Below are 102,232 nucleotides of genomic sequence, written 5' to 3'. Positions count from 1 at the left end.
CTACACATTTTTTTGCCATTTTGTAACTAATTTTCGCAACATTCCAGTTTAGTTTTTTGGCTTTTCACTCTACTTACCAACTCATTTTCACAACTGTCGGGCTTGATTTTGCGATTTAATGTTTCATTTTCGCAACTAGTACATCTATGTAGTTCCTAGTCTGCATTACCCACCCAAGCTCTTCATTTTCGTGAAGTGCCAGAACTTAATTTTGACCATAATAATAATTTCAGAAAGTTTTTTTTTTTGCAAAATATATGGGTTCATGGATTTTGAAATGGTTTGTGTGGGGTCCTTGTAGATTTAGAAAGTATTTTGCCACGATATATGGGTCATTGTGGATTTGGAACAGATTTTTGGTAGGATATATGGGATATTTGCTGGATCAGAGTCGTTTTTTAGTAATATATAGATTCGTGGATTTAAAATGTGTTTTGCCATTATTTATCATATATTTTTGGAATGATGTATGGGGCCCATATGGATATAGAAAAGACATTTTAGTATGATATACAACTGTATTGAAGTTCTCATGGATTTTGAAAGGGTTTTTCATACGACATATGGGGCCACCAAGAATTTAGAAAGGGTTTTTAGCATGACATACAGGGTTCGTGTGGATTCAGAAATGTTTAGAGCCCGACACAATATATGGATCCTAGTGGAGTTCGAGGTTTTATGATATATAGGGATCGTATGGATTTAGATGATTGTACGATGTTACATGGGGTGCGAGTGCAATTAGAAAGGGTTTTACCATGATATATTGGGTCCATTTAGGTTTAAAAGGTTATGCCATAAAATATAGGAACAATGTTGATTAAGACCATGATATATAAGGTTCTTTTTTGTTGATACACTTACAATGAAAGTAATTTGAAATGTAGCTAAATGATATCAAATATATGTATATATGATAAATATTTGCATAACAAATAACAAAAGGCACAATCCAAAACCAGTGTTTGATAGCTGGATATTTTAATATTCATCTTAAACAAAATCAACACTGTGAAATAGAATAAACACAGCAGAACAATTCTGGTAGCAATGGACAGACAGTAAAAATGCATTAATTCAATGAACAGGAACATAATTTCAATCATTTAAAAAATAGAATGATTTGATTGCAATATGATCAAAATTTCTATTTATAAAACTATCGTGATGGATTATGGTAATCTTGATCTCAATTTAACCTCTTTCATTTGCTTGATAAAAATATGTGCACTGGATTGTTTCAGTTCAGAGTTGACATCAGTATTAAAAGGATAAAGTATTAGAAATTAGTTTCCAATTCATATTTGATTTTGAATTCAGTTTATTCCCAACTCAGTTCATGATTTCTATACATATAAAATACGCTTACAAAGCTCCATATTTGAGTGTTTTATATGAATATGATAAGAAGATCCTGGTTATATCATGTGAAGTGCTCATATCAAATTAAAAGAAATTTTAACTCTTGAAACTTCAGAAAGTCTAGTCTCTGATTAACATTTTTAAGAAATTGAGCACACTTTCAAATACACATTGACCCATTTTATCATTATTGTAGTCAGTCAATTATATATTCATCTCATTGTTACCTGCTACATATGAAATACAGGTCACAAATGTTCTGCAGTACAGCAAACTGTAGGATTGAAAAAAACACATTAGTTTGATCAATCACGCTTTCATGGCAGAGAGAAATATAGCATAAATAGTTTGAGATTTTATTGTAACCCGATACCACTTAAAACTGTACGATTTATTATTTTTAAAGAGCACAATAAATTGTCACCGACAACTGTTGATAATAAAAATTAGTTCAGGAAAGGTGAAACAATAAAAATACCAACAGAGACTTGGCTTTACTGGCAAATTGAAAATCTTCTAAATTTGTTTACAGGGCAATTTCCAACACATCATCATACAACATTTGCATCAAACAAAAATATTCAAGTTCTTTATTTTCGAAACAACAAGCACCTGCGCTTTTCCATAGTAAGAACACTAGGAGTCAGAGGTCACACATACAGGATAAACACACAACTTTTAACGGCAAAGGTTAAGGGAATTGTAATGGTAGTTTATTTCAACATAAATCAGTATTCCGATATACATCATGGCAGAGCATATACAATTGTTTTTTATGTGGGTTGTTTTAGTTATGTTTTCTAGTAAGAAGCCCTATTTCTAACCATAAAATCATAATTTTAGATCAACATTTTTCTTTAATATTTGTTAATTTAGGATCAAACAGATATACATCCATATTGGCTAGTTTATTAACATCAAAATGTTTTTAAAAAATGAGGAGTTCATTTTGAATTGGTGAAAAGTGACAAAAAGTTGAATTAGGCGTTCAAATTGAAAGCAAACATAGAAGTAAAATGTCAGTTCAAAAAGAAAATATATTTCCTTACATGGAGTTGTAACCAGAGTTACTGTGCGAGACACAATATTTGCTAATCCGGATAATTATGAAAATGTCACAGTCACTAGTTTTGCTATTTCGAAAGACATAGTGGCATGTCATGTAGTCCTTGCAATCTCCCTCTAATAATGTTTGTCACAATTTTACTGAAAATAGAAATGACATAAAACAAAGAAAGCTGTTCAAGCACATGAAAATGTGGACATCGTTGTGAAGACGATAATGACAATGTCAACTCCAAGTATGTTTCTTTGCTGCGAATTTTTTGTGATTTATTGGGAATCACAAAAAAATGTATTCCTTTAACAATAAAAGCCTTGCTAAATTAAAATGCCATAAAGGTTTAAATATGTCTGTCAGTATTTCAGTTTTAGTTTACTTATTTGTTTGTCTGGACGTTATCATCGTGAATAATTATATTATTTGAAATAATCGGTATTATCAACTCGGGACCGTTTCCAGGCTGCATTGATATTTGGATGTGTTCTTTTAAAAATCGAGATACAATTTATGTAACTTGTAAATTCAAATTTTGTTAATATTATTTAGTGAATGCATACAGTGTAGAGCCATGAAGTGAAAACACATTCTTTATAGATTCAACTGTAACTTCTGGAAGAAAAAAAAAAGAAAAATTAATTAGTAAAAATACATTGACAGTCATTTCACTATAAACCCATATGTTAAATAAATGAAAATACAAAACAACCGAACATTCCTTCTGACTATACGACCTATGACTGCCATATTTAATCTTGTTTGGTGTAATATTTTGCCTCTTTTTTTTCCAATTTTTTCATTTGCTACAGATCTGGAAAAAATGGACTAAATATTCCATTTGCTACAAATCTCGGGGGGGAAAAGGGAAATAATTTTCCTATTTGCTACTGGTCTTGACAGAACACAAATTTACATAACCTAACCATAAATGACTTTTTGATTTGGTTCATATTGAATATCCAACTTTTGATCAACATTCTATAAACTTCATTCCAAATTTTCGACAAATGGACATGATTAATTAAATGTTTAGAAAAAATAAAAAATAAAATGTTACTTACCAGCAGACTTTTCCTTTGATTTGTACAATTTCAGTTTTCTCCCTTGCAAACCAAATACCACACCAACTTGTTTGACAAGTTCATTTAGCGTAATTGGGTATTCACCTTTAGGATTTTCTAATAAGACAGTGCCTTCAGTACCACCCTGGAATTGAACATCACACAACTCTATATTGACAAATCGGCAGACAGGACTTGGTCCACTACCGACAGAAGATGATTCCACATGGCCTCTGACAAGAGTTAGATTCACTTCAGCACCTTTCAACTGAAACAACAAATGAATATATACAAGTTATTGTTTATATGTGAATTGAGTGTAATAACTGCAATCATAGACTCTAGAAGAACTAAATATCCAACTGTGATAAACATCAAATGTGCAAAAATGACAACTTCAAATGAAATATAATGTGTTATGTGTTTGATTGCGTCTGTCTGCGGTTCCATGAAACTATTCTCTTATCTCATCAGGTCATATTTTTGGCTTGCCAAAACATTCACAGGTTCATGCATTATGTATTTCAATTTCATAAAACAAGAATCTTTGCCGATCTGCAGATGTAAATTTGATTTACACATCCATGTTTATGTAGTGTCTAAGCAGTATGACAATGACACCAATTCTTGTAGCTGTGTTTGATCAAAACATAACCTTGGAATGAAAAGATCTATGATCAAACACCAACAAAACCTAAAAAATTTGTCCAAGATTTGTAAGCAGTGAAAACAAAAAATAAGCAAAAATGTAAAACAATAAGGTATTCAAAGGGTTAATATGTATAGATAAAATTGGTGTAGCCTTGAACACATTTACAAAAATATCTAATTAATAAATAATTAATTAGTTAAGTATGTGGTGTAATCTATGATACAGATTCTGTCATGTCATACATTACCAGTATTAGGCTTGTATGTTATCTCTACGGCTTATCCTAAGATCAGGAAAGTTAATTAGCAAAGAAGATGATTAAACGATTGGCTGACACAAAATTTGATATGACGTCCAATCAGGAAGTAAAATGGCCATCCCATTTCATTTTTTTTTATCTAGGTAATACTGGACCAATTTGAAATATGTGGTACAAAATTGGCATACATTGGGTAAACTGTTATGATAATCATGCAAGGATGCATTCAGGAAGTAGTCATCAAGTTATGCAAATCGGTTAATTAAGATGCAAGAATTTATCTGGAAATGATCAGTTGTTCATTTTTAATGGAATATCGTATCTCTATGAAAGGTCAAGAGAGAATTAGCAGGACACTACTTGCAATACTTTTCTACTGAGCTGAGTGCGTCATCTCCATCAAGATTTTAACATTTTTAGTACAAAGTAAGAGAGAGACTGAGAGAATCTCCAATGACCTTCTTTTCTAGAGCAAACTATTTTGCATGCAGTGTGTGAAACATTGTTCTAATCTTCCCATTACTATTATAGGTTACCATCTAAGTCCCAATGCGTGACACGTATTTTCTTACCTTATCTCACTTAGGTCAAAGTTCAACATACAATCAACATTTAAGTTAATAGATTATATGCATATACAAAATATCATTAATGAATTATCGCATTTTTTTTTTCCCACAGTTGTTTGGTACATTGTATCATTATATTAATTTGATACCTATAGCCAGTGTGCTAATCAATAGTAGAACTATTTAAAGTCGTAAACCTAGGATGACGGTTACATTATGCGCATATCAAGTGATATCTGTAGTAAACATAATACCTCTTTGTAGACAATAACCAAATTAGAGGGAGCAGTTTGAGAAAAATTGTATGAAAAAATATTCAAATGACATAATCAAAATAGGTATCTACAAAAATCTACATTGAGTTTACATGTAAATGATATTTTGAGTATCTTACACAGGGCTCAGCAAGAGATTAAAACTCATCACGTTACACTTAAAAGGTTATGTATCTAGATATCCACAATAGGACTTTTAACATTCAAGACATGTTTCCACAAGAGACAAATTCCGGCGATTTATGTTGATGTATTATAAAAGCTTTCTATTTGTTGCTGTTCTACCATTCAAATAGTGAATCTAATTTCACAGAAAAAATCTATAAAAGCAAATCACGTGGAAAAAAAAAAAATCACATTGTTGTATAAGTCTCCTCTAGAGACTGACAGCAACTCCTGGTTGAGATCCGAGAAATTACGATTCTAGTTAATATAGATGGCTTTCATAGATCTATACACAATGCATGACATTTCTATTTTTATGATTTTTTTATGGTGAATTCATAATGTTTGAAGACACTATTTCTCAAAATAAAACTTGAGAAATTTGTAAATGTCTCCAAGGCAGATGAAAATATTATTCACAAAAGTTGTGATAATGTTCTGGTAAGTATATTCAAATTTTGACCTTTTTTTTACAAACATATCAATATTTCATTTACTTATTTACTTGATATTATACAAATCAGTAAGCTCATTTAATTGAACAGCCTGTGAGATTTTCTATCGATGCATATAGGTTGACATGCTTATACAGAATTTGCTACAGTTGTAGTTATCATATACTGGATCATTAACAGATGACTTATTTTGACAATGGACATAGTAGCTTTGAGTTTTTGATGAAATTCGTAATAGAGTAAGTATATCAGATAATTACCTAGTAAATTCACTAATCATTATGCAAAATAGATATCATGGACATTCCAGATTTTAATGAAAACCAACAAAGCATGTCTAAGATACTTCATTTTCAAAAATAAAAACAAGATGGCTGCCCGTTAGCCATCTTTGATCAGATTATGAAACAAACTGACAGGTACCGGTATTCCAACATGTATGATGTATGTGCCAAATATGAATGAGAACTGACAAAGCATGTCCACAATACTACATTTTCAAAAACCAAGATGGTTGCCAGTCAGCCATCTCTGATCTGAACACAAAACATGGACATGTATCCTAACTTGTATAATGTATGTACCAAATTTAAACAAAAAACTGACAAAAAAAGTCCAAAATACAACATTTTCACACAAAAAATGGCTGATAGTCGGCGATATTGGATTTAATCACTAAAACCACTGTAGGTGCATATGTCCCACACAAAGTACTATGCACATGTAAAGAATGAACAAATTCCGTCCAGAGGGTTCTGACAGATGGATGGAGACAAAACTATAAGTCCCTGATTTGAATGGCCACCAGTTGGCCATTTTGAACCCATCTCAAAGATAACAAGCCTATTGCATCATAGTCACATTATGTTGAATGTATGTATGAAGTTTGAACAAAGTCTGTCCATGCACGACTGAGATCTGATTTCAGAATGGTGAACATGTGTGATTTTAATACATTTTTGGCCTTAAAATGGCTGCCATTCAGCCATCTTGAATTGCATCATGAAACAAATGCATATACGTTACGATGTATGTGTGAAATTTGAACTAGATCAGTCCATGCATGGTCCAAGAAGCATCACTAAAGCTTGTTCATATGGGCAATACTTCATTACAGAAAAAAAACTGGCCCTGTCAAAAACAATGATCTAATTTGCTTGCAACCACTTATTGTGTATAATAATTACCGAGAAGTCAATAATCCTATATCAGAAAAAGAAATAAACAGTACTTTACGTCGAAATCATACAAGTAGAGTAAATGCAACTGAGATACAAATCAGTGACATTCACATCGAACAGCAGGTTTTAATCATGGTTGTCAGTACAAGATGAAAATATCACTGGGTGAAAGCACCATTTGCATAATTTGTTTGAGACTAGAGTTTGAGACTGGGGTGATAAGTAGCAATGTAGTAAATTACGTGAAATGAACATTATTAGAGATAACCTTATAATATAGCACACATGGTGTGCTGAAGAAGAATATTTGACATACGATGTCACACAAAGTACCCCATGGGACCTATGATGTCACACAAAGTGCCTCAAGGGACCTATGATGTCACACAAAGTACCTCATGGGACCTATGATGTCACAAAGTATGTCATGGATCTATGATGTCATACAAAGTACCTCATGGGACATATTATGTCATACAAAGTATGTCATGGACCTATGACATCACCCCCAACACATCATGGGACCTATGATATCACATCAAGCACACCTGAATCTAGCCTATAAACGTACAAAGACGCAAGACGTACAAACTGAAGTACCCGATAGGAACATGAGACGATATATACATTACTATAGTATCCAACAAGGATAATCTTTACATTGTGAATGATGCAATGTCAGTAAACCTTAGTAGTTCATGCATAAAGAAAAAAACAATTGATGCAATTAGGTGTAATTCTACTCTCATGAAAATGTCACCACAATATCCTTGAATATCTGAAACAGTTTTGTGTGTTTACCAAATAATTTCTATAAATAGAACATGAGTGAAAAAAGAAAATCATTAATAACACAAATGAAGGCCATTGGAATAAAAATTTCTATAACAGAAACACACAAAAATCATTCAAGGTGGAGGAAGGTATTTGTCATTTAGAAATTCACAACATGTCTCTTGTTATCTAAGTGTAGTGCTCTTTATCATTAAATATATGCAATTGCGTTGTATTTCTCAACAATTCAGCGTGATCACTGAATCACCGCAATGAGATTACAGAGACACGTATTAATTACCAAGACCCGTGATTTTTAAGAACGGTTTTTACATAGCGTAGAGTGATAGAAATAAATAACTGTGGACAGTAGACAAGAGTAAGAGTATTAATACACAGATGTCACTGGAGGATTAAGTGATACTTCATGTGGACTTATAACCAAGCCAGTTTGATTTTTGATTTTCACAATTTCACTACTGCAGGTTTTTGGAGGTGCATTTCAATACCTCATTTCTTCTTAGTATGATTAGGGGATGGAGTGTTTAAAATTGTGGGGAGGGCTTGAAATTTCTATTGAAATAAAAAAAAAAAAAATTAACAGCCTAGTTCAAACCAGATGTCCAATGTTCAAACCCTAAATAAATAACTGATATGTATCCAAAAACAATCTTAAGACACTGCTTGGGGATACGAAATCCCCGTGTGTTGAATATTGCGCTGAATTTCTTTCAATTCGACTACTGAACTCAAATAGTACACATTCTCATCTCTAACTCATTCAATGGCAAAGTTAATTTTGAACAAAATAAATCACATAATTTTGTTTCCTATTTATACGATTTTTTTTCTCTTTGATTCACAAGTAAATTATAGAAGAATACGTTTATAAAATGTGAAAATTGTGGAACTCCAAGGCAGGAAAAATCATCATTTATGGTAACAAAAAACTTTTTTCATATTACCAACAGCAGTAATTAATAATACAGAATGCCTTAAAATTAAAAATTTCGAAGATTACGTGGTAATAATGAGACACAAAAGAAATTAAAACAAGCAGCCTCTCGGCTGAGATAGCTCCGCTGTTAGCAATGCACATTTCAATTAAAGAACAGAAGATATCATTAGAAAATGAACAATATGTATAGTATCAAAACAATCAGACTTGGGGTTTTCAACAAGAAGTGGAAAATATCACTTTTTACCAAAAATTACAAAAATATTCATCAAAGATATCATCATGAAATGAACAAATCTGAGTTAGAACCACATGTAGTACCTATATAAGTAATATCAAAGCAATTGGACTTGATGTTTTTAACAAGAAGTCGAAAATATCACTTTTTACCAAAAATGACAAAAATATTCACCAAAATTAGAAAATTAAAGATATCATTACAAAATGAACAAATCTGAGAGAGGTCCACATGTAGTACCTATATATGTAATATCAAAGTAATTGGACTAGCATTTTTTACAAGAAGTTGAAAACATCACTTTTTACCAAAAATGACAAAAGTATTCACCAAAATTAGAGAATATAAGATATCATCATGAAATGAACAAATCTAAGAGAGATCTACCCATGGTACATATACACCAAGTATCAAAGCATTCAGGCTTGTAGTTTTCAAGAAGAAGTCGAAAAAGTAAAACATTGACACGGACGAAGGACAGTCACTCATATGATAAGCTCCGCTCGACAAAGTCGACAGCGGAGCTAAAAACTGGTCATCAATCAGAAATGTTTTCATTAATTTATGATATTTATTTTACAGAGGTGACTTAGAAAGAACTGCACATTTATTATAAGCAAAACACCTTTATTTTTAGTTTCTAACTGAAAATATAAAGATAACAGACTTTATCACGTCAGGCAAATCAGACATTAAATCAGGAAAGCACACAGAAGTTAGTTAATTAAGCTGTCCAATCAAGTATGCTATGCAAGACAGACAGTGTCTCATCAGAACCCACCATGTGTAACTTGATAAGGTTTTATGATAATGTAATGAACTCATTAATTTTATCAAATTACTTTATCTCACTCAGCTAGAATTCTAAGCATCTACAACACCCACATTTCGATGGCAACTCGATCTATATACAGTGTGTACCTCACCTACTCACAAACCTTTGGTAGAAAATTTAGTTTGACATTTGCAGTGCTGACGTTCATACATCGTGTGACAGTCCAAGATTTCAGATTAGCCAGAAGCTAGCTATTAATATAGGTCTGATCTTTAAGATGCAAAATATGAAAACAATGTGATTCACAGGACAGTCAAACCTGCGGCCACTGAAGGGATTTTGAGATTTTGCCTTTTATAGACAGGTGGCCTTTCTATACAGGTTTGCTAACTTATCTATGAATATTAATTAGGCATTGAGTCAGTGCAATATGGTAGATCTCTGAACTCGTACACACACAATTTTGTACACATTATCCAAAACAATTTAGTACAAGAAAATTATTTTTATTTGAAATTGCATTACGTAAATGTAATAAATTTAAATCATTACCGGTATTTCAAATCTATATCTGTTCAGTAAAGTATCTTACTAAAGAAATCACTCCGCTTGCTTTGCTTTGCAGTTCAGATTTTCATGTTTTTTTTAATGTCTAACAACTGCTCTGAAGACATTTAGCAAATTCTTTCAATTCTTCAACTGTTTTAGCTGCGGTAGTCAAATCTGCGAACGTTTCCTCTCCCTCTACTTCTTCGTCCTACTAAATGTCACTATGTTGACAGACTGATGTCAATGTCTACAAGGTATTGTCTTGAGCAACCAAAGAGATGAAAAGTGACTGCATCAAGTTGAACATCATCATGTCTTCCTCCACCATGGTTGTGTCACAGAGTCAGATTTCTTGAAGCAATTTGTGATTGTTGTAACTTCCACTTCTTGTCATAAGCGTTGCAGCCAGTGAAGGGCCTCCAGGACATTAGTGCTTCTTACCAGCTCAGGACCACACTTGGACTTAACTTTATCCCAGCTAAGATATGTCTGAGCCGTTTTGTTTTTTTCTGTATTGTAGCTTCAATGTCGGTAAGATGTCCTGGTCCATGGACTGACATTGAAAGTTGTATTCAGTATGAAAAATTCCAACTTAAAAATGTGAAAGTCAAGATGGAGGTGACATTTCGCATTATCCAGAAAAAGCTTTTATTTTCTGGCAACGTAGTCTTCTGTCAAAACCATGAAATCAATCTTCAAACTGTATAACATAATGATTAAGCATTTTTTAAATTTTATACACCACAATCATCTTCTTTCATCCATACTGAAGATATCTCTTCAACTGTAACCTTCACATATTGTTGGCAATCCTTGCATCCAGCTCTCAACAACTTCACTACAAACATCACCACGGTCTTTAAGTCATTTTTCCAGACTTGATGTCTTCACAATTTTGAAAAACTCAAGCCATAAAAGCGCAATATTCAGAAGTTTAGAAACCAGATTAAAGAAAATTACTGAAATACAGTAATTTGGAGCCCACACTGTTTGAAGTGTGCAATCTCAAGACATAAAGAATTGAGTAGAGCTGAATAAAGATTTATCTACCTGTATAAGGTGATAAATAAATCATTGATATTCACTTTCAAGACATGTGTGATGATTTTATTCAGAATAAAATTGGACCTTGGAGTTATTAACTCTTTCAATACATGTACTATACTATTGATGCAATATTTTTACTTTTGACATTTCTCTATTACTGTAAAATGACTAATTTTCACTGGGTTTAAATTTTGCTGATTTACCATTTCAGGCATATTCAGTGGGGTTTAAATTCATGGTTTCATCATTCAGATAATGTGTTCTATGCTAAATTTTACATATTCACTGGGTTTTAATTTAGCACATTTTCCAGTCAGCGAAATAAGCAAAATTAAAACCCAGTGCATAATTAACCCTTTTACAGTATTTTTGGTCTACATTGTATATGGATATAATTCCTATTACAGGTCTTGATCAAAATCAATAAACAAACAAGCCATGCATGGCACAGTCCCCGTTAGTTATCAAATTTAAGATATATAGTTTTGTTTATAGTAATATAGCTGGAATATAACCATGTCAGAAATATGATTTTTTAACATTAAAATGATTGACATTTGTATCTGATCGTCAAACAAGTACTTGTCGATATTGAGAGATATTGCTCTGGAACAGCATTCAAAATCAACCATTTTGAATACATGTATATATATAACATGATTTATAACGAATATATAAAATTTGAACATGATCAGTCAAAGCATTTAAGAGACATGGCTCTAGAAGCCCAATCATTAAAACAAAATGGCCGCCAGTCAGCCATTTTGATTCCAATCTGACAAATAAAATGACGTGCATCAGGAACCAGTAATGTCTAATGTATGTACCAAGTTTGACTGAAATCCATTCATAAATGCCAGAAATTTTTTTTAGCACAAAAATGACCACCATTCGGCCATTTTGAATATGATCGTCGAACCAATATATCTGTTTATCTATGACATGATGTATAATGAATATTTAAAATTTGAACATAATCAGTCAAAACAAGTCAGAGATATGGCACGAGAACCACATTCATTAAAACAAAATGGCCGCCAGCCGGCCATTTTGAATCTTATCTGAAAAACAAAATTATTTGCATGAAGGGCCCATAATGTCTAATGTATATACAAAGTTTGAACAAAATCCATCTGTAAACAGCCGAGAAATGCTGGATTTTTAGGATTTTTCAGCACAAAAATGGACGCCATTCGGCCATCTTAAATCAGATCGTAAAACAACATGTTGTGCATCAAGGTCCTATAATGTCCAACGTATATACAAGGTTTGAACAAAATCCATCTATAAACAGCTGGGAAATGCTTGATTTTGATGATTTTTAGCACAAAAATGGCCGCCATTCGGCCATCTTAAATCAGATCATGAAACAAATTGACGTGCATATGTATAATATCATGTGTGATGTACAAAAAATATGTGTGAAGTTTGATTGTGATTGGTCCAGGCATTTCTAAGATACAGGTCCGGACGTACGCACGCACACACGCACAGACACACGGAGGTCAAAACATAAGTCCCCGTTTTCGGACTGCGTCCGAACGGGGACTAATAAGGAAACAATATTGAGTACAGGTACAACAATGTAGGTTTGTTTAATGAAAGGCAACATTAGCTGAATTAGGTGTTCAACTCTTGAATCTGTCATCATTACAACATTTACAACAGAGGTGTTTTTTCCACACTAACCAGTGCCTGATCCATTCTTCCCGCTTCAAAATTGACTATTTGATATTATTTTATCATGAATTGACCATTTGATATTATTTAATATTATGAATTGACCATTTGATATTTTTTTAGCACTCACCTGGAACCTCTCATTAATGATGTCATCACAGACGCCAGGAACCGGATATGGTTTGATAGGTTGCTTGACAGAAGTCGTAATATATTCATTGTGATTGGAGATGACTTTCGATAGGTAAGAATCAGGTGGAGAAACTTCATAAAATACTGTGATTTCATCAACAGGCACCAATTTGGCCTAAAAAATAAAAACATTATTTTAAAATCCTTGTGACATTAGCTTTGCTAACAAATGAACTGATTAGTTATGTCTGTGAAACTGACATGCCCTGTAATAGAGAAATAAATTGCCTACAAAATATAATCAGAAGAGAAGTATGAGCTTTTATCAGGTAGATTATCGACTCAAGCTATAAACAGACTCCACATATTACAAATTAGGTAATACAAATCAATAATAATCAGGTCTACAGATTATCTAACACTTTTTAGAAATTCATTTACTTTATAGCCATTGTAAGATTACATGGTTTCAGAATAAGTCATCAGAGAGCAACCACGGCAACAACACTTAATAAGACAAGTCAGTAAGTTGATAAGAAATGCATGAAGCAATGAATATCCTCCTATAATGAGCAACTCTTAAAAGTCAGATAATTGCCCTCTAGAGGTCAGTTGACAAACTCAACTCATAAATATTAATCTAACCTTCTTCCTCAGTTTCTGGATACGGTTGACAACTTCCCTAGCAACGCCCTCATCCAGCATGGATTGGTCAGGAGTTACATCCAATAGTACCAGCACCTAAAAACAAGTATTTAGACAACATCTAGTAAAAGCAGGTAATCTTGTCAAACCTTAACTTTCTCTGACAGGACACTTTTATTTGTCAAACAATTTGTATTGAATTCTTTAACCCTCCCTTTCTGTTGACATATATACATCATATCATAAACTACATGTTTTGGATCTTTAAAATATTACAGTAGATATAAGTTATTCTACATTAATCTTCAGTCAGACATGTCTTTATTAAAGTAATGTTATTTTAGAGTCATAACAAATTTACTACATTTCAACAGAACTCCAGGCTCCAATAATTCTATTTGCTTCAACACTTGGCAAAATGTTAGTTTCTTTCCTCCAATAATGTCCGAATTCACAATAAAAATTCTCACATGTTTATGTTTCTTTCATATGTCAAGGGAAATCCGTTTGAATGTTTACTGGTACATTTGGAAATATTAATTTAGTTCGTCACCTGTTGACAACTATATGGATGCTGCTTTCGGCAGCCAATAAGTTAGTGTTCACATTGAATGACTAGAATACATGCACATATATGCATAGAAACAGGACATTTTGAGAAAACAATTTCTGAGACAAAGTTATATGAAATCTTACTTCAAGCATGAATAATTAACTACCGTAAAATCTGTATTAGAAGCCGCATCCCTAATAGAAGTCGCATCCATTCTATTTGAATAGTTGAGAACCAAAAATTCATCATTTCTCATATGTGTAGATGCTCTAATAGAAGCCGCATCCCCTCTGTTGCATTGTACCATTTTAATAGAAGCCGCGGCTTCTAATACAGATTTTACAGTACTGTTATCGTACAAGTATTTGCTTACAATGCCTACACAAGAGAAGATAGGATTCCAGTATTAATCGAACACCATGTGATATTACTACAAATGTGATATTACTACATATAAACTTTTAAATAAACCGATAAATCTTTAAGGATTCCCTTTAGCAAAATTAATTTCTTTTACTTCAGACAATAGGTTTTTAGAATTTGCATAGTTTCTTTTAACTTTGAACAAAATATAAATATATACAAAACTCAACAAATACAAAGAAAATTCAAGTTTAAAGCAAGAACATAAAATAGGGCTGCACTTCTAGGGCTAATCTGCACTGGCTCGGAAGGTTGTAAATGATTAGCTAGTTTGAATTTGCATAACAATACTGACAATGAACGTGCATTCAACGCCACAAGTTTTTTTGTTTTTTTAGCCAATCAGAATTCATCTTCCGAGCCAGTGCAGATCAGCCGCACTTCTAGTACAGGAAATATGATACAATATTCATCCAATATTCTCTACAAATTGAATCTCTGGCAAAAGTATGGCTATTTACAGTACCTGCCAACTTAGGCTACCGGTATTTTAATTCCTTTCAACTAAAAAAATTTGGTTAGTTTTTTTTCTAGTATTTTAAATTGAAATGATTTATAAAATAGGGCAATTTTTTTTTTTTTAAATAAAAATTCAGCAGTGAATTTTAATGAAATCTGTTGGCTGTACAAAAACACAAAACTATGCGAAAATTATGAAAATTTAGATGCAAAACAACACAACACACTAATGATAGAGTATAAACAGTGAAACTTACATCATTATCAGAATGTGCTTCGTAATTTGATTGCTGATTAGAATTTTGATCGAACGCATAAATTAATCGTATGTCATCAGTGGTCAGCATATGTCCTTCAATAACCATCTCACCGCTGTCTTGAAACTCTCTTAGTTGCCCATCTGACAATTCTTTTACAGCCTTGGCAACAATCTTAGAATCAGCCTTGAGACGTTTTCCAAGGACCATATAATCGGGTTCTGCCCTCAGATGAACTCCATATTTTTCTTTGTCTCGTGAGGTGGTTAACTGACGCACGTTCAATTCCTGGGAGACACAGGCCAAATAAAGTTAACGTCTGGAGAATTCATGCAAAAATGGCAGGAAAAGGGAACACTGAATAATTGGTTTAACATTCGGTTAAAAAACATTTTAAAAGGTTAAATTTAAATTAAGTTTTTCAACCTCATTCCACAAACGATGACCCTCACATTTTAACCCAAGTATGTTGAGTTTTGCTTATGAAACACTATTAATATTCACCGTAGCACGTATGCGTTTCCAAGTGGCCGACATATTGTCACTTATTTTCAGGCAACCTGCTTGACAGTTAATATATCTCACCTCAATAATGTAAGTTTCCAGTAATCTTAAGTCATCCAGAACCTTGTCATCTTGATGTATGACAACCACTTCATGAAGAGGATACTAGAAACAGAAATAGCGTAACAATTTTTACCTTTCCTTATATAATGGAATTACTTTTTTCCCCAAAGTTGATGTTCGTAAATTTTATAATTACACAAAATTATTCATTATAATTACAATTTTAATAGTTAAAATACTTAGTTTAGTTATTTGGTCAAAATGTAAGTTACCAGTTACCATAGTGATGGTGATGGTGAAAAGAGGCAAGGAAAGAAATAATGCTCATTCAGTTGAATCAAATCAGACAGATCATTGCAACAACCAGTAGACAGACAGACAGACAGACAGACAGACAGACAGTAGGACACACAGACACTAGTCCATGTACAAAATGTATGCTTCACACCTAAAATAATAAACTACCCGGTAAAGCATTTCAAACAAAATTTTGATATAATATGCCAAAAACCTATGCTGACCATAAAGGCCAAATTTCACGCTTGAAATATTTGTGACTTAGTCTCATGTTTTCATTGACAGTCTCTTTCCTTCAGATATACATGTGGCAATTCATTCTATCATAATGTAACTGAGCATTTTACTATAGTATCACTAACACGATACAATTTGTCCGGCTGCTATTTGCTTCTAAGTAAGCTTTTAAGAAGTAAGCCCACCTGTCAATCAATGTCAAAGCAACGTGGCATTCTGGGAACTGATGTCTGACCTCTAGGTTGTGAAGGTAAAATCTTTCCAAACACAACAAAAACATGTATAATCAGGACAAATTGTGTTAGTAAAATTAAATTTTATGTAAGATGACTTATTAAAATTTGATTTTTTTTTTACAGGCAGCTATTTATTCATCAATGTTGAGATGGATTCCAAGAAAAGATATAATCAGTTATATATTGCCATAGAGGGCAGTATGCATACTTTTAATGGCAATGTTTTTCTGTCTCTGATGACTCTTCCTAGTTCAATGACAGCTTGCATCTTTGCCACAGCTTTCTCAATCTGTTCATCAATTAATTCATTTCTGCAGAAAAAAAACAACATTTTTTTTTACTTTTCACAATTGCATTTAAAAAAAATAAATAACCTCAGTGATCAAGTAAACATATCATTGGGATGATTAAAAAACTAGACATTATTAATATAAGTATTAAGTGATTTAGTTTTGTCATTGGAATTGAAATTTTGTGGTCATACTTGCAATAAACAAGTCATTGACATGATGTAGTCCTCGTTGTGCAATAGTAAACAAAACTGAAACTGAATCAGACCAGGTGTGATGTAATTAAACTAATGTGTATAGATTTGAACTGCTTATGAGTAAAAGTACTGCTTTTGATATTTTTGATTAGCATTGTGAAATTAATGCATTTTCATTAGTGTGTGACATGATGTATGAGGGACGTGTGATGTTTAAACATCATTGGTCCAGATATTGAATTGTGTGTGGGTTGAGAAAATGTAAAAAGAAGAAACCTGAAACAGCAGTATAATGAACTATAACCAACTGAGCTAGTATACACACACACAAAAACTTGAAAACATAGTACTATAATTTACATAATATTACATATTATTTTTTGATACTTATATAGCGACATAACTCCAGAATATCTTATAATGATTAATTATAATGATAAATAATGATTGACATTCATTTACGTCACAACCATGGACACAGAAAAGGAGTTTACGGATATTGATATAGAAAGCATACTCCAGCTGTTGAGCGTACTTGTGAACAATGGTAAAGATGATTTACTCAAACTAGAAAATATATTCATCGCTTTTGTGAGGATGTGGAAGGAAACTCAAATATTTTGACCGAGTTGTAGCGACAGTGTATAGATTGTTGATGTGCGCAACTGCCCCATGCGCTTCGCAGGATCTGAGGTGGAGGTTGCAGACATATAATATATCATTGCGGTATTACGAAAAAACAAATTCCTACAAACTTTGTGATCTCAGAACAACAACTTTCAGGAATTTCTACAGACTAAACCAGCGATAACAGGGTCTCCTATAATCCTCATACATCGATAAGTAACATGATGTAGAAAGACAGAATTGTTTGGACCTGAATTCCCTCTAGTGGTCAGGTTGGGAGATGTTGCAGAGACATTCACACCAACACAAGTATAAATACTTCATGGTGATTGATGTATGAGTTTACAGAAATGCAAATGAAAATATTTTGTTTGATTTATGGGTTTATATATTTTGATCTAAAAAGTCTCATTTTGATTTTATTGATGAGTAACAATCGTCAAAATCAAAATAACTATCTACACTAAACATACAATACATATCATACTTGGTGACTAACTAAATATTCCACAGACACAGCATAAATTGATCGTACCTTGGCTGAGGTAACATCAAATAATGTACGCTTTCATCTTGGTTTTTTGACGTACTAGAATCAATTAAATGCCTCAAATTCTGGTAGATTTGCTCTGTAAGGAATGGCGTGAATGGTGTCATCATCCTCACCATTGAGAATAAAACACTAAATAATGTTTGCAATGCACATAAACAATCCTCAGAACCACCATCACCCTGAAATTGAACACAAAAATAAGTTACTTATATTTTAAGATTTTGCTCAGAAAAATTGAGCATTTTTGCTTTGCATGTTTTTACAAGACTTTCGACCATTTGATGTCTTTTTTGGGCAGAGGTTTCTTACATATTTTATGCCAACTGTCTAATATAAACATGAAAAGATTGTCATTTTTGTTTAGTTTTCCCTGGATTTGTGTTCCATACTTATCTACAGAATACATCTCTGTCTTTTTGAAGATATTTCAGTGTTTGGGTTAGCAAATTTAAAGATCGCTTCACGTTTCCACTCACCTTAAGACGTTTCCGATTTGACCTTACATACCAGTTAGTTAATTTCTCCACAAATCTGACCAGCTTTGGTACAACAGTATAAAGACGATAACCTGGAATTAACAAGCCATGCATGGCACAGTCCTCGTTAGTTATCAAATATATAGTTTTGTTTATAGTAAATTAAATATAGTTTCAACATAAACATGTCAGAGATATGGATCCAGAAGCTGATGCCTGACTATGATTTTTAACATTAAAATTTTTGACATTCAGTCATCCATATTGCTCTGAAACATCATAAATTAAAACAAAATCAGATCGTCAAACCAATACATCTGTATATCTATGACATGATGTATAATGAATATATAAATTTGAACATCAGTCGAAGCATGTCAGAGATATGGCTCTAGAGTAACATTCATTAAAACAAAATGACCACTAGTCAGCCACTAAAAATTTGATCTGGAAAACAAAATGACTTGCATCAAGGTCCCATAATATCTAATGTATGTACCAAGTTTGAACATACTCCATCAGTAAACAACCAAGATCTGATTCTGGGTGCCAGAAATGCTTGATTTTGATGAATTTTCAACAGAAAAAATGGCCACTATTCAGCCATCTTGAATCAGACCGTGAAACAAATTGGTGTGCATATATATGTATAATATCATGTATAAAGTATGTGTGAATGTAATCGATCTAGGCATGTCTATAATATAGATCCAAATGCACACACACATTCTCAGATTCATGGACGCAAAGACTGTGTCTGTATTGGAACTAAAAACTTAATCCTTTAACCAGTTTTAATCCTGATTTGTGTATCCTCTTGTCCTCCCTATCCACAATAAGCTGTGAGAACTCTTGATTATTCACCCTTTGATGCATGTAATGCACATACCTGCCATTTCTTGTCTAACAAATGCAATCAAACTCTGCGTAAATGACATGATCCACTTATCCATTATATTGTCCAATGGTCGGAGAAGATCTTCGTTGTACACAAATTGTACATTCTCATCCTACGAGTTGGATTGTATCCAGAGAGTGAGAGATAAGAAACACCAGGATTATGATTTTGTTATATCATTAAATCCCCCCAGAATTTGATATTTTAATATTTCACCAGTTCAATTTTAACATAGCTTTACATTTGATGCACTTCCTTTAATATAAAACATGATGTTTGTTCTAGAAAGTGAGGCATATACCTCGGTTATTACTACAGTTGGAAGTTTATACTGAAATTATTTCCCCAAACAAATTTCATGAACGAAATACGAAATTCATATGATTTCGCTAAATTTTATTTTCACAAATTTAAATTTATATATTTTATTTATTTCAATAATTCAATGGTTTATGCGATGAAAATAAAAGCTAACTATTATACTGTGTTTCTACCTTGTGTAGTCTCTCAACATTTTGCATTAGGAATCTGTAGGCATTGTACCATGGAAGGAAGACGTCTTTTAACACGTCCCGAACTCCTTCTTCTTTGAACCTTAGGCTTTCAGCTCTGACAACAGGTGAATTGATTAAATATAATCTACAGTACAAAAATAAAACCGAAATTAATGTATTACAATAAATTTCATGAAGACATAATTTGTTTTTTTTATGGAAATTTATAAAATATGTATGATTTAACTTGGAAGATTCCCACACTTCATTCAAATTCTATGATGATGTCTTTATTGGCAAAAGAATCCATTTGGTAGTGCCCCATTACCCATTAGTCTTTGCAGGTTTGCTTCAATCATTGGCTGATTTTCATACCATACATCACCTTGTGATTGGTCAAGTTGTTTTCAAAAATCATTTAAAATTTACAAAACGTTTCTGCCTTCATGAAATTCACTGTGGGAAAATGTCACTAGTAATGAACACCAAGCTAAGGATGTCTGCTCCATACATGTTGGTCAGTAACAATGGTGCCCTGGATAGGTGTGTTAACTCCCTAAGTCAGCAGAAATGATCACCTAGTCAGTGAAAAAGACAATTTATCTGAGATGCATCAACACCATTGGTGAGTAAATGATAACTAGTTTATTGGATGAGTCAGAATGACCATCTACCGAAGTGTATATCTCCCTAAACCCAAATTTTTGAGCAAGTTAAATTATTTAAGGGGTATCAACTTCATAGGTTGGTACAGTATGACCTTCTCAGTAAATCCAAGAATTAATGCTAATGATTGCCCAACTAGGAGGTATTAGCTCCTTAAGCCAGTAATAACAACCACCTACCTCAATGCATCTGATCCATATTTATTACTACAGTATGACCTTCTCAGTAAATTCAAGAATTTATGCGAATAATTGCCTAACTAGGGGGTATTAGCTCCTTAAACCAGTAACAACAACCACCTACCTCAATGCATCTGATCCATATTTATTAACAACCTCTATAGGATCAGGATAATTCTTCTTCCTTTTACTCATCTTTTGTCCATCACTGGCCAGCACTAAACCGTTGACTATCAAGTTTTTAAATGGTGGCTTGTTAAATAATGCTGTTGATAACACCAATAGTGTATAGAACCTACCAAGGAAACAAAATATTGAATGTGACTGATACTTGCCTTCCTGCTTGCATACAAGCCTGAAAAACTGTTGAAGCTAGAAAACATTTGTACACATAGGATTTTCTGTGTACATTTCAAAAATATCTTTTTTCAAGTATGTGTCAGATGTATAAATATAAAGTTGTATTTGAGAGTGTCAAAATAAAATAGAGAAATGTTTTAAATTGTTTAATTGTATAGTTCTAATGGACTTGAAAATTTTACTTGTGCAGACAGTAATAAGAAGCAAGAGGCCAAAAACATATTTGCAACCCAACGTTCATCAAATTGTCAACTTTCACTGACAACTATAGTGATCACATGATCTTCACCCACTGATATGAGTGATAATAAACATCTGAGTAGTGACAGATATAGTGCATACTTCTTCGCTGATTGAATTTCTGTATGTGATATTTGTGAATGCATGTTTTAACTCACCATCCTCTGGTCTGATCAATTCCTTCAGCAATGAAGTCAGCTGGAAATGTGTCTTCAAACTCACGTCTGTGTTCAAATGGATAATGTTGCTGTGCATATGGCATACTGAAATAGACAATACAAGTATTTATCAAATTTACTGTGGTGTATATCACATGACTGAGGTGCATATCACATGACTGGTGCATATCACATGACTGTGGTGCATATCACATGACTGTGGTGCATATCACATGACTGGTACACATCACATGACTGTGGTGCATATCACATGACTGTGGTGCATATCACATGACTGTGGTACACATCACATGACTGTGGTGTGTATCACATGACTGTGGTGTGTATCACATGACTGTGGTGTGTATCACATGACTGGTGTATATATCATGACTGTTGGGCATGTCACATGATCGTTGTGCATATCACATGACTGTGGTGTATATCACATGACCGTTGTGCATATCACATGACCGTGGTGTATATCACATGACCGTTGTGCATATCACATGACCATTGTGCATATCACATGGCCGTTGTGCATATCACATGGCCGTTGTGCATATCACATGACCGTTGTGCATATCACATGACCGTTGTGCATATCACATGACCGTTGTGCATATCACATGGCCGTTGTGCATATCACATGGCCGTTGTGCATATCACATGACCGTTGTGCATATCACATGACCGTTGTGCATATCACATGACCGTTGTGCATATCACATGACCATTGTGCATATCACATGGCCGTTGTGCATATCCCATGACCGTTGTGCATATCCCATGACTGTGGTGTATATCACATGACCGTTGTGCATATCACATGACCGTTGTGCATATCACATGACCGTTGTGCATATCACATGACCGTTGTGCATATCACATGACCGTTGTGCATATCACATGACCGTTATGTATATCACATGACCGTTGTGCATGTCACATGACTGTAGTGTATATCACATAACAGTTGTGATGGTCAGCACTGCTCCTGTGTTTTAATTTCACGAATTTGTCAAGGAAACGATGAGTTTTATTGTTATTTTACATGTTCGTGTAGATTTAATTTAGCGGATTTACATTATCAGCAAAAATATCGAAATTAAAACCCAGTGAATAACGAATGGATTTACAGTGTCTTCCACTCAACAGACATTATGAACAAAGAACTTAAAAACATCAGAACCTGAAACTGAATAAACTTCCAATAATTGAAAGCTGATAATAGTTTATATGGGATTTGGTTTTGAAAGGTTTTTATGCAATGACAGATTTTACTGTACTCAACAAGAGAGACTCACCTTCCACTTTCAAACCAGCAATCAAACACCTCTGGAATACGTCTCAATGGTGGCTGACCTGCACGTTTTGATGGAATGGTTATTTGATCCACACTAAAAGAAAGAAAGAAACAATACAGAGTAACGTCATTCCATTAAGAATATATAATAAATAAGTGTCCTATGATATGCATTCATTTCAAATGCGATCAATAATGGCATGTGGCTAAAAAGGTGCAGGAAACTCATCCAGTTATGCAGTAAGTTAAAACAAATCCATGCATGACTGTGGTTTATTTTACACATAAAAATGGCCGCCAGGTAGCCATCTTGAATTAGATCATGACAAGAAAGTTTTAGCATGATGCATTTTGTAATGAAATGTACAATTTTGTATGAGATATCAAAGTACAATGTACATGAATGTTGTGAGATGAAGCAGGATAACAGAGAAGTACATTGTGACAGTAGAAAATATTCTGGTCCTAAAACACAGATATAAATACAGTATCAGTATAGTTACTTTCACCTCAACTCCAACAGGAATGTCAACAAAGAAAAGGAATTTAATATGCTCTAATGAAAGCCCATGTACATATGTAAAGCAGCAATGTTTGACTTCGTTGTACTGCATGTGTGAGTACCCTCAACTTTGTCTAATTTAGCAAATATGGTATTTACTTTTCTCTATGGAGATCTTTAATTTTAACGCCTGACAGTGTTTCTAATTCTTCTATAGATCCAATACAAACAACTTCTTCTTGATCGTCACTCATCCAGATCGGTATTGGTGTCCCCCAGTAGCGGTTACGTGACACGGCCCAATCATGGGCATCTCGTAACCAATTAGCAAATCGCTTTTCTTTCACAAATTCAGGCACCCTTCAGGAAGATATAAATGCGATTAGAAACCATTTCACTGTGATGACACTGTCAATGACTTATGAAATCATCAAGGTTTTAAAATGTGCAACTTTGAATTACAGTGGCAATATTCGACTATAGTTACCATTTATATCATTGAACATATCAATATATTTTCAGTTCAAAAATAAGCAAGCATAAATGTCCTGAACATTTAAATGCTACAACAATTGCACCACATCACGTTTGATATAGAGACATATGCAACGCTGGTACAACGCTGCAACATTGTTTACACAAAATTCGAACACACGCTAACACAACGGCAGTAGTGCTTTAACCTACCAATAAGTCTTCTGATTGTTATCCAATAATTTCTCTACCAATTCTTCAACTCTGATAAACCAACTTGGCACTCCTTTATAAATTAATGGTGTTTCTGATCTCCAGCAGAAAGGATAGCTATGCTTACAAGTACTCTGATCTACCAGTCGGCCATGTTGTTTCAACCATTTTGTGATATGTTTGTCAGCATCCTGTAATGCAATAAAAATGTATCCCATGATTTATCACATCAAAAACGGACTAGAGACCTTTTTGAGAGCACCATATGATAAAGACTGTGATGAGGAACTTATCGATGCATTATGATTCTCATAAAAAAAATTTAATATTTTTATACAATTTATTTGTTAATGTTTAACCAAATGGACATATTTGTCAGTTGGTTACAATTCTCGATCACAATCTGTGAAAACAAGATAAAAATATAGCTGCATAGCAGCGATGACGGGTTTCGAGCCTGCGTGGCTCATGGCAAATTGCACTTGCTTGATGTGATTATTTGATGAACGTTTCATGTCTAAAATGCAATGTTCTTAACAAGTCCTCTGGTATTTTGCTAGTATGAACCACACTGGAATCAACAGACATAACCATTTATAGTCATCTGTCTAATGTCTGGCAAATTGTTCATGAGTTATAGCGTAATTTCACTTTTTACTAAATCCAAGATGGCTGCCAAAGGAAGCCATTTTTCAAAAATCTGCTTCAGTAACTTACTTTGTAGAGCTATGGCCATAGGTGCTGCAAAGCAAATTTCTAATCACATGAATGAGCTATTTTTAAGAAGAAGATTTTTAAAGTTTTTTGTCAATTTTCAGAAAATCCAATATGGCGGCCAAGGTCACATGACCGCTAAAGATTTTATTGCTGATATTTGCTAGACATGAGCCAATGATGCCACACAAAAAAAACGAAAGTTCCTAGACCCTCAGAAAGTGGTGGAATAGGGCACTTCCGGTTTGTGTTCTACCTAAGATGGCGGCCAGGTCATGTGACCTACATAGCTGGTTTTGGGGTATGCACCACAACTCATGGCCCTTTATCAGCATGCAAAATAGCAAATCAATCGCAGCAATATTTTTCAAGTTACCGTGGTTACAAAAAACGGTAGAAAAAAATTAATAATAATATACATAACAATTACAATAGGGTTTCGCTCTTTAGGGCTCGAAACCCTAAAAAAAGGTGTTCAGAGGGTTAAAAATATTGATTACTATTGACTTTTTATACGAGATTACAAAGCATTGTATAATATACACATGCAGTCTGCCAAAAAAAAAGGAGGAAAAGATATTGACAGAGGGTTATGTTTTGAAAATGAAGTGAATACTCGACACAAGCGTGTCACCATGACATTTTTAATACTGATGGAAATAGTACAACTGATTTTCAAAATATTCAAAATGAGATTGACAGTACATGTATATCATTTACAGTTTAAACTTTGTAATAACATTGTCGTAACTAACACAATTCAAACAAACATTATTGGGTAATTTCAAATTTACTACATTCTAATCATGGTGAAAAATGGTAGCTTTGATCAAATATTTTGTATACACACCATTACTGAAATGTTACTGTTACCTTAACGTATTGTTTAGCAAAGTCAGTGACTTCCTCCGTAAAACAGCCACTGTCATTCACTGGACAAATGACTTGTTCTTTGTTTATTACATTATTGGCAATGCATATACGGTAATCGTCCTAGAAAATAATACATATGATACGTAATAATAATAGTTTATTGCATTTATAATAATATGAGGTTATTACAAGAATACCTCAAAGTATGCACGAAGATAGTACAGCTTATACGTGTAATCATTCCATATTTGGAATTCGCATTTCCTTATATGGTAGGATGAAAATACCTCGTAAAATACCGCAAAAACACGGCACACTGTAACTTGTGGTGTTACAATGACAGATGTATAATAATATATATTTAATAATTAAAAATAAATTTTTACATTAATATTTAATGCTTAACACATATTTCCTCACAGATTACACAGCATAGACAAAATACAGTCAAATAAGGAAAAACACAAAATAAGACAAATCAAAATGACTGACAGATGAAATTCCTGAGCAAAAAACCTATAAAACCAGGCAATATATTAGGGCAACACCTGCGTTCAGAAGATATATAAAACATGGTGATTGTTCAAACGGAGTTTCTATGGTGACCAAATTTAACCAATCCCCATTGATAGAATACTTACTGCTCCAAAGAATGGTGCTTGATGTACAACACCGGTACCAGTATCATCTGTTACGTAGTTATCATTCAATACACGGAAAGCACCTTGCTTCTTGTACTGAAAACAAAATACTCAACGTAAGAATACAAATATACTGTCAACCACTGGTAAGGTGACAAAAGACAAATTTCCAAGTGTCAGTAAAAATTGTGAAAAACCACTAAATGTCTAAAATATAAAAGTCACAAGTGATTTCAAATTATGTCCTCATAAATGCAAATAACTCATCATTTTAATACCGTACTACCATTAATTTTCACTGCTAAAATTTGGGTGTAGTATTTGCCACATTTTTTAGTTGTAAATTTCTATTTTTTTTTATAAGAAAACAATGATACACGTTAAATTTTGTGCATTCAAAGGCTCAGTATGTAGAATATCATTGGAGAATAGTTGATCTGCCAAGCAAATATTTTTTATTATAACAAAATTATACTATAAGTTGACAAGTGAAAACTACTAAAGTCAGCCATAATTCCATAGAATGATACAGGAAGCATTATAAAGGGAAGCAACACACTGTAGTAATGCTAAGTGGCTCAGTGCCGTTTGCTTTTATTTGATTCACACATGTTGCACATTGTATTTTAAGTGGTACAGTACAGTTCTCGCGAAAGCTTTGGCTTCACTTCAGCTTCACCTTCGCTTCAGCATCACATCATTATGGAATTGTTATGGCTTCAGCATCGCATCAATGTTGCGACATTAAAAAGTAAGGTTATCACTTCGCTTCATTGTGGCCTCATTATGGCGACAATGTGGCATCAGCATCGCTTCATCAAACAAAGAAGTACAGAACTTATTTCGCCCAACCTCTCGCCCGCTTCCACTTTTCAATCGCTCGCTTTTGCGACCGCTTGTTGAATTTACGCTTTATTTTCGACTGTGCAAAAATTCGGACTACTAACAATTTTCTGGTTTAGTAACCGTGCATAGAAGTTGAACAACCGTCAAAAGTTCAAGTACTTTTTGTTTTAACTATCTATAATTATATGCATGCAATCTGACCTTTTGACCTAGATTTGGCTGGGATTGACTATTTTTATTTTAAACAATATTCTGACGTGACGCACTGCTACAAAATGTATTTCAAAATGGTTGTCTTTCAACAGAAGTACGACATGGTTGTCCAGGTTTCTTTTCCTGACTGTGTTGAGTTTACGATTTGTATAATTATTGTTATTTCCCCCAAGGAGAAGACAAGCCGAAGACCATGAAGCTAAATAGAAGTCCCGTGCATGGACTGAGTGAAAGAAAATATTTCTAAGGCTAAAATAAAACCTAATATCTCTTTGTGTATTTGTCAATTTTGCATATATTTGGTAAGACAGTATGTTCGTAAATATCTGGAAAAATCTCGTCTTTCGTTAATAATTTCATTTGTTTGAAATGTATACCGACCATGTCCCAATAATTTGTTTGGAATATCGATCCCCGTTGGTTTCTCCAAACGGTCCAGACGTCCGTCATTCAACACAATTAGTATTTATTTATCGTAACACATGGGGATCATGTCCCGTAATTTGTGGGCTGTAAAACCAAATAATTAAACAAGTACTATTTATTATATATTTTTTCTCCTTCGCGAAACTACAACACAGCGTAGAGTTGACGCTGTGAAACAGTCGCCTTGAAATCGATGGAGCTTCAATTATCCATTTCTCACCTTGAAATAAAACAAGCAGCCTCTCGGCTGAGATAGCTCCGCTGTTAGCAATGCACATTTCAATTAAAGAACAGAAGATATCATTAGAAAATGAACAATATGTATAGTATCAAAACAATCAGACTTGCGGTTTTCAACAAGAAGTGGAAAATATCACTTTTTACCAAAAATTACAAAAATATTCATCAAAATTAGAGAATTGAAGATATCATCATGAAATGAACAAATCTGAGTTAGAACCACATGTAGTACCTATATATGTAATATCAAAGCAATTGGACTTGAGGTTTTTAACAAGAAGTCGAAAATATCACTTTTTACCAAAAATGACAAAAATATTCACCAAAATTAGAGAATTAAAGATATCATTACAAAATGAACAAATCTGAGAGAGGTCCACATGTAGTACCTATATATGTAATATCAAAGCAATTGGACTTGCGGTTTTCAACAAGAAGTTGAAAATATCACTTTTTACCAAAAATGACAAAAATATTCACCAAAATTAGAGAATTAAAGATATCATTACAAAATGAACAAATCTGAGAGAGGTCCACATGTAGTACCTATATATGTAATATCAAAGCAATTGGACTTGCGGTTTTTAACAAGAAGTTGAAAATATCACTTTTTACCAAAAATGACAAAAATATTCACCAAAATTAGAGAATTGAAGATATCATCATGAAATGAAAAAATCTAAGATAGGTCTACCCAAGGTACATATACACCAAGTATCAAAGCATTCAGGATTGTAGTTTTCAAGAAGAAGTCGAAAAAGTAAAACATTGACAGGGACGACGACGGACAATCACTCATATGATAAGCTCCGGTCGACAAAGTCGACAGCGGAGCTAATAAAAAAATTCGAAGAGCATCGGGGGATATATTATTGACCAGTCTTACCAATCGCTAGCTTTATTTTATTCAAATCCATAAAATTCACGAGTTTTTCAACATTTGTTGGCAACTTCCACGCTAAAATGGTTGAAAATGTGGGTGTGGTTCTCTCGCAAAATCACGTTGATAATACGGACAAATATGGTTCTGTGACCCAGGTCGTGCTCCGATCAGGTGACTCTCAGCCAATCAATGATGTTGCAACAAAGCATATTTGACACTAATTTAAGGGTCATCGTACCATCCAATCTCCGGCGTCGATTCACATAGTTTTGTTGTGCTGTGACAGGCTTCACAATTATTCACTGAAAAACATCGGTATATTTTGACAAACGGCTGGGATTTGACCTCAGTTAAAAAAAAAGAAGAACAAAAACTGGGCTGAGATACAAATCAGTTTTGCAAGTTGGAAAATAAGGTAAACCAGATTGGGGTCGATGATATACAGTCTCGAAGGACTTCCGTGTGTATCATTAGTTTCAAATTGTTCATCGACTGGTCACCAAATATTTACGGCTACAACTAAATGGACACGTTTTTTTCTGAAGCCCAATAAATTATTTCTGCATGTCAAGTGCTATTCGATTTTTTACAGGGCATGTGGCTTGTTTTTATTCGAAAATATTTTTTGTGAGAATACTCGGGTCACAGATCGTGACTTAATTTTGAAAATTGGATGTAAAATTTTACCAGACCGACGCCACCACAACAATCCAATCATAGTTAGAAATGTGCGCACTTGTTTTGGAACTTTGTATCAAGATGGCAGGCAACAACGTTGACGCACCAGGCGACGTACGTGTGTTTTGCATGTATTAGTAGTCCGGGCATGGGATTGGACCCCAATCGGACTTGGCTAAAACGAAACGAAACACAGAAAAATGCCACCGAAATGAGGAATCTGAATCTGTTCTCTTACCAGCAAATAAAATGAACGAAAATAAGGTAATTTTATAACAAGAACAGTTTCATTTCATATAGCAAATTGTGTTGTATCCGAACAACGATTGCATCGTGTGATTTAAATTTATCACGATTTTCCTTGCAGTCAATATGACACTCGTCACCTTGCAGATTGCAATGTACTTCACAAAGTTTTTGGTAACCAATACTCGCAACATTAAATAATTAAACAAGATATTATTTTAAAATGTCATTTTACTCTTGGTCATATTATTTTATTCCCCTTATCGCCTTGAATTTCAAATCGATTACATATCGAACTTCTGTACATGTGTTTTTCTCTACTGCCTTTCCATGTGAAAATAATGAGGTCATATTCATGTCACAATACTTTGAAGCTGATGCCATGTTGATGCTATGAGACTGCGAAGCTGAGGCCATGATGATGCCACAAAATAAGCGAGACGAACACAGCTTCAATTTTCAATGACGCAAAGCTGATGTCACAATGATGCGATGCTGAGGCGACAATAAAGCCATGCGTAGGCGACAATGATGCCACAAAAGCCAAAGCTTTTGCGAGAACTGTACTGTAACTATGGCGAGGCGTATTGTTTACTTTGATGTGTATCGTTATGATTCACTTTGTATGTAATACAATGATAAGAAATATTCACTTACTTCCTCAAAGTAGCTAAACAGAGGTTTGTATCCCTTGTTTTTGAGAGTGACACCCTTAAATCTGAAAATGAACAATTTGAAAATATTCAATATTTGATCAAGTGATTGAACTATTCTTTGGAGATCTAGTGTATATTTCACAACCATTCTTGACACTCACAAAGGTAAAATAGCAATGAGTAGCATACATATGTCGTCAGTTTCAGGGGTAGATCTAAAGTTTAAACTTAAAACAAACCCACCTGTCTAAGATGGTATACTCATCCTCTTTCTTAAAGAGTGCCACCAATCTAGCTTCCATCAAAATATAAACTTTGCTGTCTTTCTTGTGTTCTATCTTGACATAATCCATGTTGGGATGTACACACAAAGCCATGTTACTCGGTAACGTCCACGGTGTGGTTGTCCATGCTATCATTGACACATTTGGATCTTCATCAAGTGGAAAATTCACAATGACTGAAATATTACACAAGGTAAATAGGTGAATGATAAAAATATGGTTTAAATGTATATTGCTCAGGAAATCTGAGCATTGTGTACTGGTTCTTGTCAAAAAATATCAGTAGAATGGTATCATGAAAAGAATAAGTTAAATTAAGTTATTATTATTTATAACCATGATCAGATTTGAACAGGTGGTTCACACTGTTTTTGCTATGATGCGCACTCAATGCGGAGAAAAACAGAAGTGATCATAAGGCAAGATGGTGCAAGCCTCTTTGCCTTGGTCACATGTTGAATGATGTGAAAGAAAATCTATGAGGTCATTGGGCTTCCCCTGACCTATAGTTCAAAATAGTCATTTTGACTGACCGGAGTCTATTGTGGGTAATTGAACGTAGTGAATTGACTCATTCATAGATCAGAACTAGTTTTTAATTATGTACCATGACCAGATTGAACAGGTTTTTTTTTTTTATTAACATAAAATATACATTGTATTTTCAATAACAGAAATAACTCAACTATTCTACTTATTGATGCTGGTTCATGCCTACAAGTGTTTGTGTACATGTAGGTGAAACATAACAGAGTTGATTCTAGAGTAACCATGACAACCATACTACACACAACCACATAAATATCTCACCTGCTGGATCAACAACATCTTTATAATTTTGTCCGGATTCAAAGTTAGAAAGTGGAGTGTTGCAAGCTGTGGAGTAGGGCATTACCTTGAAAAAAAAAAACAATTGTTATTTATCCAATGTAAGTGGAGAGAGGGAAAAATGTTTTTTACACTTTGAGAGTAAAATCAAACCTGTGTTAGTGATTATCTCTATATAAAGACCACCTGCCTGTAGCGATAACCTGTCTATAGTGACCACTTTAAGACAGTCCTAAGACATAACATATGAGCAACCTCTGTATAAAGACCACCTGCCTATAGTGACCACTTTAAAACAGTCCTAAGACATAACGTATGAGCAACCTCTGTATAAAGACCACCTGCCTATAGTGACCACTTCAAGACAGTCCCAAGGCATAATGTATGAGCAATCTCTGTATAAAGACCACCTGTCTTGTATGTGCCCTTACCAATATTTTGTTGATTTGCCTTTGTTTAGAAACCAAAATAATAATTAGTAATTTGTTTATGAAATAATTTTTCCTTAAGTCTTATGATATTTCTATGTCAATATCATTTATATTTTCTGCCAATAAATTCACAGTAATTTACAAAAATAGAGTCATGTGACTCATTTGATGTGTTCAATTTTCCCTGATTAACTCAACAAAAACCGTGAAAATAAACATGTGTAAATAAAAGTTATTTAACATGGATAACCTCTTACCTTGAATCCTCTGTAGACCAAACCTTTGTCAAATAGTTGTTTAAACACCCACCAGATTGTCTCCATAAACGATGGATATAGTGTCTTGTAGTCATTGTCAAAGTCAATCCAACGGCCAAGCCTGGTTACCACAAACTATAAATATAAACACAATGTAAACAAATCTCATCTAAACATGGCCAATCCAAGAAAAAACTTTTGTGTAAATTGCATGTGTCAGATACATTCTGTTTGTTCAATAGAACTTTACTTTCACTTGGAAATTGTTTTCTCTGAAAAGATGAATTAGTGAGAATAAAATCTAAGATTTGTTTCTTTGTTTTACATTCAACTCATCAAAAATCAGTGAAAATTAATTTGTATAAAGTTGGCAAATATCTTGTCTGCAAAAATTTCAGCCAAAATAAAGTATTTTACAGAATCTCTGTTCAATTCAATGGCAATGTTTCCTATTTTGTATATTGTGCTGTAATATAAATTATATTATCAAATTTTTTTTTTATTTATGTGAATGTCTGAATTCAGTCAAAACTAACCCGCCATTCTTTGGAATATCTCATGACAATCTTCCTGCATTCAGCGTTGTATTTCTCAATTCCCATTTTCATCACATCATCAGGTCCTGTGATACCAAGTGTCTTGTCTATTTCATATTCCTACAACAAAGACAAACAGACAGAGATGATTTATCCACATATGATGCATTTTCAGCATACCGTACTTCCCCTGATCATAAGTCCCTCCCCAGTGTATAAACCCAACCCTCTATTTTTTAGGCATTTAACGAGTTGAGGGCATCACTGATAATCCGGCATCAACTACATTTATTAAAATATGCATGTAAAAAGTGTATTTCATTGCATAAAAATAATGCTTAGTTCAGTAGTTTAGTTTGTGTAACCAAGTCATTGGACATCATTTTACCTCTCTAAATAATCATCATGAACTATCATGAATGGGGTATGAACAAGTAAACTAATCTTTGATGTGACCTGTTGTCGACCATCAAAGGTGTTTAAATAACTTCCTTCCACACTCACTTTACCTTTCGAAAAATATAGAATCAACAGTTTTGGGGGGAAAAAATCACTGTTTTTTCGTTGAAATCAGTGATAACAGATCGCATTTTAACATCACAGAAATTCACTTCCGCATTGCATTAAAAAATTTACATCTTCAATAATCGGGAAACTTCATCAGTATGATACAGCATTTTGATTGTATAATGAAAGTCTTGTTGGAAGGTTTATATAAACATTATTCAAACCAAAAAAATATTATATATACATTGATTTGTTTAAGCGCACATTTAAATTTTCAGGAATGAATGTCTCATGGTTTGTATTCCAAGCTGTAGTTGAATTGAATTAAATGACAGAGTATGAGCTTTGAACTTTAACTCTTACCACAGGTAACCCATGACAATCCCATCCAAATCTTCTCTCCACATAAAAACCATTACCATGTGCGTATCTCGTTACAATGTCTTTGATGGTACCAGCTAAGATATGACCGTAGTGAGGCAAACCAGTTGCAAATGGCGGTCCATCATAAAAGGTATATCTGAAAAGATAAAAATATTGAGTTCAATAAATATGACAATTGACGGTCTTAGTTAAAATGTTTATAACATTGTGCTATGAATATAGATCTACACGATAAATGACAATTGAATATGGATACAAAGATACTGTAGAGTACTTTATTTTAGTTAAAAGCGAAAGTTGAACAGGCAAAAATATTTTTTTAATGTTTTCCCATATTATTTCTGATGAACAAAAAATAATAAATATAATTTGTCAACAGTTAATTTTAGGTAATCTGAAATTTCAAATAAACATATCAAATGTGATACAGTAGTTTTCACTGTCCAATTTTCTAAATTTGTAATAATTTATTTGATAATGTGCATAATAAAAATAAAATAATTCGGGCCACGAAATGAAAATGTGCAATTGTTCCATGTATGGTAATTTACATGTATACCTTGGTTTTCCTTTAGACTGCTTAAGGCTCGTACGAAATGCATCAAGTTTTTCCCATAATTCTAGTATCTTTTCTTCCTCCTTAGGAAAGTTGATGTATTCTGGGACAGGTTGAACCATTCTGTGTGTACAACCTACAAATTGAACAATATAATAGCAAATTTTAAATACCATAAATATCATGATATTTTTTCCATAAATGGTGTACCAGTATGCTTTTATGTAAATGACAGAAGTGTATCTATGGGCAAAATATGTACTATTTAGAAAGACTTGTACCCCAACCCTAATTCTAACTTCTTACCCCACTTCTACTCTCCATCACCCCACCACCAATGACTTGTATACACCCCTGTTGTGAATACCTATAGATATCTAGATGGGCATTTATAAATGATATGTGGGCTGGAAGATGATGGTTTCAGTTAGAGTAAAGAATGAGAGTGCTATGGAGTTTTTTAAAAACAGATAATGAATATTCATACATAATTTAGTGATAAATAATATCTATGTCTCTATTTACAATGTTTCCACAGCGTGTAATAATACTAGACAGAACGACACAAGTAAATTCAAAAAAAAAAAAAAAAAAAAAAAAAAAAAAAAAACTTCACTACACAATTACAGTGTAACAAAGCTGTTATTAAATGAATGATGCAACACTGATATGTGGTTGTACTAGTACATTTGTATTCAGAATCAATGTAAAAATGAACATCAACATGATCCGTGTATTGATCACCCCACCCCCTCTCTCCCGGTCCCCCGGAAATACACCCCACTAAAACAATAATTTATGTCGCATAACGTAGTAGATACAGTGATTGTTTTATAGATGTGACTGTTTACACACCTCACTCGATTTTTAGGGCCATAGATTGTCAGCTGATGGATCAGTATACGAAATGAAAGTACAATTGTCAACCGCATTATATCTATACACACATATGTTACGTCAGCCACAGTACATGATTCATTGGATGGACACCCGGAAAATACGTGAGGTGATGATTTACTTACTGTATATCACGGAAAAGGCAACACGATACTGCAAGTTTCAGCGATCGACAGTTGATACTAAGTCTTAGTCAGAGCTCCCTTCGCACAAAAATTAGGGTTGATCACTAGAAAATACACATGCAAGCTAATTCCTGATGGCGAAACTTGCTCGCAACTCACACATGTGAACTTACCGGCGAAGGGACCACTGCGCATTCGTCTGCGCAGTTTTGAGGTCACGTCAAGTCTCGTGCAATACGAGGTAAGAGTACGTGATTTGAATGTGGTGGATGATATTTTGCAATTTCTTTTTTTAACAGCACTGAATGGTTTTTCCTATAAAAAGTACTTGACATTAATTAGAAACGGTTAATAGTTTTAAAAAGCGATTCTGGTCACAAATATTACGAGAAAACCTGAATTATCTTTATATCTGTATCTCAGTTCAGGGTATTTGTTCACTATAAATATATTTAAAGCGCGGTGGTCGTCGCGCAGCGCGTGTTCGAATTTCATGTAAATAAACAATGTATTTTACACGCGTTGTATACGTCGCTATGAGTCCTATATCGAAGAGGACGCGCGCGACGACTGTCGCCCTTTAAATTATCTCCTGGGCCGTTTAACTGACATTCTCCATAATTTGAAGAAAACTACATTTATGTATATTGTAATTTGCAACAAACAAACAAACCATTAATTACGTAATCTAATTACATGAAATTTGAACTTGCGCTGCGCGACGACCACTGCACTTTTAAAAAAAAAGATACCTCGCTGACGTCATCCTAACGCGAAATATTGTAAACTATGGTGGCAGAAAAAACTGAAGGAAACCGTCCAACAAGACCGAAAAAACACAACTTTCCTTTCGCAGTACGCGGTATATGCCGATAGAGGGCGCGATGGCGTTGTCCATCCACAAACGTAAACTCTTGAAATTTCTTCGAAAACTACTGGAACAAAAACAATATTTTTGATTGAATCAATTGGTATACCTTTATGGGAACGTATTTGAAGATTCGCCTTTTTTTCAAGAGTGACACGTGTGTAAACCAAAAGAAACATGGTTATCATGTTTTATTTGCTATTTTCCTTGGCTAAATTAATCTGGGCTGGTAGAACAAGTGTTCCATGGTTAGAAATGTTATTTATGTGTTGACTCAGTAATACAAATAAAAGCAAATTTATAGTGTTTTGTCAACGATTTTTGGATGTATATTTAGATGAGATTTCATTTTTATTTGTTAAAAATCACAATTCGGTCAGTATTCAGTTTCAAATGTGGGACACTGAAAGTCACTGTAATCATCAAAATCGAGCGGTTACTATATATGTTCACATAACGGACATAATGGCAGTAAAATTACATTTGATTCTATTCACAGTAGATGGGTCGCTTCAATCGCTACGTCGCCTCAACTGTTTTGTTTTGGACACTAACGTCATATCACTCTTTATGTGTATGATTCCGTCTATTATGTAAAGATACAATGTTACCCCAGGCACTGGAGGTTGTAATGTTCCGCCCGCCCGCGGCCGGTAGGATAATGCTTCTAGCGGGCGGGCGGAACATTACAACCTCCAGTGCCTGGGGTAATACAATGTGGATACCCTATGGCATTTGTCAGCAGATGTTTAAACATGGACGTATCATAAAGCTAAAAAAATCTGTTTTTACCTCAATCATGAACGTACAAATTTTGTTGAGTATAACGTATCGTAAATTAAATGCTCTGTTTTGTACGCGTGTGCACGCATTTAATGTAATAAACGTGCATGTAATTCGAAACACACGGTCGGCAGTCGCGTTGTCGCGAAATGATCGAACTATGGATGTCCTGTCACGTATTAGCACGTTCAAGGCCGAATAAATACTGATATTTTTATTGCCAAAACAACGTACCCGCCTATTTTACGTTAAATCATTCAAAATTAATTAAATATACCAACAAAAATACTCAGTTATCTTCATTGCCCCTTTGATTGATATTCTAATAAAATATTACCCAGACGTGCATTAAATAAATAATAGTGACATAATAATTAGAGCCAAGCAAAGTTTTTTTAATTTACTGAAATTAAGGCCGTCCCTGGGTGGGCTCGAACCACGAACCTTTCGGTTAACAGCCGAACGCGCTAACCGATTGCGCCACAGAGACATCTACGCCAAATAAGCCAATGAACTTTAAACCCATCATTAGTTCAATGTTCATTGGCCACACAATTGCCAGTAAATATGGTGGTGATGAATTGTAAACGTCAACAATGAGACCAACTCATTTCTTCCGATAATATAACGTTGACAAATGTGACCAGAAGATTTATCAACAACCACGAGTTAAAAATAGGTCTATATATACTTTCCAGCAAAAATCATGAACTTTGGTGTGCTTTTACTTGTATTCAGAATACTCGCATAATATCCCAAACAAACAATATGATATAAGTTTGTTAAAATAACGATCGTTACTTGATGGGACCAGAAGATTTATCAACAACTACGAGTGAAAAATAAGACTATATATACTAAGTACTTTCCAGCAAAATTCATGGACTGTGTGCTTTCATTCAGAATACTAGTACTCGTATAAGTTTGTTAAAATTACGACCGTCCCTGGGTGGGCTCGAACCACCAACCTTTCGGTTAACAGCCGAACGCGCTAACCTATTGCGCCACAGAGACTACTGTTAAGACTCGAAAATAAATAATTACTCATACAACACTTTATCAACAGGTCAATGTTCATTGACAAGTTGCCGGTGTGCCCCAACAACAATTACTCAAACATAAGCATTTCTTTGTTAATCCTTTCACCAATTCCCCTTACTGAAATATCATCTGCCTTATCTCAGTACAGTTTACCTAATCTGATTACAATTTATATGTTTTATTTTTAAATTTTACATAGTTTAATTCATTTGTACTGTATTTCTCTATTATTTTGTAATTTATTTTATTATTTTAACTATCGACACATACTTTAAAAATGCCAGCAAACAAAAAAAAATTAAGTATATACAAATGAAATAATTAAATACATATGTTATAGATCAGTGAGAAAAAAACAAACACAAAAGAAAAGTAGAACCCAAAGTAGGATATTATTTTAATCGCTTTGAGTTCAAACAAATCTGGGTAATGCGTATCAATACTCAAACAGCTAGCCTTCGAAAAGGGGCATTACTATATCAGTTCGTAACCCTAACATAGACCAAACACATTATACTCAGAACCCGTAGTATTTTTAACATTCTTGCTATCCAAGACGGATACCTGGACATAATCGTAATCTGTTTAGTCACTTATAATGAGCTTTCTATAATGGCTTTGTGAAAGACGGACAATCGCAGTCACCAACATGGTAATGATGAAAGCCACGGTTACACGCTACAAAGTTTGCCCAAACCTACTAATTTACTGTGCCGACAACTCGTTACAAAAAATAATAACAGTTTTTAAATTTCGTAGAAAAAGAAGCACAAATAGAACTATGTTTTACATACATTTTAAACCCTTGCACGATGTGACATGTTTATTGTTGTTATGATGTCAATATTCATGACTGTAATCTGGTGACATGTGTGCTACGATAATACGGTGGATTACACCAAACATGTAGTACTAGTAAATACTTGGTTGTAAACCCAGAGGCAAACAAAACACAGAATAATTCGTCGAATATTAACGCGAGGCGTCGAGCTGGTTTTATGGTCTTTCCAGCGAATTTAGTGCTTTGCAATTTAGATAATTCATGTCACGTGATTATACTCGCCAATTTCTGTAAACCCATAGTTGCCAGGGATACATCACCATGGTAAACAGGAACGTGATTCAATTCGAGGTCAATATGAGGTCAATATGGTTAATGAGGCTCGGAGCGATGTTATATTTACAACACGTGCTGTGACGTGGTCTTATAATCGGTGAGTTTATTTATAATTGTTAACAAAATGATAGTCGATAAAATCATCGTCCTGAGCATCACTTTTTTAAACCATCGATGTGCGATAAGATTGGCCGTGAACAGTTGATACGATATACGATATAACAATAGAGGTGAATGAATGTGCCATTTTTGTAATTGCAAGGAGATGAGACACAAAATATGAGCATCACATTATAAAAAAAAAATTAGCTTTATTCATTTATGTGCTAGAGATGGACAAACTGTCCGATGAGGAGTTATTTACTTGTGTGCTTTCTAGTAACGACAGTTATATTTCCAGTATATTAGATCTTTTTTTTTTGGCCTAAAAATTATTTTAACTGCTCTGTTTTGTTATTTATGTCTATGGATTTTGCAAAAGCTTTTGTTTTGCGTATGTTCCAAATAAAATATCCTATTAATTGCATATCCCATCCCATCCCATCCCATCCCATCCCACCCCATCCCCCCCGTCCCATCCAATCCCATCCCATCCCATCCCACCTCATTCCATCCCATCTTAACCTATTCCATCCCATGACGTTACAGGCGAACAAATGTTTATATAGTATTATAACCTGATTAAAAATATATATTGTCGATTAAAAAATCGGTTATTATAGTGCGCCCTCATATGTCATTTTTGACAAATGTAACGTATATACTGTAATATTGCAAACATCTACTAGTATTATTGATGACGTAACGACTCGGTATATTACTATCCACGTACTTTTGCGTTTTGTGACACGGCTGCATACGTGTGTCCGACAACACCGTGGCGGTACTGTCAGTGCTATGGTATAGGCAGTTGTAAAATGCCGAAAAAATCGTGTTTACGATCTCGTAACAGTGAAATGTGAAACGGTTGATTTCGTTTTTTTTTTTTTTTTGTCGTCGTCACCTAAGAGCGGATTCTCCATTGTCCCTAGCTTGAGGACTATTTTTCGGGGATAAAGCTAGTTTGTTTCAATAACTGTGAAGACGCCACCCAATCAAACAAAACTCCAAATCGTTTGTCAACTACATGCGAAAGCATATGAAATGTTTCTGAAAATTCTGACACAAACTCCGCCCTCTAAAGTTGCACTAGCCAATCACATAGGAATGACTCATCATATTCTCAACATTAAACCAATCATATACGCTTCCGATAACATCATTAATAGTACATGTTGTTGACGTCATAGCTATAATTGTCAAACTTACATGGCGAACTAGCGTATTGGTTTGTATCTATCAACGACAACCGCGGGAGGTTACCTCCCGAATTCCGTATGTCAAGATTACGAATATTAATGACACCAGTATCCTTTCAGTAGTTACACTCGGCTTGGTTCGCACGGGGTTAATTACTAGACCATAATAGCATTCAACCAAAATATAATACGTGCCTATAGCAACCGGCGTTGTCTATTCGCGACATTATCCGTGATCATCAGAGTAATCTCTCATATAAATGTGCAGATTGTACGCTAATCAGTGACGTCATGAACGCTTTTGTTTTAGATCTATCTTACCATAATGTGTATGAATCAAATATACAGTACATGATAACTAAACAAAGTATTGGTGGAATTCAGGCACATCCAATGATGGCAATTTCCATTCAGTCACATGACTGGTCTGATAGAAAAAAGGTTATTTTTTTATTTGAATATTCTCAAATATAGGGCGTAGGGGACATATGAATTATATACTTAATTGTAATTCAATCATATGATTACTGAAATATAGGCGTTCTGTGAAGGCTTACTGGGACATGATAGTGAGGGATAAACAAAAATATTAACTCTTCAAACGAGATACTATCAAACTCGTGCTAACACGAGACTAACTCGTGCTAACACAAGACTAACTCGTACTAACACGAGACTAACTCGTGCTAACACGAGACTAACTCTTTATACCAAGACACATACTTCGTACTCGTAATAATGAGATATAAAAAGATTCTGTCGGGTTGTTGTAACGGAATAGTTTGAACACGAATACCTAACTTGTTTATTTAGAATATATAATGGCCTTGTTTTGTTTGGCGCTCTGTCATCTGTCATAAATCTCACCTTACTGCTTTCGTCAAGATGTAATAGCAAACACAATTAAAAAAAATATCCACATCGCCATTTTAAAATATCCACATCGCCATTTTGATTGATATTTTACTAAAATAGAAAGTTTTATCCAAACGTGTTTTAAATGACAATAGTCGTTTATTACTTCACTAAGTTGTTTAAACATATTAAGCTTCGGGTAATTTGATAATGAATTACATGCTTTGAAAAACAATCAAGTTATTCATTTTGGGGGGGGGGGTTACGTGTAAAGAAATCTCCAAACACGTATTGAATATTTAGCCAAAACGTAGTTGTTAAAACCACGGTTACTAGTCGGTGTCTGACTAGTAACCGTGTTAAAACTTAGTAAAACTACACCGTCCCTGGGTGGGCTCGAACCACCAACCTTTCGGTTAACAGCCGAACGCGCTAACCGATTGCGCCACAGAGACAGCTACGCCTGCCAAATACAAATACACACTCATACAATACACAACCAACAGGTCAATGTCTACTGGCTAGTTAGTGGCTAGTTTATTAAGATTCTATTATGATGATGACCTGGAAAATGAAAATTACAAACAAGATATAACATATGTATAACAAAAATATGCAAATCTGAATGTATATGTGTACTTCAATAAGCGACTTGGTCAACTTTGCCAAGAAAAAATAATGTCCTTATATGTGTAATCATTATAAACAAAGTGTTACGCATAGATTTGAGAATGTATTCAAACGTTTAGTGGTCCCTAACAATATACTTTCACTGCAATTACATGGGTGACCGACAGGCTGGGTGACCGACTAGACTACGAAAGGCACTATTGTAACAGACTTTGAGGGCGCTCAGGGTTTATCACAGTCCCTCTATCGACGGAGGGACTGTGGGTCTTTTAGAGGGTTTATGCTTTATACTGTTATATTAGTGAGCAGTTGTAAACAGACATCAGATCAACTCGTCTCCAGTGATAATACAATGTTGATAGATTTAAAACATTATGTATTGCATCATAAATAAATATCTCAAATTAATTGCTTTACTAAACAACACAAATTATATGCCTAGAAAATATAAGTCTGTCTATTGTCCACAATGACCGTGACGCTCAGACATTTTCTCAATTCAAACACCGATTGATTTTATTTTAAACTAATAACAAGCTTTTGACGAGACCAAATGTATACATTTATAATCCTTTTACCTAAGTTATGGGCAGAATAAATGTCAACAACCGAGAACAGGAATATTAAACTTCACATACGTTCCAGCAAAATTCATGAACCATGTGCTTTTATTCAGTCACATAATATTCGATGCAAACAAAATGGTATATATTGCAACGACGTCCTCGGGTTTATTCTCCGAAAATTTAATCTATGTTTATGCCCTCATCGTCGAAAACGAGAAAGTCCGAGAGTGAAGAAAATGTGTGTGTGCTGCGTGAAAATGAACATGTATGATTCAACCAACGTTATATTTGAAGACCCAGTGTATGTGGAAATATTTTGAGGTTGGTTTTGGAATTGTACATTCACTGTTTTATTTTTCGAATATTTTATGCTTTTTATGCCCTCATCGATGAAAATGAGAAAGTCTGAGAGTGAAAAAAAATGTATGTTTGCTGCCTAAAAACGGACGTGTATTATTTAACCAACGTTATATTTGAAGACCCAATGTATGTGGAAATATTTTGAGGTTGGTTTTAAAATTGTACGTCAACTGGTTTGTTTTCCGAATATTTTATTCTATGTATGCCCTCATCGTTGAAAATGAGAAAGTCGGAGTCCGAGGAAAACAGATGTATGCGACCTAAAACGGACGATGATTCAATCAATTTCAGTTATGCACTAAACTCATCCAATCGTAAGTAAGGTTTTCTAAATTATGTAAACAAAGTAACCATGTTGTTTCAATTATACCATTATTCTCTTCATATCATTAAAATGCGGCAGTCGTCGTGCCGCGTCCTGTTCGATATGGGACTCATAGCGACGTATACAACGCGTGTAAAATACATTGTTTATTTACATGAAATTCGAACACGCGCTGCGCGACGACCACCGCGCTTTAACACAACAATTTCCACTATTTACGAAATTAAAAATACTTTTAATGTCACGCAAAACTAAAGAAATGTTTAACAATTTACTATTAATACCAAAAAACAATTCTTTCAAGTGAATTGAATACGTTGAAATAATTGTATAAGAATTAGATTTCGTTGTGACATTCGGTAATTTTATTTTATTTACCAAATGTTTTAAAAATCATACGCAGAGGGGGAATATAAATTTCAATTAAAGTTAGTAAATCTATATAAGTTGTTGGGGACGATAAATAGGATATATAATAAGCGATATTAAGTTTAATGCGTGCACCATATGGGGTGAATGGATTTGTGTGAAAAATTTAAATAGATAGTTGCGTCTCCGAACATCTGGAGCATGTACAAATATGTATTCATATCATATCTGTAATTTCTTTGTCATTCCACACTGAAGTGTCAAATAATGAACAATATCGGACCACAGCATTCCATGCATTCTCTGTGCGCCCGGTAAACAAATTATGAGTGTCCCGGTGATATGGCAACATTGATCTTGTGACCTTTAGTGACCCTGCACGAATAAATCTGACGTCAATATGTAGTCGACAATCAAGTCAGTGATACAACTGCCAATCGGTTGCAGTGGTATTTAATCCAGGTCGGATAAATAATGAGAAAAATACGGTGAGCTAAATTTTGCAAGTCAGCGCAAATTGTTTTTCATCATGGGGAACCTTTATCGTTCGAAACTATAGCGAGAACTAGTATCACCCACCCCCTGAAACAGGAAAGAGAAAGGCACTTTCAATTTGTGGGAGTGGATAGAATGTCAAGCGATATTTAATATTAATTATCCAAATCAAGGTCACCATATGGTAAGGATCAATCGATTGGCCCATTTATCTTGCAAAAAACAAATTTATTGTAAAAGGCCACATTCATCAAGATGTGGTTTGGAGACGAATAATTTTATAAAACGACTTATAAAAAAAAAAAAAGTATGTGTATATTTATTTCTGTTTAAAAGTGTGAACAACTTGAACCTCTATGTGAAAATACTTTTTCTTTCATTTGAAACGGTCGACTGTTGTCTGTTCCAAGAGAAACATATTCTTACCTTTTTAACTTTTTTATCTGACTTTGAGAGTTGTTCACCTTTTACTACCGTCAGTACCATTGTTATATGTGTCAAGTGGTTTGAATACAGACTCGAGGTGAAGTGGTTTGTTCTCTGAGTTACATTCAGGTTTAGTTGTTACAATAGACAAGGTTCATTTGAAAAGTACAGTACACCTAAAATAGAACTAAATACTAGTAAATAGAAGAATTCAATGATGCAATGTCATGTCAACGAATATATTAAATTGACAGTGTCATCAATTCCGGCAATGTGTGCACCTGACATTACCTCCACCCCTTCTATACAAATATACAGGATCTATTTCATTCTATTTGTAATAAATCGTGTCCTTGTATATTTGCCTCTTTTGTTCGATTCTAAACACGAGGACAATATTACCCATACGTTTGCATTGCATTCCACTTGGCGAACAACGCAGTAAAATTCGCTGACATTGTCGGCAAAAAAGAACAATACTATACAATTCAACAATGGGGTTAGGAGCAAGAAAGTCGTTAATTTGGTTGTTTATCGGAGGTTGCCATATACAAAAAACATTATTGTGTCTATATAGAGGAGGGTATTGTTATTTTTCTGTGGTCTTGATTATTATTCGGCTTTCCCATGACATGAACACGTAACAACATCGTCATTGATATATTATTCAATTTATTCTTTCATGGCGAATAACAAATCCAATAAAACCAAATAAACATATAAATAGTTATCGATTTTACCATAAATATAAATTGGTGTAATGTCAATTTGTATTTGTGTGTTGTTGTGTTGTTTGCATGCTGTGTATAATCACGGTTCATCTACAGTAATAAAGGCACTGTGGCAGAATCCTGATCACAACGCGTTTTACGTCAACTCAGTATGTTCATCCGGTATGCAAAGCGTGATACAGTTGTACCACACGCCGCGGCGGGTGATAACGTAGCCTTGCTGATGGTGTAATACTATACCAGCAACATTTAGATTTAATTAAAATGCTACACGTCGAGTATTGCCAAAATACATCAAATTACACATTCCACTTTTGATCAATATTATATATTAACCGGAATTTATTTCACTATGAGTCCCAGTAAGCTGATTTATGAATGAAACAACCAACAACTGTGCGCATTTTATTTTCCAAAACTATTTAAATTGGGCACTAACGCGAGAACGAGGTGAGTACCGTCATATTCCGGCGTTAAGAGTGACTTCATTTGAGTAGGAGAAACTTCCATGATTTAAACTCGCATGTATTGCCTGTCTTAGCAAGAATACAAAACTCTTTGATTTATGGCACACCATTTCATCAGCAGACAATTGCAAAGTATATTCATCGGACGTAATGCGTAAGACAATACACATCCCATATCACGAAAATGGACTTTACAACTTAATGAATTGGACGTGGGAAAGTGTTTCTTCTTTTAAATTCCAGAAATTGCTACCATTCTGAACATTAACAATCTAAACAGGCTGATTTAGAGAACTACATGTATTATGAAAAATAATATCCTAAAGCGGATGTATCATGAACTGTGTTTTTAATAAATATCGGAGTTACACACTTACTCCGGGTGTTCAACAGCACAGCGTTAATGAGTAAGTTTCCTCGTAACGATAACACGGTACGACACAATACAAAGAATCCCTGGACTGACCTTACCAATAAATGGGGACATACATGCAATTTTAATTTTTCCACCCGATCGACCGCTGTGAATGGCATCGGAATAGAAACTCAAGATGGCATTTAGTCAGCGTTGCTTTTAGCTCAATGCGTTTCAAATGAGTCATGCTACAATGCCAGACATTCCAAACGACGATTCGTTTAGATACCCCTAGTGTAAACTGTGCTTTGGTAAATCGGATATCATATATCATTTTCCGATCGATGCATGCGAGGTCCGCTACGGTTGGTTTTCAGGTCGCCACAACAGGTAAGACAAACACTTTCTCCGCCCAAGTGGGTTAATCATATCCGATAATTTTACGCTTAGTGTCATGCCCTTTGGGCTGTCCGGTCCGACATTCATTAAAAAATGCCAGGGGTTCCCAAATCAGACTTGGTTACCTTCATGTGACCAACGTGGGCGAATCTGTCTTTGATTGTAGGCTATTAATAGAACTTTATGAAATGTCAAATTCAATTTAGCAAAGGCATCATTTTAAAATTGGCATCTTTCACGAGAACAGATGCTCATCAGGTCCCGAACAGTACAAACGTATTTGTATTTTCAGACCAAGCCGCGATATCAGTCTCGGTTTAAAATGTTTATGTTAAAAGTAAGCGTCGTATTTGCAACATATGGAGTAGATTTAATGTTCTATTCGTGTTATCTCGTTAACGCGAGGAGGGTACTATTGAGTGTGCGTGTGTGTGTAAGTGTGTTAGATTATCGCTCTCGCAAAGCGTGTGTGAGATCTTTGCTTAAAGGCATAAAATATGCAAATATACCGCGCACTGATGCAGGTGATTTCTTTGTGCATTCTCTTTTTATACGCGAATCGCTGGAATGTCGTTTTGCACGCACGTTGGTGGACGCTGTTAAGCAATCTCATCCCCACCGCAACGGGCGTGGTTTCAAAGAGTGCATCCTCACTGCAACGGTATTTTCTCGAACTATTGAAATCAATATGTCCCAACTTTAGTTCACTTATTAATATCGAGGCCCGGTGCTTGTTTATTTGCACGTTTCAAATTGAAATTATGCGAAACATCCTCGTGTCCAGAGGGCGTAGTGGCTTGTAACTGGCACAGCCAGAACACCACGAGTGGGTCGTAAAGCCAACCATAATAGAGGTATACCCAGTGTACGATAGCGGTACATGTACTACATTGTGACAATTCGATTGTCGTCTTGCTGGAGTAGGCAGCTGGCCACCTTTTTTTAAAAATAACCTACATATCCAGTATTATTGTCTCTGTATTTTAGTGAAAGATGGACATGAACTCACCGGGTGTGGATTCCAGGACGAAAGATGGAGCTAAGGTGGCGAAATTTAGTTCAAGAATGGATTCTCTCCTAGCAACATTGAAGCAGGATATTGTAAGTACATTTGTAAGCCATTGTTGCGTGCGAACAGTCAACATTTAGTGAGCTGGTTCTGGTTACATTTGTCATATTCGTTCTCTGTTCTTGTAAACAAACCCTCGTATTGTGTGGTACGTAGTGGTACTTAAAAGTCCTCGGCTTATGTACTAGAATGGTACGTTGGTTGGTACTGTTTGAAATACTTCAGTTGCATTCAAGTTGAACAAGCAGGGATTCGTGCAGGCGGTGACCCGAATGTATTATCAATATTATATTTCTAAAATTGGATTTTTTTTTCAAGTGCGTTTTTTTTTTATGATGAAATAGCAAACAACAGTGTGAAGTTGACCATATTCCGCCATCTTGGTAAAAACCTGTTAGCTCTAACTGACACTCAGAAATAATTAAGTGCCTCCCACGGAGAAGTCATTCAATCTTGACTACTGATGTTGTGTTGGGGTCTTGGGACCTACATGTGGACATAGCCATATCGAGTGTTTTAATTGTATAGTAACGGTCAAAGCAGTCTTAAAAACAAACATATCAAATATACGTAGAACCACTGAACTCCATCACACTAACTTGAATATGAATTTTCACCCAAGATGGCTACCAGCTCAACATATCATATTGGATTACAGAATTCATTTCGCAAAACTGTCCCAGCCGGCTTTCAGGGGCGGGCCATTTAGAATCAGGGAGGGGCAGATTCCACGGAAAATGTTCAAACTGTTCACCCAGAAAAGCTTGCCACAATGATAGACGTGAATATAATTGTTAACTTTAAAAACAGAAATCATAGTAAGCGCAAAAAATGGTTTACCTCTTTCTTTCCATCTTCCAAAGCTAGCCCCCCGGAGAGTTCAATTGGTCCACCCTTGAGGCGAATATATGTTTTTTGCTTGTAACGCCAATTAGACATATTCAATCAAATATGCCAGTAATTGTTTGTCAATGTGATACCATGTCGGCATTCAAAGCTTTGTCACCGGGATGTGCCATGGCCGTTTTAACAATACCGACATTGTCGTGGAATTGCATTTAATAATCTTTATATTGACTGTGGATTTGTTCGTGACCTCCGTTGTTGAGCGGTTCGCACATGGGAAATGAAATGTTACTGAACTCATATTCTTTATTATCAGTGATTATATTTGACTTGAAAATAATAAAGTTACACTCTCATATAAGGTTTCTGGTGTAAATGGACTGTGTTAGTTATTTGGCAATTAGTAGCAGTGTCTTGCTGTGTCCACATTATTTATTTTGGCCAATGTTATTTAAAAGTACATGGATACATCTAAAATTAATGAGTACTCGATCACTGTGTTCACGGCCGCGGCAAAAATGGCAGGGGTGGGAACATCCAATGACAACGGTATGTAGCATATGCAACAATTTATGGTAATTACTCTCACTTATTTACACTTACAGAAAGCACTTCGTTGTCAAGGAGATCAAGTATCCGAAACGATGTGGAATTTATATCAAACTTTTGAAGATGTCCTTTACGAAAGATCGACGTTTTTGTTTTCCAACGAAAAGATAAGCGAAGAAAGCATGGAGGACGGAGATAGCGGTGTTGCTACGGCGACGGAGGATGGAGGCGAGGAATGTAATAACACCAAGTATCTGTCACAGAGAGAGCCATCCCATGGCAACTTTCTTAACGACGATACTGGGGAAAACGATAAATATGTGCCCCCACGTGCTTGGTATGAACTTGACGACGAAGACGATGACGAAAACGAATACACACCCCAGAATAAAAATACCAGAAACGGACTGACAGAGGAATGGATAAAATACGGACATTTCCAGTTAACTGGAAAACATTACGAAATGACAGGCGAAAAGGATATACCTGATAGAGACTCTGACACAATACAGTATGATTGGGGTAGTTTTAGCGATGACGATGAGGTGGCGACTTTACCTTACGACTGGGAAGCCGAGGAACTCACGTGGTCTAATAACGACAAATCTGAGCCGCAAACTAAAAGTCACCGACAAATGTATCGAATCGAGGACCAAAAAGTCGTACCAAATAGCGCCGGACATTATCACGTGCCCTCCAATAAGAAAATAGGTAGTGAGCATAGCAACAACTATAACAAAACAACAACCAATAACTGGGAAACCAACACAACGCCGCTATGGTCACGTGGCGCACACCACAGTTGTGAGAACAACACCGGAAAGATCACGTGCAAGGATTCATATAATGGAATGTCAAATAGGTCGTCAAATTCTCTCAGTCACCTAACTTCCACTCAGAGCAGTTGTAATCAAAACAACGTCGATATCGTTTGTACCTGTAAACATAACTCTGCTGTTCCAAATATGCGACCGTTTGAACGACCGGGTGGCAAACATATTGATAAAAATAATAACGAAAACGCAAGTAGGACTACAAATAAAAGGATCATAACTAACGGAACTTTAAGTGATATCAGGAAAAAGAAACAAGACGACGGAATTGTGGGAAATGTTAGAGCAACCGACAAAGAATTCGACGACGACAATAAACGAACGTTAATGAGGGCGTTTTCGGAAAGAATTCCGCGAGTTAGCTCCACAGTATCGTTACCAAATAGTAGCAATACATCGACACAAGGGGCGCATATCCATCCAGATATTACACAACATTATAATTATAGACGCCACAGTATTACGAACGTAGCCGGAAATAGACAACCTCTCATACTTAGCGACATGGACACGAATTTTACTGAAAATGTTATACCTAAAACCGATGGTATGCCAGTAAAATTTAATGACCTGCGATATCACAGAAACACAAGAGTCGAAAGTTCACCTGGTGACGGCGATCTAGACTTGAGAGTCGGCGACAATCAGACTGAGCTCGGGATCGGCTCGAATTGGGCCAATAGAAGGACGACGTGGGATTTAGGTGCTCAAGATTTTGACTTAGACAGAGAGTTAGCAAAAGAGCAACACGATCACTCATATTTTGAGGAAAAACGCCCACGATTACGAACTTATCATGGTCCCGTACTCCCCAGTAAAATATACTTCCCCACGAAAGAGCAATGCTCGATTCCTTCTTCTAATGCGAATAAAGCAGAGAAAGCAAACGGAATGTTACATGCGCATGACAAAACAAGACGAAAAAGTAATGACAAAGAAACACTGAGACTGTGTGCAATTCGCTACGCAGGTTTCAAAGCCGCGTGGCAAAGCCCCAATAACGTTGGCAAGCGGCGATCTTTCAGCGGTTTCACAGTGCTGGATAAATCGAACCATGTCAATAGACGTCGCGAAAGCAGTCGGGAGCAATTGCAATCAACATATTGTTAAATTTAAACGAAAATAAAATATAAATTTAATTTATTGCCATTTTATATCAGGAGGACGTGCCATTTTCAATAAAACTGAACAGTGATATTATTTTTTTATTCAGTTTTTGCACCGTGACTCCATGTAATTGATATTTCTACCAGATCAGAATTTCATCTCATTGTATTTTATTTCTATATGAAGCGACGATTATATCTAGATATTTAATACACGCTTAAAATGGAATGTTGTTTTTTCTACGCCAGAACGTATGTTTGAGATATTTCTGTATGAATACAGTATATATTTATATAGTTAACTACAGGGTGCTTGCGAATCGCATTATAACGTTCCTATAATATTACAAGTTCAAATAGGTCACAAAATCTTCTGAGATGTTTTAGTAACCGTTTGAACCCCTCAACTCTTTGAATAATATTAGCGTTATTATCCCTAACTCCTCTACAATTTTATCATGGGTCAATATAATTTGGTCGCGGGTCAGGGGGCCAGAGTAGACCAATTACAGAAGTATTTCTATCATGTATGTATAAGTGCGTTTGGGTCAGGGGTCCAATCTGGAAAAACTTAAAGGATATTTCGTTTGATCACGTTTTGCATGTTGCATCATAATGGCCGTGGGAATTAGTGTTGTGTGAATTGATCGTAATATTCGACGAAGTGTACACGATCACGCTGTCACCCATAAGGTACAGAATTCTGACGTGAGGGCACGCCGTATTTCACGCTGCTTTTCCTCTAAATAAAAACCTGATACGACTCGTAAATATCGCATGGCTGAAATCTCACACATTGATCTCTACTAAAGTAGTCCAGTTTAAATATATACTCAGTCTCTATAAAACTTTCTAGTGAAAACTATCCATCCATATGATATATATCACCCAAGACGTACATATATTGACGTTGTGTCTGTCATCGCTGTTCATTTCCTATACCTAGTCAACCATCACACAAATGTAACCCTTTCGAATGTATCACCCGCTAAAACACTTAATTCGCTGAACATGTATATATGAATGTTTACGGGAAAGGAGTCGATTTCTTCGGCGGCCGCGTGGTATGCCATCAGCTAGGCCAGTCTAAACATTACATCGACATTACTCAGTACAGACCAGTACATGTATATGAAATCTATTGATCCATTTCCCCGCTGTGTTTGTAAATTTATCAGTTTTCTTCTATCACGCCGCTACAAGACCTGAATGTTGCAGTTGACTGACTGACGATGGAAGTACGTGGAAAACATAGTTGTATTTATAGCTTTTACAAAACAAAGTTCCATTGCGGCCTGTAAGTGTTGTTTATATGTCACGACTTTTACTAGTAACTTAGTTCAGCAAAAAATGGAAATCGGCAGATTTAAAATTGCATTATCACTTTTTGTTATCTGTAGAAAAAACACTCACTGACCCCCTGTAAACATTATAGGGACTTTGAATTTTGTTCAGTTCATGAGAAATCTCAACAAACAGAATCCTGAAGTCGAATTTAGAATTTAGCTTTATTGCTACAATATTTCAGGATTTGTTGTCATAGCAACTGATATTCTGCATATAAAACAAAGTGGAAATGCAACTCCGACTAATATTTATTTATTTTGCTGGTTCCAATAGTCTTCCATGGTTATTATGCACTATTGATGCTTTAATGACAGTATTGCAAAATAATTTATCCGTTTTCTCAATAGATTTTTTGCAAAAAAATACGCATATTTCATCTGTAGCCAATGGGAAGATATAGAAAATGCAAAATTTTGCATCTTACTTTTGGCGGGAAAGCGGTGGCGTTCAGATGGACTTAAGGATGCTGTGTAGGTTTTTTTGCTTTGAAACCCAAAATTCTACTTTTTTGTATTTTTCAATGCTTGACTACAAAGAGCAAACACTCAGTAGGAAAAAAAGTGATTTGGATGTTTTTATAGGGTGTAAAAATCAATTTTTGTTAATTAAAAACAAAAGCACATGTCATTGTTTTGAAAGCTATGTTTTAATTAATCAGCCAAAGACATAATTGACAGATAATTTGCATAATAGTCACCACCCATAGCAAATATAAACAGTCTCTTGCATTCAGTACAAGCTCAGACTAGTAATACAAGTATTAATTTCGTTGAATTTCTCGCTCTTCAAACAGTCGATTATGAAACCGTCTTGGGGTCGACTATGACAGTGACGAAAGAAAACGAATCCAAAGAAATTTGGAGAAGAACGTTGACAGTATGTAAAGCGATTATTATTAAAATTTAATCATGAAAGGTACTAACGTTAGTACCTTCCACGATTTTATCGACTAGACCATGGAGGTATAAACAGAATGTAGAAAATTTGAGACATCTGCGTTTATGGTGTGTTATGGTGAGTTGGCATTCCGGGCGTTGACGTACGTATGATCCATCGGGAATTTATTTTACAATTTAGCGTCAATATTTCTCTGAAATTAACGTGCTTTCTTTCATCCGCACATTAAAGGCGAATCTACAAGTTATCGTGTTTCTGCTGTACGTTTCGACAACAACGATAATAAATCTTGTGTTGTGTTTGATTGTATTGTAAGATTTGTAGAAATTAACGGGCGTGTTTCATTGTAGCATGACTGACTTCGTGGACCTCACATGAATATATCACTCTCCTCTATATAAAAGAAACGATTAAGAAGAAAGCGACGAACTCTGGGGGAATTATAGAAGCGACGTCCTCCCTAGGGATCCGGAAAACATGTATATGATGTATCCGACACTTCAGACAGCACCAACACAAGCTGTTGATTGCGCTTGAAGAAGTGCGATAAATAAATAAAAAACTACTGTTTTGCATCGTATTGTGCCATTTTACGCGGTTTTAGACAACCATTCATAAAATAGGCCACACTTGTCTAAGGTTGGTGAACTGGAAAGCTTGTTTATAACCTATGAACAGTATACATCGTATATTGTATACGATGTGCATGGCGCCGACGGCGGCATCAGACCTATGAATAAATGATAACTTTATTTATCATTGGAAACTTGTTTGGCAAGGAGTCACATGACAATTCTATATACAACACAGTTTACGAGACTAGAGGGAGATTATACCATTAGCAAAACAGTTACAAAAACAGTTTTAATTATTCGTTATTTGCTCAATTTTGTCCGAATAACATTTCTGCCTCGCATTTTAGTGGGTAATTGTAAGCGAATTTAAAACGAGTTTAATAGTGATTCATTTGCATATGATATCTATATATGTGTGACCCGTGATACCCATTATGCTGATTATAGTTTATGGTGAGTCTGATGTTTTATATGTGTTGTTTTAATAGCAATAATATATGTTATGGCTTCCCAGTCCAATGTGATATGGAAATCACATTGCACATGTCAGCTATCTGGGAGACTGCAATTAACATTCTACGTATCAATCTGCGTCAACAATAAATAGTAGATAGATCCCGAACTCTAAATGAGAATTTACAGTCTTACGTGAATAGGATATCATTGTTGCTGTCAGGGTTGTCTCCAGATTTCAAGAAAGGCAACACATTGGCCAATGATCAATTATAAGACGTATTCTCCGAGTATACTGGTCTGTGTATGCACCAGAAGACAATGAAGGTGTTATAAATGAAGATGGGGTCTCGCAGAGATTTATTGCCCGCGTGACGTATGTTTCACATGACAATGAGAGACTAAAGTTTATACGCTCTATGTCAGGACAGTTAGAAGTAAACAACGATGTGCACAGTATGGGTGTATCCGGTATTGTAGAAATGTTAGACTTGCATACATTTTTTTCAATAAATTAAAATATAGGAATGTGTAAATGGCGAAAGCCGGGTTACCGCGCAATAAACCCGACTTTCGCCATTTATACACTCCCATGTTTTAATTTATTGAAAAAAAAACACACACACAAAAACACAAGAGACTGTATGCAAGTCTATATCAATGTGTATTTTCATGACATTGGCATCAGAGAGCTTAGCGACGAGTTGTGGTGTATCGTGATATCAACAGGTGCAGTCAATAGAGCTTTTCCGAGAAGATTTGTTGAGGACAAGAAAAGAATTCTATTTCTCGAGTGCAAAAGAAAATTTTGAAATTTTCTAAGAGCATGGGGAAATTATGTGCATTTTTTTTTGAGATTTCGGTATTTAAAGTAAAGTAACACTATGCACATTTCTGGACAGACGAAATAGCGGCACCAGAGGGGTGGAGACTGACTCGATGTTAGATTTAAATGGTACTATTATAAGTATATTTTTATGCTACAGACACTTGTTTATAAACTTTTGACCGAAATGTCACATCACCCATATGCTTAGTAATGAGACAATACTGACAGATGACGAAGAGTACTCGGGTCATATGTCTCTGCAAGTCGGCAATAAATCATGCCGAACTGAGGAAAGTGTTTATGTTCGTCGGAGTATTTCGGGTCAGTCCCGGGTCACTTCGTCCTTTCTTTCCAACACTATTAACTCTGTATTGTTAGTGAAGACACATACACAAACTTGCATTATTTCGTCAGTTCGAGACACTATTATTTAGACTCCTCTCTACATTTAATTATTTTATATTGATTCAAATCAAATGCACGATTCTTTCTGATTCCGGAAGAAAATATGACGAGTTGATGAGGGCGCCAAACACAATTTTGTATCTCATACAATGGATAATGTAAAATAATGACTCGAACTCGTTACTATGGAAATTGAGACATAGAACTGGTCATTTGTAAACCTGTATTACAGGCGATGCTTTGGTTTCATATATGCAACATTAATTCACGTACTATCGTCATGGTTACGTACTAAATATGTACGTGTGTCTAAATATGCCGCAGCTGTGTGAACACACACTCATAGACTAGTAATTTACGACTATCCCGGAGTTTTAGTAGTAATCCCATGAATATATTAGTACAGTTTTCAACATTGTGTTAAAGCGCGATGGTCGTCGCGCAGCGCGTGTTCGAATTTCATGTAAATAAACAATGTATTTTACACGCGTTGTATACGTCGCTATGAGTCCCATATCGAACAGGAAGCGGCGCGACGGCTGCCGCCCTTTAAATTTATTGAACAAAATGCGATTTAGATGGGTTTAGCTCGAAGCCTAGTCCTGCTTACAAGAATTTTTGTTTGAAAATAAAAGACTATTTGTCACTGCCTTTTTCTTAATTTCTGCATTTTTGTTAAAGTTCGACAAAACAATCGACATTGTAAGCAAGTTTGTTAATCCGCAAATTGTTGAGCGGTGTCGATGTTTTGAATTATCATGACAGGCGCCCAGCGAAGTCATTTTTATGTCACAGTTCTACCATGATTATTTAGATAGGGAATCTCAGGATCAGTCTCAAATTGTCTTTGATAGGAACTGAGGTCGAGTGATCCTCGGTTTCACAGAATTGTACGCAGTTTAGTACCCATAACAAATAACAAATTACAATTTTATGACATTTTTGTGGAAGATGTACTTCAATAGCAAGTTAGGTCATAAGTGCAGTCTAATTCTTTAAGTCAGTTTTGCTCGGTTAAACCACAGTCCCTCTATCCCTCTAGAGGGACTGTGGTTAAACCAATGATGTCTGCTCCAACTGGCATCCAAAATTGATGGCACGTGATTGGTTGTTAATTTTGCATTATCCCTGTGGACAGAGATCGGGGTCTATTATAAAACAAATATTTAGCATGTGTCCCTTTTTGGTAGCGCGCATATTTTGACGAACAGATTCATAGCGATACATAGAAATTCAGCGATTGAAATTTACTACGGTCCGCCCTAAACGAGGGAATTACTCATTTTGAGACTGTGCGGCGGTCCGCCGACATTTATCACAATGACAGATGTGTAAATAATGTTCAAAGACCAAGATGTAGACATAATCTATTTTTGTTGGCAACGTATATGCACGGTAACCGTGGTGTATGCGACAAACCTGGGACCAGTGTGACATGTTTTCGACGAGCATGGGCCCAATGTGACATTTATACGTTGAGCTTGGGACCAGTGTGACATGTATGTGACAAACCAGAGACCAGTGTGACATGGGTCATTCCATGAATCAATCATGGCTTTACGAGAAGTGTTCTTGTTTATTTGATCATGAATGGATTTGACCATGAATTGACTTGATCTGCCAGTGCTTGTGTTAACGTCTCACGCGTTCCGTCTCAAAATGGCGCGTTTCTGTAATGACCATCATATATCGCCAGAGTATTACAAATGTCGAATGAGGCTGTGCTCCGAAGCTAACAGAGCATCTCTGATCAATTTGAACATATAAACTATTCGATGACTCATGAATCACGTAATTTGCGACAGTTTCAGTTCCGATGGGATTATTTTAAAACACAGGTGTTAACAGATCAAGTGATGCAATATACAGGTGTTTTTACTGAAACGAAAATATTCTGTTAATGTCTAAACAACGGTTACTTAAAAAGAGTTAAAGCGCGAGGGTCGTCGCCTGTGCACGCGCTGGAGTTGAGTCTCAAGCAACGATAACAACACACACTAAAAACGCAAAGACTTATGGGTAGACGCTTGTTTGTAAACAATGACACGCTATGTCCATCTGACGCATACGCAGGTGACGACTCCCCCGCTTTAACCAAGCCTACACCTAGTCGTTGGTGTCGATTTTGCTGTTAAAATGGCTCGGACAACATACGCTGAACATATTATGTACCTGTTTTCATTTTTTTATTTTTTTGCGACGGCACATTTATAACGCCTAAGCCTATTTGTCTCCATTTTTCCACCATACATTGGATATCATTCCTACGTGGGACACACACAGCTAAACATATGTGTTAATAAACACATGTTTACAGACACAATTTTGCGCTTGATTTTGTTGATAAATATTACTTTATCTATTATTGGAACTTGCTTTCGCCAAATTAGTTGCTTGACAATGTAAATCATCAAAAATAAAAACCCATTTTGCATAAAATTTATGACAAATGGGATAAAATAAATTACATGGGTATAAATAGTTTCTTGCCTAAAGCTGTGTTTTTCTGGAACGAAAATATTGTATTTAGCATTCCCAAAAACAATTCGGAATTATAAATTTTGTACATCTTTATAAAAAAAACAGTATTTTGGAACGTTTTTTTTTTTTTGGAATTAAAGAAAACACTAGAGTGCATGTTATTCTTACTTGTACGTACATTGTATATGTAAATCGCACGCGCAACAAATACACCACAGAACAGAGGAGTGTTGCGAGGGCGTGGTCCGAAACAACTCTTTGATTCATTTGATAATTTAATTTATTCAAATTAGTCTCTAACCACTCAGTGGCCAGGACCTCACCTGCTTTACGACTTCACTGCTTAAAATAACTCAGCAACACACTAAAACGTTCAGGCCAGCTGCTTTGCAGTTTGCAGTGAGAAGTTATGGCCAGTAATATCACCAGCTGCAACACGGTGGCTAATTGCCTATTCACACAGTCAATCACTTGGCCGGTGTACAAAGGCGGAAAACAAAAGAGTGAAAAAAACCTCCACAATATAAAAACTGCATTTCTCTCTATTCTGTGTTTAAAAAAAACATGGTGAGGTCACGTCGCCAAGAAGAAGCAGATAGGTGTCAATTGAGAGACAGGTATGGCGGAAAGAGGACAGGATACGATGGAAAAAGGCAGGATATGATTAGAGGTAAAATGCGGTGAGAGACGACAGAGTGCGGTATGGAGCAGCCGGGTGTTGTGGGAAGACAGGAATGGAAAGAGGCAGGGTACAATTGCAAGAGGCATGGTAAGATGGGAAAATGTGGGGTACAGTGGGGAGAGGCAGAGTATGGTGGGAATAGAAAAGGTATGGTAAGAAAAGGTAGAGTAGGTGGGGAAAAGGGGGTATGGTGGAAGAGATAGGGTGGGATGGGTGGAGAGACAGGGTATGGTGGTAAGAAGCAAGGTACGATGGGAAGAGGCCACAGGGAAGAGGCATGAGGTAGGAAGAAGCGGATTATGGTGGGAAGAAGATGAGAATAGGCAGGGTACAGTGGGAAGAGGCAGGGTAAGTAAGGTAGTTATTTTATTTATTTAATTATTCATAATTATACAGAAATACACTCACTGTACAAACACGAAACACCGTGGTAACCAGACTACTCATACTTGCTATTATACTGGAATGCTTAACAATAACTTTATTGTTATCGTATGGTGTTGACTTGAAAAGTTCAATAAAGTACGCTGTACGAAATAATAAATAATCATGCAGAATATGTTTTCTTATTTTGGTAATTTTTTAATAATTGTAATGATTCTCTTATGTTGAAACAGGTATGTTTTTACTTTTACACTGTCGGTATTATTCAATATTGCTATCATGATTTTTTTAAACTGTAGTGATATCAATCTTATATTTGTCTCTTTAAATAATTGATTTCTTTCATTTTCGTAGTGTTCATCAGTCAGCTTCACTTTGCACACTGTACACTTTATAATACACACATCTCGATGTTTGTAGCGCACCACTTCAATTTGTAGAATATGGGCACTTAATTTTGTTAAAGCTGACCTGTGGTTTGTATGTTATATTATAGGCAGGTGAAATATTTGTTATTAAAGGAAACATCAAGCCAAACAACATAATGACCTCTCGAGAAAAAGCTCCACAAATGTAGGAGAATGTAATTTACAGTTTTTCTATATCAATTTTCATTCTCAATTTCTGACAACAAATTATATGATGTCATACTCTGCCCATAATCCTTTGCTGAAGAATCAAGATGGCAGACTACATAAATTGATAAAAAGTTGAATATCTAGAGAATAAAAAGTGGTATAAAAAAACTGTAAATTGCCTGTTCTTACATTTGCTAAGCTCTTTTATCTGGGAGTATAATGTTGTTAGCATTGACTTTCCCTTTAACATTTTGTATGTGCGCAATTAGTTTGTACGGCTGACCCCTTTATTTTTACCATTATAGATTTTTATTTACTATCGATTTCAAATGACTTTTTAATTCCTCGGTAGTCATGTTATTATTATTAGTGTGACTGTTTTCTATGTTATATCCTTGATCTCTAAGCGACCTAAAATGTATTACAACCCAGTAATTGTTGTCTCATCTACAACAGGGGATTTCTTATGTTTTTTAATTATTGATAGCGGGGATGAATGTCTAGTTGAGAAATATCATGGTCTAGTCCAGCAATTGTTTTTTTTTCTAATTCTTCCCCCAATGTATCTGATTCGTTCTTTTTTAGGTTTTTTAAGTGTTCTTGTCACTTTTGATTAGCAGATTTTTATTGTCATTATTGTTTTGACTTTCTTCCAATATATTTATCAGTTCAAATTCTCACCAGGATATGAAATGCTGATTGTATATAACTTGGCCAGCGAGACTTTCTTATAGTTTGTTCTCTTTTTTTTACAATGTGTAAATATTTTCGATTTAAATTGTAAATTCTATTCCGAACTCTTTATTGCATGGATTACGAGATAATTTGAACTTCTTTTTTGAGATTCACTAGTGTAACACTATTGTATATTTTGTGGGTATTTTTTTATTTATTTTCCTATTTGTGTGTTTTCTATAGGTTTTTACTAGTTATTAGAGATTAAATCCGTTACTGTATTTACTGCCTGTTGTGCATTGTTAAAGTCATTGGCAGCATTAAAAGTATCCATTAAACTGCTTGCATGGCAAGGCTTTAATAAAAAATATAAATGTTGATACTTCAAATCATGTACGAATATTGTTTAACTACCATCTGCAAATGTAACACTCTTAGAGTTCTTTAAAGCATTTGATATTTGTAAAAATAATACAAACATCAAGTTTGCGGTGAAAACAAATACAAAAAAGCTTTATTTCGTAAATCCTTAAATACATGCATAGATAATGATTGAATATGGATATCAAGGAACACGTACATTAATCACGTGACGTCAACTGTAAAGTGATGCGTCACAACAAGCTATTACAGTCAATGGGTGTCAGTTATCGCGCCCTCGTCGACGGATTCGCATGCTGCATGTGTCCGAGCGAGTCCGTCTTTGAGGGCGTAATAACATGCACCAACAAAATCAATCTCGTCTGTGTACTCGAGTTTTGAAAAAGGGGCTGACCATTTGTTTTTGTTTCTTGTTTAAGGTAAATAAAGACTTGCAAATCGGATCTAAGAGAGGTAAATTAAGTTTAAAATTTTCAACAACTTACGCCCATGAACAGCGTGTAAAAGGAGTGTACTAGAGCTTGAATAATAGAATTGTGCATATACGTGGGCAGAGTTCAAACATCAAATGGTCTGCCCCAATGAAATAAAAAACAACGAACTACTGAACACGAATGTTATTCTTATACAATTATTTACGGAAAGATATTGCACAAAGTTTATGAAAAATTTATGCAAATTACAGAAAATGTAGCCGCAATACCTAGAGATACGAAATTTACGTTAATAAGTAATTATATCAATTTAAAACAATTTAGTAAGTGAATAAACTCAACACTCTGGCAAATTTTTCTAGTCTAGTCTGTAGGGCGCCATCTACGTGGGTTGGTTTGTAATGCAATATAAACGAGAGTAAATATACAGGCAATTAGTAAAATGGTGCGTGGTGGCAATATTTTCAAATAAATATGATTAACATTTATTATATTATGTAATTAAGATAAACAGTCTAGCGATGCTGGTCGCCAATTGTTTGTAATGTCCAAGCGTCCCACTTGTCACGCAGTGCGTTCAAATATTTTACAAGCGTTGTAGACGTCATGTTTAAGATGACGCGGCGCAACGACTGCTGCGATTTAATATACAATGTACAAAAGCGCTGTTCAGAGCACTTAGTTTCAATACAACAAAGCAGAATACGCATCCAATCGCATGGCAAGCTGAAATAACGATAGACCAGCGTAATGAACAGTTACCCCATTCATGCTTATATAAAATATTTCAATAATTACTGAGATAATTAATTATTCATTATCATAACCCCTATGTTTAAGCTCATTTTGTATTAAGTAAGGTGCATTATAACTCAAAACACTGGAGATTTGTAACTACATTATATAATGATGGAAAAGTTGTTTACGATTCTACAAATAAGTGTTTCTTTCACATTTTTTTTCCTTTCCATATCGTATTCGTATACATCACTTGCTCAGTGTCAACTGACTTGGAACGATCGCCAGGGGGAGCACTTTCGTTTCAAATTCTTATAGTCCAGACAAGGATTGAAGACCTGCTTCAATTCAGAACAAAAAATGTCTATGACATTCTATAAAAACAATAAGTCGGGAAAACTGCCCTAAACCACGTCGTGTAAATGAAATAAACTCCCATTCAGCCCTTAGCGAGATAGTCACTTTTTCTGGGTCACATTAGGAAGTGCCGAAGGTATGCCTATACGTGCTTTTGACTCGTCCACTTTGTAACCGTTGCGTATTCATCTGTCCACCGTAAGACGATTGCTGTATTTGTAACGGGATTTTAAACTCACGACTGCCTATCTCCGTATTCGATGGCACATCAATTCGTAAGTTTGTCATCACGCTACTCGTTGACTTCTTCGGCTGAAAATGCTTAACGCGTCTGATAACGATAACGTTGCCGCCCTCTTCGGTGTCGATTTCGGTTTTGAAAGTCGCGGCGTTATCTTCGTTGATTTCTTGCATTACTCGCGGTGATTGCGTGATCGTTATCGGTATTTCTCTGCTATTCGTTGATATATGTCTAGTTACCACAGGATTATCTGTAGTTAGTATTGGTATACTCCTAGTTACGATTGGTATGTCTGTTGTTATGTATGGTGTGTATCCGGTTGTCACGGTTGTCAGCGGTATCTCTCTGGTTATCAGTGGTGTAGTTCTGGCGTGTAATTGTATCTGCTTAGTTTTATCTGAATGGTCTACATTACCGATCTGTGTTTTAAACGTAGTTGTAACGCGCTCAGTTTTAGACGTCTCGCCTTTGTCTCTGCCCTGTGGCATATTTGCATTTTCATCGCGAGACTCGACTTTACTCTCATCATTACTTGTGGGTAGCTTTTTAACACTTTTTACCACGATTTTGAGACATTTTGAACTTTTTGTTGATCCATCTGGCATTTGCTTGAGTCTATTTTCTTTAACAAACATAAAATCGCCATATTTTGCACCTTTTGGTACCGCTGATTTAGGTGAAGGAGCATCGTCGGTGGACTTTTCTGTCTGTTGTAATTCCTTGAAAAGATTTTGTACATTGTTCGTCTTTGCTGACAGCACTACTTTAGATGCTGACAACTGTTCAGTCTGGGCGAGAGGTTCGCAAACGCGGGCAGGTGGATATTCCTTGGCGCTGTGTGTTTCCGCGTAAGGATCGCTACCAACACAGTGACGGCGTTTGGGGGACACCTCCTCTTTCTGCTTCAATTCTTCTGGAGTTAAGCTCCACCGTCTTCCTATTCCATATCGCCTTGGAAATGGTAAAAATTTCGGACGATTATCGTGTATTCTCATTTCTGGCGGACAACTATGCTCACGGCGATAGACTTGACTACGAACTGGTTGCATGAGAACACCCGTATCGCGTGGTATGTCAATATCGGGTGAGATGATGTTAGCAATTTGTGGCGCCGGGGTTCTTCTTTGTTTTATTTTGGACGTGATTGTCGTCCGTGAAGGTTTCTTCATGCCCCTCACAGGATGCATAAGTTGAAAACCTTCATCCATTGATAATGATCTCAGGAATCTTTCTGACGGGGAAAGATGTTCCTTTTGAAGTTCTGTGTCGTTTATGTATTTCTTCCTACTACGCCCTCTGCCACGAGACGGAGTCAGTAGTTCGTCGTCAGATTGTGCCGATGGTACGACAATGGCGGTTCGTGGTACACTCGTTGGCCTGTCGTGGTGAATTTTACTATAAACCGCTTCAACAGGTACATAATCTTCTTTTTTATCTCGAACTTCCTCGGAATGTTTCATGTCGATTTTTTTTTCAGATTCTCGAGGTGGATTATTCAACCCTTCATTGTCGATTAGCGAATAGGGCGCTACTTTATTGATCTTACGTGGCAGCGATTTGCTGGTATTTTTCTCATTTGATGATTTCTCATCTGTATTTTGTTTATCTTTCCACCATCTCTTGAGCTCCCTAACTTGTGTGGCAAGTTGTTTTCTGTCCGGTTCATGCGATTCTTCAAGTCGATTTTCAACACCTTTTTCAGAAATGACGATTTTCCCCTTTAAGTTGACATGCTGTTGTTTCTGTAAAAACTTATTAGCGACTAGGTTCTTGGCCACCGGACTTGATTTTTGGTGGTTGTGACGATGATGATGATGGTGAATGGGGCATTTATTTTTATTATTTTTGTCTGTGTTTTCTTTAATTTTATTGTCAAATATTTTCCGGCGTTCGGCGACTGGCAGCCTGATCAATAACTGTTCACTGTCCTCTCGCTCGTCACTTTTTCTGTCGACGTCCGGAATTTTCACCGGTGATTTTACATTCTCAGTTTTCTGTTTTATTTTCACTTTTTCTTCTTTGGGTTCACTTTTCTGCTGCGTGTCCGTCAAACTCTTTGCCTGAAAAGCAGCCTTCAGCTCGCGGACACTCTTTGATCTCTGGATCTCGGGTTCTTCATCAGGAGCAATTTCATCTGTGGAGATGTCGTCCACTTCGACTTCTGTCTTTACTGATTCATCTTCAGTCGTATCGCTGACGTCATGACTATCATCAGCTGATTCCGAACTTTTTCGTTCTAGTATGGGGCTCATCGGTGATGGAGGTACATCATCAATTGACGTTTCTACAATAGGACTTAATGGTACTTTATCGTTTTTAATACGTTTCTCTTCTTCTCCCTTGCGTTCAAACACCAGTGTTGGTATAAAGGGCCCTCCCTTGGGTTCGTGGTGTCCAGGGGAGTTTTCGTACACAGGACTCAGTCGTCGCCGTCTCCATAAAGCCGCATCTTCTTCACTTTCGAATTGTTTACTGTCATTTTTCGCTCTCACGTCACCATGGCTTTCGCTATTATCTTTCTCGGCGACGCCACTACTGTGGGTTTCGGCGAAGTTGAAGAAATTGTCCCGCTTAGTATCGTCTGTCTCGTCATCGCTCTCGGAAAGCGATGACGAGGAAGAACTTCTGGATGAACAAAACGATTTGACACTTTCAACACTTTCAGTTGGTGAGGGGGGACAACAAGCACACCTGCCATGATGATGTGAAGGTTCATGTTCATCCTCGCTGGAACTCCGGATGTCAATACTGGAATCGTAGTTATCTTCCTCGCCGCTGATTGGTGGAGATATATATAGACTGCCGGGCCTCATTGGTCGGCCGTATGAAGAGTCTGACCGGGAATAGTAACCAGAATCTAACGAATTTGTAGGACAACTTGCTCTTCTGAGTTCCCTGCTTCTGTCTTCTGATATATAGTCGAAATCATCGTCTAATGAACCCGCAGAACTCGGGTTGGTTGTTTGACTATCGTCATCTGATTCGTATTCAAATTCTACGTCACTAACGTCGCTGAGGGCGCCAGAGTCTTTCATTTCATTAAATGTTCTGAACATAGTTGCAACTTGGCGAGAAAGGGTGTCACCGGAGGCACGTAGTCCAACCTTCAAAAATAAAAACAAAAACAGAATGAGAACAAACTATTGTTTTGATTCACCACAATATTGTCATAATAATATCATTGCATGGAGCGTAACTGTGAAAAATGTTTGTTGTTTTAGCAGCGTGGAATGGGCCACACGAAAACTCCGAGTCCAGGATTCAGTGAGACTTTAGGCCCCTTGATGAGTGAGAAGCAATTGTTTACTCTGAGAATCGGGGATTCACTGTAATTTATAGTTGTCTGTGTGAACAGAACATGTATGTCTGCTGCTAAATTGTCAACATACAGTAAAGTATGATGTGATCTTTGACATTACAACGAACTATTAACTCTCAACAAGTGCCAACGTGCCAGGCAACCTAAGGTTACCCGTTGCGTTGACAACAACACTGGTACCAATTTCAAGACTGACGACACACACGATGAGCTGTTTTCACAAAATATCAGTGACCTTTGTGACCTTGATTAATGTAGAATTACTTCTCAATTTTCTCTTATATTCTGAAGATAGACAAGAAGAAGTTTCCAATTTTCAAATAATTTGTAATAAAATGGATGCCAGGAAGAGTAATTAAATTATTTCGCACTAAAGTTGTGACACAAGTTGCATTTATATTGTATTTTGTCCAAATTCGTCGATATTGTGAAACATATCAGACCTTTTGTTGATGTTTGACACTCGTGATATTCTGTGTGATTTATTTCTGTTCATTGTTAGTAGTTGGTTAACAGAACGAACAAGATGGCGGAGTTGCTGACATACTCGGACAAACATACCACGTGCCAAAAAAGTGTGCTTTATTAATAACAATGTGAATTTTTACATCCCAAGAGGATAATTCTGAATTGGGTAAATGGATTTAGAGAAGAAGTTAATTTCTAGACCGCGGTAATATGTATGGTCACGTGATAAGGTCGTAGCCATATCTATGATATAATATCACACATCTCCCCAATACAGTCCGGTTTGTACGTACTCATTAGTATGGACTCAAATACGAATAGAAAATTTTGGCATGTTCACTTCAGTTAATTTAATTACGTGAAACATAGTTCTTGATTAGTAAACTACTTAAGATCATTACTAGGTACAAACGATTAAATGAATGTCGTCTTTTATACTCGTTTATCACATCCACGGACTGGCTCCATCGAGTTAGTTAAACCGATTTTACATCCGTCATTAAACACATTATATCGGGGATATATGTGAAAATGTTGTAATGTAGGTAATGCGAGGCAATGAAAACTGGACGTTAAGTTATGAAGTTGTCATCTTAAATTGCAAAAGCATGTGTACATACATAATGGTACAGGGGGGAACATTCACATATCACGGAATGGTTCCACGTGCAGAAGAAGAATGTTAGCAAAGTAGCAGGAATGTCCACAAGTTGACCTTTCATGACCTAACAAGGATAGGTGCCAGGCGACTTGCAATTATATGTGTTGATTTGTATTTTCAGAGTATGGTGACGTGCACGTAATGACACCATGGCGACATGGCTGGATCCAACAAGTTCAAAACGTGACGGTGACGATCATGTTATCAAAAATGCGTAGATATAAATACCACAGATCGTGCGATCAATCAAGCTTTTATTATTAAGCATGTTATTTTATCATTATGAACAAACTATTCACAACGAGTCCAGCTAGCTAATATAACTAACAACTAGTATCAGCAACATACTAGTCATTAACCGCTAAAAATGCCTACCATAAGAACTTCCCTTCGGAATTGCCGATCCCTATCCTCGAGAGTTTTTTTCCCAAAATCGACATCTGGAGAAACTTGTGTCACTATGACAAAATTGAAAAAGACCAGGACATGAAATCTCGTTTGGTTTTTTGTTCGTTTTAGGAATGAAATATTAAAGTTAATAACGGGTGGCTCACATTGCACATGTGATATCCGAATAAATTCTTTAAGCATTTCGATCATACACCATCTGACTAGATGAGAGCAGTGGAATGGGTAACCGGACACCGAGGTATTATTGCGCACAACATATCGATCGTAATAAATTGGGGTTATTTTTAACTCTCAGGTCGGGCGATGTCACGCCCCGGAAGGTGGTTCCAAGCACACGACGAAAATTGTAACGTACCGTGCAGATATTTGTTTATTTGAGGTGCAATACGGAAATATTTACTCGGCGGCGAAGACAGTTAATTATCGACTGATATATCGTAAAAGAGTTCTAAAAATAACATAATGGAATGTTTAAACAGAGATGTGATCTAACTTATTATACACAATATCACCATTAACGACGGGTTAAAGGTCAAATTGAAATAAATGTTTGCCAATACGTATAGGGTGATGATTAAATTTATAGCCAGAATTTAATGACCTGATTTTTTTTAATAATGTAATGTACTCAAATCTTTTTAGAAAGTTGGCACAACATTATATAATACCCCGTTTTTCTGAAATCATTCAGGATAAGATATAACACTATCTGTCATAATTATTCCACTCTGAGTCGAAAGCTAAAAATTGAGATAATATAATATCTTCACTATAGTAACCCATGGTAATACAGACAATTTGGCCGTGACTCCATAACATATAACCAGCACAATACGCTAATCATGACAATAAACTTATTATGGCCGAGAGACTGAGTACAGTTTATTGGATACTGGTTTGGTATTTCCATTCATAAGGCCTTCTACCTTGATGCAAGATAGAAATGTCTACACATAGGCCAGGGTACTGTTTTATTGATAAGACTAATGCGTCTCATTTATAGACAATTTGTGATAAACTTGAGACAAACCACCCACAGTTGATTGTCAAATGCGTTATATATTGCCAGTGCCAGAGTAAACTGCTATTTTTTTTATTGTATTGTATATTATAGTATTGTATTCCGTGACATTTTTAAATAGAAGTAAGTAATTCCCCATTTAAAAATGGCGAATGAGTGGCTATGACAACTATTTCGACGCTGCGGGGTACAGTGTTCGTCAGAGGTGACCAAATAGATATTAACCGCAATAGCCAAGTAGACATACTACATTTCCTTTGTACAATAGGGTACTGGTTCCTTCTATTCTACACCTTTCTTTAATATTTTAACAATTTCAGTTTGTTCATGATCGCTTCAATCAACGGGAACCAAAATGGCAGCCATCAGTTAAAGTGCCTGTGAAATGGCTGCTATTTTCACGTCTAAAATTATCAATTGATACATAAATATTATTAATTTTTATGTTTCTAAGCATAAATTATTTTTTTTAAGTGAAAAAATGTGTTTTAAACTCGGTCTACAGCAACTTTATTTTTTGTATTTTAAAACGAGGCTCCTCATTAGCTATTCATTGCCATACAGAAATTCCCCTTGTGACGTCAGAAAGGGAAGTTGCTGGGCAGCTCGCATTGCCGATACGTGTAAATAAGGCAAATTTCTTGTGCAGTTTTCTCGTCTTTGACTAAATTGTCACTTATGTACTTTTTCGTCGAGGAAGAACGGGCCATAATGAACACTTGGATATCAAATTTGTTGCATGGGGTTGAGTTAGATGTGAGATATGTCCGTTCTGGTGTGGCTGGTCGCAGTAATGTCACCGTCCCCGGCGCACGTTTGTAAACTATCGCTGAACCTCGGCACTGGACAACTTTCGAGTCGGTAAGAAGTTCAAGTTTTTTTTGTTCTAGTTGAGCTTACTACTCTTTATAAAATATCTTATCGATAATTTCAAAGAGGTATGTGTGAACTCTTTATTATGCTCGATAAACTTAGATCGCGAATTTCCTCAGAAATATTGCCTGCTTCGTTCAAACGTGCATTGGCATCCATATATTGGATTTTCGTTCATGGTCGAAGGCGTGAGTGTCTCGTGTGGCCCGAATGTCATCGGCGTTTTACTTTATCACGTTTGATTTTTTTTTTTGCACAAATGAAACTCTTATTTTTTTCCACCATCAACAATTTCTGATATGGTTGTTGGAATCGGCCGACGTCTCTGTGGGCAACTCTACACACGTAAAATGCCCAATGTTTTGACCTGGCTTCCCTTCACACGAAGCGCGGGTGTGCATTACATCCGCAAGTTTCAAAATTTTAAACGTAAATTTGAAAAATGTTTGGTGAAATAAAATTGACATATTATTATGAAAAGAAAATGAAGAAAAAAAATTTAATTATTTTTTGAATAATCGTTTGAGAGGATTGGGTGGCAATTGCTTATACTTATGTACTAATTGTAAATGTGTTCAATATTTTTTTCATCCATAATTCAAACACATATATAACATAATAATAGTTGCCTTTATTATAGTAAAAAAAGATGCATCATAAAACGAATGAATTACGTATAAACAAATGCCAAATAAAGATTGTGACCTTATTTATTTTCTAAACCTCCACAGGTTAACGAGGGGATACTTGAAGTTCCTTGAAAAAGACTACAGTACTACCAGAGTGAGCAGTAACAGATTTATCAATATTTATGTCAGAGAATTATTTAGGACTTAAATTACCAAATCTTGGTTTTTCATAGATTCCAAAATCTGAAGATGTGTTTCCTTTTTTTCATTGTCACACAGTGTCACTCAATTAAAACCATATACTATAGTAATAGTAATCCATGTACAAATTATATTTTATTCACATTATTTTCCTCACATACATGTACAGACAATCCAATGTTTACATTGTCATATTTCTTTGTTCATCACAAGTCTAAATAAAATTTGTGAACTGTGTAACGTAGCCTGTTTTTTATTAGCATAATTGTTGCAGCATCTGGAAATGTATTTACACTGTTATGTGAATCTTGTAGTGTGGCAATGAACTGCCGAGACTTTGTCAGGGTGGGCATACTGGCTGTTGAGTGGCAGGGGTGCATCATCAAGTGTATGTAATACACAATCTCCTCCAACATACAAGTCTAGTGTATTGAAGAGCTCTTCTACGTAATCTGTAAATTATAATGAGAGCATTTTGATTCAACAATAGTAGATAGAAAACCATAAAGAATCATATCATACATGTTCTATTGAAGTACATGCAATTTCCAGTAGAAGCATCAAAATTAAAATAAAAAGAAAACATATTTTGACATTCTAGACGTTAAACTATAGTGATCAATAAAATAGGGAAATAACTAAAAAAAACGACAAATCACAGTTAATAAATAAATGACCGCCGCGTGGAAATAGATTCAGTTGAAATGGGTGAACGCGTCGGGTCACGACGAGGACAAGTGCGTGACTGGTGGCGTTTAATTGGATAACAAAAATAATTGAGAGCAACACACATACAGACAAATTCAGAGTGGACTCGAGTTAGCGTGATTGTCATACTTATTTACTTGGTGATAACGCATTGACAGCCAAAGCCCGGATTCTTATTCCATAAATGATTTCTAGACATCTCGACCCAAGACATTTCGACCCAAATTGAACATCTCGACCCACCGCATCGACGCGACCCTGTCTCAATGTGGCGACGCGAACCTCTATCTAGTTCAACGTTGATCGACATCTTTTGATTCGAAACATCGTGTACTATCTACTAGTATTTCCAACGCGTGTGGTCGGCGCCTTTGATTGCATTAATTTTGTTTTTTATTCGCAAAATCTATCACTGGCAGCGTTTGTTTTGACATGTCTCATAACTGAAAGTCCAAGCTGACTTTGTTTTGGCTGTAGGTATGAAAAACGGGTCGGGATTTTTTGGGGTCGAGATGTCCAGTACCCCCATAAATTATTTCGCAGATCAAGCTAGAAGGAAAGTAACAGAGGTGTGAATTCGACATTCAGCACCAATCACCGAACAATTCGAAACTTTTAGCCTGCGAAAATGAAAACAATTAGCAGTGTGTAAGGACTGCGTAATTTCCTGTTTGTCCGACGCGTCGTTTTCGTGTTACTATCAAAAATTATTGATACCTTTACATAACGCAAACTTAATTGTCTCTATAAAGCGATAATCAGGATGGCAAAACAAGTCAAATGATTTGAAACACTTACCCGACGTCTCTCTCTCTTCTGAAATCCGCCTCGGTGATCATGGGCTGGTTCGGAATCTATTTCTTTCAAAATTGTTGGTATTGCGCCAGGTTTAAGTTGTCGGCGCTTCTCTTTAAAACCTAGTTGTTTTTTCACGGCCGAAGACAGTTTTTCGAAAAAAGAATCTGACGTGAAGTGGACACTACATATGACGCTGTAAGGAGAAGGTCCACCCCAACCTTTTCTCGTTGTTTTCACGGCTTTCGTTTACTGACGTCGCACCTTCGGATCGTTTGGAAAAGTGTGAATACTTACACTATGACTATACGTATTACTGCAACCGCCCACAACACAACGTTTAACCATCACAAACGTTTGTTCTGAAAACAACTTCTAAAAACTCTCTATCTCAAAAAAAAAAAAAAAATGACAAAAAAAAGAAATGCCGACCGAAAAATGTATATCGTTTAAAAGTATGTTGAATCACGCAGTGTTATATAAGTACAGCTCAGGAGTATGGCTTCCTCTCATATTTTGGCATTTGGTGGCGCACTTTCGGCGAGAGTCGGAAATCCGGAAACAGTCGACCGTTTCAGGATAGGTGGGCGTGGCTACAGCACGAGATATATCTTAAATTTACTTGGATAGGAGTAACGATTTTGACAAAAAAAATCAATAACTGCCCACTTCAGTAGGACACGGATCTAAAATAGTTAACGTGAGAGTGGGCATTGCACAGGCACTTTAAAGTCCGCCCGCCTGATACTACGTGGTGGCGATCTGATAGGAGTTACCTAGCGAAGATATTCTTTGCAACTCACTTCCAGAATTAGGCGAATAATTCGTTTGTAGACGGACGATGAACAATGTGGTGCAGTAATGCCGATCGTGCCGCCCACGTTGCGCTAGTTTATTTTTACAACACAATCAAAACTGTCAGTAAATAAATCCAGTCATGGCGCGTGAAGAAAACATGTTCTATGGTTTATATAGTGGTCGGCTTGTTACATAGCGACAATTGACCATCTTTAAGTTGATAAGAAAACAAAGCTCAACGATATATGTAATATACTATCAAATTGCCCCAGCAATATACCATGTCAGTACTTATAAGGAAGGGCGTACATTTCCCACAGAATCGATGTAGGCGTGTTTGTGCTCGAGTCGACACACAGATATAAGGTGTGTGTTTTAAGGACAAATTTGAAGCGACGGTGAAAATAAAAGTATAAGCAACCGTTGAAGCGATGCGATTGGAAAAGGCGTAGTAACATGATATTACATCGTGACGTAAAGGCCAGTCAAGTGCATGATTCGACCGTGACGGTAAAAAAAAAAACGCTGTTGTAAACGTGAAACTAGTTATTATATAGGAAGAGTGCACGTGGCAATGATCAAGACTAGTTTATTCGATGGAATATCAGATAGTAAACAAACTAAAGCCATAACACCAATTATAATTATTTCAAATTCACATATGAAATCAGTTAGTTAGATTTGGTCAAGACCTAACACCGATATATTTAGGACGCCGTTTCACTGGTTCAGTTGAGGAACCTAGGGTGTTTACCCTCCCATATTGCAGCCACATTGAATGTTATAATCCTAACACATGTTTTCTATTAAAAACAAAACACTTAATCAACAAATTTGTTACCAGCTATTACGCAAATCTGATCCAAATCGGGGCGTTTTAATACATATACTAGATTTAACCAGGGACTCGGTAAAGCCAGGACTTGCATATAAATTATGGGTAAAGCCAGGACATATAAATGTTGACAGTAGACATTTCACAGTTCGCAGCGGCAAGTCTGTGATCAAGTCTCCCGCTAGGTAAAAATCATTTGATAGTGCATCAACCTGTAGAATGTAACTTCAGGCGCAGTCCCCCAACAAAGGACTGTGCTTCAGGCTAGTAATGGCCTGAGAAGTAGCTAATCGCCAATGGACCAGAATGGTTTTAAGAAATTGCAAAATGCTTTGACATTTACCAGAAAAACAAAGATTCTCGAACAAGGAACATTTTTCCCCCTCAAGCAACCCACCATGCAGCATCGCAATACAGCACTAAACAACACAAAATAGAATGTTCATATGTCGCATCAAACACAGAAACAACCAAATGATGTCGGATGGCAGAGTAACATTGAACTAAGCATGCGTACCTATTTCAAGTTGACGTGGTTCCTCCGAGCTGACTAAATTATCACATAGGCAGCAACGGCAGACCGAGGTCGCCTGTATCTCAGACTAGTAATAGATTCCGAGCCTCAGTATGCACACCTTATATACCTAGTACGCAGGTATCAAATTTAAACCAGTACACATACCCGCCCCTGGTATTATGACGTGACCTCCTGACAGGCGGGGTTAAGCGGGCTTAACGACTCACCGTAGAGTGATTTCACCGATTCGTAATCGCTTTCACTGTTTGACTGGCGGTACTCTGCAATGGAATGCACGTACTATTGTTTCCATGCCCGGGTATCCACTATGTCACACCTATAAAGCGTATTTCGGATTCTTCATTAGCTTTTAACTCTGCCCGATGTGATTTCCGCCGGTTATGTTGCTATAGTTATAGTTAAAAGGAATTCGGTCTAGATCCCAGGTAACGCGTGTTCATACACACTAATAAATAGAACGGACATTCCACAAATAAGAAAATCGGGGTCACTGCCAGAGACAATAACCCAAAATACCTTGCGTATTGTGTCATTTATTAACAAATCTATACCCAGGATACACCCCCTTGCCGAATATCTTTCTAAATAACTACAAACAGTGACTGTAAAATAAATGTACTTCCGGTTTTTTTATTTGACACAGTGGATACATATTCTTCATCTTTTGACCTCTGACCCCTTGTTTTTGCTGTCGTATATGTGTTCTGTTGATTACGGAGTGAGATAGTGAGACGACTGAGGTCATTATCTCAAGAACACGATATGGACAGTTACAAGGCTCTGTGTAGAGGATTATCATATTTACACAGGGGCGATTCTTTGTTATATGCGGGTCAAGAATGGCAGGAATTTGTGCCAATTATTCGCCAAACACAAAACATGTAATTGTTCGGGGTGCTCAAAGGGAAAACACTGGCTACGAAAGTCGGGGAAGCCTTCACTTGGTTTATCATACACTAGAACACAGAGTATACATAGGTTCAAAGTGCTATTTTGTTTTGTAAATGATTTTACCAGCATGACAATGTATTCAAAAAATGTCAACAAAATAACTATGTCTACACAACAACAGGTGTATGCAACCGTGCCAATACATAGCGTGATGTATTCGCTATGTTTAATGCCCCCTCCTGGCCACAATGTACAGAGGCGTGCATGCGTGAAATCAGTTTCATTAAAATAATTTATTACCATTATATTATTTCGACCAGTCAATAGAGACAACGTAAGGTGAAACATCTTGAAATACTTTGCTTGAATCCAAGCGCTACAAAAGTGGGCAAGAATTTCAAGCCGGTAGAATTCATTTCAAAATGTCAAGCGTCTATAAATGTTAATGAACAACCATCGAAAAGCGGACAGGCGAATTTTATAAACTATATCAAATGTAAACCGCGATGGGTACGTGACGTGTCACAGATGGCTTTATTCGTTGGTCTAATACATTGAAATAACCCAGACAGATTTTAAAATAAAATGTACCCCCTAACTTTCGCATTTTTTGAACTTGCGAATTGCAAAATCATAATTATTACAAAAGCTGAATCGCCTTTAATGATACAACAATAACGAGAACAAATTGATTGGTCCTGCGTCAACGACTCTTCATTTACGTGTAGTAATTTTCTTTTAAATTACTTTGGTGGTTATATAACCATTCAATGTTGCTATATTTAGACGTACCATCCCATGTTGACCAGAAATAGAACGATATTGAATGATAATAAGTTACAGCGTTACCAAGGCCAACATAAAAACATTACACTACACGACACTTTTACTGGTCACGATCTAAACAGGATCTGGCGGATTTACACGTCATTATAGGACTGGGGATGTGTTGATGTTTTCGATGATTATTCAACAGTTTGGTACAAGTGGCCTTGCACTTTCCTCTAATGAATTCCTATTGACCAATCTAGTAGTTTTATGTTAAAGCGGGAGGGTCGTCACCTGTGCACGCGCGGGAATTGAGTCTCAAACGACGATAATAACACACGCTAAAAACGCAAAGACTCATGGGTAGACGCTTGTTTGTAAACAATTACACGCTATGGCCATCTGACGCATGCGCTGGTGACGCTAATTACGTTACGCCACGTTACATCACCTCGTATCACTAGACGTGACGTGACGTGACGTGACGTGACGCCACACGTCACGTCAAACTGTAATGTTATCGTATTTGAATTTAGACATTGACTTATAGCGGAAGAATAAAACGATAATCACGTGTTAATTATAAAACATATATATATATGTATATATATGTAGTGATGGGAAAATTGGCGGTCGGAGTATTCATACTATCCCCATATCTGAGACACTGATGAGGTCACCACGTGATTCTGCGGCTATAATTAGTAAATAAATAAAACACAATGTGAGAATGCTAAGAGAGTTTTGCTGATAGTCACGGTCAGACGGAACCGATAAAAGTTAATGGCAAATATAAGGAGACTCGTGGCGACTGAAGAGTAGTACTTCAGAATAAGCCTTTTCTGTGGAATCGGTGTAAACTTCTAGGAGATGGAAATATACACGCTGTATCATATGAGAGTATAAGAAGTATGCTAAGGCTCGATTGTTACGGAAGGTTGTCACCGAAAACTTTCAAACGTTACCCGGCTATATTTACGGTACTGGGGACTCGGGTTATATAGTTTTTTTAAGTGAGCCTTGATCAATCATACTTAAAGGAAATAAGAACTGAGTGTGGGACATTCTTCACCTCAATGCCACATCGTCTCAGGAAGTACGCCTTTACTTGGCAACGTTACACTCTAAGGACGCAATGATGTCATCTAAGGGGGGGGGGGGTAAATAGAGAAACTACTCTTTACCATGGGAACAATGTTGTAACAGTACAATTGAAAACATGGACCGTCACTAGACCGTATTATGTCGACAGGATAGAATTCAAGTCTTTCTTGATGTCTGTCTGGTACGAGTTATAATTTGCACACTAGTTAATTGTTCACCGGAGCATGTGTTGGGGGATATTCTTGTTGCAAATCTACGAACCGTGAAACTGGCATCGTGTAACGATATTTGGAGGGGATTGCATGACCGCGAGCTGAACGCACCGTGTCCCGTGGTCCAATCGTAGTATGCATTTCATTTAATTCTCGGTATTATAACATCTAATGGGACTGTATAATTGAGACCAATGTGACCTTCCATCTACATGTTACAGGGAGGAAATAAGTCGTTGACCCAGACAGTGTCTGTCTGTCCGTCTAAATAATGTGTTTATGCCGAAAATATTGAACCATTAAAACATTAAAACAAAGATGTAGGCATAGACGAGTTGAGATGTAATTCTTCAATATAACTTCAGTACACAATAGATTGTTGTAGCACCTAAGAGTTTTGACAGCAACGAAGATATATTAAACCTATCCCGGTAGTAGGGGAAAAGGATCGGCTTCCTTCCCCGGTTATTCAGAAGATCAAGTTAACCAATATTGGCTGTTAAGTACATGTTTATATCTGTATTGGCAGAACATTATACTTCTAAACCTTCCTGGACTACTTTACCCTTCTCTAAACAATTTCATGTTTACGACCAATTTGCCCACTTGTTAGGAACTGATATATATAAATAAAGACGCCAATAGACGTTTTAACGATTATATGAAAAACTGAGTAAGCTCAGATTTAGACACTAACTTGATTTTTCCGCTCCCATGCATTTCGACTGTGGTTACATACCCACATACATAGATAGATAAGGAATCGCCTGTCATGGCCTCCGCTCACAATCAGCTGTTTATTACTTTACGTATTCAGACAAGTCATCCATTATTACTGAATGGTCTCATTATCACCACAGACAAGTTAATACAGATATAAATGCAAAATACTTACCAGCTCCTCTCTCAGAATTTTCAGCGACAAGTCAATTTTGGTTGAATGGAATTTCATTTTATTGTAATCTTCAGATAGTTCGGAGTCGCTTTCGTAGTCGTTTGGTAAAGCTGTGTCCCCATGTCCTTCCGAATACTGGTCTTCACCCGGTACGTGTTGTTTCGTTCCCTCAGCAAACGAGTCGTCTGCCATTTTTCAGCGATAGGTGATGAATTCAGCGAAAAGAAATCCCAAAGTAGTGGTCAATAAATAAGAACAGAAGAGCAGATACAGCGCTTTAGTGAAATTCAAAGCCAACTTTTGGTGTGTGTTTACGACGCGTTTAAATTGTTGGCATAGTTGTGAAGGGCCCGAGTTAGTCAGTGGACGTGCTGCGAATTTCATTCGTTGGCTGTCTATTTCGGAGTATGTAAATGCAACTGGCGTGTCAATTTCACTAGTTCCTGATACACAACACCGTGAGTAATCCAGTAGGAATCAGCTTCAACGCGCTAGTACATTTCACTCTGACGGACAACTCGAAAACCGCCAATCACAGCAAGGAACAGAGCGACGCCGCGAACTTTTTTTCCTTACGTAAACGGAGTTTGAAAACACGTACAGTCAAATCACCAACCGTCCCGTTGGAATTGTCTGTATACTTCTTCTTTGCGCCCCGCGAAACGGTAAATTAGGTTTAAGCGAAAAACTGTTTAAGGTGGGACACACCGGTGCATAGGAATGAATCACAAAGGATGCCTTGTCGTCACCCGAACGCTTTGTGTGACTGAGACGCAAATCTGAAAAGCCGGCTTCCGGGTGAATACACCACAAAAATGGTGCAAACAACGTCAACTTTTAACACTGTGACATTTCGCTTTGTAAATAGCTGCGAAAACGCGGCAAGTGTCTTTACGTGGAAATATGCGCCATGTACTAAAATGGTATCAAGACAATGTACGTCATCACAGCGACGGCGTGCTTAGTTTACTCCTCGTAATAGCTGTCTTTCGAATCAGGGGACATAAATGAAATAGTTTCGCGGTTATGCTAATTATCATATGAACTATTCTCATATTGGGACGTGAACAATGTTTTACCTTACCACTCCACCCTTAGACAACGTAGACTTTTCAAAATATCATTCGAGACAGGGCGAGTCCAGGCATGTAGGTAAATGTGATTATGGTCCAGATAACCTCATGTGTTACAAATAAGCAATTGAATTATGTTGTGTATCGTGAAAAATAACTATTGCTGTAACGGTTACAACAAAAACATAGCCATTATGCAAATTACTTGCATAATTAAAAAGATTTTATATTCATATTTGATAAAATTATGTCCAGTACACTGGTTATAAATGGATCACGAATACATACACGTGGCTGCACGAACTTTGTAGCTTCCATCGAACGAGGTTTTATTGCTTCTACAAATAGTTGTTCATTCGAAAAATACAGAAAAAAATAATCTGCTCTCCACATGTTTGAATAAACTGAATGCTCGCATTGCTCAACGCAACTGTCACATTCCATCATATAATGAAACACGTCCTGAATGTTACTGCATGTAAATTTAGATCTGGAGATATGTTCCAATTTCTATTAATAGTTTGTGACTGGAAATTCGAAATTTACATCTTTAAATTGTTAAATTTATTTAAATTATTTTCCCCACAAAAACGTGATTTACATTTCCTGTGAGTTCTAGCGTATGGGTAGAATGTGGAAGTAGCTTATACGTCATGAACCCGCAGAAGTGTGGGCGAGGTAGTTTCACGTGAGAATATTTTCCACCACCCACGTACCAGTTTAAAAAACACAAATACATATTTCCCTTTTTTGTATTTTGTTGCTCTCGAGACATTTTATTACTTTTTTTTTTTTTTTTGAAAATGTCGCTCTTTATTTTTTCTCCTATGCTCTAAATCCTCTCCGTTTGCAAACCTAATCTTCCAAATTGTTGATAAACTCTATGTTCTCCCATATAATGCTCAAGAATGATGTCTAATTATAGCAATAATATCAAGTTTAGGCATTTTGTTACAATATGAATAATTAATCGTTCTTAACAAGAATATTATTTCCATGGCCTAGCACAATAAAAACACTGTGCTTAAAATTTCAGTGTGTGATTTCTGTTTTTCTGTCACTTTGTTTGAATTCAAGTTATAAAATCTTTGCCGGACCGTGCATCCTTTTCTTTGTTTTGTATAACAATGCGATGTTTGCTGTTGATTATTCAGGAACACACATGGCTATGTGGTGACTAAATGCAACATATAACCACAGACTGTGATATAACCAATTAGGGGACAAAAAACAAACCTACGTAGAAATCGGAAAAATATTTTTTTTGATTACCGGGGACATATATCAATGGACTTGATTACGGACAATGCATGACGTAAATTTCAGCCGGAAATTCCGCAGTGTGCAGTCATTTTTCCAAGGTTCGCCATTTTTGATGTCACGTGGTAAACAATGACTGTCCAGTTTGTGCAAACTTGTCCCTCTATACTTAGGCTATTGAATCAAATACGCTAAATTACGGTTCTGAATGAAACAACAGACAGAGAATGCTTTATTCAAAAACGTCATCAAACCCTTCTCGCTACCTTAATGGTTGCGTAATACTTTGTAAACAAATCACGTGTTTGATACATACAGACGTATCGGACGTAGCAGCGGACAAGACTAAAACCGGTGCGTTATTTGTTTTTATAATAATAATAATAATAATAATAATAATAATAATAATAATAATAATAATAATAATAATAATAACTAAAGCTGTTATCTAATCACCGAATCAAACATAATTTTCATATTTGTAATCACTCAATGCAACTTCAAAGAAAGTGATACAATAGCAAGCATAATATTACGTCACGCCCTGTTGGTGGCTCCACGGGGGGCACGTGACACGGGAAGACTACTGGTATGTTTATTAATAGAAGCCATATGGGGTGGTGATAACGAGACGTAAGTAACAGACTTGTACAACTGTTGACCTTATACAGTTATTTCTGGACGTACAGTTGGATACTGGATCGGGCGACTAAATGTTGATACGTGACTACCTCGGCGGTAGAATTCAAATCATCGAAAATTCTCTCTTGTATTTGATCTTCAAAATTGGAGAATATAGTGTAAGTTTTCAATTATTTGTATATATTTATTCGTAAATCATTGACGTATAGTAGTAGTAGTACTTATTTATTAAAAAGATATGTGATTGTATAAGTCACTGCTAAATAGAGTGACAGAAACCAGCGGATTTATATCAATGATCCAACACATTTCCCTTAGAATTAACTATAAAATAACACTACATGTATATTATTCAACAAACAAACAAACAAAAACGGAAATAGTATTAGTTGCAGAACTTTATGAAAGCAAGTGTACAAAATCAGTAGTATAATAATGCAATATGTAAATCCTACACAGAAACATATACTGTATGTTACCTTCTATTGACGGCACGCGATGTAAATGTTGCCATACACTTTTGCACTGAATCTAATTTATTGGTCACTGTGTAATCCGAAAAATTCGGAACACATGTTACTAACACTCTTTTAAAACTGCCATCGTGGAGCTTCGTATTTTAGTTTGGCATTGGCTTAGTAATAATAATTTCAATTATATAAATTAAATACATAATAATTGAAAGTATAACTAGTGACAGTTCGATTACAAAGTACGTGCACCATGTGGATACATGAACTTCAAGTGTATGAAATAGGTTTGATAAAGAGACAACTCTTTTTGTCTGTATAAAATTTAATATCGACGTTGCGTACCTACAAAGAGGTACTTTATAATATAATATAATGTACAAAACACAAAAATGAAAAAAAAAAAAAACAAAAAAAAAAACGTTAAGTCACAGCTAAATGAAACTAGATCGCTGAAACAATAGTGATAATAAATCGCGTAAACACAACAGAAGTTAAATGTTAAACTAAAAGGCAGGAAAATGTGTAAAAAAACCTAAACTCAGTTTGATCTTCGTTATTATTTAAATTGGGCCTATTGTTTATATGTTCATCGTCATAGTTACCACTTAGTTATCATTAACAGACACCATAACCGAAGTGGGAATCCCTGCATACATAATAAGATACGGTAAAATTTAACTTGAACTTCAAGATCTAAATAAGAACATTGTTCAAGAATATTGCTGATTTAAACCAAACATTGTATGCACATTTTACATGGTGGTTGCTATGGTATTGTTTCAGGATGACATACATGTGTGATCAACGGGACACTACACTTTCATTATTCAATGTCATCATTCGCTGCTTATCAGTCATTAAATGTGACGTCACTATAAGATCACTATATCATGTGATTTCACCAGGACACCACGACGTCATGAGGATACAAACATATGACGCTACGAAAACACCACTGCAACATATGATATCATCAGAATACCACATTTGACGTAACCAGGACATCACTACAACATATGACGTCACTAGCACACCACTTCCACATGTGACGTAACCAGGATATCACTACATCATGTGATGTGATTTCACCAGGACACCACTACAGTTGACGTGACCGGAACGTCACTAAACCACGTGACGTCACCAGGACACCACATCATAAGACGTCATTAATGCAAAATTTGACGTCACTGCATAACTACATGTGAAACAACTGGGACGCCACCACATGTGACGTCACCTGGACACTATAACATGCGACATCATTAGGACAACATACGTTGTCACCAGGACATCACTACAACTTGTGACATCATCAGAACAGCACTGAAACATATGGCGTCACCAAGACGACATGTGACGTTACCAAGACAACTTATGATATCACCAGACATAACCAGGACTCCACTATATTATGCCAGCAAGACACAACTACAACATATGACGTCACCAGCACATCACTACAATGTATGCTTCACCGGGATACCGCTGCAACATGTGATATCACCACGACAACATATGACGACACCATTAAAGCATATGATTGTCACCGGGACACCACTACGACATGTGACATCGTTGGAACAGCACCACAACATGTGTCTCAGTAAATATCTGCTAACATGACTCAAACATGGTTCCAGGATCAACCTAATGACATTTGACTTAAAACTTTACCAACGAGTTTGCATCCACCACTTCTATAGGACAAATCCCCCAAAAAACTAATAAATCAATGTCATATTAACCTTGGGAAACACATCCATCACTGGTATACAATTAACATTCTTGTGAAAAGTAAAATAAACAATTAGGCAATAATCCTGATATTAATGTGTATGTTATAACGACTAATTATGTGATATCACCCAACGTAGCTGATCCACGACTGATTCAATAACGCTAAAGTTTTTCTAACAAACACATTTATCACTTTTAACCTTAAAACATTGTACAAGAATGCCGATGTGATGAATGTCTTGTCTGCACAGATGGCAGACAGCTCTGTGCTAACACGGGCATTGTTGCACATCTACAGAAATTAAAACCCATAACAACATCCATAATTGGTACAAATCAGATTCTTGTGACCCAGATATTATTAGTCTCTCTGATATAATGCATGGTTTAATGGACAATATCAGACGATATTTGCTAGTTAAAGATTGATAACTGAACGACTTGAATTGATATTTTTGAAATATCTGCTCATCAGGATTGCACCATGGAATCATGGGACATTGTTATTTATCGAGTTAACATACTCGTAGTTAATCAGTTTTTGTTTCCTATTGTATTTGTATTCAATCTAGAAATATAACACGTTGCTTTAAAACGCTACAGTGGTTGCGCAACGTCTGTTGGAATTTCGGATAAACTATACGTTTTACACACATGTACAAATTAAATAGGGCAAGGGACTACATTAACCCCTTATTCTGTTTTCCGGACCCCAAATATTAGAGAAGGTACTACTAATTTCGAAAAAAGAAATAATCCCATCTGTGATAAAGAGAATATATTGTCCACTCTTCTGAATTTTCTCATTGGAATTAGCTCCTTAAAAGTGTTCACGCAATCTCTGCATGGGGCCCATACTGAACACAAGTCTGAGTAACATCTGTGGTGCTCAAGTGGAGTAAAGAGTGTTGCCTGTTTGTAAAAGTCTTTCCTGCTCCTTTCTAAAAATATCCAGTCAATAAGCTACCTTGGCATTTGTGTCCGTGTGTACCTATTTTACCTAAATTGCAATATATTCATAGTTCTATACGTTGCTGAAAGATACTGTAATGTCATTGCTATTTGCTCAACTATTGGTAATATGAATTGACAATTTTCTTTTATTTTGCTTTTAAAAAAAATCTTTAAATATTTATTTACAAATTCCATCAAAAGATGACAAAATCAGTTCTATAATACAAAACTCACTCTGGCAGTATATGATAAAAGCAGTCTCGACAAAACTTGTCTGTTTCTTGTATGTAAGTTAAAAATACATAAAACATTTACAACATCCTATAAGATAAATGGCAGACATAAAGACTCTTCTTGAATGTCAATTATAGTCGCCAAGCAACAGTCATTTCCCAGGTAACAAGGTGTGGATGTTTTGACAGCTGTGTATTTCCTAATTACACCTGATATTTCACTTAGTTATTTAATAAATGCACCATGTGTTGTGAGAGGGAACACACCTGTAAAAACACAGAGCTACTCTCAGATATTACCACCATGGTGGCATGACAGAGTAATATGGCAGCATAAATCAAGGCATCAATGAAGGTCGTTGACCCCATGATCATTGATCACATTTTTAAGATAAACACATAGCCAGACAGAGATAGTTGACAGTGAAGTGGCCACTTAACTATAAATTTGAAAATAATAGCAAACCAATTAACATATATGCAAATCAGCTTTGAAATAATTAACAAATGTTTTGTATATTATCTGTATTCTCCCAAGAAATACACTTGGGTACAGAGCCCAATTTGCATATAAATTATATATGAAACAATTTATTTCGTTTCAAAAAAATAGAAAGTCAACTTAAATAAAGCTGCAAACTTTTATATGAATATTTTTAAAAAGAAAGTTGACCAAGACTAATATGTAAATATGGTCCAAAATTAATTCTAGAAAATTACATGAAAGTGTGCATCAAACTTTTGGCATTCTGAAGAGACTGAATATTTATAGCATCACTCAAAGATAACCTGTGTGACACAAGTCAGTATGCATATATGTAGAAACATGCATTGAATTCTTACAGTCAGATGTAAATAGAAAGAATCAGATTGATTGTAATTCGGACATCTGAAATGAAAACCTACTTCAAGGATTCTGGCAAGGATGTGGCCATCTGTTAAAAATGAAATAAGTCTGTGACAGCTAATGAAAATATCCACAATTTCTGTTCCATCAGGATTTCCAATAGAAAACAAATAACTGAATCTATACATTGACAGCCATGCACCAAAATTATTGAAAAGTAAATAAATTTTCACTTCATTACAAAAACTTACAGGCAGTTGAAAAAGCGTGTACAAAAATACATATGTATGACAGTGTCTTAATTTTACAGCAATTCAAACAATCACCATGATATGCTACTAATATTTACAGAATATTTAAAATATTAAAAACATCACGCAAAAAGTATCAATCGTTGAAATTCTTTTGCAGTCTCGTTTCACTAAAAAACTCACATTCCATGTCCAGAAAGCAATCTCATTAAGAGGAAAATGGTATGCAAGCAATGTTTTGAGGATATCATGATAAGGTAAGACTTCCTTTACTGAGTTGATTAGAAAATCTGGCATTTGTAAAATTCAAACCACATATTAAAATAAAAAAAAATAACCAGGCAATTGTTTTATTTTTAAGTTACAACAGTTCTCTGGTTACTAAGCTACCATATATGTTAAATGGTTTGATGGACATACCGGTAGATACAATCCAGGTCAGCCGAAATATATAGTTTTAGGCAGATATAGGACACTGTAATGATATATGAGGGTGATGTGATAATGTATGAGGGTGATGTCATAATGTATGAGGGTGATGTGATAATGTATGAGGGTGCTGTGATAATGTACGAGGGTGATGTGATAATGTACGAGGGTGCTGTGATAATGTATGAGGGTGATGTCATAATGTATGAGGATGATGTGATAATGTACGAGGGTGCTGTGATAACGTATGAGGGTGATGTCATAATGTATGAGGGTGATGTGATAACGTACGAGGGTGCTGTGATAACGTACGAGGGTGCTGTGATAACGTACGAGGGTGCTGTGATAACGTACGAGGGTGCTGTGATAACGTATGAGGGTGATGTGATAATGTACGAGGGTGCTGTGATAATGTATGAGGGTGATGTGATAATGTATGAGGGTGATGTGATAATGTATGAGGGTGATGTGATAATGTATGAGGGTGCTGTGATAATATATGAGGGTGATGTGATAATGCATGAGGGTGATGTGATAATGCATGAGGATGTTGTGATAATGTACGAGGGTGCTGTGATAATGTACGAGGGTGCTGTGATAATGTACGAGGGTGCTGTGATAACGTACGAGGGTGATGTGATAACGTATGAGGGTGATGTGATAACGTATGAGGGTGATGTGATAATATATGAGGGCGATGTGATAATGTATGAGGGTGATGTAATAATGTATGTGGGTGATGTAATAATGTATGAAGATGCTGTAATATGAAGTACTATGATATTACCATATTTGCTTTATTAGATGTACATCTCCAATAGAAGCGCACTTAAAGCAAAAATTGCATTCACTGTATACTAAATAATTGACAAGTCCTACTTTGACCTTAAATTAACCCGTCATTTACGTAAACATATGTGCTTCTAATAGAGCAAATATGGTGTATGGGGCACTAAAATACAGGATGAGGGTACTAACAAATGCCTGGCAGCGTTGCAACTTGGTTTCCCGGATTAAAAATTAAAATGGCCCAGGACAGTTGTAGATACACATGTTTATATATCTACATCAAATAATAAATAATTTCAAACTTTTGTTACATCACACTCATTATGTACATGTTGTTCTTATCATGGTATCAATAGCTCTGTCCACACCAAGAACTTTTACCATTTGTCGAAACTTAACACCAACATTTTTTAACGTATTTTTCTCATCTATCTGAATCACTGAAAAAAAAAGAAATATCAATACATTAAATATATTATTCATGTAAAAATAGAAAATCACTGACAGTACTCACAATGAAACCCTTCTTGTATCATCGTATGCCATTTATCCGGTAATGCTGGCAGGTGAGGCTACATAACAAACCACCAATGGCCATTCAATGCTGGCATGTGAGGCTACATAACAAACCACCAATGGCCATTCAATGCTGGCAGGTGAGGCTACATAACAAACCACCAATGGCCATTCAATGCTGGCAGGTGAGGCTACATAACAAACCACCAATGGCCATTCAATGCTGGCATGTGAGGCTACATAACAAACCACCAATGGCCATTCAATGCTGGCAGGTGAGGCTACATAACAAACCACCAATGGCCATTCAATGCTGGCAGGTGAGGCTACATAACAAACCACCAATGGCCATTCAATGCTGGCATGTGAGGCTACATAACAAACCACCAATGGCCATTCAATGCTGGCAGGTGAGGCTACATAACAAACCACCAATGGCCATTCAATGCTGGCATGTGAGGCTGCATAACAAACCACCAATGGTCATTCAATGCTGGCAGGTGAGGCTACACAACAAACCACCAATGGCCATTCAATGCTGGCATGTGAGGCTACATAACAAACCACCAATGGCCATTCAATGCTGGCAGGTGAGGCTACATAACAAACCACCAATGGCCATTCAATGCTGGCATGTGAGGCTACATAACAAACCACCAATGGCCATTCAATGCTGGCAGGTGAGGCTACATAACAAACCACCAATGGCCATTCAATGCTGGCATGTGAGGCTGCATAACAAACCACCAATGGCCATTCAATGCTGGCAGGTGAGGCTACACAACAAACCACCAATGGCCATTCAATGCTGGCATGTGAGGCTACATAACAAACCACCAATGGCCATTCAATGCTGGCATGTGAGGCTACATAACAAACTACCAATGGCCATTCAATGCTGGCATGTGAGGCTACATAACAAACCACCAATGGCCATTCAATGCTGGCAGGTGAGGCTACATAACAAACCACCAATGGCCATTCAATGCTGGCATGTGAGGCTACATAACAAACCACCAATGGCCATTCAATGCTGGCATGTGAGGCTGCATAACAAACTACCAATGGCCATTCAATACTGGCAGGTGGGGCTACATAACAAACCACCAATGGTCATTCAATGCTGGCAGGTGAGGCTACACAACAAACCACCAATGGCCATTCAATGCTGGCAGGTGAGGCTACATAACAAACCACCAATGGCCATTCAATGCTGATAGGTGAGGCTACATAACAAACTACCAATGGCCATTCAATGCTGGCAGGTGAGGCTACACAACAAACCACCAATGGCCATTCAATGCTGGCATGTGAGGCTACATAACAAACCACCAATGGCCATTCAATGCTGGCAGGTGAGGCTACATAACAAACCACCAATGGCCATTCAATGCTGGCATGTGAGGCTACATAACAAACCACCAATGGCCATTCAATGCTGGCAGGTGAGGCTACATAACAAACCACCAATGGCCATTCAATGCTGGCAGGTGAGGCTACATAACAAACCACCAATGGCCATTCAATGCTGGCATGTGAGGCTACATAACAAACCACCAATGGCCATTCAATGCTGGCAGGTGAGGCTACATAACAAACCACCAATGGCCATTCAATGCTGGCAGGTGAGGCTACATAACAAACCACCAATGGCCATTCAATGCTGGCATGTGAGGCTACATAACAAACCACCAATGGCCATTCAATGCTGGCAGGTGAGGCTACATAACAAACCACCAATGGCCATTCAATGCTGGCATGTGAGGCTGCATAACAAACCACCAATGGTCATTCAATGCTGGCAGGTGAGGCTACACAACAAACCACCAATGGCCATTCAATGCTGGCATGTGAGGCTACATAACAAACCACCAATGGCCATTCAATGCTGGCATGTGAGGCTACATAACAAACTACCAATGGCCATTCAATGCTGGCATGTGAGGCTACATAACAAACCACCAATGGCCATTCAATGCTGGCAGGTGAGGCTACATAACAAACCACCAATGGCCATTCAATGCTGGCATGTGAGGCTACATAACAAACCACCAATGGCCATTCAATGCTGGCATGTGAGGCTGCATAACAAACTACCAATGGCCATTCAATACTGGCAGGTGGGGCTACATAACAAACCACCAATGGTCATTCAATGCTGGCAGGTGAGGCTACACAACAAACCACCAATGGCCATTCAATGCTGGCAGGTGAGGCTACATAACAAACCACCAATGGCCATTCAATGCTGATAGGTGAGGCTACATAACAAACTACCAATGGCCATTCAATGCTGGCAGGTGAGGCTACACAACAAACCACCAATGGCCATTCAATGCTGGCATGTGAGGCTACATAACAAACCACCAATGGCCATTCAATGCTGGCATGTGAGGCTACATAACAAACCACCAATGGCCATTCAATGCTGGCATGTGAGGCTACATAACAAACTACCAATGGCCATTCAATGCTGGCATGTGCGGCTACATAACAAACCACCAATGGCCATTCAATGCTGGCATGTGAGGCTACATAACAAACCACCAATGGCCATTCAATGCTGGCAGGTGAGGCTACATAACAAACTACCAATGGCCATTCAATGCTGGCATGTGAGGCTACATAACAAACCACCAATGGCCATTCAATGCTGGCAGGTGAGGCTACATAACAAACCACCAATGGCCATTCAATGCTGGCATGTGAGGCTACATAACAAACCACCAGTGGCCATTCAATGCTGGCATGTGAGGCTACATAACAAACCACCAATGGTCATTCAATGCTGGCAGGTGAGGCTACATAACAAACTACCAATGGCCATTCAATGCTGGCATGTGCGGCTACATAACAAACCACCAATGGCCATTCAATGCTGGCATGTGAGGCTACATAACAAACCACCAATGGCCATTCAATGCTGGCAGGTGAGGCTACATAACAAACTACCAATGGCCTTTCAATGCTGGCATGTGAGGCTACATAACAAACCACCAATGGCCATTCAATGCTGGCATGTGAGGCTACACAACAAACCACCAATGGCCATTCAATGCTGGCAGGTGAGGCTACATAACAAACCACCAATGGCCATTCAATGCTGGCAGGTGAGGCTACATAACAAACCACCAATGGCCATTCAATGCTGGCAGGTGAGGCTACATAACAAACCACCAATGGCCATTCAATGCTGGCATGTGAGGCTACATAACAAACCAAAAATGACCATTCAATGCTGGCATGTGAGGCTGCATAACAAACCACCAATGGCCATTCAATGCTGGCAGGTGAGGCTACATAACAAACTACCAATGGCCATTCAATGCTGGCATGTGAGGCTACATAACAAACCACCAATGGCCATTCAATGCTGGTAGGTGAGGCTACATAACAAACCACCAATGGCCATTCAATGCTGGCAGGTGAGGCTACATAACAAACCACCAATGGCCATTCAATGCTGGCATGTGAGGCTACATAACAAACCACCAATGGCCATTCAATACTGGCAGGTGAGGCTACATAACAAACTACCAATGGCCATTCAATGCTGGCATGTGAGGCTACATAACAAACCACCAATGGCCATTCAATGCTGGCATGTGAGGCTGCATAACAAACCACCAATGGCCATTCAATACTGGCAGATGAGGCTACATAACAAACCACCAATGGCCATTCAATGCTGGCATGTGAGGCTACATAACAAACCACCAATGGCCATTCAATACTGGCAGGTGAGGCTACATAACAAACCACCAATGGCCATTCAATGCTGGCAGGTGAGGCTACATAACAAACCACCAATGGCCATTCAATGCTGGCAGGTGAGGCTACATAATAAACCACCAATGGCCATTCAATGCTGGCAGGTGAGGCTACATAAAAACTACCAATGGTCATTCAATGCTGGTAGGTGAGGCTACATAACAAACCACCAATGGCCATTCAATACTGGCAGGTGAGGCTACATAACAAACCACCAATGGCCATTCAATGCTGGCAAGTGAGGCTACATAACAAACCACCAATGGCCATTCAATGCTGGCATGTGAGGCTACATAACAAACCACCAATGGCCATTCAATGCTGGCATGTGAGGCTACATAACAAACCACCAATGGCCATTCAATGCTGGCATGTGAGGCTACATAACAAACCACCAATGGCCATTAAATACTGGCAGTGAGGCTATATAACAAACCACAAATGGCCATTCAATGCTGGCAAACTGCAAATGAAACTATTTTAGATATATAATTAAATTATATATCTAAAATTGAGATACACGGTAAATACAAACTTCTTTAATGTCTGTGTCATAGTGTTCCAGATAATCAAAATATATTGACTCACACTGTAAGATGTGCTACTCTGGACATGCTACCCTGGTCAAGCATGTGTTTACATTACATGTAACATCAGTAATCATGCATTCTATCAACATTGATTAAATACACATTGAATAACTTTTCAGTGTTTTGTCAGTTGTAGTTGCAGCAGAAACAAATCTCGAAATTGTCCTTTGAGTTTGAGTTGAGTATCTCATTTCATGATCATGTAATAATTATCACACATTGTAGGTCAGCTGGTAGTCTTATCAAATTGTATCAGCCACATAACATGTCATCATCAGGTCAATTTTGAGGCCAATACCTGACCCAAGACAACCTTTTGTCTGGGTCTGGGATAGGGTGACGACTTGATAAGTTCTGTTTAATATAAAAAGATTGGTTCAAGGTTTTTTTCTCAATTAATTCTGCACTTTTCCCCCCTAAGTTTTATTTACTTTTCTTAATAATAAGTACTGCAAAATCTGTATTAAAAGCTGAGGCTTCTATTAAAATGATACAATGCAACAGAGGAGATGGGGCTTCTATTAAAGCGTCTACACACATATGGGAAAGATGAATTTGTGGGTCTCAATTGTTCAAAAAGAATGGGAACGGCTTCTATTAGGGATGAGGTTTCTAATACAGATTTTACGGTACTATAAGTTTATTGGAATTGATCACAACCACAGATGCTTCGGTAGATGCTGAAGTTAACTTTATAGAGGTACTTATTCTCCTAATCAATCTGATGGAAATGTGATGTAAATAGAAGTTAAAGACCCTGGTTCCATTAAATCTGTGACCTGTGATGGCGATGTACATGCCTCTTTCTGCATCTGTATGCAAATCCATTCAAGTTTAGCAGATTCAGCAGCCAGCCTGATAGGCCACTACTTGGCTGACATAGTCTGTTTTAGTAAGGCTAAATGGAGCTGCAGAGATGTAGTTGGAATGGGCATGATGCATTTACACTATCAACCATAAACTGATGATCACAGATTAAAAACAACCATAGTCTCTACCTACGACAGATTATCTCATAATAACCTTAATCGATTATTCCATAATCTACAAAACATATTTATTGTCATTGACGTTCATGTAGTGTCATCCAAATAAGGTCAATTAATGTCAAGTAAATTGATTTAATCAGTCTTTAATACAGCTTTTTATTGACATTCACTATATATTTTGTCAGTAGAAAATAGATAATCACTGAATGAATTTTTATGATTTTCTGAATATTTCTACAAAATTCCAAAGCTGTTAAATAATTCATATGTTAACGGTTATAAGAATTAGAAAGTAATGACAACTATGTTAAAATACCTGAGAAAAATGTGATTTTACCGATTTATGCTAAATGAATCATATGCTAATTAAACATATCTATGAATGTTAGTAGCCTTCCATTTTCTTTTACAACCACTGATGTGATTATGACCCTTATCAAAATAAACTTCAAGTCAGCTTTATTCAGAAAATAAATAATGTTGCACTGCCCAATAGGGCAAGGGAAAGTACACAATAAGATATGAGACACAGTCAATCTCATTATTTGAGCAAGCACTCACATTTGAACCCTGTTGCCACGCAATAATCAGTAGTGCAGAGTTCTTTATTTCAATAATGATAACCCAAAATGTCAAAAAATTGAGTACATGCAGTGGTAGCTTGAGAAAAAGGATATCAACACAATAGTAAGCTCATCGCTTGTATTTCAGTTACTTGGAGAACATTCACAAGCAACGTGAATGACATGCACAACAGTCACTTAACATTGTAATGTCAATACAAACTTAACTATCGCGGCGCGGTAGCACTTATTTCAATAATAAGAATATTATATGAATAAAACTTGATACTTACAATTGTCAGGTACTTTAATAAAACAATCAATATTTGGTACTAATTTATAATTAGATGTCAATACCATCTTCCAATTAATTGTAAAAATTGGCCTGCAACAAAAAAAACAAATCACTGACATGACACAATAAACAAAGCAAAGCTGAAATGAAATGCTGTATACAGAAGGTACATTACATCCAGTTGGTTAATGGCAGAATTGTGAAAATGACAATGGCCAGTGGCCTGATGGAGTTTGTAAAAGTTTGAATGAAATTGGCCCTCGAATTTCAGAACAGGTATGGCAGAACAGTATTTTTGAAAACAAAATGGCCACCAGTCAGCCAATTTGAATCATATTCACAAAAGTATGCTATATAGGTCTCACACTTGAATTGAAGCTCCCATTGAAATGCATGTAAATTACTTGAAATAAATGCCAAAATTTAGACATACATGTATTATGTATTCCTGATATTAACTCATAGTTAATCAGAGTTGTTGATTTCAACATTAGATCAGATACAAAGCCAATTGCTAGTTATGAACACATCAAAGATGAGGTCACACTTTAATGTCTGTATCACACAAATAAAGTAAATTCAAAACAATACATCAAGAAAACTATTATCATGTATCAATTAATCATTGCTCTGAAAATTTTTACTTTGATTATACCTTTATAATTTTTGGACAGTATGAAAAAAATACAAGTCATTGCTACCCTGGATATTAAATCACAAAGAAAATAGGGAGCTACATTCGTCCGGTATTTTTTTGATACACGCATGAGCACAATTTCAATTACAAGTGTGAAACTTGTTCTGACCAAGAATGAATGAAATCCACAAATGCAGGCTGAGATTTCATTTCACTATTTTAGAAATGTTATTTTTATGGTATTTTTAGCATGGTAATTGATGGTAGTATGCCAATGAACTGGATAGTGAAACAAACAAACATGCATATTAGTATCCCGAGATGTATTTGTGAAACTTGAATGTGAAGGTCTGGGAATGTCTGAGCTAAGGCTCTGAAACGTCATTCATTAAAAAACAGAATGGCGACCAGTACACCATTTTTATATACAGTCTGCAAAACAAAATGGTGATGCATCAAGGTCTCATTATAAAATCTGTACATGCACAACCAACTTCCAGTTCTATAAAAACAGAAATGCTTGAATTTGACTGCAAAACAAATGAATATGCATATATAAGACATGATGTGTGTGTGAAGAAAATGGCCACCAGTTAACCATTTTAAATCTGATCTGTAAAAAAAATGTCCTACATCAATATGTTCAATGTATAGGCCAAGTTTTAAAAAAAGTGTCAACGTATAACTACCGGCAAGTTTCAGTTCTAAATAACAGAAGTGCTTGATTGAGTTTTACAAAAATCAGGCAACAGTTTATTTAAAGATTATGTTTCAATTATTTGGCAAGGAACATAATCTTTTAACATGAAAATGGCCATTGAGAATTTCACAGCCCCCTCTGCTTGTACATTAATCATCAATTTTGAAGCAAATTGGTCAAAGCACGTCTGAAAAATAAAATATGCACAAAAATGGCCAAAATGAAAAAAAGAAATGAGACAGGACATATATCAGGCACCCAATATATTGAATCATCACAACAAGTCAACCTGAGCATGTCCAAATTTTAGTGCATTTAAAAACAAGCAGCCTCTCGGCTGAGATAGCTCTGCTGTTAGCAATGCACATTTCAATTAAAGAACAGAAGTTATCATTAGAAAATGAACTATATGCATAGTCTCAATGCAATGGGATTTGCTGTTTTCAACAAGAATTCAAAAATATCATTTTTCACCATAAATGATTGTGGTTTTTAACAAGAAGTCGAAAATATCACTTTTTACCTAAAATGACAAAAATATTCACCAAAATTAGATAATTAAAGATATCATTACAAAATGAACAAATCTGAGAGAGGTCCACATGTAGAATCTATATATGTAATATCAAAGCAATTGGACTTGCGGTTTTTAACAAGAAGTCGAAAATATCACTTTTTACCAAAAATGACAAAAATATTCACCAAAATTAGAGAAGATATGATCATGAAATGAACAAATCTGAGAGAGGTCTACTCAAAGTACATATACACCAAGTATAAAAGCATTCAGGCTTGTAGTTTTCAAGAAGAAGTCAAAAAAGTAAAACTTCGACACGGACGACGACGGACAATCACTCATATGATAAGCTCCGCTCGACAAAGTCGACAGCGGAGCTAAAAATGGCTGCCAGTCGGCCATCTTTGAAAGGATTAACATTCATTGTGCTAGAATGCAAAAAATCTGCAGCATATAGTGTAAATATAATAGTGTAAATATACCACACACAATGTTAATTTGTACAAAATATATTTTGTAAGGAGATTTTGGGAAAAGGGGATAGTGTAAATATACCACACACAATGTTAATTTGTACAAAATATATTTTGTAAGGAGATTTTGGAAAAAGGAATAGTGTAAATATACCACACACAATGTTAATTTGGACAAAATATATTTTGTAAAGAGATCTTGGAAAAAATAATAGTGTAAATATACCACACACAATGTTAATTTGTACAATATATATTACTAGTGAATGGCAGAATACTATAGAGAAAGTTTACAGTGCTTACCCTGCATGTTTTGGGTGGTGGAAGCATAAACTATCACCTGTAGGACCACCTACCAACTGTACAATCTGTGGGTAAACTTTCTGTAGGGAATAATACATAAGATAACAGTAGTGTTAGGTCTACCATTCTTTGCAGGCAACTTCACAAACACTGTAACCAATTATGGACATTACATCTGGTTATTGATATGCACTGCATGACATGGTTGAGTTACGTCAACATTACACCCAAATTAGCCAAGTTACATTGACTGCTATATACAGGAAATGATATTCGAGCATGGCACGTTCAATTTACGTCAACATTATGCCAAAATTAGCCATAGCACATATAGGTATACACAGGAAGTTTGCTCCAACTGTTGGAGAATGACCTCAGACCACACAGACATGTTGTTATATTTCAAATTCATTGTAATACCTTGTAATGCTGAAATGTTTTGTGTCTGTATTTACTCCACTTAGCACAGCATACAAAACCTCGGAAGAACTGCTGAAGATTTTTGTTGTGTTCAATGTTTCGGAGAAATCCTGCCATTTCCTGCTGAATTCGGTCATCGACCTTGGTTTTTAACTTGGTGACAGCAGCAAGTTTTCTGTGCAGAGAGTCGGTATCATCATCATCATCATCAACATGCTTAGCCTTCTGTATAAATAATAGAAAAATTTATTTTAATATTTTTATTTCAGTCTCAATACTTAGAATAATATTTACATATTTACTCCATTACACGCACCATTACATGTGCAATATGTCATAACATTGCACAAATCGAGTGATACAGTTAAGTTGTCTTTCTGCTAAGACCATCAAAGACCTTAACTGACAAATGTGATTTTACATGTACATTATTGTGAGCGAAAAAACAACCCAACGAGCAGCATTGCAATATAATTCACAAACAAAATAGCAATGATGATAATTCAAATGCAATAGTTTGTAATAGTAAGCTGATATCAATATTTCTACTTTGTTAGCAAAGCAATGAGATACACATGTATATTGCAATACTGCTGCTGGATTGCTTTTTTGTTTACAGTAAGCATCAGTGATAATAAATGCATCATCAGAAATAGTCACAGTATAACTGTGTGAATTTAAATTATCAATAAATATTGAAAGGTAACAATGAGGACAAAAATAATAGTAACCACAGTCAGTGCAAACAAATTCATTATTCACTTGGTTTCAATTTCAATTTCAAGCGAAATCTGCTGAATTAAATCCACATGGACATGTTACAAATTACAATAAAAATAGTTTAAAAATACAATAAAAATAAGTATGAAAAAGTGAAATTAAATACCACTGGACATATGGAGTTTTTTTGTTCACTGTTGGACTACAGAGGGCGCTTCATAGTACCATGACATTGAATGAACGAAGAGAATAGACTTCACAATAGTCAGTTGCTAATCATCATATTACAGATAGTTTACATTCATAAACATTGATTAAAACAGCATGATCACATATCAACATATTGTTTAATGGGATAGTTTTTTTTTTAGCAAGGTCAGCAGGTCAAATTTTATTAACTGGGAATTCTTATTTGGCAACTATCTAATTACAATAAATAAGCTCAAAATATTAATATTCTATAATCAGAAATGCAGAAAAAGCAATCATAGCAATGATGTGATATAAAATAACGACAGTCTCTCAAATATTTATTGACATTCTATATTCCAGCTGCTCCAAGGCTGATAAACTGTTTTATCAATGTCAACCAAAATTCATTTAAGACTATTTAAGGTATTTGTGGGTTCATACTTCCTTAAAATATTTCAAAACATTTTCTGGATTTATCGATTCAAATTTGGATATATTTTGTAAAGTTTGATGCTAAAAATAGAAAACTTGTTACTTGCATCTTGTTTACTTACATTGGGTTCAGTGACTTCAAATTGGACCTGGAATGACATGTCATGACATTTTCCTTGCAATGTTTGTTGTCTTCTTGTAGAAGTTGATGTATGGGTCAACAATACACTGGTGATATCAGTGAAATGAATCCCACTCATGGTACTATTAACTTTCAACTGTATTTTTAAAATAAAAAAATTGAAGAACAGTGATTTTTTAAGAATAAAACATTTAAGTCTTTTCTTATGATATTTAATGAAATTAACACAAAAACGAGAATAATCAAAATGACTGTATTGACCATAAACCAGTATTATTAAAATGTCAGCCATACACCAAAATATGATAACTCAAGTTTGGTGTTAACTATTAAAGTACAGTGACCCCTAGCTACGTCTCGTCTCAGTCAGTCACGATTTGCACTTAGTCGCGGGGTAGCTGGATGAGAATAAAAAAGCCACAACAAATTGTTCTAGTAAGATTTTATGTAAGCAACCTCACACTCATCTTCGCCAGACAAGAACCATTTATTTGGCCGAAGCCTCAACATTAACCCTTGGCTTATTTCACCACGATTTACTGTATATTGCACACCCTCAAACAATTATAAGATTCACTTTGGCTCATTTGCATCACCCAATCAGAACTCACGAAAGAAACTACACATTACTTGGTAAAATTAAAATGGCGGAATCAAATAAACGTGTTGCTAGTTTTTACTCTGAACGAGCTTACTGATCATCATAAGAAAGCTTTAGTGCTGTATCTGAGGAAAATGAAGTGATGGTTGCAAGCACAGTGAGTCCCTCGACTGTGTTGCAACAAGGACCAATCGAGCAAGGCAATATTTCAGTTTACTAAAATACAGTTTGCACAAATATTTAGACATTGTCCTCATTCATTCATTGGCCCACAAACAATTTTCAAAGTTGGAATAAAAAATTTTGGAAACATGTCAACGAATATAGATATTCTGTTCTTGACTCCGAGTGGATCAGTGCAAAGCCTACACGTCGCAATTGTTTTAATCTGTGATGCGCTCCTCTATCATCCCATTTAAGATACAGCAACTCTGATTGGTGGCGCCAGCTCCTTGGCACATCCAATCAAATGACTCAATTTAGCTGCAGTGAAATACAGCTTTTCCCAACACGATCACGCACAGGTTTGTAGAGTGGTTTTGTATGTCCGTCTTTAGCGAAACTGTGGGATTCGAACGATGCCTCACAATGTGATTTGTTAATTATAACATTTTAACTAGAATAAAGTAAGAGCAACTACAACTGAACAAAAATATTGAAATTGGGCAAAGTATGGTATTGAATAAAAAATGCTGAGGATAGTGAGCAATGTCATACCTGAGAATATTCTTTCTCAAACTCAGATGCATCTGGTGCATTACGAAAATGTTTCCTGAATTAAAAAAAGTGTATTGTTAATGTTATATACAGAAAAAACGTTATCTTTTCTTCCAGGTGTAAGCTTGGAATGAACACGGTCACCATATTTTATGTACTAAATCCTCAACACAGTAATAAGTGAGTGGACATGGCTAACATATTTGACACAGGAATTGTCTGAAATTTATGAAAATTACTTCCTCTGACTTAAAAAAAAAAATCACATGAAGTCTACACCAACTACAAGTAGTTTATGAATTATCACCCTTAGAAGTTGTATTTATTTTGACCAATTTTCAATTCAAAATAGCTGCAAGATCACTATGAGAAAATCACAAAGTTATTGTTTCCATGGAAACAAAGTTTGGGTATGCCCTATTTTTATTTGCCGTTTTTTATTTATTTGATGGAACCTTTTACTTAACAAAATATCAAGTATTTGTCTTTGTAAATAATAATAACAATATTACAGGAGCATCAAGAGCACCATCCCCTTTCAACAAAACAAACTTTTGACATGACTAGCTGTCCCAAAAATCTTTGAAAATCATTTATTTTATACCAGGGACAATAAACACATGAAAGTTTTATCAATTAATTAATTGATATCTACTTGAATGGTATTTGGATTCTTGAATAACAATACCCAGTATATTCAACATTTGATGAAAAGGTTATTAAACAAAATGATATATTTTGATGAAATAATTTTCAACAAAATCAACTTCCTCTAAGCACCACCATGGCAAAGTTATACAAAACACAACATTGCTAGGTTGTCTGAATTTTTCAAACTCTGAGTTGTATTTTTAATTTTCAATAAATTCAGGTTTTAGTACAGTGATTCAAATAAGTTTGAAAAAGACATTTTTATGCTTTCATGTGTCAGTGAAAAACAGAAATGGAATACTATCCTATGAAATAATCTAAGCACCCCAATAAAATCAGTGGACCAGCCCTTAAATAATTCAATGTGAACTCACATAACTTGGGTAATTTCCTCATTAGTGAACTCCAGTGCCTGATTCTCCTGATGTTGAAGTTCATCCTCGTATAAAGAGATTTCTTCTTGTAATTTTGCAACTTTTTTACTATAATCAGCTCTCCAGTCATCACTAAGTTCTCTCCTTCTCTTTGCGTGCACTGGTAAGGATGTTCTTGGTTGTGCAGCGCCATCTTGTGATGGCCTCACAATATTGTCTATAAACTGATCAACAGAGTTGTCAAAGCCATCAACTTCATCCAATCCACTGTGAGCTGAAAACCTAGAAGAAAAATGTTCAGAACAATTAGTGTGTATACAAATTATTACAAATAAACATAAGACTTGTGACCATTGCAAGGGTTCCCTTGCCATTAATATTAATGAGCATACATTCGTATAAGTTTACATTCTTTCAAGGTGGCCGTGAATAGTGGGCAAGCGATCGCTAGCACACCGACAAAAAAACATCTTGAAACTTCACAAGTATTGTATCACCAAGAACACATGAATGCATTTGTATTGTATGTTGAGTCAAAGATTGGAATATTTGATAACCTGAGAAGACTGTTCAAAGCTGGCCAGAAGACAGTTGAAATTGAGTTGCCAGTCAGTGATTTGATAGACTAACACTAAGTGACTTGCAAAACATCACGACCAGAAGTGTATGCATAAAGGACCTCTTGGTATTATCAAAGTGATGTTTAGCCCAGTATCCTAGTAGTCTTGCAAGGCCATAATTAAAAAACCTCAAAGAATAATGTGAAATGCAAGTTTGCAAAATTTCAGTTTCGACTCAGTTTCTAATGAACTATTAAGAAGAATCTAACTCCAATTTTAAACTTAACACCAATTTGTGAAATATTATTGACGTTCAGTGGTGGGGTTTGTAACCTAATTTTTAAATATTTTGCCTCTGATGTGGAGATGGGTCAGGCTTAGAATTGCTTGCAGTCTGTTGCCATTCCAACGAAAAATTCTTGAAAAATAAATTGCGTAAACAAGGGGTGAACGTGCAAGTCCTGTGGCCGCAAAATCCCAACATATTGGGGTTTCGCGGTCACAGGACTTTCGCGTTCACCCCTTGTTTGCGCAATTTATATTTATTTTTCAAGAATTTTTCATTGGAATCACAACAGACTGCAAGCAAGTCTAGGTCAGGTTGTTCTATAGTACCTTGTTAGGGATCGACCATTTGAAATCATGGGGCTGGAAGATTTGCTAAAAAAAAATATTCGCAAAGTAGACACCAAGAAAAACATGTTTGCAAGGTGTTGCAACATTCAAAAAAAAAAAATACTAGTATACAGATAAGACACCTCGAAAAAATGCACCTATCACACTCTTCCAGCCACCAACGATAATTTGAAATGGTTGACCCCTTACTATGCACAACAGTAATTGGGTCATCAAGCCCCAATGACCAGCCAAGCAACTCTCAACAAGTACGCTGGCCAATCATTACCCCAACGTGGGAATTGGTCAAGTCAACACTCACTCGATCCAAAGCAACTCGACCTGACCACAGTCCCTCAGAGGGACTGTGACCTGACCAACAAGTCAAACCGAAGTCAACAAGGACGCTTCGAGATAACAAACTGATCAGCCAGTGAAGGGCGATATCCTTTTATATATGACACCTACCGTTGAATCGATTCGTCTATACTGGTAAAGATATCTAACTCAGAAGATGGTGCCGACGATGATTCCATTTCTGAAAGAAAGTGACAAAATTCAAAATATCCGCCATATATAAAGTTTGTTTGTTCGTTATATATTTACTTCTATTTGAAGCGGAAGTGGCACTCAATTATATTTTGCTTTCACGAACTCATACCATCAAATTCCTTTTTGTTATCTGATACCTGAAACAGTCGCATTCAAATTAAATATTTTTATGACAATATGTAACATACCGTTTACTAAAACAAAACTTCTATTTTTCCAATTCGCCACGGGTGGCGCTATTTATCAGCAGTTTCTTCCAATTGATGTATGCGCGCGCTATATACCTCACGAATAGAACCTCACAGATACGACCTCACGAATAGGACTCAGGAAGTGACGTATTGATTGTTCAATGGCGTTGTGGCACATTATAATTTAACGTTGCCGGGCCCATTAGTATCAATATATTTGGTATTTCG

At 36.0% G+C, this 102,232-nt stretch overlaps 4 protein-coding genes, 1 long non-coding RNA gene and 1 other non-coding gene across 9 annotated transcripts; 2 read left to right on the top strand and 4 right to left on the bottom strand.

The window, feature by feature from the left end:
* Positions 1-964: 964 nt before the first annotated feature.
* LOC100369426 (isoleucine--tRNA ligase, cytoplasmic-like) lies at positions 965-35,909 on the bottom strand. Of its 2 annotated transcripts, XM_085497131.1 has the most exons (27): positions 35,721-35,909; positions 34,702-34,834; positions 34,122-34,278; positions 33,252-33,371; positions 32,716-32,850; positions 32,010-32,094; positions 31,159-31,375; positions 30,917-30,977; positions 26,728-26,823; positions 26,087-26,206; positions 24,500-24,690; positions 23,972-24,172; positions 23,312-23,404; positions 22,005-22,109; positions 21,371-21,541; positions 20,402-20,546; positions 19,899-20,019; positions 19,010-19,101; positions 18,516-18,712; positions 17,075-17,177; positions 16,115-16,198; positions 15,530-15,817; positions 13,838-13,933; positions 13,191-13,367; positions 3,484-3,751; positions 2,983-3,034; positions 965-1,636 (listed from the first exon to the last, which is right to left on the bottom strand). In XM_085497131.1, the coding sequence occupies exons 2-27, from the start codon at positions 34,818-34,820 to the stop codon at positions 1,567-1,569; spliced, it is 3,564 nt and encodes a 1,187-aa protein (XP_085353257.1). In that variant the 5' UTR covers positions 34,821-34,834; positions 35,721-35,909; the 3' UTR covers positions 965-1,566. The 2 variants fall into 2 exon arrangements, with proteins under 2 accessions (XP_085353257.1, XP_085353258.1); XM_085497132.1 differs by having other exon boundaries at positions 965-3,034.
* A 6,154-nt stretch (positions 35,910-42,063) lies between these two features.
* On the bottom strand, positions 42,064-42,137 carry TRNAN-GUU (transfer RNA asparagine (anticodon GUU)). Its single transcript has one exon. It is a non-coding gene; the product is annotated as a tRNA-Asn (tRNA).
* Positions 42,138-46,012: 3,875 nt separating this feature from the next.
* Positions 46,013-51,432, top strand: LOC100373885 (uncharacterized). Of its 3 annotated transcripts, none has more exons than XM_078013286.2 (3): positions 46,013-46,034; positions 47,793-47,906; positions 49,326-51,432. In XM_078013286.2, the coding sequence occupies exons 2-3, from the start codon at positions 47,799-47,801 to the stop codon at positions 51,210-51,212; spliced, it is 1,995 nt and encodes a 664-aa protein (XP_077869412.2). In that variant the 5' UTR covers positions 46,013-46,034; positions 47,793-47,798; the 3' UTR covers positions 51,213-51,432. The 3 variants fall into 3 exon arrangements, with proteins under 3 accessions (XP_077869412.2, XP_077869411.2, XP_077869413.2); XM_078013285.2 differs by lacking the exon at positions 46,013-46,034 and adding an exon at positions 46,742-46,796; XM_078013287.2 differs by lacking the exon at positions 46,013-46,034 and adding an exon at positions 47,633-47,659.
* A 9,567-nt stretch (positions 51,433-60,999) lies between these two features.
* LOC102801801 (uncharacterized) lies at positions 61,000-78,554 on the bottom strand. Its single transcript, XM_078013283.2, has 2 exons — positions 77,793-78,554; positions 61,000-65,769 (listed from the first exon to the last, which is right to left on the bottom strand). The coding sequence occupies exons 1-2, from the start codon at positions 77,982-77,984 to the stop codon at positions 62,545-62,547; spliced, it is 3,417 nt and encodes a 1,138-aa protein (XP_077869409.2). The 5' UTR covers positions 77,985-78,554; the 3' UTR covers positions 61,000-62,544.
* On the top strand, positions 69,114-70,488 carry LOC146747851 (uncharacterized). The gene is made up of 2 exons (XR_014928987.1): positions 69,114-69,406; positions 70,150-70,488. It is a non-coding gene; the product is annotated as an uncharacterized LOC146747851 (long non-coding RNA).
* A 5,519-nt stretch (positions 78,555-84,073) lies between the features above and the next one.
* Positions 84,074-101,833, bottom strand: LOC102801686 (centromere protein P-like). The gene is made up of 8 exons (XM_078013270.2): positions 101,730-101,833; positions 100,087-100,368; positions 99,062-99,116; positions 97,724-97,879; positions 96,258-96,482; positions 95,838-95,917; positions 93,206-93,297; positions 84,074-86,923 (listed from the first exon to the last, which is right to left on the bottom strand). Exons 1-8 carry the CDS (start codon positions 101,795-101,797, stop codon positions 86,805-86,807), a joined length of 1,077 nt encoding a protein of 358 aa, XP_077869396.1. The 5' UTR covers positions 101,798-101,833; the 3' UTR covers positions 84,074-86,804.
* Positions 101,834-102,232: the final 399 nt, after the last annotated feature.

Source organism: Saccoglossus kowalevskii, chromosome 3 (genome assembly GCF_978046115.1).
Source record: "Saccoglossus kowalevskii chromosome 3, keSacKowa6.1, whole genome shotgun sequence".
In the NCBI taxonomy this organism is placed as follows: domain Eukaryota; kingdom Metazoa; phylum Hemichordata; class Enteropneusta; family Harrimaniidae; genus Saccoglossus; species Saccoglossus kowalevskii.
This window is presented reverse-complemented; position numbering and strand designations above follow the sequence as displayed.

What these genes read in the sequence shown, in the direction of transcription:
- LOC102801801 (XM_078013283.2), bottom strand. Translation starts at nt 77,984, where the DNA reads ATGGCAGACGACTCGTTTGCTGAGGGAACGAAACAACACGTACCGGGT. An exon ending in AAATTCTGAGAGAGGAGCTG is followed by an intron (nt 65,770 to 77,792) that starts GTAAGTATTTTG and finishes TTATTTTTGAAG; the next exon opens with GTTGGACTACGTGCCTCCGG.
- LOC100373885 (XM_078013286.2), top strand. Translation starts at nt 47,799, where the DNA reads ATGGACATGAACTCACCGGGTGTGGATTCCAGGACGAAAGATGGAGCT. An exon ending in CAACATTGAAGCAGGATATT is followed by an intron (nt 47,907 to 49,325) that starts GTAAGTACATTT and finishes TTACACTTACAG; the next exon opens with AAAGCACTTCGTTGTCAAGG.
- LOC100369426 (XM_085497131.1), bottom strand. Translation starts at nt 34,820, where the DNA reads ATGGTTCAACCTGTCCCAGAATACATCAACTTTCCTAAGGAGGAAGAA. An exon ending in TTGCTAAACAATACGTTAAG is followed by an intron (nt 24,691 to 26,086) that starts GTAACAGTAACA and finishes ATTGCATTACAG; the next exon opens with GATGCTGACAAACATATCAC. An exon ending in AACAATCAGAAGACTTATTG is followed by an intron (nt 24,173 to 24,499) that starts GTAGGTTAAAGC and finishes ATCTTCCTGAAG; the next exon opens with GGTGCCTGAATTTGTGAAAG.
- LOC102801686 (XM_078013270.2), bottom strand. Translation starts at nt 101,797, where the DNA reads ATGGAATCATCGTCGGCACCATCTTCTGAGTTAGATATCTTTACCAGT. An exon ending in ATAGACGAATCGATTCAACG is followed by an intron (nt 100,369 to 101,729) that starts GTAGGTGTCATA and finishes TTTTTCTTCTAG; the next exon opens with GTTTTCAGCTCACAGTGGAT. An exon ending in AAACATTTCAGCATTACAAG is followed by an intron (nt 95,918 to 96,257) that starts GTATTACAATGA and finishes TATTCCCTACAG; the next exon opens with AAAGTTTACCCACAGATTGT.